The sequence below is a fragment of the Amblyomma mixtum genome, chromosome 10 (assembly GCF_055824585.1).
Source record: "Amblyomma mixtum isolate Tamu chromosome 10, ASM5582458v1, whole genome shotgun sequence".
Lineage (NCBI taxonomy): Eukaryota > Metazoa > Arthropoda > Arachnida > Ixodida > Ixodidae > Amblyomma > Amblyomma mixtum.
Genome location: NC_143021.1, coordinates 73836245 through 73980423, shown reverse-complemented (window position 1 = coordinate 73980423; position 144179 = coordinate 73836245). Strand labels below are relative to the sequence as shown.

Below are 144179 nucleotides of genomic sequence, written 5' to 3'. Positions count from 1 at the left end.
TTATTTTTCCTTATCTGCAGCCGCCGTTCGTCCGCGTCCGCCTCGTGTAGCCGCAGCGGCCACCGGGAACCTGCGTCGTCCACTGGTCGCAGGGCCACTTGTCGAGCTCCCGTCCCCGTGGGGGGCACCATTGCACCGCTCAAGGCCAGCGGCGGCGGGATGCGCTGCTCGGGTGCACCACGGCGGCCGCCCTCTGCTACCTGGCGGTTTTTGAGCAAGCCACCTAATGGGCCGCATAGGTGATGCAACATGTTGGATCGAATTTTTTTCTTTCTCCTGTGTTGAAACAGGCCACGTGCTGCGCACAGTGGCCACGTGTTGCGCACAACACTCTTGTTGTTATTAAAGTACGTGTTTCAAGTTAACTAATGGCGCTGCAATTAGCTACTTAGGTAGCGCAGGGAATGAACGAACCTCGTGAGAGGAATAGCTGCTCGGAAAGAGATAAGCAGGCATTTTCGTAAGATCAGGAGAAGTCGGTGGAACAGAGTATTATATTATAATTAATTAATGTATTTTGTTTACTTATACTGCAATATGCGTTGGCAACACACATAATCCATGCAGGGGGTGAAGGAGGGCGGCAGTGGTTAAAGTCTGGCGCTTATGGAAGATGGAGGGCAGGAGGGCTACAGGTTGGTTTTGGGCGCTTCTGCTGTCCACTGCCTTGAGGTTGAGATGGGCATGCGGCTGGTAGGTGGTGCTTCTGAATGGCACATGCGTATTTGAATTCGATTTGGTATAGGTTTGTTACTGGGGGTATATGGCGCCTCTGGAGGGTGAAGTTGGATGGTGGTGGGAAGTCGGAAATGGGAAGGGTGGAAAGTCGGCTGTCTATAGGGAGGGGGGGGGGGGGGGCTGTTGTTCTTGCTGGTCTGGAGTGCATTCATGAAGGCGGATGATTCACTCTCCGATCCTACACACCGACCGACAAACAGACGCCGGCATTTTTCATCGTGAGACTTGTTCTAACTTTCTGATTAAAGCCGCGCAAACTGTTAGAAAGAACAAAGAATGAGGAAGAGAGCGCAGTGCGCCATTTCTCTTTCTTTTACTGCGATAGCATTAATTGAGCAGTGGTGCTTCCTGAAAATACCAGCGTTATCTGCGTCAAGCCTCACGCTAAAGGAGCACCCACTATCCACCCTTAACCCCAAAATGTATATCTAGCAACCACCTACTGACACCTTCTATCCACCTCCCCACCTCACGCCTAGCCTCCTTGGCACTCAACAAGCGCCATCCAGCATCCACCTACTCAACACTACCTTCCAGAAGCTCCACTGACTACCTCACCACCTTCTTCGACCCTCCACAGTGCTACAACATACCAGAAGACCACTCAAAAGTAGAGCGAAAAATCGATAGCGAAATCGAAATCAAAAGTGCACTGAGAAAGCCACCTGCGCGCAAGAGGCACCACCCACCTCACCTCCTAGCTAAGGGGTTGCCCGCCCCCCTTGGACACCCGCGACTCCACCCCCGCCCTCCCCATCTCTACCCTTTTGAAAATACTTGCTCCCAAATACTCACTCGCAGAGCGCAAATCACAGAGGACTACTGTGAAAATTGCAATTTTTGTCGCGATAGCAACACTACGCTAGTCGCCGAGCCATTTCGCGAGCCGAGGAAATGCCATACTGCGCTTGCGCGGCGAGCAGTGACGTCACAGGGGCACAGCTGGCGCACCGCCGCCGTCGTAGCCCAGGTGGAGCAGAGGTGCCGCCGCCGCGCTCTCCAGTTGCGCATGCGCAGTAGTCGCGCATAGCTAGCGTGCTGGGGCCGCCCCGCTGCCGCACTCTCCTCCATCGCCTCTCCGATGCGCAGTAGCGGCGCACTGCTAGCGTGCCTGGGCCGCCGACAAGCCAGCTGTGCGTAGTGACGTCACTTGCTCTTCCCACATGCCCAGTATGGTCGTGCAAGAGGACGCGAAATGGCGACACTGTGGGCAGTGTAGCTCACGCAACAATATATGGCTACGCGCAGATGTTGCTATCGCAATCGTCCAGGTTTAACCAGAGCCAAACCGCAGCCAATTTCTTTTTCAGTGTTAGAATGGCAGATCAGGAGTGCAAACTGCTGGGCTAGTTGGTTCATATTGCATATAAAGAGAACCAGCGAAAATAGACGCAAGACAAGAACAAAGAAGGCACACACCACAACGCTGGACTTACAACTGATTTACTGCGATGAAGAATTGCTCAATTTAAAAGAATTTCCTGCCTGCGCACACACCCTACAGACAATACACTTCGCGCACCACATGGTGACATGGCTACTATAATGATAAAAACTTGCACTCTTTTTCGGTGATAATCACAGACGGCTCACTGACGCATTTCTGCTTATTCTTTCTTATCAGGAATGCCTCCAATAGCTCACGCTCACGTTTAGATTTCCCCCGCCCGATAATGCAGGTAGTGTGAAAACTAGGAGAACATTTGCAGTCCTTTACATGCATGGCTAGATTGCTGCCTGTGCCAGTGCCCAAAGTGTTGCGATGTTGCCTCAGGCGCTCATTCAAGCATGCTCCGGTTTGGCCTATGTAGATTTTCCCGCATGACAATGGGATTGAATACACCACGCCCACTGCGCATGTGGTGAACATAGTCTGGTGTTTGGTCTTGCAAACACCCGTTCTGCGCAGGTCTGCAGAGGTTTGGGCGCACAAACCGGACAGTTTAAAAGGGGCAGAAAATGCCATGGTGACATCAAACTTCTGAGCCACTTTTTTCAGACCATGTGAAGTCTTGTGGAAGTAAGGCATGACTTCCAACTTTCTTGTTTTCATTTCTACTGGCCTGGCAGCCTTTGAAGATGACTTCAGTTTTTTCCCCAAGGATTCCGCCACCGCCAGCAAAACCGAGGGAGGAAACCCAGAACATTGTAGCCGTTCAACCTGCTCCGCCAGACTTTGCTGCATCACATGTGGGCAACTCTTCTTTAAGGCATTCAAAAAACACAAGTTTGCAATGCTGCGCTTCACTAACTTAGAATGGGCCGAATCATACGGCAACAGTGCCTTCTTAGACCTGGCCGCATATTTCCAGCCCACGTGTTGATTGGGTAAAAAAGTCAATTCTAAATCCAGGAACCTAATGGTCTTGTCAGAAGGAATCTCATGCGTAAAAACCAAGTTCTTAGAACATGTGCTAAAAATATTTAAAATCTGGTATGCCACAAGGGTAAGCTGGTCAGTTTCGGGTAAGTTCAAAATTACTAAAAAATCGTCAACATATCTAAACACCCTTACAACACGTGTGTCATTCATAGAGCCTTGTAGCATCGAGTCAAATTTTGCTAAAAAAAATGTTGCACAGCACAGGCGCAACACAGGAGCCAATACAGATTCCATGTTTTTGCACAACATAATCATCTTCATGCTGTGCAATCGTAGAATTCAAGTACACTTCGAGGAAGGATTCTAAAGTGATGCCACACTTATTCTGGAAGGAAATTGTCCCAGATCTTTCAATTAATTCGCGCACAGCAATAAAATTCGTCATGGGGCACAGAATGAAACAAGTCCACAATGTCCACCGAGAAGGCTGCATTAGCGCCGGGGAAACCGCAATTGAGGCACTCCACCAGGCTCATTGAACCCTGCACAACAAAAAGGATCCACAGGCACCAGAAACTCGAAGGAATGCTGTAGGTAGTTTGAAACCACTTTTTGCCACGAACCTTCTTCCGTGACGATCGCCCTGAAAGGGTTATCAGGCTTATGTGTCTTTGCTGTGAAGAACACACGCAGGGCGTCTTGTTGGCATTTAGGAACTTGATTCTCAATGCTGCCCAAATTAAACCTGTTGAGAAGCCTTAAGGCCAACGCCTTGGCCTTACGTGGTTTCACTTCTGCCTTCTTGAAGTTTTTCTCTATAGCTTCGGCCGCTTTCGTCTTAAAAAGGAAAGAGGGAAGCACCACGAACCCACCTGCCTTGTCAGCTTGAAGGAGACTGAGGCCTTCTTGTTGGAAGTGGGTGACCAAAGGGCGCAGGTCCCTGCTTGGTTGACGTCGGCCCGTCCAGGTTCTCATGAGACAGTCAACTCCCTCTGAGACGCAACGAGCTTTCTCCTCAAAAGGGGCCTTGTCAGCCACTCTGTGAACCACTGCCAGAAGCTCGTGCTTGCGGGACCTTGGTTCAAGGGAGAACTTAGGTCCGAGCTTCAGGATGTCGTCGAATTCTGAAGGAAGAGAGGCTTCGCCCAGGTACGTGACAGCTGTACCAGTTGCTTTCTGTATCCTTTTCCTGGGCAGAAATCGCCGAAAGTCATTCTAGTAGGCTTGGTTGGTTGGTTTATGGGGTTTAACGTCCCAAAGCTACTAAGGCTATGAGAGACGCCGTAGTGGAGGGCTCCGGAAATTTCGACCACCTGGGGTTCTTTAACGTGCACTGACATCGCACAGTACACGGGCCTCTAGAATTTCTCCTCCAAAGAAATTCTAGCCGCCGCGGCCGGGATCGAACCCGCGTCTTTTGGGTCAGCAGCCGAGCACCGTAACTGCTGAGCCACCGCGGCGGCTCTAGTAGGCTTCAGTAAGTAGTGAAGCGAGACGAAGATGCTCTCGAAGCCTACTTGCAGCCGCCCAAGGATGCCCAGCTTGAAGGCACATAAGTCGCATCCATTCCCGCAAGTGTCGTACCTGCCGGTAGAGCTCCGACTTCAAGATTTTGCATGCACGCTTCCAGTGCCCTGTTGAAGGTTGCAGAGGTCCGAAAAGCTGGCAGACTTCTAATGGTGGGATTCCGCACTTAAGGCCATGTGACAGCACTCGTGCCTTGCAAGTAGTGAGAACAATAGCGCTAACGCAGGAAGATAAACCATTATCAGGAATGCCTCCAATAGCTCACGCTCACGTAGTCCTTTACATGCATGGCTAGATTGCTGCCTGTGCCAGTGTCCAAAGTTGTGCGATGTTGCCTCAGGCGCTCATTCAAGCATGCTCCGGTTTGGCCTATGTAGATTTTCCCGCATGACAATGGGATTGAATACACCACGCCCACTGCGCATGTGGTGAACATAGTCTGGTGTTTGGTCTAGCAAACACCAGTTCTGCGCAGGTCTGCAGAGGTTTGGGCGCACAAACCGGACAGTTTGCAAGGGGCAGAAAATGCCATAGTGACATCAAACTTCTGAGCCTTTTTTTTCAGACCATGTGAAGTCTTGTGGAAGTAAGGCATGACTTCCAACTTCCAACTGAATGCCTTAAAGAAGAGTTGCCCTCATGTGATGCAGCAAAGTCTGGCGGAGCAGGTTGAACGGCTACAATGTTCTGGGTTTCCTCCCTCAGTTTTGCTGGCGGTGGCGGAATCCTTGGGGAAAAAACTGAAGTCATCTTCAAAGGCTGCCAGGCCAGTAGAAGTGAAAACAAGAAAGTTGGAAGTCATGCCTTACTTCCACAAGACTTCACATGGTCTGAAAAAAGTGGCTCAGAAGTTTGGTGTCACTATGGCATTTCCCGCTCCTTGCAGACTGTCCGGTTTGTGCGCCCAAACCTCTGCAGACCTGCGCAAAACGGGTGTTTGCAAGACGAAACATCAGACTATGTTCACCACATGCGCAGTGGGCGTGGTGTATTCAATCCCATTGTCATGCGGGAAAATCTACATAGGCCAAACCGGAGCATGCTTGAATGAGCGCCTGAGGCAACATTGCACAACTTTGGGCACTGGCACAGGCAGCAATCTAGCCATGCATGTAAAGGACTGCAAATGTTCTCCTAGTTTTCACACTACCTGCATTATCGGGCGGGGGAAATCTAAACGTGAGCGTGAGCTATTGGAGGCATTCCTGATAAGAAAGAATAAGCAGAAATGCGTCAGTGAGCCGTCTGTGATTATCACCGAAAAAGAGTGCAAGTTTTTATCATTATAGTAGCCATGTCACCATGTGGTGCGCGAAGTGTATTGTCTGTAGGGTGTGTGCGCAGGCAGGAAATTCTTTTAAATTGAGCAATTCTTCATCGCAATAAATCAGTTGTAAGTCCAGCGTTGTGGTGTGTGCCTTCTTTGTTCTTGTCTTGCGTCTATTTTCGCTGGTTCTCTTTATATGTAGAATGGCAGAACTTGAGTGTCATCGCTTGAACGTCTCTAGCTTCGCTAAGCGGACTTGGCGTATTAGGCAAATCATTTGAGTGAAAGAGATACAATGGGACAGAGAACCATGCCTGACATAGATTAGTTTTTTCATGCGGAAAGCAACGCATCGCCGATTGTCATTGCTAATGCATCATAGTCACTTTTTATTTCTCTCTCTCTTTTAGGTTCAAGAGGCGGTGCGGCAACACTGTCTAGTCTACTTCTTTGTACAGATTTTCTGAATTAGAAACGACATAAAAACTTCGTCGCCACCCCTCCAGTACTGCCTTGATCTCCCTGAAAGTATTTTAGCGCAAAAAAATGACATACAAAGACAAGGCGAAAGTCCAAGCACTATGGGCGAGCGCACACTCGGCTCGATCTTTCCAGCGCCAGGCCACGCGGACGCCCACAATGGTCACCCCAATTATGGTCCATGGAGCCTTGGTGGCTAACCCTTACTACTATCATGACCGATGCTTCGATCTGAATCATGGCATCAAGCCGGAAACAAAATGACTGTTTGTGCCCAACAAATGGTGTTAGATTATCGCATTTTGTTTCCTAAGCAGCGTGTCAGAATGCACGAGAAAATGAGAATACAAACCCCGATGTGACATACACTGTGACATCTGTTAATCGTGCCTACATACTTCAGGTCGGTTAGATTTAGGGAGCCGAGGTACAGCACAAAGTTCAGGAGTACTTCAGGAAATCGTTCTGTTGGCACGCAGTTCGCTCTAAGTTCCTCTGGGTGGTGCCTCTCGTACAGTGCAGGTGAAATTAAATTCAGTTATTTTTGCGGGCGGCTCACATTTCAGACTCATTTTTTTCTTCTCAGCATTTTTTCGCAAAGCCACCACAACTGTGACCTGCGCCTCGGTTACCTTCATGCGGCTAATATAGCTTAACACATGCTATACGTGGTACATTACGTGCTTAAAGGTGCAGTGAAGAGGAATTTGAACTCGTCTTTTTGCCGCGGGAACTCGATCTACACGTTCCGAGCATCCTTAGAAACTGCGACTTATTGCCCTCTGTGGCCGATTTCCCTATTTAAATCGAATTAACGTCCGGCTCCCGCCTTTATTTTATTGCGAACAATACTACTTCCACTTTCAGCTCCTCGCGTGGTGAGGCCGCGGTAGCTACCATTGAGCGGCGCGCCTAGCGGTGTGACGTCACAACTGCAAGAGCAGGGCTCCAACTTGTGCCGTCGCGAGACGAGGCCGCGCGTGGTGGCTGCTGCCTAACTCCTGTGCCCGCCGCGCGCGGCGCGGATTGGATTGCATTGTATTGGATTGGATTGTATAACCGATGCATCACCACAAGTCTAACCACAAGCACCACCAGCAGCTACACTACCAGCTGAACCATGGCGTAGCTACGGATATTGCTTTCGCAATTACCGGGCTTAACCAAGCTAATCCATAGTCATTTTTTTTAATTCTCCCCGTACGGTGGGCGTAGTCGACCATCGCGTGGAGTGCCTTTCAGCCAGCTCCGTGGAGGCTTTGCTTTCGCTTTATTTTGTTTTTTAGGTTTCCGTGAATAAATAGTTTCATTCGCAGATAATATAGCCACAAAATAAGCCCGCAGAAATAAAAATACGCGCGGACTATTTGCTTCTACGGATTACTACGTATTACTCCGTCGATGGCAGAGCGGCAAGCCGCCACGGGACAGGGTGAAAGGCACACCCCGCGTTGGTCGACTTGCTATATAGGCGTAAGGCAATTACACGCTCTTCACTTCGACGTATGGAATTTTTTCTGTCCCGCTCTCTGTAAATTCAGGCGAATACACTCTTGAAACTGTTGCAAAACTGAGACTGAACATCAGGCCAAATATTCTGAAATTCTGTTTCCGAATGGTATTCTTTTCGTGTAAAGAAAATTTCCTATGTCATAGTCCACATAGGCAATAGAAGAAGCGCCGATTTAAACAGGGAACCTTCATTTCTTGATGCCTCAGAACACACGGGCATCAAAGAAATTTTACTCCTTCATTTAATTGAACAACCACAGTGAGTCTCCTAAATCCTTATTTGACCGGGTCGCAGTTTGCAGCCCCTCAACCTGTAGCCACGATAGAATTCCTCCTGCACATTGAAATTCCGGGATACATATGCACGGATCAAGAAAGGGCAACCAGTAAGGAGGCCGATCTTTCGCAGCCTGTACCCCGCTCTCCAATGGTGCCGGCGCTCTCAATCAAGACTTCGATGAATGCGGCGGTTCAGTGTGTCGATCGGTGATGCATCCCTCGAGCAGACTAAACAGTGTAATCAGCATAAAAAGCCCCACGGAATGCTGTGCCTTTGCATTAAAGGAAGGAATTTTTTTAGCCGCCGCTGTGGCTCAGTGGTTATGGTGTCCGGCTGCTGACCCGAAAGACGCGGGTTCGATCCCGGCTGCGGCGGTTGAATTTCTGTGGAGGAGAAATTCTAGAGGCTCCTGTACTGTGCGATGTCAGTGCACGTTAAAGAACCCCAGGTGGTCGAAATTTCCGGAGGCCTCCACTAGAGCGTCTCTCATAGCCTTAGTCGCTTTGGGAATAAACCAAACCAAAAATTGCACACCACCAGCTGCATCAGGTTCTCGTTGGACAAACTAATTGCCTCGATGGATATAGGCTCGCAAAGACAGCAGAGCCCAAAGGTCCACGGTATATATATATATATATATATATATATATATATATATATATATATATATATATATATATAAATATATATATATATATATATATATATATATATATATATATATATATATATATATATATATATATATATATATATATATATATTGTTACGCGGCGGCCAGCCGAAGAATGAGACGTGGTGAACCATGGCTATGAGGCTATGAGATGATTTAATGGCCGCTGGCCTAGCGCGAGCGGTCCGTCCCGCGCCACTGCCAGCTTCGTCTTCGTCACACTAGCCGGGGCCTCCGAGCGATCGTCCCGATCGGTGACGAACAGACGGCGAAATGGCGATGGTCTTGAGTGAAGGATCGAACAATATGTAGAAGATGGTGCAGTGCTGGCCGCCACGATGAGAACGATGAGAGAATGAGTCCCGGTCCACGAAGCATCCGGGCCGTAGGGTGCCAGGAGCTGACGGCCGAGGTCCTTGGACGCACCGGACGGCAGGGGCAGGGGGGCGGTGCCTTCACGTGTGGGTCTTCGGTCTTGGGTCGGTAAGGTCTCGGGTCGGTGGGGTCTCGGGTCCGTCGGGTCTCGGGTCGGTCGGGTCTCGGGTCGGTCGAGTCTTGGGTTGTCGTGTCTTGTGGTCCGGGCGGGGGACGGGGCTGGGGTGAGCGGCGAGGTCGGTTCAGGTCGGGCGGGCTGGGGCATGGCCGGGCGGCGCGGACCAGGCACTCACGGCCGACGTCCACGGCAGGCGCAGGACACCGAAGCTCCGGGACCAGGATGGCGATGAAGGGACCCCAGCACCTCACACCAAATGTTACGCGGCGGCCAGCCGAAGAATGAGACGTGGTGAACCATGGCTATGAGATGATTTAATGGCCGCTGGCCTAGCGCGAGCGGTCCGTCCCGCGCCACTGCCAGCTTCGTCTTCGTCACACTATATATATGTATATATATATATATATATATATATATATATATATATATGACGTTCTACGTCACATCAGCGGTAACTCAGGCCGTGCTACGTCCGCCGCTTAAGAACGTGGGTGGCGCTGATGAACACTCCCAAGGTTAGGTTATTTGTAAACATAAATACCCCCGAAAGCAGAAGGTTTGACAGCCGTCCCCGTAGCTCAGCGGTAGAGCCCCGGACGCGTAATTCGGAGGTCGTGGGTTCGGATCCCACCGGCGGCATGTGGTTGTTTTTTCTTCTGCTTTTCTAATCAATTAGCTTTAAGCGATAACATATTCAGTAATATTATAAATTGATCAACACCACAAAATAAATAAATTAATTAAAAATCCCCTGTGCCCCTTGGTTTCTGTGGCTGTTGGCTTCTCTCATATATATATATATATATATATATATATATATATATATATATATATATATATATATATAAAGTATTCAGTAGGGGTTCCAATGGCCCAGTTTACTAGTTTAGGTACAGTATTACGACAAACGCGACTGTTCTTTTAACGTTTATTTTGCCAACAGTTTCGGGAATGGTATTCCCTTCGTCAGGGTATATATATATATACACCTAAATCCCTATATATATTCAATCCCTATATATATTCAATATATATTCAATCCCTATATATATATTTAGGTATATATATATACCCTGACGAAGGGAATACTATTCCCGAAACTGTTGGCAAAATAAACGTTAAAAGAACAGTCGCGTTTGTCGTAATACTGTACCTAAACTAGTAAACTGGGCCATTGGAACCCCTACTGAATACTTTATATATATATATATATATATATATATATATATATATATATATATATATATATATATATATATATATATATATATATATATATGAGAGAAGCCAACAGCCACAGAAACCAAGGGGCACAGGGGATTTTTAATTAATTTATTTATTTTGTGGTCACATCACATCACTGAAACTTTCATCTGCTCCTGGCTGTGACCTCATTAATCCAAAGTTTCTGAAAAACACTAACTCATATTGTTCCGTTATACTTTCAAAGATTTTTCAGCAATCACTTGACAAAGGTTCACTGCCTGCTGAATGGAAAGTTGGGAAGGTGATTCCACTCCACAAATCAGGTACGAAACATTGCCCACTTAACTATCGGCCCATTTCCAAAACCAGAATACCATGCAAAATTTTTGAACATATCCTCTTTCCTCAGATTGCCAACTTTTTAGAAGCGAACTCATTTTTTTCACAGTTTCAGCACGGCTTTCGCAAAACATACTCATGTGAAACCCAACTAGTCTCGTTCACGCATAAACTGCACCTAATACTTGATCACTCTTCAGCAGCTGACTTAATATTTTTAGATTTTTCCAAAGCATTTGATAAGGTGTGTCATAGTTTATTAATCTATAAATTGCATCAACTAAACCTTGATACCAAAATTTTGTACTGGCTTGAGGTTTTCCTGACTAACCGCTCACAGTTTGTCTCAGTTAATGACGTAACCTCGGAGCACTGTCCAGTTCACTCGGGTGTACCTCAAGGCTCTGTGCTTGGGCCCCTTTTATTTCTCATTTATATTAACGACTTACCTTCCTGCGTCTCCTCCCACATTCACCTTTTTGCTGATGACTGTGTAATTTTCACCGAAATAACTTGTGATGACGATGTAACCAGACTACAATCAGACCTTAACGCTGTTTCTGCATGGTGTCAGTTATGGTTAATGGAATTAAATGTTAACAAGTGTAAATTTATGCGTGTCTCAAGAAATGCTTATGATCTTCCTGTGTATTCTCTTAATAACGCACCTTTAGATCCGGTAACTACTTACAAGTATCTTGGCCTTCACATCACCTCTGATCTAACGTGGACCGTTCACATCGCGCATATAATATCCAATGCTAATCGAATGCTTGGCTACTTACGACGTAATTTTTCTAAAGCACCATCCTCTTTAAAATTACTGTTTTACAAAACTCTAATACGGCCCAAACTCGAATACGCCGCGTCAATTTGGGATCCCGGCCTAACAAACCTAACACAAGCTTTGGAAATGATTCAGAATAATTCTACTAGCTGCATCCTTTCTAACTATAACAGAACAGCAAGCATCAGTGCCATGAAATCTAGCCTTAACTTACCATCCTTATCATCACGTCGCAAAATTTTTCGCCTTTCCCTTTTTCACAAGTTATTCTATCACCCGCAGTTTCATACCGAACTTATCTCACCCCCTCAGTACTTATCATCAAGACTAGATCACATTCATAAGGTTGGCATCCCTTTCTGCAGAACAAAAACTTTTTTTCAGTCATTCGTACCACGCACATCGAATGAGTGGAATCACCTTCCTTCTTCGACGGCCACCATCACTGATCATCATTTATTCAAGAATGCCATAGCTAACATTGTTTAACTAGGATGTATTTTATACTGTGTTATTGTTTTTTTTTTCTTTCCCTGAATGCCTTAGCTAACAATGTATGTGTAGTAGTCATGTTTGTACTTTCCCTGTTTAATTAACTCCTGTTTGTTAAATTTCATTTTTTGTAACCACTCCCCTCTGTAATGCCGTAATGGCCCTGAGGGTATAATAAATAAATAAATAAATAAATAAATAAATTCAATTCAATTCAATGTTTATTTTCCAACTCTAGGTTGGGGGGCACCTCAGCGAAAAAGCAGTTTCTCACTGCTTGAGAGTGCCGAGGGCCCTCGCATACATCAGCAGGCGACAGTTTTAGCAGGAAGCTGCTTTACATGGAACATATTACAGGCATAAATACAGGCATAAACACAGGTATAAACACAGGTAGAAACGCAATATAAACACGGTATAAACGCAGGTATAAACAGAGGTATAAACACAGGTATAAACGCCGCCGCGGTGGCTCAGTGGCTATGGTGCTCGGCTGCTGACCCAAAAGACGCGGGTTCGATCCCGGCCGCGGCGGCTAGAATTTCTTTGGAGGAGAAATTCTAGAGGCCCGTGTACTGTGCGATGTCAGTGCACGTTAAAGAACCCCTGGTGGTCGAAATTTCCGGAGCCCTTCACTACGGCGTCTCTCATAGCCTCAGTCGCTTTGGGACGTTAAACCCCATAAACCAAACCAAACCAAACAGGTATAAACACAGGTATAAACACAGGTATAAAGAAATAGATATGTGGTTACCGAACTAACAGTGCAATCTCATGGTATTACCAGAGGGATACAATCAAAGCATAAAAAGGATTCTGTCAACGTTTCACGAAATATTCGCGAACTTGTTTTCGAGTAAAAGTAGTGAAATCAGCACGCAGTTTTTCATGTTTATTCAGCACAAAGGGAACCTGGTATGTAAGTGATTGCAGTAAGTATCCCGTGCGACGATGCGGTAGAAACCACATGTCTGAAGCACGGGTTCGGGGATCACTTCTTTGACTTGTTAAGCAAGAAGAAGCGGTTAGAAATGCTTTAAAATCTTCACTTGAAAAGAACAACGAGTAGACTAAGCGGAATTCAAAGACAGTCATCACATTGATAATGCCAAAATCTGTAAATAACTGGCCGGTTGCATGTAGTCTTGGAAGATTGCCAATGTAGCGCAAAGCTTTCTTTTGCAAACGATGAAGAATGTTTAGATTCTTAAGGGTCGTTGTAGCCCACACAAGTGTACAGTAATTAATTCGAGAAGCAAAAAGAGCGTGGTAAACTTGGAGTTTGGCTTTCACTGGTAGGAGCTGCCGGGATCGTGATATTGCACCTGCTGCTGCTGATAGGTGTTTTGATAATGATTCGATATGACTAGTCCACGTCATATCAGCGGAGAAGGTTACACCCAATATTTTAAGTTTATCAACTATTGTTATCACTTCAGGACCAAGTACAAGAGGGTGGTTTATGTCCACATGTTTGTTTCTGGCTTTGAACAGTACACCTTTAGTTTTAGTTGTATTAATTTTTAGTCCATTAAGATTGGACCAATCCCAAATTTTCAGCAATTCAGATTGAGCTTCCGCTAGAACTGTACTAATATGTTTGCCAGAAACAAACATGCTCATATCATCAGCATAAAGCACAAATGATGAAGTATTTCTATTTTCAACAGCGTCATTAATATATACATTGAACAAAAACGGCCCCAGAACACTACCTTGAGGTACGCCGGAGGTAACTGTTTGAAAAGACGAGCAGATATTGTCAATAGAAACACATTGCTGGCGGTCACATAAGTAAGATTCAATCAACGAATGACATACACCACGTAAGCCATATGCAAACAGTTTGTGTAATAATATTTGATGATTTAGGCGGTCAAAAGCTTTGCTATAGTCAATAAATATGCCGAGTGTAAGGTAGTTGTTGTCAATGTTGTTAATTATAAGTTCTTTCATTGTAAGTAAAGCCGTTTCAGTACACCTGCCTTTCCGGAAACCGTGCTGGCAGTCGGTTAGTAAGCTATGCTTCAAGAAAAAGATGTTAATACGTGCAAATATTGGTTTTTCAAGTCCTTTTGAAAATACAGGAAGTATAGATATCGGTCGATAGTTATTAATATATTTGAATATTTCATTTATTGGTTTTGTTTCGCCAGTACAGAGACTGCAAACAAGGGAGAGCAAGCTAAAGGCGCCTAGTAGCGCCTGACAGAGGCCATATCATTCTTTTCGCCCCCCTTATGTATAACGGAGACTCTTGCTTTCTTCATAGCGGTTGGAAAACAGGAAAACAGAAAAGGTATATATATATATATATATATATATATATATATATATATATATATATATATATATATATATATATATATATATATATATATATATATATATATATATATATATATATATATATATATATATATATATACCTTCACGTTGACCACATCGATCACTCTGACGAAGGCCAGACCCTGGTCGAAACGTTAGAATAAAGTTGTTTTCCTACCGTGTGTCAACCGAATTACGTTTATATATATATATATATATATATATATAGTGAAGATATGAGAATTCCGGCGATACCCACTATTGCGAAACTGATGCAGTGGAACCGACAAGGACTATGTGTTATTTATTCACAAAGGAAAATTGGGTCACTGACCAAGTCAAAAGATGAAAAATGACGTTTCGGGTCCCATACGGGGCCCTTGTTCACAATAAAGCTGTCACAGAAGAAGGGATGGTTATATACGCTTCAGAATCTTCTGCAAACTTTTCACGTAGATATGATGTAGCGTGCCCTGATTCTTGTTTAGCGTGTTGGCCGTTGTCTGGATGATTAGGGATTCTAGATGCAGTCTTGCAGATAGGTTTCTTTCCGTCGCCAGGATTTCCACCTCATCCTAGCCTATCTCGTGGCCAGTGGACAGTACGTGCTCTGCAACTGCATTTTTTGCAGGGCGCTTGTTTCTGACGTCGGCCTGGTGCTCCTTAATGCGCCGCTGGAAGTTCCCGGTTTCCCCGATGTAGACGGAGGGCAGTCGCTGCAAGGTATCCGATAAACAACGCCAGGGAACTTGGGACGTGGTAGCGGGTCCTTCACGTTGACCACATCGGCTCGAAGCTTGCTGGTTGGCACGTGTGCGATGTGCACTCCGTGTTTACGGAAAATCCTTGAAAGCGCCTCGCTGATCTGACGCACGTAGGGAATCGCAGCGCGTTTTATCTTGCTTGTCAGCTCTTGTGCTCCTCGTGTGTAGGTGACTTTCTTGGTCACTTTGCTGATAAAATTTCTGGGGTAGCCATTTCGCTCAAGATCCTTCTGAATAAGCGCCATCTCGTTGCCAAGGCTGACCGGGTCGGAACAGATGTTTTTAGCACGGTTGACAAGGGACGCAACCACTGAACGCTTGTGAGCCGTAGGATGAGCGGAGTCAAATTCCAGGTATCTTCCCGTGTGCGTTGCTTTTCGGAAGAAGCTGAAGGCTAAGCGATGCGCATCACGTTTGGCGAGCACATCCAAGAACAGGATCATGCTGCTCGCTTCCTCTTCCAAAGTGAAATTTATGGATGGCTCTACGGCATTCAGGTGTTCAAGAAAGCTGTGAATATGCTGCTTGTTTAAGATGCAAAAGCAGTCATCAACATACCTCAGAAACACCTTTGGACGATGAGTGAACGAGTTCAGGGCTTTCTGTTCAATAGACTCCATTGTCAGGTTGGCAGCCGTGACTGAAATGGACGCTCCCATTGCGGTTCCGAAGATCTGCTTGTACACTGTTCCGTTGTAAGTAAAGTACGTGTTGGCTAAGCAGCAATGAAGCAATTCGCTGATCTCGCTGACGTTCAACGGCGTGCGATCGGGAAAAGAGGGGTCGTTTTTTAGGAGCTCTTTGCAGGTTTCCACAGCAAGATCGACCGGGACACTTGGGAACAGGGAACATACATCAAAGGACACGAGCACATCGCTTTCTTCGAGGACGATATCCTTGACTTTTTCAATAAAGTCTTGCGAATTCTTGATGTGCGTCGCTGTTGGTCCCACCAACGGAGCCAACACTTTGTGCAGATAACCGGTTTGTGCAGGTTTCTCCTATTTGAAATTCAAGCCTCGGCTTAGCACCATTTCTTCGGTGGCACTCATGGTGTACGACGACAAGTTTTTAACCTTGAAGACTGGTCCTCTAGACTCGTTCCTTTTTTCCCCCAGCAAAGTGCATAGTTTGCTTCTTTGCGAAACTTCGTGCTTTTCTCTTGTGCGCCTCGCTGCTTGGTTGGCAGCTAGTTGCACCTCGGCGTATATTTCCGGCATGCGGAACTCTAGTTGCCGCTTCGCAAAGAAAGCCTCCTGTTCTAGGCGCTTCAAGGTGCACTTACATTCATCGATGCGGGCTTGTACAAGCTGTCGCTCTGCCTTCATCACGACGTTGGTATATTAGCTCTATGCCTTTCAGTTTGCAAGCTCCCCCGGGCCGCGCCCGAGAAAGCGGCCCCCGTCCGCTTCCACTCACCACGCGGCGCTGCTGTCGCTGTCGGCCCGGAACCGCCGGAGCGCTTGCGCTTGCCAGTTGCTGTGACAGCCCGTTGTCATCTGCGATGACATTGGGAACGAACACGTCGAACTCAAATTTGCTGTACTTTTAGAGCTGTCACATTGAAACTTCCGTCTCATGGTTAAAGAAATGTTTCGCCTGGCTAGTAAGGCTGAGATAAAGAGCAGACTGATGCCAGTTCGCAAAAAAACAATCGTTTGCATTGCGCTTTATCGCATCGCGTTTGCGATGTTTAGCGCTGATGATATGCGTGTGTTGGAGTAAAGCTATCAATATTTCTTCGGGAGAATGCACGAAACATTAATGAAAGGTTAAAACTAGCGATGTTCGGCTTCTAGATCAATCACGAAATTCCGCGCTATATTATCAACGAAGCACCGCACAAACGAGCAGCATTTGGCACATTCTTTAGAATGCCAATTTCAGTGAACACAAGTATAAATGCAGACACACTTAGCTGGATGCAGGGAGCGAATAACCTATAGAAGAGCTTTTTATTTGCAATGATCGCACAGACGAAAGCAGCGTCCTGCACTTTCATTTTTAGAATGTTAATTTCGTTGAACACAGACAAGCATTAAATGCAGACACACTAAGTCGGAAGTGTTAATGGAGCGGCCTGGCGTCGCTTGGTCGACGAACACGACATCAAGCACGGAGCGAATGGCTACAGAAGGCGAGCTTTTTTATTTGCAATGGCAACCTTTTCTCTGTTCTCCAGCCGACGGTTCACGTCTCTCGCATAGAAGTGCATGCGTGTCACTATGACAAAATGCAGCACTTGGCACGTAAAAGTGGCCATATGCTCTGCACATCCAAGCCGAGCAACGTTTTGCAATTCCAGCTCGTCTACACCTCTCAAAAAACGTCCCCAAAAACGGGACCTTCTTTCAAAGAAATCGAGATTGCTTTGTTTACAATGTTGGTAAACTCTAGCATCTTTTTGGTGGGATGCTTTAAGCACCCTTGCTTGAAGCATTTGTATACTGTAAGATAAGCGTCACTGCCAACAACTGGCACAGGCGAGCTGATATCTTCCGTGCTGATATCTGCTGGCTGCTCCAAATCAGGCGGCGGCGACGATGGCGCAGACGCGAAGGGCCACGCTGGTCGGGCAAACAGCGTGGCGAGCGCCACCGCGCGGCAGGAAACGGAAAGGCTACAATCCGCGCACCGCAGCTTTCAAACTGAAAGGGATCTAAAAACGTTGGCAGCGGCAAAGGCCATTCTAATTGTAGTTGCAGCGACGTGTCGTATTTTCTCCCCACAGAAATAAGAGTGGTTTATTTTAAAGCAATAGCGTTAATAAACCCACGTCGAAAATAATGGTCATCGGCGTGGGTCGTGTCGAGCGTTTGAAGCCTCGTCAGCATTCTGCATCTTTCGTATCCAAAACTCCGTGCTTTATTGAGACGCTTTGGTGAACAGGCCAGCAAGTTTAGGACAGACGCATTGCACATTCAGGCACACTCCGTCCTATGGCGCTGACAAAAGACCTGATCACAGCGCGTGGGATCTCTCCACTTTTCCGTACTTCCGATCTGGAGGAACTCACCCAGCGAATGACACAGCGCAAAATGCAACACTGCCTCACGGTAGCCATTCATGACTGAAGACCCTAATAGAAATCAACTTTTGAAATGCGCTTTCCGGTTCATGGAGAAAAATCTTGTTCCCCATCGCCGATTTGACTACGGTAGCACCTCGATTAGAAGGGGAAAATATTGTGCAGTCGTGTTCGAAAATCAACATAAAAACACACATCTTTCTGTGGGGAGAAGACGTCGCTGCAACTACAATTAGAATGGCCTTTGCCGAGTGAATTGTGTGGACGCAACGTCACCGCCCGCTTGCTTCACTAAAGTGCCACTGCGCTATTCCTGAATTCCTTGCGATGCGCGCTCCCCTTCGACGCGATCGTCAGCAGCAGAAGAGCCGAAAGACGCTCTAGAAGTTTGTCAGTCATGATAAGCACCAGCCCGAGAGCGAGGGAAAAGTTTTGCGTCACGCGAGGCAATCTCGCAGCGAGCGCGCAGCGCGAGATAGGAGCGCCGCGGTGCGGCCCCGCAGCCGCTCCTGCCGTCGAAGCCGTGGTCTCTCCACTTTTGCGCACGATAGTACAGTGTGCCATACGACCATGCCTGCGAAGGCACTAGGGCCACTGCATCCATAGACTTATCCAGCTCGTGTTTGGCAGAGAGTCCATGTCGATTTCGCCATGAAGGATGGCTCGAACTTCTTCCTTCTAGTGGACTCTTACTCAAAGTGGATAGAAGTAAAATGCCTCCGCACTACGACGACGTCGAAAACAATCGACTGTCTCAAGGAGATATTTGCATTATATGGCTACCCGGAGGAACTGATCAGCGATAACGGACTTCAGTTTACTGCGCAGGAGTTCCCCAATTTCACCTCTTCTCACGGGATTCGCCACACGCGTAGGCCACCCTACCACGCTTCATCGAACGGGGCAGCAGAAAGGCTAGTCCAGACGACAAAAGGCACTCCACTCAAGCAAGTGCGTCACGATAACCTAGCAGGGCGGAACAGAACTCTGCACCAACGACTTAACGACTTCTTGCTTGCTTTCAGGAGCACCCCGAACTCCGTAACAGGGAGAACGCCGGCTGAGCTGTTCCCGAAACGACAGCCCCGAGTGAAGCTTTCGCTCCGGAAGCCAAGTTTTGTGCAGGCCACAAAACCAGCCGCCAAGCCAGAGACGCCACTCATCGCAACGAGGGCCGAGGAGGGAACCCGCAGATGGAAGCCGGTGATGCAGTTCTCGTCGAGACTACGAGAGGGGAAACCCTGTCATGGGAGGAAGCGGTCGTAGTGCAACGCGTAAGCGACTCTACGTTTGTAGTCAATGTCGGTGACCAGTTTCGTTTTGTGCATATCGACCACTTGAGACCCAGCTGGATATTGGGTCCAAAGGCATCACTCCATCTGGGCGTCGCAAAGAAGCGCATCCTGAGTCCTCTCCAAGTGCCGCTGTTCAGCGAGACTTGCCATCAGCACCCTCGGAAAAAGATCCCCTGCTGACTCCATGATCAATTAGTGGTTCTATTGCAGAAAAGCTTGAGAATGTTCGCTTAGGCGACGCCACTTCAAATAAGGAAGCAGCATCGCAGCCCGAGGCAAGGCACTTGGCAGCGCAGCCTTCCTTCAAGTACCACCGCATCAACCATGGCTACACCCGAAGACGCCCATTTGCGAGGAAATAATCGCACAAGACGTCCTCCTGATCGCCATCAAGCCTCCAGTTATGAACGCGGAAAGAAACGCGTGTAGCTTTGATTAAGGAGGAAGGAATGTTCTGTATTAGCTAGTGGGACTGATAAGATTGCACCAGCAATAACGTGTACCTGACCGGCATGCAGCGTTACCTATAACCTCCTGAGACCCGAAGTGAATTTGAGTGCACAAAAACTTTGTAGGGTTTCAGAATAAGCTGGTAGGAGTACAAAGGTGAAAAGTGAGAGATATTTTCTCAACAGAACTAATAGTTTCAGCTCAGCACGATGTCCAATATATTGGACACTAGGACTCTAGCCGTATGTTCCCACCCAGTGGGCGTGCCACAAAATACTTCAGATAAAGCTGTGAAAGTTGTGCGAAAAAAATACTTTATTATGACAAAAGTCAAAGTAGCAAAATATACGTCAACTGAATAAAAAATTTCGCTGTGCTCACTTGCTGTGTGCCTTTTCGAAGCATCTTCTGTCTTTTGTTATGCAGAACTGCTGACATTTTGTGCAAAAAAACTTTGTTTTCATGGTGCACCCCTCAAACTTGCAGCGCACAGCGTTAGCTGCGTCGACAGCCTTGGGAAGTGGTAGGCACTTTTGTTGGTCTCTCCTCGTCGAGCTTGCTTTGATGGTGGGCTCCACTCAACTTCACTGTCACTCTGTTTCTTGTTGTTTTTTTTTCCTTGACGTTCCTTGCTTCTTGATGTTTCTTGGGTTTCTTGCTGTTATTGGATCGACAATAGTGTCGTCGTCGCTGTCCGATAGGTCAATGTCTGATGTGTTGGAGGCCGCCGCGGTGGCTCAGTGGTTAAGGTGCTCGGCTGCTGACCCAAAAGACGCGGGTTCGATCCCGGCTGCGGCGGCTGGAATTTCTTTGGAGGAGAAATTCTAGAGGCCCGTGTACTGTGCGATGTCAGTGCACGTTAAAGAACCCCAGGTGGTCGATATTTCCGGAGCCCTTCACTACGGCGTCTCTCATAGCCTTAGTTGCTTTGGGACGTTAAACCCCATAAACCAACTAAACCAACCAACTGATGTGTTGGCTTGTGCAGTTCTTTGTAAAACTGCTTCGGCCGTCTCATCAGGAACGCGAGGCCTGTCTCCTACAACAAAAAAAGACGTTATTTCGTCCCCGGCCGTTAAATACCAGCAGTATTCGTTTACAGTTATTGCGAAAGCCATCTCAAAAGCGCGGCCAAAATAACCGGGCTGAGTCCCAGCGTCCAACGTATTGGACACGTGAAATCAGATTGAAAGCACAGAAAAGTTAGGTCATGTAGAGTTACAATTATGATATCTACATGTTTTCTGTTCTATCTTTGTTGATATCCAACAAAATTTACTCGTTCAAAGTAGGTAAAATCGCAGAAACAACACTTACTTCTCCGGCAGGTGCCATAGAACGCCGCGCCGCTGAACGCCGCCGTTTTCTAAGTGTTTTGGCGGGAAAGTGAGCAGTTTAATTTCAAAAAAGCTGCACAGATGGCGCCACCAGTTGTCCAATGTATTGGACAAGTGGGTTTTATGAAGATGAATCTTTCGGCGCGGGAGTACTGGCTTAAAAGCTAATGTCCAATATATTGGACAAATTGCCATACACGGGTCTCAGGAGGATAAAATTACGCTGCTGTCTCGAATAAAGAGCTTTTTGTGTTGCTGCCACGGAAGAGTCTGTCTGCTACTTAGAACGGAACACAAACGTTGGTGTACCCAAAGAGGTGCTAACATTGAAGCAAATAAATTTCCTGGCGTGTGTCTTAATTCAAACCTTGCTCAACTCATTAAAGAGCCGACACCTGTTCTAGAAGACCCCGACACTGTTTTAGAGCTGATACTAACAAACCGTCCTGAAAGCCTAACGTCTATCAGTGATTAAAAAGTAATCCAAGCCACCTTTTCCTTTGATGCGACACCACGTGTCGCTTACAAAAAAACTATAACTCAGTACGGCAAAAGCACCCATGAGGCCGTAGATAATGAACTAACCGCCTTCCTTCCATCCTTTGAAGCACCATTTCATAACAGATCTCCTGAAGACAACTGGCTTATCTTTAAAACTAAGGTACACGAACTAACAAACAAATTCTTTCCAAAACTACTTTTCATGAAAATCCCACCAAACCATGGTTCATAAGGTTCATAAAACGAATAGAAAATAAGAAAAACACTTTTCCGTGGAGCCAAACACAGACCAAGCACTTCACCATGGAATAAATACTACGCAACTGAAAAAGCTTATGTAGCAGCTATCCCTGACACAAAGCATTATTTTTCTGAAATGATTTGCATAACATTCTACGTCACAGCGGCCCACAAAAATTTTGGAAAATAATACACCCCCAACAGCCCCGTCAAGTTCTTCTCACTAAGGAATGATTGGTTTGGTTTGGTTTATTGGGGCTTAACGTCCCGAAGCAACTCAGGCTATGAGGGACGCCGTAGTGAAGGGATCCGGAAATTTCAACCACCTGGGGTTCTTTAACGTGCACTGACATCGTACAGCACACGGGCTCCTGATATTTCGCCTTCATCGAAATTCGGCCGCCGCGGCCGGGATGGAACCCGCGTCTTTCGGGTCAGCAGCCGAGCGCCGTAACCACTGAGCCACCACGGCGGGATTCACTAACAAGTGTGATGAAATAATTGCATATGCTTACAGTGCTGACATGTTTAATCACGCATTTTCATCTGTATTTACCGTGGATACCGGGATACTTTCTGTGTCTACCCTTCCAAGAAACATAAAGAATAACATGCCAACCACAGCGTTTTCTGATGATGGTATCGTTTACCAAATTGAAAATATTGAACTCTCATCATCCGCCGACATAGACGAAATTATCTGGAAAGTGCTAATGGGTATGAAACCGACCTCTGCAAAATTTTTTGCCTCACATTTTCGCACTAATTGTCTACAGGTCTTTTCCATCACGACTTTAAGGTGTTGTTGAGGATTTGCGGGGTCGCAGCGGAGCACCAGAGAGAGACGACCAGCGCGGCAGGCTTCTAGTTCCAGACTGCCCGTGCCGGGCGTGCGCTCCGAGCACGCGCTGTCCATCTTCATTTTCTCTAGCGCGCTCTGTAACGCCGATCTCAGCGCCGGCGCTTTACAGCGTCGCCGGGCGCTATAGGGCCCCCCGCCTAGACTGAACGGCGAAATGTACGCGCCGGCGGGGTACAGAGGGAGGTCACACGATGGAGGGAGGGTCCGGTAAGTTCATGTCAGGGTACGGGAAGAGGCGTCGGGTGGAGGGCGCGGGCTCGGGTAGACGAGCCTGGCTGCTGCGCAATGGGCGAATGATGCAGGGTGCCGAGCTGAGAATGAACATGGGGGCAGGGAAGGCCATGATCGGGCCGTCACCGACTGTAGTGCTGCCCGCTGACACCATCGGTGTTGGAACCTTGTGGCTGATGTCCACGGGGATCGGACGCGCCGTGTACGCGATCATAAGCACAGGAGCGGCCGAAACGGCTCCATGGACTGACAGCAGCTGTGATTTGACCGTCGACACAACGGTGACAGCTGTGACGATGCCGGAGGAAGTTGCTGGGCTCAATGCCAGGTACTTGGGTGAAGCGGGAGTGACAGTCCGGAGCGACTGGCCAGTGCTGATTTGCGGGTGGCCATGGTCGGCTGTGGGTGGCAGCAAGAAGGTTGTGGCAGTTGCAGGCCGTACAGCTGAGACTGCTACATCAGACGGCTGGCGGACAGCAAGAGACACAGCTGGCGGATGGACAACTGCCGCACAACTCGGTGTGGGTAGCTCTACCATTTGTTGCTGAAGGTGGCTCAAGGCAGGCACCAAAGCAGACGCCTGCTGCGACAGTGTCGAGCTGCCAGGGTCAGACTCCGAGAAGCGGTTGACCGTACTGAGGGCTTGGGGTGGGGCCTCTTGGGCAGGCGGTGTGGCCGCGGGGGTAGTGGGGCTGGTATGCGGCATATGCTGCGGTGGCGGCAATATCACTTCGCCTTTAGCACGATCGCTCAGGTCAGTGACTGACGGCTTTGGCAGAATGAGCGATGAGGCGGCAGGTGAGCTTTCGGCTGGAAGCGATGCTACGCAGTAGGTTGCAGAAGTTGGCGTAATGGGGCACTCTTCGAGGAAGAGCTCGACTGACGGCGGCACTATTGCAGATGAGAGATGTTGCTCACCGGGCTGTGCCGAAGACGCTGTATCGTCCTTATTGGAGGCGGTATGGCCGGAGGCGCTGAACAGGGTGGCGCGAGGCGCATCTGTCGCTGAGTTCGCTGAAGTGGCAAACCGCGGTGGGCCAGGCACCTCACCGAGCTGCTGAGGGAATGACTGCGGACTTGGGGCCGTGGAGTCGTCGCACAGTGCTGCTAGCGAAACCGGGGTAGCAGGATGTGCTGCCGGAAGCGATGCGGTAGCGTCTGGTGCGGTCGGTGCTAAAGAAGCCGGGCCGGAGACGCTGGACTGGAGTGGCGGCGAGGCGGCGAGGGGCTGCTGAAGCGGGCCGGATTCTGATGAAGGCTGCGTGGGCGCGAGCGAGGCCGGTGCAGTGCCAGAGGGTGGCGGCGGCGAAAACGGGTCCGCTGCGTCGTAGAGCGGCGGCGGAACGTAGTAGGCGCCGAAGTCCGCCAAGACGGCCGCACGCAGCTCATCGTATGGCCGGCCGCCGAATGCAGAGTAGGTGAGCCGACGCAGGAGGTCGGGCGGGAGGATGTCGCAAAGGACTGCGTGTTTGAACGGCTGGATGGTGATGCCGTTCAGGTACATCGCAGCCTCCAGTTGGGCGAACCACCCGCCGACGCCTGCAGGCCGGAACGCCGGGAGCGGCGGGTCGAAACTTGGGTGCTGCCTGTTTTAACGGAGTGTTAGATTTAGTGAAAACGCTTTGGAAATAAGTATTAAAAGCATCAGCTATCTCCTTTTTATCTGTAATGGTAGAATCATTGACGGTAATCTCGTCAAGTTTTCTACTTCCTTTGTTTGAGAGAAACTGCCAAAATTTACTGGGATTTTCAGTCACGAAACGACCAAGCGTCTCACCAAAGTAGCGCTGTCTTGATTCCTGTAACTGTGAAGCAAGGGTAGCTTTTACACTGCTAATGACAGAAATGGCAGTGCTTTTCTGTCTCCGATATCGTTTCAGCTTACGTTTAACGTGAATTATATCTCTGGTTATCCAGGGGCTTCTCCTATCTACCTTCTTTTTTCTATCTGGAACAAAGTTATGCAGACAGAAGTGACAGAGAGTCCTAAACCTTACCCAAAGTGCATTAGCATCACCACTATCGAATGATTGCAATGGATCTTCTAAATAGGAAACAATGCTAGAATGATCCGCTAAAGCAAAATTTTTTACCGTTACGATTCTAGAAGCAATCTTCAGGGATTGGCGTGGTAGTGAGCAATAAAAAAATACCAATTTATGGTCCGAGATTCCATCATGCACTTCGGTAGTACAGTTTTTTATGCTATTTGGACAGAGGATTAGATCTAACACTGAAGCTGATGATTCAGTTACACGAGTGGGGGCTAGAACCACCTGCTTAAGATTATAAGCTAACAGCATGTCCAGGAGAGTGTCTGCACTTGGTACTTCATGTGTGCCAGCAGTCAGCGATTCCCAGTCAACATGTGGAAGATTAAAATCACCTGCTATTATCATGTTATCTCTTCGGTATCTACCTAGCTGATCGTAAAGTTTTAACATAAAGTCATGGTGAACTCCGGGCGCCCGGTAGACACCATCGATAACAATAGGATTACCACAAAAGTCAATGTGGCACAGCACACTTTCATGGTCACTGTCGATGGGAGGCAGAGCATGAGATGATAATTCATATTTAACCAGAATCACAACTCCGCCTCCCCTCGATAAGCGATCCCTACGGTAAGCAGTGTAAGAAGGTGGGAAAATGCAACTGTCAAGCACATGAGGCTGCAGCCAAGTTTCAGAGATAACCACTACATGGGGATCGTAAGAAAGTAAAGCATGCTCAAGAAGTTCCTACTTATTGCACACACTCCGCGCATTCAAACAAATAAGGCGAAAATCTTACTGCTCAGTCAACCCGTTATCAAGGCGTCATGACTCTTCCGGCTGCTTCGTGCTACGCAACAGCACCCTGCAGTTCTTTTCATCGTCCCACGCGTAAAGATGATCGTTTATCAGCAGTTTGTCATGAACAAGCTTTGCTTTATCGTTAGGGCGACGATCGTCTTCAAAGGACTGCCACAATTTCTTTCTTTTCTGTTGTGTGACGTATGAGTAATCGTGCGACACCGATACCCCAGAATCCTTGAGCTTGGAGCAGTTTTGAAATATTGCATGTTTTTCGTTGTAGTTAAACACGCGAAAAATTACTGGGCGAGGCCTATCCATATGGGGTTTGCCAATTCGGTGGATCCGTACAACTGTGCTCAACGAGACGCCTAGTTTATCTTGACATACTTTCTGGAGGACTTTTTCTTCTAAATCAGCTCTCGTTTCTTTTGGGCTTTCCTTTACACCAAACACCACAACGTTGTTCCGGCGAGCGCGGTCCTCGTAATCCACCATCTTCTTGCTTTGCGTTGCCAAGGCTTTTTGCAAATGCTTTACCAATTCCTCAAGTTGCCGTATCCTTCCTTCGTTAGCTTTGCATAATTCCAGAACCTCGTCTAGCTTTGTTAGCTTTGAGTTTATCTCAGAAAGGGTTGCATCGCGACTCTCGTTGCTTGCCTTCATTTCCTGCAATTCTTCCAGGATTAAGCTTAATGTTTCCTTCTGTCCGGGACCTGGATTAGGCTGAACGTCCCCGCACACAAGAATCAAGAGAGCTGACCAGCAATCAACAATCATGCAAAGACACTTCTGAGGGCACGGCAGGACCACAAGTGCGTAATGGCTGGTATGAAAGCTACGATATGGATTGTAGAAACTAACCTGCACAACCAGCCAGGCGAATTTAGCCATGCTGCTCTGAAGAATGCTGCCGTGCCCTCTGAAGTTCACAGGACGGTCCGGTGGTTTTAAAGCGTTGTCTGGTGACGTCGCTGTCTCAGAAGCCCGGTGATGCCATCTGATGATAGCAGCTTGAATTGCGTGTCGGTCATCTTGAAAAATCGCTGACTTGAGGCCCAAGCATCCGTTGTCGCACGGCGCATGCCCAGCCAGACCAGGCTTGGTGGGTCCAGGCGGCGGCCCGGCGAGGCAAAGAACCTGCACAACCAGCCAGGCGAATTTAGCCATGCTGCTCTGAAGAATGCTGCCGCGCCCTCTCACAGGCACGGCAGCATTCTCACAGAAACATGGTTAAACTCTTCAATTGCCGACTCGGAGATCCTTTTTCTCTCTTCCGATTTAAATGTTTTTCGCCGTGACAGAACTAACAAAAGGGGAGGTGGCGTTCTAATTACTGCCCAGAGAAGCCTTCAATGCATCGAAATTAAAACTTCATCCGCACTGGAAATAATATTCGTTCTCAGCAACTCCTGTTATCCCCCCTTAGTAATCGGCGCTTGTTATCGTCCCCCAGATGCAAGTAGTTCTTTTGTCGCTGAATTTCACGAGGTGCTTTTTTCCGTTACCGCAACCTATCATCAATCGCCCATTCTGATTTTCGGTGACTTTAACTTCCCTTCCATTAACTGGTCAAACCCCGCCTCAACCCTATTCAAAAACAATGCTGAAAGCGACTTCGTAAACACATACCTTAACTTTGGACTAACACAAGTAGTTTCACAGCCGACGCGGTCTGGCATAAATTCATCCAATACGTTAGATCTGATACTTACAACTCAATCTGACAAGCTTTCCTTAATCACATACTTGCCTGGTCTTAGCGATCATTCTGTTGTTCATGGTTCCTTATACTGTAACTTACTGCATCCATCGAAAATAACAAAAACAATAACACTTTATGAGAAAGGCAATTATTCTGCAATTAACACAGCACTCGAAGAATTTTCCATCTGGCTTCTTCGTGACTTTTCGATACGCTCCGTAGAAACTAACTGATTGCTGTTCAAGAATAAAATACGTGACCTGGTACTAACATACATACCCACTATCACTGTAACAGAAAAACAGTCATCACCATGGTTCAATCATGCGCTCAAACGCCTCAATAATAAAAAGAAAAGACTTTTTCGCTCTGCTAAAGGAACTAACACGCAGTGCACCTGGCAAAAGTATTACGCTGCAGAAAAGGAATTCGAATCACAAGCTAACAAAACAAAGCGCCATTTTTATTCTGAAATTCTTCCGAACATGATAAAAACTAATCCTAAAAAATTCTGGAATACGATTAACCCAAAGCGCTCTCAGCCATTAAAACTGTACGACAGCCAGAATTGTCCGATTCCAGACAGTCAAGCAGCCGAAGAACTTAACACCGCATTTTGCTCTGTTTTCACAAAAGAACCTGATCATAATTTACCAGATTTTCCCCAGTGCCACCATTCATTCATGTCCGACATCACTTTTAATGCCTCCGGTATAGCCAAAATAATTGAATCACTAAAGCTAACATCCTCATCCGGAGTTGATGGTATCAACACTAAAGTACTAAAAAGCACAAAAACTGTTGTAAGTGTGATCCTATGCAATATTTTTCAGCAGTCATTGTCATCAGAAGTGGTGCCGGAAGACTGGAAAGTGGGCAAAATAGTTCCAGTCCCGAAAAAAGGTCCTTCACATTTATGTTCCAGTTGTCGTCCCATTTCACTAACAAGTGTTTGTTCCAAGGTAATGGAACACGTCCTCTACTCTCACATAGTAAAATTTTTAATATCTGTTAATTTTTTCATTCCTAGACAACATGGCTTTCGCAAGGGCCTCTCATGTGATACACAGTAAGCTTCATTCATAAATGACCTAAGCTCTAACCTAGACCTGAACATACCTGTAGACGCGCTGTTTTTAATTTCGAAAAGGCCTTCGATAAAGTTCCCCATCAGAGACTACTACTTAAACTCTCAAGATTGTGCATTAACCCCCTTGTATTAGATTGGATTTCTAATTTCCTTACGAACCGAAAGCAATTTGTGTACGCTAACAACCGCTCCTCGTCTTTTTCTCCAGTCCTCTCCGGAGTCCGCCAAGGTACAGTACTCGGACCATTGCTGTTTCTAATTTATATTAATGACCTGCCTAGTAACATATCCTCTAACATCCGCCTTTTCGCAGACGACTGCGTACTTTATCGCCCCATCTACACCACCTCTGACTCTAGAATTTTACAGGATGACCTTAACGAATTGAAACTTGGTGCGGCAAATGGTTAATGTGCCTAAACACTAAGAAAACGTCTTTGCTTTCTTTTCACCGTCGGAAAAACTATCAGGCATCAAGTTACACCATTTGTGGCTCGGTAATCTCATCTGTCCACTCTTACAAATACCTTGGCGTCACCCTTTCAAATACACTAACCTGGTCAGAGCATATAATGAACATTACTAACGAAGCCAATCGCACTCTTGGTTGCCTCCGTCGAAACTTGAGCCTAGCCTCTGCATCCGTGAAAACACTTACTTATCTTACATTTATCAGACCTAAAATAGAATACGCATGCTCAGTCTGGGATCCCCATCAAGCTAATCTTTCTAACACCCTCGAAGCTCTACAAAATCGCGCTGCAAGGTTTATTTTCTCAGACTACTCCTATCATTCCAGTGTCACTGCACTCAAATCACGGGCTAATCTTACTAATCTTGAAAAGCGACGCTGCATCTTCAGGCTGTGCCTTCTTCACAAGTTCTGCCATACGCCACTCAATGTTTCAGCAATCTTACCACTTCATCGACACTCAAGCCGCACCAGCCATCCTAAAGCCGTCCATCCACCCCCAGAACAGACCACAGCCCATCTTCGTTCGTTTTTTGTTCAGACCGCTCGGGACTGGAACAAACTGCCTGTCGACGCTGTGCACCACTCCGACCCACATTCCTTCAAGACTGCCATCGAACCACTCTTCACTTGAACATTATGCCCATCCCTCATGTAATACCCCACACCAAGGGGCATTTGAGGTACTAATAATAAATAAAAAATAAATAAATACGAAACTACTGCTGCTAGTGAATCAGCAGTGGTAAATTGTCGCTTCTCGGAGTGAATGAAAGCATCGCCGACGAAAGTGCCGGCGGCGTTTTCCGCTTCTTCGAGCAATGTACGCACTTTTTTAGGCCCCGCCCTAATGCGACATGTCGCAAAAGGCGACACCGGGAGAATACCACCCCTGCTGTCTCCTCGGCACGCCGTCTATGCTTGGTTTCATTCCAGCGCGCAAATGCCGCAGACGGCCCATCGTCCTCCATAACGGTTCGTCAGCTTCGTCTACTGGCGAACCAACTGCCTGTATATTGTCATGGGGCGCGGCCCATGTTCTGCCCCACGATTACACACGAAGCACTCAGCGCAGTGCTGCGAAAGATGTGCACCTCCTAGATTTGTTAGCGATCATGCGTGCTCAGCCGCGTTAATGCGTTAATGACCGCGCGGCTGAGCACGCACGATCGCTAACAAATCTAGGAGGTGCACATCTTTCGCAGCACTGCGCTGAGTGCTTCGTGTGTAATCGTGCGGCAGAACATGGGCCGGGGCAAAAAAGATGCCAGCAATGCCCGAAGTGTGAGCCACGGCTTCGGGAGATAAAGATTCTGGGCAGGAGTGGAGATACGAAGGCGCGGGAGCTTTTGGAAGCATTCCACATTAGGAAGAGGGGATTAGACTGCGTGAGTGATACCTCGGTCCGCCTTTTCAAGACTGAGATATCATATCTTGAACGGTTTTGTTGATGCCTGTTGTACCGGTGTTTTTTGCGCATGCCTTGAATTTTCTATATATTTGCTGGCTTTGCAGTAAATAAAATCAGATGAAGTTAGCGCATGTCCTGTGTCAGTCTGTCTTGTGTACGTCTTATTTCAGCGCTATTACCATTTCTGTCTCAAGTAAGCCTGGAGTATGTTTTTTTTTTGTAGAATACGTGAATTTTTTCGTACGGTCGCAGTACACCCGGGCTGTTCTCTCGCAACCGCACGGATATAACTTTACGTCCATTTGCGCCGCAAAATTAAATATCTCGGAAACAATGCTTCCTTCTGAAATCTAAATGCAGAGGCTTGGAGCTTATTTATTAAGTGTGTTTTCATTTTTATGCTTATTTTATATGAAGAAATAGTGAATTGTTTTACATGCTTGTACAAAAAAAAGACATACTCTAGGAAATGATTCATCACGGGGGGCACAGCCTACATAGGTCAAACCGGTCAAACTCACTTTCAGACTCCAGATATTTACATCTTAAAGGTCAGTGCCACGATTGTGGGAAAGAAAACGATAGAAAGAAACAGAAAAAATGCTGCCCCTTGGTCACAAAAACTAAAATTTTGTTTCGCCACCGGGATAAAATGACTAGGGAAAAAATGGAAGCTTATTTCATACGAAAGAAGCAGTCACAGTGTGCCAGCCAGCCTTCATTGGCATTAGTTGATAAAGAGGTTTCATTTTTAGATAATTCATGACTTTTTTTCACTTCGGTTTTCAGGGGGCCTTTGATCGGACTTCGCCACATGTAGGATGAGTTGCGATTGTTGCTGATCTTGACTTCGCTGGACCAATGCTCTTTGCTCTGTTTTTCCACGAAATTATTGTGTATTATAAGTTTTCTTCTTTCAATAAAAAAGTCAGTTTGGACTCAGCCCTCATCTTTGTAGTCTTCTTCGTCCGTCGTCTTCTTCGCGCTGTACCCCCCACGATGGATTATTACAAACTCGCCCAGCTGTCCATCCCTTTTCTGGGAAATTAACTTACTCTCAGAATCATCGTCGCTTCCTGAAAGGTTTTCGCTATCCGAAGGAACAACCCGTTCAGATAAAGAAGGGGCCCAACAGCACCCACTCCAACGCAGGATGTCAGGCTAAATGAGGAATAATTCATGGAACATCATGCTTTCTTTCGATGCTAATAATTGCATTTCTATTTCCAGGTCGGTCACTGGGTCCTTTGGAGGCAGAAGAGGCAGCGCTGAAAGTTTCCCAAGTGCACAGGAATCTGTTTGAGCTACTGCTCGAAGTGTGGTACTCACCTCTGCTCGACAAACAAGAGCGGTTGTTTTTTTCTTGTACCATATACGGCGAAGTAACGCTTTTGTTGTGCTTGGTTCAATACTCATTCATTCTCACCCAGCGCGATGTTCATTTTTGTTTGGTTTGGTTTATGGGGTTTAACGTCCCAAAGCGACTAAGGCTATGAGAGACGCCGTAGTGGAGGGCTCCGGAAATTTTGACCACCTGGGGTTCTTTAACGTGCACTGACATCGCACAGTACACGGGCCTCGAATTTCTCCTCCAAAGAAATTCAACCGCCGCGGCCGGGATCGAACCCGCGTCTTTCGGGACAGCAGCCGAGCACCATAGCCACTGAGCCACCGCGGCGGCTGTTCATTTTTGTACTGTGTTCTTTATCTGCGTGTTGTTGCAAATGTGCAAAATACCATTTTTGGGTCAATGCAAACTGTAGAAAACCATTTAATCATTTTTTCATGTGCATATGGTGATTCTTTCGGCTGCCTGCGTCTCCTGAAATAATTTTATGAAGAAATAAAAAATTGTGCAGTAAAGGGTAACAGGGGTATGGACATTTTAGAAAAACAAGCCCACTGCATAGACGAGACATCGAAGATAACCTCGGCAAAATGCTAGAGCCATGCGCGCCCCGAAAAGCTGTAAAAATTCAAATCGAAGCCCGTTCGTTCTTTCCTTCGAGAAGCACACATCCTCATTCTCTAGTCTGGCTACCGAGCCTTCAAGCTGACGTCATTTCGAAAGCTTTCGCTAAATGCATTCCATTGGTGCGTCGTTCAGACTGGCGGGCGAAGGGTGAGCGTAGCCAGTTTGTCGCGTCGTCTGCTCGTTGCGCGCACGCTTTCCGCAGCGCCGTCCGTTTCCGCACACGCATACAAGCCCGCATGGAGGAAAACAAAACTGAGGGGGGAGCGCCCAGTGACAGCCTTGAAGCCTAGTCATAAAAAGTAAAAATGTAGTAAAACGGTGAGAGCCGTCGTCGCCCCCCCCCCCCCCCTGCCGTGATCACGCCACGTGGTAGCATGCTGTGATATCTAGCTCCGCTGTGTGCGCGCTTCCTCCTTATTTTTTCCTCCATGCAAGCACCCCAAAACAAGGATTTTGGTTACTTGTGCCCGTTCAGGTATGCTTCAGCGTATTCTGTGCGTATGCCGTGTCATGTGTCTTAGAGCCCTTCCCTCTCTGGCACACTCGACCGCTCCGCACCAACCTACTGAACTCCGCTCTACTGAACTTGCACTATTAGATCAACGAGAATATATATTGAACGAACTCGAACATAATAGGATAGTCATTGGTATTTTTCTTGATTTTTCGAAGGCATTCGACTTATTGAACCATACAATACTTCTTCGTAAACTTGAGCGTTGTGGCTTCCGCGGCCATGCACTATCGCTTGTGCAGTCATACCTCATGGATCGCAAACAGGCAGTAGCATGGTCTCCTCTCAGATATGCAATCTGTAGGCTGTGGCGTTCCACAAGGTAGCATTTTGGGTCCATTTCTGTTTAATCTCTACATCAATGACATTGTACATGCAACTCCATTCGTTAAATTTATCATCTATGCTGATGACACCAGTATTTTTCTTGCCGGAGATAATGCAGCTGAACTCACAGATACTGCAAACAATGCACTGAAGCAAATAGAAAACTGGAGTAGCAGAAATGCGTTGCTGATTAACACAGCAAAGACTAAAGTCGTTGTTTTCAGAGGTAGAAACAAGAAGGTCTGTCTCACTGAGAATATATTCCTTCAGTCCGTACCCTTAGAAGTTGTGCCTTCATTTAAAACATTAGGTATAATATTTAATGAAAGAATGTCATGGGATGATCATGTTAGCTTTGTAATAAATAAATGTTCACGTATTATTGGTCTTCTTTACAAGAACCGTGAGATACTGCCTCGAAATGTAATGCTAATGCTATATAATTCATTGATACAATCTCATTTCAGCTATTGCCATTTAACCTGGGGTGCAACAACAGCAGGCAATCTTCAGAAACTACACTTGTTACAGAAAAAATTTCTAAGAATTGTTGAAAATGTTTCGCATACCTACCATACGGCCGCACTTTTCTTAAAGTATAACTTAATTACTTCCAATTACTAAGCTTTATGACTATCGTCTGAGCAAGTGTGTGAAAAACGAGGTGTTGAAGAATATATCTTTTCTATCCAAATTAGCTGGTTTAGAAAAACGAGATGCAATGTACAACACAAGAAATATAGCACAATGGAACGTAAAAACATACAGAACTTTCTATGGTAATCAAACATTAGAAAATAAACTACCACGACTTCTTAACAAACTCGCACAAAACGATATTGATCTCCAAAACACAACACGCCACAAACTGTTCGAGTATTTTTTACACTACACCTAACCTTTTTTTCTGTGATTTGTTTACCTAATTCTTCTTTCTTTCACCACCATTGTAAGTTTTCTTTCCAGCCAGGACAATGCTGTTGATTTTATGCTGACTACTGTAACCTGATAACAGCTCTGCTATATGTATTTTTTTCCTTTGTTATCTGTATTTCCTGTATTTTCTTTTTTTTTCGTGTGTGTGAAAAAAAAAAACAAGCCACTGCATTGCTGTCAAAGTGGGGGCCCGTGGCCTTGTCAAGCTGTCAAACGGCAGCTTTTACTACGGGTCCCCGCCATCGTCTGTACCATGGTGGCAGAATAAAATTTGAATTTGAATTTGAAAAAAACCCTGTAAAAAAAATTTGCATCCTTAAGGGTGCATTTCCGTGTCTATAACTCACACCCTTGCACCCTCCTAAAAGGGTGCAAAGTATGGTCGTCGCACCCATAGCAAGGGTGGGATTGTTACAGTTGCACCCTTATTTTTTGCTGCCTGAAAGGGTGCAAAGTATGCTTCTCGCACCCTTCTTCCGACTGCTTTAAAGTTTCATACGTATTCATTGCTCTAAAAGGCGCTGATGAATTTCTATTTTGGGGTGCACTCTCGAATGGAAGCTAAACATTTCCTACGAGAAGCTGCCGACGACCTAACTTTGCGCTAACGTTACGGCACCGCCACCGGCCGTGCTGCCAGTGTTATGGACCTTCGGAACATAAACAGTTGAGTGCAGTGGGGTCGTGCGGAAACCCTGGGGCGTGCCCCGAATTCCTGTGTAAATAAAGTTTATTTCTCTCTCTCTCCAACTATAATTATAATACCAAGATGTGTGACTCACAGTGTTTCTGAACCTCCTTGCTGTGGAGGTGAGAAGAAAGACTGAAAGAACAGACGCGCATCGCAACAACCGCGTCCGCCGAAGCGTAGACGCCGGCTAAAACGACAGATACCTTTCCGCGCATCCTTTCTCAGTTTATACATGCCATTTCAGCGACCCCCTATTTGGAGTCAGTGACGCTTAGCACTTAAGCTAAAATAATCCAGTTCATTGTCACATTCTGGGGCCGCAGATCCCAGTCATAGCTGCTCGCATCGAGGTTGCAGCTGTCTTTTCATGGAAAACTGGAATAGCTCACATCATTTTAAAAGCACGCTTGATTGAACTGCTGGCATGTTCGACAAGTCAAAGTATACCGTACACCCTCACGCACCCTTGCACCCGAAGGAGCCACAACACCCTAGCACCCGTCCAGCTTTGAAGGGTCCATGGGTGCATTAAAGGTGCTCAGCGCACCCTTTTCCAAAAAAATAAGAAAAAATGAGGGTGTGGAGAGGGTGCAGCCATAAGGGTGCAAATTTTTTTTTGCTGTGACTGCTTATCACTCGTTCATCTTGCCTGCGCTGTCCTGGTTTGTCTTGGAACGACAGGAGCTTATGAGCAGAGAAAAGACACAAACGCACACAACACATAAACACTGCTTACCACCAGGCTTCTGACCAGTTTTAGCGTGTCTGCCTCTTTCATGCCGTGTCTTTTCCTCGAGATCCTTGCCATCATGCGGGCTACTTGGTTGGTTGCTGTTTTAAGTATTGTTAGGGTGCACCTTTGGTTCGATTGTCTCCACAGTCCTAATACCCTGATGAGTGTTTTTCCCCGGATTAGTTTTGCCTCAAGTCGGACGTTTAGCCTCAGGTTTTCTTCCTCGGGGACAGTGCGGTTCTTCTTGCCTCGCCATACTCTTAGGAGCTCGGACTTCTCTGTCGAGTAGGCTAGTCCTATTGCCTTGACGTAGTATTCTACGCATGTCGCGGCCTCTTGTAGTCTTTCTTCCTTTTCCCCGAGTGAGCCTTTGGTTACCCATACGATGATGTCGTCGGCGTACAAGGCGTGTCGTACGTTTTCGATTTGTTGTAGTTGTTCGGCTAGCACGATCATGGCAACGTTGAAAAGGATGGGTGAAATAACCGATCCTTGCATCGTGCCTTTGTTCGGGGTGTTGAATTTTTCTGATCTTAGCTCTCCCAGGCCGATTGTTGCTGTTCTGTTGGACAAAAATGCCTTGACATAGCTGTGCATTTTCGTGCCGCAGTTCAAGTGGTCTAGTCCTGTCATGATGGCTTCGTGGCTTACGTTATCAAAGGTACCTTGGATGTCCAGTGCCATGATGATGTGTTCTCCGTTGAGCGGGGTGTTGCTCAGTACTTCTTCTCTGATTTGTAGGAGCACGTCTTGGGTTGAAAGCCTGGTTCTGAAGCCGAATTGCTGTGGGGGTAAAGCTCGTTTTCTTCCATATAGTTTTCTAGCCTTCTCGTGACCACTCTCTCGTAGATTTTGCCTAGGCACGATGTAAGGGAGATTGATCTGAGGGCTTCTACTTGAAGCTTCTTGCCTGGTTTCGGGATCATAATGACTTCCGCGTGTTTCCATTCTTCCGGTACGGTTCCCGCTTGCCAGTGCCCATTGAAGTATTCGGTTAGCTTTTCGATTTGTTTGTCGCTGAGGTTGCGAATGAGCGCGTTGATATTGTCCGCGCCCGCGGCTGTGTTCTTCGTTGCGTTTCTTATTGCTGCGTATACCTCTTGCCGGATAATGGGTCTGTTTAGCTTTTCGTTTTCTTCTCCTTTGTAGCGCTCTGCGTAATCTGGTGGGTTGCCTTCGCCGTAGCACTTTTTGCGTACTTTGTCCAATAATTCCGAGTCTGTTCCTTCGTATTGGTGTACCAGTCGGCTTTGTTGTTTTCTGTCTTTGTTTTTGCTGGATCTAGAAGTGCCTTGAGTATGCGCCATGTTTTTGCGGTGCTTAAGGTTCCGTTTGGGGAGTTGCCAGTTCTGTCTTGCTAGCTCCGTCGCGTACTCCTCTGCCTTTTTTGCGATTTCCGCGAATTTCAGCTTGAGTTTTCTATTGTATTTCTGTCGTTGGGACGAACACAGGCCGGTAACAGACAGCGGTCAAGCAGTTTTGTTGCACACCCAACCAGAAAAAAATGCCTCGAAACACAGCGAGGAGATCCAAAGAGCAAAATGGAGAGTTGGGAGACCCGCCGCTCCCCCCCCCCCCCCCTGAAATAGACCGGGTAGCTAAAAAGCAAGAAAAGAATTCTTATCAAGGCGGGGCCATGACATAGACATGTGACGCACTCCACCAGACACCGCGCCTCCTGATAACATCAGTCATATTTAAAAGGCTGTGCGCTAAAGAGACGTTCACAGGAAAAAGGAGACGTCAGGAAAGAAGCGCAACTTTCAACTTTAATGACGACAAAAGAAGCCAGGCGCACTTATATATCCGCTGATAACCGGAGATGATCTGCGTGACGGAGCGGGAACCCAACAACCAAACAAAAGAGAGCGCGAAAAAGCATATCTAAGTGATATTAAAAGAATCAATCAATCAATCAATCAATCATTATTTATTCAAGACAATAATACAAAACTATTGTCTTGGGGGACGTGACAAAAGGCGGAAAAATGCCTGACGAGGTCACGCCACCCTGTGGCAAGCAGCGGTTTGACACTCATGCAGAGTTTCAACAGAGTTTGCATGCAGAGAAATGTCCTAGATGAAACTGTATCCCCCAACCCCCTTATAATATTTTTTTTATAGTGCAAGAATATGTACAGGAACGGAGTACAAGAATAAGTGCAGCAACTTCTACTAGCAATGCATGTTAACAAAACACTTGCAAACATAAAATACATGTAAACTATCGAACTTGAAGCACATGGAACATAAAATTGAAAACAAGAAGAAAAACATGAAAACATAACACACTAGTCTTCCTTTAAGAATAATCCCTTCAGTGTTTTCTTAAACCTGCTTAATGAAAGATTTTCGGTTAATAGGTCATGAATGACGGGATAGTTGTTTAATAAATCTGCTATCTGACAGCTTAATCTTTGATGTCCATAGTTTGTTCGAGCTCGGGGCTTGACTATGATGATCTTTCTTAAATCGTACACACTTCTTTTTTCCTGGTATTTTGTTTTAAAGGTAGATTTATCCAACCGGTATTGGCGGTAAACTTCCAGGCTTAGTCTGTATTTGTAGAACTGAGGTATTTGGAGTATTCCATGCGATCTATAGTAGGGCACACAACTAGAGGACAGCTCTAAGTTACTGATAGCGCGTATTGCTCTTTTTTGTATTGATAGTAGGGAATCTAAATTTGTTTTCGTCGTGGTTTGCCACACAAGAGAGCAATAGCTAAAACGTGAATGTATAAGGGAGTAGTACACCAGTCGTTTGATAGAAGCTGGTAGGTAACACCTAAGTCTGTTTAAGATGCCTAAGGCACGAGAGAGATCAGTTCTAAGTGTGTGGATGTGAGCATTCCATAAGAGATTTTCGTGGAATGTCACACCTAGAAATCTGGTAGTAGAAGACTGTTGTATGTCCAGGCCATTAAATTTTAAACATGGAATTGTATACATTTCAGTACCTTTGGAGCGAAAGAGTACATACTTTGTTTTGTTTATGTTTAATGCGAGCCGGTTACTTCCCAGCCATGAGGTTAAGCCCAACATCCAATTGTTTGCCTCCCTGAACAGCGCATCTAAATCCCTACCCGAAAAGAACAAACACATTGGTGTCGTCCGCATATAAAACCAAATTCGAGGCACCCGGTATATTTACAATATCATTAATATAGATGAGAAATAAGACTGGCCCTAGGATGGACCCTTGTGGTACACCATACAACAGAGTGTTTGTCTCTGAACATACACCATTGATGACAGTATACTGCTCACGTGAAGTTAAATAACTCATGAGGAGAGTACCAGCTATACCCCTGACACCGTAATGCTGAAGCTTCTTTATTAGTATATCATGTTGTACACTGTCGAACGCTTTTCTAAAATCGAGGAATATGCCCAGAGTTAGTGTCTTGTTTTCGATATTGTGCAGAATTTCACCTTTAGAAACTTGTGGGCAATTCCTCTGCGCGGGGACGCACAGGCAGTCACTCGAGGCAGGTCTCTGTACAAAACGGTTTATTCTCACATCAGGGGGGCCGGTCGTCGTCGTGGCAGCTGGGTCAGGTGGTCCTTTGGGGCTGGTCCAAGAGCGAGAGACCGCGAGCCTGCCCGGTCGCGCCTTATAAAGGCTTTCTCCCAGCCTCGCTCCCCCCGCCCCCCCACTCGGGAAGAAGGGGTCCGAGGCTACCCGCGGTGAGCGGCGCGAGATTTGACTTGCCCGCGAGCAGACCCTACAAACTCAAGAATGTGAACATATCGAACACCTGCGGAGGTAAGGTAAAAAAGTGGGATTCATATCGGCTGATAACAATGCATAACAACATGGCAAAACACAGCTGTATGAAAGATGACACTGAAAAAGAGGATAACACCTTAAAAAATGCCTGACAACATGACGAAATTTATAACAAAAGAACAAGTGAAAGATGGAGATAAAAACCGTGTAAAGGGCGGCAAATAAAATACAAGCACATTAAAACATCTAAAAGGACACAAAAACATAGAGAAGCGAACGGGTTAATAGTCTAGATGTGCCCATCCAAAAAGGTAAGTTCATTTCTAGAAAGGTTAATAGAAGGCGTGCTAACGCACTTGTCTTTCCTGAGGTGAATAAAAAATGCCTCAATTACTTCTCTTTCTGTCTTGTCCTGAGCCTTAGCTAGAAACTTGGTTTCATTAAACTTGGGGTAGCAGTTCTGGCAACTGCTGCAGTGTAACGGAACGGTCGTTGGGTTCCCGCTCCGTCACGCAGATCATCTCCGGTTATCAGCGGATATATAAGTGCGCCTGGCTTCTTTTGTCATCATTAAAGTTGAAAGTTGCGCTTCTTTCCTGACGTCTCCTTTTTCCTGTGAACGTCTCTTTAGCGCACAGCCTTTTAAATATGAATATGTACCAACTAGCCCGTCAAAAAATTGGCCTGGCTTAGCTTATGGTTAAGCCTAGGATGCGAAGCATAGTTTTGCGGTATGGCGAGCCGCCCTCTCCCTGGCCGACATCTCGCTGCTCAACTCACTCAACGAGTGCGTCGCCTTTTGCGTGACGTCAGTATCTCCTAGCGGTAGGAGCGGGAGTTAGGCCGCCGGTGGAGGCTGCGCGTCCGCAAGTGAGCGCACGAGCTGTTGTGGCGTCACATCACGTGGTGCGCCGATGAAGGTCAAGTGGTAGCTACGCAGCCGTGCGCGGCGCAGCACGGAAGAGCTCGGTTGTGCGAGTAATATGCTTCGCATAAAAGCCTTGCTAACATCAGAGGAGGAAGGGCGACTTTGCTGCGGAAGCAACACTACACTAGGTGTGAGCGATTTCGCGTAGTCCCGGAGAGCCCCAACTGCGCATGCGCGAGGAGCGAGTGTGAGAAAGTTACTGCGTAATTTCCTTTCCTAAAATACAATTTCCATTTTCCTCATTACGCCCCTCTTTCTCTTCCTTATTTTTTTTTATTTTTTAACAGCGCGAAAAGACGACGACGTTTACACACACAACAACACGAGCGCTGACTTTCAACTGAAAATTTATTACCACAAAAGATATTTATACATAATCCCGCCAAACAAACACACAAAAAACCTACTTAACTTATCTTAAACATCCGGCAACGACTGCTCAAGAAGGGCAAATTCACGATTCGTCAATAACAATGACGGTTTAGCGACACACGCAGAACCCCCCTTATCAATGTGATAGGCCTCTACTAATTCTCTTACCGTCTGATCTTTGTGTTGGAAAACTACAGACGTGTCTTTAAGCAGATGGGTACAGGTGTGTTCACGTTGTCTGCAATGCAGAGCTAAATTTGATCCGCCTGCTTTGTCCAAGGAATTAAAATGTTCCCTCAGGCAGTCGTTTAAACAGCGTCCTGTCTGCCCTACATACCATGCGCCGCAAGACAGGGGAATTCTGTATACTACCCCTTTCACGCAATCGACCCTCCTTTCAGCATGATTAGTGGTGCATTCACTTTCGTTCCTCCTACCAAGTAGGGACTCACGCCTTCTTTGTACAGCCGGGCAAATATTACTCAGTTTTCTACGGGATGAAAATAAAACGTCAACCTCATATTTACGACCCACTTTCTTGAGACGGTCAGAGACCGAGTGGACGTACGGAATAACCGCGACCCTCTGGCGCTTGGCTGCTTCACGGATGTGGTTGGATTTCATTTTGGACACCATTGTTTCGCATAGCCTTCCAATCGTAACTTCAGGGAAACCTGCCTCCCTGAGCCTGGCAATTTGGCTTTTCACACTTTCCTCAATCGAATGGAGGCACGACTTATTTAGAGCGGCGCGAATACGTGAAGTGGCAACGCCGTCTTTCACCAACTTGGAATGCCCCGAATGGAAGCTTAGTAACTCTTGACGGAGCGTGGCGAATACAACCAGCAAACCAGTTTGTTTGGCGGGATTATGTATAAATATCTTTTGTGGTAATAGATTTTCAGTTGAAAGTCAGCGCTCGTGTTGTGTGTGTAAACGTTGTCGTCTTTTCGCGCTGTTAAAAAATGGTTAACAACCAACTCGCCAGCTTTCTGTTCTTCTTAACATCTCTTCCTTATTTCACTCTCACTTCCTCCCTTCCTCTACAAACGGATGACAAGTGTCCACTGCGTAATTTCCTTTCCTCAAATACAATTTTCATTTTCTTCATTACGGCCCCTCTTCTTTCACTCTGATCTCCTCCCTTCCTGTACCTGCGGGTCAGGTGCCCACCACAGTTCTCTGTGGTGGGCACCTGACCCACCACACTGCGCCATTTCCTTTCCTCAAAAAGCGTTGGGTTCAAAGCACGGTGAGAAAGTCAAAGTGCCCCCTGAGGTGCCGCCGCCGCTGCGATTGCCGCGCCGTTGCTTCCGCAGTTCTACTCGGGATGGCCATTGGCCAAACCACAGCCAATTTTTTTCGTCGCGGAGCCTACTCGACGAGGCGGACAGAGAAAGATCTCGAGAAGGGAACGGAAGGAGAGGAGCATGGCGAAGCAGCTTGGTTGCGATGGCTGTAACTACGCTATTAATCGGTCTTTTCAAAAACATTAGCGGGCACTGCAGAAACCGCATTGGAGTAATGCGAAAGCATTGACGCCTCCTCGGCACTCGTCGCCTCTCTTGGCTCCTGATTGCCTCTCTTCGCTGATAAATGCCTCTTTTTATATCGCACACACAACTGTCCATTTAATTGACTTATCGATCACATATCCACCACGTATCGATCACGCATCAGTTGCTTATCGATCACTTGTCAGTTACTTATCGATCACTTATCAGTTACTCATCGATCACTTATCTGTTACTCATCGATCACTTATGAATTAATTATTATCACTTATCAATCACTTATCGGTTACGCATCGATCACGTATCGATTGCATAATCATCTGACTGAGGGAATCTGCAATTCATGTAATTCCACCGCGCTTCATTCAATTTTCGCGCCGCGCGTTGCCTAGAAAGAAAGGTGACTGTAGGGGGATGTCCACAGTCAGAAAAAGACTGAGAGAAGGAAAATGGGTGATTGTTGCTCACCGCGCAGGTGGCACAAATTGGAGGACGCTTCGCCTTTAGGAATGGAACGTGACAATGCATAGGTGAGGTGCTTGTCCGAAGTGAACGCAAAGAACAATGGGAAAATCATCTGCCAGCTACTTCCGGTTCCAAATTTTCCCCTCTCACGGCCTTCTGCATAGCAATTGCCGTGCATTCGTGCATCGTTTATTCGCTAATCTATTTGTGCTGCGACACTGCGTAGTGCACAGCATCACCGTAAGATCGCCGCGTTCCGTGTATGAGCGCATCCTGCCTGAGCGCAGAAAATGACAATTACGAAAGGTACGAGTGTTGTTTCGTGGTTATAATATTGCCAGCGTAGGCTGGCTGTTTTGCATATGCACGGCAGTCGGCTGTGTGCGCGGAACAAGTTTAACGCGTTGTATATCATATATTAGTTTTTTTTTTTGCTGCACCACGAAGGGGCTGAGCTTGCATAGTTTAGCAAACAATAGATGCAGCTGCCTCAAAGCGCGTAAAAGCTGCCAGTGGGCTAGCAGACTATCCATACATGCAACCGAGCGCACAGCGCGTCTCAACACATCGCACTGCATACAAGGTGGATGTAGAATGGTGGCGAAGGCTGGGCCCAAAAACGGTCTAGCGCGACTGCAGCACAGCCACTTTGGGCGGCCGAAACACTTATATCATGAAATTCAAAAGCACAAATAAAAATGCTACAAAACAACAAAAAGAAATGAATATTTTATTGCCACGTTTATAAAATAGGTAAACTATTTCAGCTAAACATTGCGCCGAATTTTGTAATTTTTTGCAACGCTCTTGTTGCGCCCTCGGTTGATGAGTGTGCGGTGCATTTGTAGCGCGACTTTGCAGGCCTTGTTTCGGTACCCGGCCGCAGCTTACAAAGCGATTTCTTATCTCCAGCTGCCTGCTATGGCGCGCCTTGAAAAGCGTGCAAATTAAGCTCGCCGGTCTCGAAATGGCCCCTTTAAGAAGTTTTTGTCGTCCTTTCCCGTCGCTTCTATGTCGCCGTTTGGCAAGATCTGCACCCCGCTGCACCGCTGCAGCGTTTCCTTCGGTGTACGGTCAGTGCGAAACCTTTTCCCGAGGCTTCGCGCTCACCGCTTCAAGCGCTTAGCTCTGCATTTCAAGATGAGCTTGCGGCATGTGAAGAAACCTTGCTCCGTGGCACATTGTCGCAGCGTGGATTGTACCGTGGGTGTCTTAGCAAGACTACACCGCTTCCCTCTGGACTTTCGCAGGTGAGCTCTTGCCGTTGTCGTCTGCTCTAGATATGCTTTTGTCGGGCTTTCCGCGCCTATTCGTAGCTGTAACCGTTTCATACGCACTTGGCTGCATGTTATCGGGATATTTTAGTAAATTGCAGGGCACGCACTTGCCGTCATAAGATGTGCAAAAGACACAAATCATTTGCCTTATTTGTGTCTAGTTTCGTGCAGCTGACTGTCACCAACGTGAAATTGATACCGGGCTCTCATGAGCAACCACGTGCCCTCTACTTGCCGCATGGTCAATTTAAAACCAACTGCGCTGCCTAACAGCTCTGAGCATGACATCAATGGGTTTTGCAGCACCGTGAAGCCAATTTGAGGATCCCCTCGCAACTGACAGTATCGAAATTCAACCGTGTGTATGTGCGCCGCATTGACTGTGCCTTAACTGAATTCGGCCAGTAGTAGTTATTGCCGTTCTACGTATACATGACCGTCAATGTAGTTTTAAACTCATTTCGCTGCATCGCTCTCGTCACTCTTTGAGCTTAGAAAAGCAGCTAGCCGCATGGTATCAGGCGAGCGTAACCGCACTCTGAGGCTTGGAGGCTTGGCGTGAGCATTTTCTGCCATAGTTATAAGGTACAGGTGCCCCAAAAGTAATACGGAGCACGCGAGCGGCGGCCGAGATGGAAAAAAACTGCATGCCAGCGCGCTCTATCAGCAGATGCGCAGCAGAGAGCGAGGGGGCGTTGGCACATCCGGCTGAACCATCTCGATAACTTGATGCTCGCGTTATCGCCGCCACGAGCGAAGCTGCGCTGCTACCATCCCTGCCCGCCAGGGGCGCAAGTAGAAATGGGTGGCAGAAAGGAGGCAGTTAAAAAAAAATAACCTCGAAAGGTGCCCTTTTATGCAACTCAACAGTTTCATAACTGGTAAAGCCCCACGCAGGTTGACGACATAGGTCAAGAGATTCGTACAAGGGGTCGACGTCGCTTTTGGAGGTTGTCCCACATCTTCTTGACAGCCTCCCACCCAAAGTTCATCTGGACTCGTTCTGTGGCTGATACGAGGTAGATTACTTTTCAACGTAGATTCCAAGGTAGATTGCTTTCCCTATCTTTATAATGAAAATCACGAAGGCAACACATGCATGTTATTCTTTTTTTCATGAACTTCCTTGAACCAAGAAAAAGTTGACCACACTTGCCAAAGTGACGGCCGAAACGTTTGTATTCTATAGCTCGCGCACAAACTCGACGAACACATCATGAGCTTGTTCATCACGGTAAAATCAGCGCAAACTTCACAACGAACGCAGAAAGAGGAGACGATCAGGGCAAAACATTCCACTGTTAGATCAGCGTCTGTGTGTCGTCTTTCCTTTCTGCGTCCTTCGTGAAGCTTGCTCTGTTTTCATTGTCACAAACTCGCCGCGAAGCGAAGAGCGAACCACGGCGGTCTCGCAGGCTGAAAATGGTGGCATTCCTGAAAAAGCAAAAAGTGCAACCTGCCGAACGCCACTTTCTACACGGCGCGGATCAACAACAAACCCTTCCATTATGTATTGAAAGTGCCCCTGGCGAGCACTGATGGTAGCAGCGCAGATTCGCTCGTGGCGGCGATAACGCGAGCATCAAGTTATCGAGATGGGTCAGCCGGATGGGCCGACGTACCGTCGCTTTTCGCTGCGCATCTGCTGATAGAGCGCGCTGACATGCAGTTTATTCCAGTGCGGCCATAGCTCGCGTGCTCCGTATTACTTTTGGGGCACCTGTACTGCATGTAGGTGAAATGAGTCTTGGCGTATTGACGTTTGGAGTATATGGTATTCATTTGGGTGCAGTTGTATAACGTGGACGCTGCATCATGTCCAGGTGCAAAACGTGGGTGCAGTTCTGCCGCAACCTCAGCCTGGAGAAGACGCCGTGCCAGCTGCGAGACCTGCGGGCTTCTTCCAAGCACTTGGAACTGTTTGTGTATCTGCGGCCAGGATAGCTGCGTCTCGATGCTGTGCCTACTCGAGGAAGGAGTGGTGTATTGAATGTCCTTGCACTTCACTTTAAACTGCACTTCATGTATATTTTATTTTGATTAAAATTGCTTCAAGTTACTTCGGTTAGCGACAAGAATGAGGTCTCGAGGTTGTGCGCAGGCCCTATGTACGGTGTAATGCTCTAGCGTTGAGTAGATTTGTTGACGCTAAAACTTGTTTTTAATATTGTCATGCAGGTGTAAACATAGCTGCTGTCGTAGCATTGTTTTCTATACTTTTCAATTTCCTACTTGGCGCAACGTTCGTGGAACTTCAGGGCTTTTTCCTATCCGCAGTGTGAACATTGAGATGAATAGCCAGCTTAAAAAAAACTACTGCTTGAGCTGCCTGTGACGCGCATTTTTTGTTGGCGTGCTTTATCACTGTATTTGTATGGTTGCTGTAATAAACCATAAATATGAAAACCATACTTGCCGTACACTGTATTGCAAACTGTGCACTTGAGCCCGTGCTTTGTGCATCATACCTTGATGTACTCAAAAGTACTGGCACCAGTATTTTCACCAAGGTTTCCACTACGAATCATGCATCCTTAGCCAGCGTCTGAAAGTGTTGCTGCCTTTCTATGCTGCCTTCTTTGCCAGCCGCTTTCATTGGGTTCCCAATTGCACATTAACAAGGCCATAACTAGCAGGACCGCGAGCACATTTGACTGGCAAAGGTTGGTGCGTGATGAAAGGCAACCCTCTATAGGTACCGGTTCGAAAATGCGGGTACTATAAAAAGACCACTTTATAATTCGCGCCAAAAGCATGCGTATGCGTGACGTCATTTAACGTAACTCATACGTAGGTTGCCCCCCGAAATGGGGGCGCTGTATGATGGCTAGAAGGGGTAGGTGACGCGACCGGGAGGCGAGCGCCGTGCTTCCATTTCATGCCATACGTAGGTGGCGCTGCTGTCCGTAAAATAATAAAGAAAGAAAAGCTGAGCATGGTGGCAATTGCCACCACCCCATTTCAAAGGGGGCGCTCCTATCCATCCATCCATCCATCCGATGCGGCGAGCGCGCTGCGCGCAGGAAAGGCTGGCTGCGCCGGGTTCGCCGCGCGTGCAGAAAGCTGGATTTTTTTTTTGCGTTCACGCTGGATGCACCCGCGCAGATTAGTCTGAAACTGAGGTGAAGACTTTACAGCCTACAGTGATCATCAGTCTGCGTACGCTTTTATCTCGTGAAAGCGCTGACTATAGAGAGTAATCTTGCGAGTCTCACACGATCTCGCAACTCTCAACGAAAGGAGCGCCACAGAAGTAAGCAGTCATGTACCTGCGCAAGCAAGCCAGCATGTGAATATGACTTTTATTACACACTACGTTCAGGAACCTATCACGGAGGCATACTGCACAAAAGTGAAACTATAAAAGTGACTCGATCGTTAAAAAATAGAAAGCTTAGAGGGTAAGGAACATCATATGTATCACATAGACTTACTGCACGTGACAGAAAAAATAAAGTGACTCTTTGAAAAATAGTTCGGACGGCGCGAAAACAACAAAGACAAAGGAGACACGAACACAACAGTACGGGCGCAAACTTGCAACTGAAGTTTATTGCACCAGACCCCTACATTTTATGCATCACCTCAGCCATATCTCGCAAGCCTGTCACACATCAAAACGAAATTGTCATCAAAAGTCCTAACACCGGAAGTAGGCGCAACTATTACAGACAGATATGCATTCTGCACTATACACATGATAACATTTTCCTTATTTTATAAGTCTCGAGATTAGAAGAGCGCGCAACCCACATGAAAGCAATTCTTTCTGAAAAGAAATACAAACGCTTGAACAAGGCAACCAGAGCGCAAACTCAACAATCCTGATTTAACACAAATTGTGATAATGAAAGAATGACCAACAACAAACGCGGAAAATTTTTGGTGGACATGAAAACGTAAACCTTCGGGGAAACCTCCCAGCGTCAATGAACTATTTCTAGCGTCAAAATCACTGAGAAAACCTCCCAGCGTCAAAGATAAAACGTAAAATCTAAAGACAGCCTTCGAGAAAAGCCACCTCAGCGTCACTAATTGAAATTGAAGGCCTACTCACGCATGCGCTTCCCGCTTTCTTAATAAAAAATGCCTCCACTACTTCCCGCTCAAATCTGTCTTTACCGCTCTTCAAAAAACTGTTTTGCTCAAATCCGGACTACACCCTTTGCAAGTCTTGCAGTGGTCAGCAAGGAAACTTCCATGTTGTTGGCGCACATTCCGCATGTGTTCGCTGGCCCGTTCATTAAAACATCGACCGGTTTGCCCTATGTACACAAGACCACAGCTTAGAGGAATCTGATATACCACTTGTGATCTGCATTTCGTGAACTGTTTTTGATGTTTAATAGGGCAAACCGGTCGTTTCTTCTCAGGTTTTGACATAGTGCAAATCTTTGACAACTTTGATGGGGCCGAGAACACAACCTGCACCTGATGTTTGCTTGCTACTTTTTTAATGCCATGGGAAACCTTATGCATGTAGGAAATCACAGGGACCGATTTTTTTCTTGCTTCTAGAAGTTTCTCATCCCGAGGCCGCTTCAATCTCTGAACTAACATCTCAACTAACCAACTAGCCCAAATCAAAGTACTTCTTGAAAAATAGCTTAGGCCATCGTCAGGAACATCATGTCCCAAGCAACCACAGATATCCGTCGGACGTACGAGCTAGATCCGAACGTCCTTTGCCGAGATCGAACGTCCATCGGACGTACAACCACAATCCGATTTCGGATATCCGTATTCGTACATCCGCCGTACGTACGGGCAGTGTCCAATTTTGTATATCCGCATGAGAGACGAAGTGTACGTCCGAAGGATGTAAGGCCGAGTATTCTCCCAGGCCATGAGTATGGACGTTTTTTATTTCACAGAAAATTCGCGTCTTTCGTGTATGTATACTGTTTTATTTGCATCAGTTGGAGCGTTTGACGCGAAGATGTTTGTAAATTGGCCGCCAACGAGCTAAATTTAACTAAGAGGAGAAGCAGGTGTTGCAGAATTTTGCAAGAACTCAATGACTAGTTTTATATTTATAAAACTTCTCCAAATTAGTGGAGTTGTGCGACATGTCCACCGTTTTGCTAGCTAAACTTGCCATTGAAACCATTCGTAACAATCAAAACTGCCGTGCATTCTGCTGTCACCATCATCATAGATGTCAGTTCGCGGTCAGTCCACTCCAATCCATCAGTACGGCTCCGTAGCGCTTTGTTGATTTGTCGCGTAATGTTGTCGCGCAGAGCTTTATAGCTCTGTTATTATAATGTGTGGCTTTGTTCGGTCTGTGGACGAAAGTAGTATGTAACTTAAGCAATTCGAAAGATACGGGAAGCGCCTGAAGCTCTTCTGCAACACCGGAATCCCGTACTGCGTCGACCTTGGTTTAAAGAAGTCTTAGTGCACATGTGATTGCCTACGAAGGTATGTATCCAGTACACTTCTTGGAACTTACTTCTAGGACAGTGCAGCATGCTCATATAGCATTCGTTCACAGGACAGTGGGAGCAGTAAGCGCGAGGAGATGGCTTCCACAAGTGTGTGCTGTTCTCACACTTTCGGGAGCCTACATATCACACAGCTGCGGGAGCCCTCAACTCGCGCGGCTTGACGGAGTATTTTCGCGTCTTGTTAATTTTTAAGGCATCGCTAGGTTCACTGTGCCTATATAAAGAGTGACAACGCGCGAAAGGCAGGCCATAGGGAGCACGTGTAGTTCGCAGTGGTTCGCAACGGAAGCTTTGCGGCTTTCTGTGCACAGTCGCGTACATACAGTGCTGCGCAGGTTAGTTCCCTAAGGCCCATGAGAATAAATAAAGAACAGATACACTGTGAAATATGGTGTGGAAAAGTGAGAGCTGTTATTGCCTTATACTTTGAGGTGTTTGTTAAAGTGCATTGCCTGTTATGCTTGCAGCATTAAACACTTCTATTAATTGGTTCCAATGTTTTTACTTGGGCTGCTGCATTGTGCCATTTGTTTCACATGCATGTTTGCCGCGTTCTTTTTTATTTCAGAAATCCTGTGAGTGGGAAGATTACGGATGTGTGTCCCAAGCTTGCCACGTTGAAGAGTCACATTTAAGAAATTTTCTGAATATAACCCATTGCTCTGCTGATGTATCATCAACCAAAATAAAATATGCGTGCTATGCATCAAATTGTTTTTGGTTTTATTGCATCGTGCGGAGTGTAAAAAGCGCGCATGCACCATATATGCGAATATTCGAGAAAGATCCGCCAATGGACGTACTCAACTGGACGTCCGTCGGCGGGCGAACCGTATACCTTTGGCCACCTTTCGGACGGCCGACGGACGTCTACCGGCTGTTTGCGGATGTTCAGCGGACGTACAGAACATCCGAAACAGACCTCTGTCGGCCGTCCGAAGGATATCGGTGGTTGCTTGGGGTATCACAGAAACATACTGCACATGTACATAATTATGACTGAAACTATAAAAGTCGCTAATTAAAAAGTGGAAAGCTTAGAAGGCACACTTCAGAGCACTCTTCGAAGTTTTAACATCTTCATTCGCTCACGCGTTTCGTCCCGTTTTGCGTTCTGAGATTTCACGTAGAAATGAAGCCTTGAGCGCACATAGAACTTGATGATTCTGTTTGAGTGCTGTTATTTGCTCTGGGCAGCCTACAAGATTCAACTTTGTAAGCTGGAGAAAAGATACCAAGTCCATTAGGCTGTCGCTTCTTACTTGCTTCACACTGAAGCAGTGGGTGGTTGCTTGTACGAACACCGTCGCTTGAATCGCGCTGCTGTCCGACATCACGAGGACTACCTTTTGAAAGTAGAGATTGTGGTCTTCTAACGCACACACAGTGAAAGCCGTGACGTTATCAGAACCAGTGATCTGGTGTCTGGACCAATACACTCTTGGTAGCTCGCATCTTTGAACGCAAAATTCAGATGCAAGAGCCTGCTGCTCTGAAACACTCCATCATTTGCGGTCTCTACGCCTTGGGAAGAGGCACCCATTTCGCAACGTTGGAGCTTCGAGGGGAGGCCGCATGTCGACGTTTTCGATTGCCTCTTCTAAGGGCTTTCTTGGAAAGGTACGACAGAGCATTTGGGTAAATCGTTGGAACCGCGTCGCTTGTAAGCACGGGTCGATCACGGGGAATCTTGACTGTTGCTCCGTTGATCACGTGCGTGAAGTGCCGGACAATATACTGTTCATCAAAGTGAAGTTCACAGAGGGCTGAGTTCCCGTCGAGAGCTTTGTCAGCCCGGGGCACGGCTCGTAGCCATGCTTCAAAGCGTTCGGGGTCCTTTAGCACAGAAAACAAAGTAACACGCTCACCCGACTTCCTTGACGATACAGAAGTACAGTTAGGCGCAAAGAAGTGCGTTTGTCTCGCTTTCTTTGCGCGATGATCCATTTGCTGATCCAGGACACGGACCTGAAGCATGCATGCCAACAAGTACCCCTTCACAAAAGAAACACAGCGAAAAACACGTGGGAGCACCGTCGAGACGAGCAGACGACAACCGCACGTGCGCACGCATGAGCAGGGAGCGCGGGAGGCATCGAAGTGCTAACCGCAGCGTCGCTGCGGCCACCGCGGTGGCGGCATGAATTGACGGCGCGCCCTTTCGCCGCGAACGCGCCGGCGTTGACGCCACGTACCCCTTCTAGCCACCATAGCGCTGGAGTGCCCCATGAGCGGCCATTTTTTACACCAATGGGCGTCTATGGAGCCTTCGCTACCATGGTATATCTGCATACGCGTAGAAAGCCAGTCTCGTTCGTGCCGCCGACGGGTGTCGGCGGCCGGCGTCTCTCAACAGGCCCTTTGTCTGCGCTGACGGCGACGATGGAGGCCCTATTTCTACGACGCACGCCCAACAGCGGCCCGCCACCCAGGATTACTCAACGGTCTTCCTTGGATACCATGGCTGCGCCTCCTCATTGGTGGTCTTTCAGCAGCAACAACTCTCTCCCCCTGCTCTGCAGTGGACTTCCTAGCAGACTTTTTCACCGCCCTCGAACGGATTACCTGTGTGTGTTGTTCGCGTGTGTCTGCTGCTCGGACGGCGCGCCCTGGACTCTGGACGAACGGTGAACTCTCCCGCACGCACTTCGTGTGCCTGCTATACTCTTTCGCCCAACGGCCTCTCTTCACTCTGCCTTCTTCCGTTTTCTCTCAGCGCGCCACCCTGGCCCGCTTCTATATCTCATGCCTTTCTGGCTTCCCTCGCGCTCGCGGCGCCCGTTCCGGCGCACTCTCCGCGTTGCTCTTGGGCTGCGCGCATGTCGCGGAGTTGGCCGCAGTCGTAGGCCCACACGGGGCGGGTCGGGCTCGTACATCGCTATCTGAGAGCGGTAGTCTGCGCTATCATGTCCGCCGGAGGCACCCCCCGGACTCTGCCTCTTCTGCCGCCACCGCTTGCTCCGTCGTCGCCGCGCTGCCCCTGCGCCTCTCGGTCCTTGCGCCGGGCCGCGCCGCCGCCCGCGCTCTCTTCTCGCTCAGGGCGTCTATCGCTCTCGTCCGCTCTCTTCCTTTGGCTCGCCTTCTTGGCAGCCTAACTCCACTGCGCGCAATTCCATTGCCCGCTAACCGCACACGCGGTAAACCACATGCGAGGTCTCTACCCGCATGACTACCCTATTTGCGTGTCTCAGTGCTCGCTAACTACGCAGTGCGCTCTTATAGCCCGCTCATCTCTCCGGCCGCTCCAAAATTTTGAACCAGCCACCTCCTTCTTTTTCGACTCTCTTCGTCCGCGGGCGCTGCGCCTTTTGGCGATTTTTGTGGATATCTTCGTGGCGGTGGGTGCACTCTGGGGTTGGCCGCAGTTGTCGGCAAACACGGGGCAGGTTGGACACGTGCTTCGCTATCTAAGGGCGGTAGTCTGCGTTGTCGTGTTCACGGAGGGGCTGCCCCGGACGCCTCCGGCACTGCCGCCACCGCCACACCCCGACCCGTGTCTCGCTGCCCCTGCTATCCCGCTCTGTCGCCTTGCCGCGCTAGCGCCCCACCACTCTTTTAGCGCGCATTTCGTGCCCACATCCGCTTCGCGGCATACCTCTCTTTTCCTTTTCTTTTAGCGCGCATCATATGCCCGCTGTCGCTTCGCGGCATACCTTCTCTTCCTTTTACCTTGCGCGCATTTTATGCCCGCTGCCGCTTCGCGGCATACCTTTCGTTACCTTTTACTTCGCGCACATTTCATGCTCGCTGCCGCTTCGCGGCATAACCTTCTTCACCTTTTCCGACCTATTCTTCCGCGCGCAGCTACCCTGCCCGCAACGGCCGACACGTCTGGGGTGGTAGACTTTGCGCAGGGGGTCCCTGGTGGTGGTGGTGAAAACTTTTATTTTGGGAAAAAGTTTGGGAGCCACAGAGTGGCCCCGCTACATGGTCGGCGTCCCTAGTCGGTGTCCCGGGGGTCCCTGGGACGCGTGCTTCTCTGGCGCACTTCTGCGCCGCATGGTTCCACTCCCTTTCCGCCTTTGCTACGGCACGAGCCTTCCGTCTCGTCTCCGTGCCCGTCCTCTACTCTATCATCTTTTCCTCCTTTTCCCCAACCCTGTGCAGTGCAGCGATCGTGACCCCCAAGAGGAGACAAACAGCAAGCACTGCACGAACTTCACCAACCAAGAACCATATCAGAAAGCCTCCTACCGGTTACGAAAGAAGCCAACAGCCACAGAAACCAAGGGGCACAGGGGATATTTAATTAATTTATTTATTTTGTGGTGTTGACCAATTTAGAATATTACTGAACATGTTATCCCTTAAAGCTAATTGATGAGAAAAGCAGAAGAAAAAAATTACCGACGATTACGTTACTTCCTAATGCGAAATTTGAGCGCAGCAAATAAGCTGTTTCACCTTTTCGATAGATTGAGGCAAAGAAATCGAGCAACACATGTATGCGCTATCACAGAATTTTTTTTTTATTTTTCACACGTATTCCTTTAACAAAGACTCCACTAACAGTTCTTGACAGTCATGAAGGAAGCTTTGTGGTCGGAGAAATAGACTGATATATGTTCGACTTGGTACACCAATGCTTGATTCTCAAAGACGAGATCTATACAAGTGCCTCGCGAGGTTGTCACAGCCGTGGGACGCGTTACGAGCGAGAGGAACGGGATGTTCTCTCGCATAAGTGTTAGGAAATTGCTGTTTGTCTTTATGTCAACATTAAAGTCCCCCACTACTAACATCGGTGTGGATCGATGGACGGTTAATGCGAGTTGCAGGAAGTGCACGACGTCTTTCGTGAGTGCGGTAGGGGCGAAGTAGGCAGCTACTACCAGCAAGCCGTTGGGCAACTTTGCGGCGCACAGTTCGCCAACTTCATGTGACGTGCCAAACATTTCGACTGGTATTGCAGAGAGATAGAGATTGCAGAGAGATGTGCGCAAGTAGATAGGGACTCCCGCCGCTCTGTTGTGGTCTCTGCGAGCACCACAGCAGTATAGGAAATCTATGATTTCGAGAGGCTCTTCGGGATCCATCCAGGTTTCAGCAAAGCAAAGTACAGAGGAATGGCGCAGAATGTGATCGTGGTGTACGTCCTTGGCATGTGCGGCAAGGGAGCGTACGTTAAGAATGTGGTTGTGAATGATGAATCAAGTGCTGCCAGCGAATGACGCGTCCATTGGCTGTCTGCGTGTGTTACTGATGTGTGGTTAACATGTTAAGCTTCGCCTGTAAGAGTGGAACGCGACAGCGTCTTGCAACGCTGCCAGGGAGTCCACAGAACGCCATCGCCAATTCGGCTGTACGCCTTGCTGGACGGTAAATTTATTTTTTGAGGAAAGGAAATGTATCTCTCTCGCATATCTGGGTGGACACCTGCACCTCGCCGTAAGGGAAAGGGGGAAGATGGGAGTGAACGAAGACGCTAGACGCGCCTTTGTTCATTCCAAACCATTCAGCTGGCATTACGGAGTGGCTAGCGTGCTCGTATCGCACTCCGGAAACCCTGGTTCGATTCCCCAACTCGACCAATTTCGTTCTCGGTTTTATTGATTTATGCGGTCTAACTAGAAAGGTTAATTAGGCTATTTCATATTTATATTATTGCATTTCTATCCATCGTGTTCTGTCATTAACCTGTCAATTGTTGGAACTGTCTAGGATGTTCGACACAACGTATATGAAACGAGCAACGTCTTACTGAGTGGGGAAGTGCGTGGTGGTGGAGGGAACGCGGCTTCGTACTTATCTGTTTTTTTTTCAGCAGCGTCTCCTTCCGCGGACGCTGTTGTCGCTGCGGCGCGCGTCTTTCTTTTCTTTTCTTCTGACCTCTTCATTCTCCTCTATATTAATTAGGCTAATTGATTAATTAAGCAATTAACTAAACTCAGTCCAACTTAGTTGCAGCATCACTATACGATCCCTTTGATTGGTTGCATGGTTACTAGCCAAAGTACAATTGGCCCCATTTGAAATTCGCGCACTGTGACGTCACGAGCATTTCGACCAATTGAAAAGCGTGACATTGGGGGCGGAGCTGGTTACGAGGCCGACGACGACGCGAAACCCAGGAACGGACGCCAAAGAGCTGCGCTCTAAAACAACCACTGCCGCCGGTGGGATCCGAACCCACGACCTCCGAATTACGCGTCCGGTGCTCTACCTCTGAGCTACGGCGACGGCTGTCAAATCTTCTGCATTAATTGAGTGCGGCGTCGGCAGTGCAAGCGCTCCGCAGAACGCTTTCTCCGTGCCACTGTCGAACTTTCCTTTCTATTTCATTGAGCACCTTTCCAAAACCTGTGCACTATTCCACACGAAGTGCTGCGTGTATATCGCTCGATCTCTGCAGCTTTGCGTAGATGCCACATTCTCAAACACGCAATGTGGCCCTACTTTGTTGACAATTTTGTGACAGAACATATTTATTTGCGCAAATATATTAGTGTGTAAGTAAAAGCCTTATTCGAAGGGATATCGTGTGTACACATCTTTTAAAACGCGTGCACAAATGCTACCTCTGAAGCTTTCGTACACGTTTTACAACACCTTGTTTTTCTTTGCTAGCCGCTGCAGCTAAGCCGGCCACGCCCAGTGTTGCCCACGAACGTAATGTTTCCCGCCCGGGCGCACTCGGTGGTGGTGGAAACATTTAATCGGATTAAGGGACAGGGTGTGTGGGAAAGGGCATGCGGCGGAAATCATGGAGGAAGGAAAGACCTAAGGAGAGGCCCTGACGTCACTTTTTGTGAAGCCGCCTGGCAGCCGGCTCGTCTCTCCTCCTCCGTTTTTCTCTCTCCACACAACCTTCCTTCTCCGCCGAGCTTCGCTACTGTAGCTTCGCGGGGCAGGGGTCGCCACGGCTGGGTTAGCGCCGCGTCGCTCGGAAGAGAAACTTCTGGATGTGTTGTGCGTATAGTTGCGTCCGCTGCGTCGTCCTAGTGTTTTTGAGAAGGCCGTGGCTTGGCAGAGGAGTGTCATAAGTCAAGTGTGGTGTTTCACGCTGCAAGCCGCGTGCACGACGTTTCAGTTTCTGAAGTGAGCATTTGATCGAATCGTCTGCCTACGCCAAGCGAAACGTGCTGCGCAGTTGTGCACTTTGTTGAAAAGTAAGCTCCGTCGAAGGAAGTGGGCTGACACCGTGCACCCTTGGCGTCGTCGCATCTAGCCCCACTTACGAGTGGTGCAATACTTACGCTGTTGGTGAGAGACAATTGCGTGATATCGAACTGAAGTGCAGCATGCATCTACCGAGTGTGTCATTAAGCGCAGAATTGAGAAGGCTATTAGTAAGACATCTGCGTGCTGAGAGTGCAGTACAGAACACCGCGATGCAAGTACGTGCATCATACCTCGTATAATGTCCTGCTTTGCTAGCGCTAGATATTAATTGAGCAATGGTTGATAGAGGCATTTAGCAGAACTTTTTGCTGGGCTAGTTGGTCCATTCTGACATTGGTGAAAACAGCGCGAAAGAAGAAGCCCGAAGGCGAAACGAGGAAGTGACAGGAAAGAGCGCTCTTTCCTGTCACTTCCTCGTTTCGCCTTCGGGCTTCTTCTTTCGCGCTGTTTTCACCAATGTCAGAATTGATAGGGGCAGCTCAAGGAGTACATGCACCATAGTAAAAACTGGAGAGCAATTGCTTATCGAAAATTTTCGTGAAGCTTGCTGAGTTAAAGAATTGTATACTTGTAGTTTGCATAAATCTCCAGGCTGGCTACACAGTAGTTTTTTCAAATAAATTCATCTGTCTGTCTTCAAATTATTCAGGTTCTTCATTGAAACCTGAAGGTGGGTATCTTATGTAATTTGCACATGTTGCTATTACGTTACAAATATATTGCTCTCTTCATATGTTTGCATGTGTGCTTTGCGTGTTGTGCTGGAGAATTCTTGAAGAACGCTCGTACATTCTTTTCAGCTGGCATGGCATGACTAGCTGTGATCATCACAAAGTAAACAAGGGAGGAAAGAGCCTTAAGGCTCTTGGGAATGCCAATGTTTCAACAAGAACACTTGTCTTCGTGTGGGTGAAGACAAGCCCTCTTGTCTAAATGCTGGCAACAACCTTGTTCACTTTGTGTTTTCAAGATACACATTTGATCTATGCGCAGTTTTGTAAAGTCCTTTTTATGGAGTTCATGTCCTGAGGTGGTGTTGTAGCCATAAGAAATGCCACACTGAACACCTGTCACCAATTGATGTCGCCCATCTGGGGTCTTTAACACTGTCTCTCAGCACATGGACATTTTTGCTTTTTGTCGCCAATGAAATGTGAATGCTACGTCTGAGATAACGCTTGCAACTCATGCTAAGCAGCTGAATGCTGTAGCCTCTGCATCACCACAGCCAGTGAAGAAGCACTTGGCTTTCTTTAACAGTCTTGTGGAGCATTTAGAGCAATTAAGGTGAATATAGCCAGGCACGTGCACCTTATTGCTTTGCTCATGTCTGAAAACTTCCACATATTTTATCACAGCGCCAATTCGTTCCCTTTCTATGTATACATGGGCTTGGTTTCTGTCTCTTGCATTAGTAGCAAAGCATCCTGTGTTTACTGTTGGTGGCAAGATTTGTTCTGTCAAAGTCGAGGACGTGCCCCTACCCCCTATTTTCATGTAGAGTAATGGATTCATGTACACGCCTTTTGAGACATTTTTTTCTTTGCATATTTTCACTGTGTGCTATCATTTAGTAGGATGATGATGAGGAGGGCTCCGGAATAATTTCGGCCACCTGGGGGTCTTTAATGTGCACTGACATAGGGCACAGCGGAGCTCTTGCCATCTGCAGGAGGCCATCCTTGAAGAGCGAGACCGCAACGCGGACGCTGTCCAGTGAAGTGGTGCAAGCGGGCGTTTTTGTGGCTGCAGGCAAGATGGAGGCAGAGGTGATTCGTTGACGCTGCAGTCCCTTTCACGGAGGTCCTGACAGCTGTGTACCGTGAGTAGAGTCTGCACGGGGGGCTGAGTGCAGCTGGAGAAATCCGGAATTAACTCTTTGAGCATCACAGAGGATCCTGACAGACACGCTAAGACTCTTCCGTGGATCTGTTTCTTTCCACCTTGGCGGAGATGTCATATATTGCCAGATTGTAAGTAACTTAAGGCAATGGGAGAGCTGATGCAGGTGAAGACAAATTTGTTTCACAGTAAACATTTGACTGTAGTTTTGTTTGTCCAGTATGCTGTACATTATTGCCTCTATTCTTCCATCATTTAAGGAGAGTTGATGCAGGTGAAGACAAATTTCTTTCACTGTAAACATAACTGTAGTTTTGTTTGTGCAGATATATGTTATACATTATTGCTTTGTTCATTCTTCCAGCGTACGTGTTTCTGGATATAATATTGGTAATTGCTACAAGTGTGTTCTTGTATCTCAGCTGGTGGAATCTTTTTATCTGGGTTTTCAGGTTCGTTTTGTTTTTCTTTACACGTCCAGAGGAGTTTCCTTTCAGGGAGTAAAAATTTTAGAGCGGGCTACTAGCATATTATCCGCACGATTTGTACCTTAGTATAGGAAGAATTCATTGCCACCTGAATGTTACACAGTATCAGTAAATTGCCAAATGTGGCATGTTAAGGTCATTAAAACTAGTGCAAGCATCTCTTTTATGGTGCGTGGTTTCAATATATAAGCCTAATGTAGAGAGACCATGAAACTCTTTTATAAGTTAACATTTAATAAATATGAAGGGAATTTCTCAAGCGGTTTGTACGAAGTGCTCATTGAGAAGTCATTCTTTTTATTACTTCTATACAAGGACTGTTAAGGCCTATGTTATTTTATATCTTGAAAGAAAACTGTGCAGAAAGAATAAACTCTCCTGTGATTTTGTCATTAAACAGTTTTTGCAGTTTTCTTTCAAGATGCACCCATCCACCCTGGGCTGTGCAAATGCATTACTTCAATTTATTTCATGTGTGGAAGAATTTTCACTTAAGTGTATTAGTAGGACTTCATACTGCGAGCATGCAGTTTGTAGACTTTGAGAAGGCCTTCTCAATCTATCTTCCTTTGTTTTGGCACCATTCTACAATTCTTGATACTGCAGTACGTTTTGTCAGTGTATGTTGCAGACTGAGCTGATGACACGCATGTAATCTCTTTTATTTTGCATAGTTGTGGCTTATTTCTTCAAAAACTAATTAGTCCCTCTAGTGTACTGAATCCTGCTGGTGAGAAAAAGAAGTACGTCCTCATTTGCTCACATTGGATTGGGAAACATTTATTGTCAGCATCAAGCCCTGTGGGGGCACTATACTAGAAGGCTTCGAGCCCGTGGCTCTCGGAGACCCTGTGAGCTCCCTCAGTGGCCGGTACCTGCGTCAGCGGGTCTGAGTCAGCCAGTATAGCCTCCCACCACTGCAGAGAAGGGACTGGTGGTAGGAGGTCCGCTGGTGGCGGTGCCTTTTTGCAGCTCCATAGAATGTCATCATATCCGGCTATCGCGCCGCATTGTGTGCAAGTTGGATTGTATTGCACTGGGTGCATGAGTGCTAGTTTCTACGGGCTAAAGAAGGGTCGCGTCTGGTGCCTACGCCACATTACCTCCTGCCTTTTGTCGAGCTTCCTGTCTGGTAGCAGATTAAAATGATTTAAAATGATTTTTAAAATGATTGGTGTCGTCAGAGGTTATAAAGGCATCTCTCGTGAAATTTGGGGACTCGGCCAAGCTCATTGCTCGGCTGGCATAACCTCGAGCTGTACCGTGAGCCAACTCGTTTCCCCTGTTCCCCGAGTGTGCCGCCCCAGTGGTTGTGGCGCTCGGCTGCTGACCCGAGAGACACGGGTTCAATCCTGGCCGCGGCAGTCAAATTTCCATGGAGGTGAAATCCTAGAGGCCCGTGTACAGTGCATTGTCAGCGCACGTTAAGGAACCTCAGGTGGATGAGGTTTCTGCAGCCCTTCAGCATGGCGTCCCTCATAGCCACAACGAAAGCCTCGGTAGAGCTGGCTTGAGTGACTGCACTATGGCGTAGCCATCTGATCCACTTTCCTTTGCGATGCAGGCGACCTTCCTTGCGTTTGCCAGCCTGCTGCTGCCGACTCTGGCATGCTTGTCAGCCAGGGCGTCATCGGTGGGCGGAGTGCCGTCGCACCGGAGACTGGTGAGGCCTTTGCTACCCGCTGCCCGTCAGCTGCTCGTCCCCGCTGAATGTGCCCCCAGAGGAGCTACGCTCGCCGGATATTATCGCTGCAACACTGGCCACACAGGAGCTCTGCAGCTGCTTTGTGGTTTTGGTGCTTATAGCCGCCTTGAATTAACAGAAAACATTGGGTAAATCTGCCCATTTGTACTCGCTTTAAAACAAATGCATAGCTTCATGGTTAACTTTGAGTAACTTTGTTGATGCCACTGGCGCCTGTAGGAAGGCCATTCTAAGGTTGTACTAGTAAGCATAAGTGAAGGTTATCAGTTTGTTGACTGCAGAGTTTTGCTTGCACTGGTTTTCCTTGTGATGTCTTTGTGTTTCTGAAGGATGGTAGGATTATGTGCACTTCATATGGGAAACTTACCCCCATTGCTGGTCCTTAAAGTAACTTCACAATTCCAGGCTATGTAATGGCCTGTAAGACTATCTGTTAGATTATTTTTTTTTACAATTCAACGCCTTATTTGTTAGCCATGAAGAAATAAGCTACTAGATTTTCTATCAACATTTTCTCTGAGGATGCCTGAAAAATATCGTTGAATCATGAAGGGGCCCATGTTGTCAACCAGACTTGTAGTTGTGGTGCGCTGGGACTCATAGTGGCCATTCCCTGCATTTAGCCATTGTGCATTTGTCTATCTGTTTGTGTGAAGCCGGTTTTGTAACAGGCTGCTCACCTGCCAACACTGGAAATACCTTAGTCCTTGGTTAAAATGGTTCAGGATTTCGTTTTCTTTTTAGGTGTTGCCTTTTTGAGAGAAGTGTAAACAAGAAGCTTCATTTGTCCAGGAAGCTGCCCTATCTGCCAGTGACAATGCCCACAATGTATGCATTCTTCCTGTTGCCGCTCCTAATTGCATGCTGATATGACCACTGTTTCTTCGCAACTTCTATAGCCTCAGGCAGAGCTTCTGTCAAAGAAGCACATCTAACTAAAGTTCACTTTGCTGATCCGCTCACTGCCTTGAATGGGGCCTTTGTTCACGTTGCAAGCTTCACATATGGCCTGTCCTGCAGTGGAAAAATGATGAAAGCAGCATGCATATGGAGTTTAACACTCCAAAGCAGTACAGATGAATTCTCTGGTGCTATTTCTTGAATTAACGATTACATGAGGAGCTGGTCAGGTTAACCTGGTGTCTAAAAACACCAACAGTTGGGTGCTGTGAAGGTAGCCCTACACGTGACTGACTGGGCTTCAGGTGTGAACAAAGTTGTTATTAGATAGGCAGATAGATACCCTGTGTGATAACCAAGTTCTAAGCACACTTATGAATTTTTTAACCGGCATTGTGTTTATGAAGCTGGAAGTGGATTTAATAGGGTGGCCATCGAGAAAATGGAGGTAGAGCAGGCTGTGTAGCTTCCATGTCTGACACCTGCATGAAGGAAGCAGCACACCTCCTCTTGGAATCCTGAGATCCCTTGCACCATCGAAGAGGGTGGTGTGTGCGAAGGGCATGTGTTGCATCTCCTCGCAGGCGGGTGAATACCTGAAGATCAAGGTGATCCATATTCCGGTTGACCCCGAGACGAGGAAGGCTGATGTGCGGAACATGAAGGCGGCCATCACCGGCAACACCAACGTGGTGAGTGGCTTCGTAGAATGGGGCTAGTTTGGCTCGCAAAGGAGGTATTCGTGTGATTTCGTGGGCACTTTTTTGTGGCTCAGCACGCAGTTTCAGCACTGCAAGCCGGAGCAGGTGGCGATAGGCCAAATGGATTAGATATGCCTGCAGCCTCTTGCCATGCTGTATACACCACAACGTTGATGCATACTCCCTATAGCATACCAATGCAATTCCATTGCTGTACTATTCCAACTCTTTGTCGTTGGCTGAGTCTGCCTCATGCCTCCATCACCCTTCTCATTACTTTGCTTGAGACAATAACGAAGTGCAAGCTTTGTGCACGGCACCACTTCATGTGAGTGAAAATGGTAGAAAATGCACAAATGGAACACAATCAGTTTCAGGATCATCTAATTATGCCAGCCTTGGTGTAGTCCCATTCTAACAAGGCATCGAAAATGGCATGCACAAAGATGAGATAGTGCAGCATTAAGCTGCATCTTCTACCCTCTCTCTTTGTTGTTTTCACTGTCTTCTGAACATAAGGTCTTGTTCCAGTTTTGACAGGCTTGAACTAGTTTTTGGTACAAAAGTCTCCAGGTTACGTGGCTGCATTGTAAGCCGATCAGTGAAGACCACACTTGTGGAGGTGAATGTTGGACTTGCCTGCTTTTCATGTACAGTAGTAGAAGCAGGTAATCACTGGCACATGTGTCACTGGTGCACCTTGACGGCTCAGAGGCAATCAGTGATCAACGTTTTGTACAGATTGGTACATTTTTAAGATTTTCCTGTCCTAACTGCTGCTTCAAAGAGCGTGTCTTGACCCTTGTCAGGTGTGCTTGTTCCATGGAATTATTGTCACTGCTCAACTAAGGGTGGCAGTGTATGACAGAGGAAACTAATTGGTCTTTTGAGTCAGTCAGTTGGTCCTGGAAACCCAGTATGTACTAGTGGTTGAATGTATAATGAAAAGCGCAGTAACTTTACTGGGAATGTGAATTTCAGATACAGAGCAAGGCATTGTGTCGTTTACCTCTGTTAAAAGAAGCAGATGTGTTTTAGATGTTAAAAAATGAGCATAGCACCAGGTGGGGAGCTTTTAAGAGCATAAGACGATGCGTAAATTGTGGTGTTCAATATGCTTACAGAGAGCATGGTGGTAGTGCCTGCATGCCCAATGAAAAGGAAAATACATGCGGAGGAAAAAGTGAGTTGAATACGCGCTTATGAAATCATGTGAAGCAGATGGAGTCATTGGGAAGAAGTGAGAATGTTAGAGTCTCACCTAGGAACTGTAACAAGAAGCAAGTGTGATGCTAAGCCGAATGAACCATGACATCTACCTCTTTTTTTCAAGGCTGCCTGCTTTGTTGTGAACACTTCCTTGTGTTGCTTACTTTGTGCCATTCCGCAAAAAGAAAGGAGGGTTGTTCTCTTCGGCATCTTGTGGGATCTGCACCTCAGTTCCCATTTGGCTGCATCGACCCCATTCAAGGAATTGCAGAGAGGGGTTTGCTTTGGCTTATGGGGTGCAGAGACTCATTTCACTAAACTTGGAGCTATCTTAGAGAGCCATTAGCAAGCATTGGCATGGCTTTCTTTCAGATTACAGCCATGCCCCATTAATGCAGCCCCCGTCAGTATGGACGACTATGCACAGCTTTTCTCGGGACGGAACCTAATCAAAGTATTATGCCTCATTACTGCCAAAACTCACTGTCTGGACAGTGGGCAGGTTGAAAATGTACGGAGCCCATTGGGACGCTTGTATTTTTACTCTTAAGCCTTACTTCCCCATTCAGCAAAAACCAGTCTCTCTCTCTGTCGCTGAACGTGTGTGTGTGTGTGTGTGTGCGTTAACACTTGATGTTAGCTATAAAATGTGGCCTCCTCATACAACCTGGCAATGCGAAGCTGCTCGAGACAACCTGGTTTGCACCAGTCCCACTGGTGCACCACCTGCAATCCCAGGGCAATGGTGCACTGCTTAACCACTGCACCAGCAGTGGTGTGAGGACTCCCAGAAATCTATGAATGTTAAGTAGAGGAGGACCAGTTCTGTATATATGGGCATCAACCCATTAGCTACCACGTCAGACTCTTGGGGCACTGTACAGTGCATGGGCCACTGTACGGTGGCGACTGCCTTCACGAAGTTAGCACGCAGATCAATAGGAGTGGAGCAGCATCGCGGCAGCAGCTACTAGCACCATGCAGAGGTACAATTGCCAGGTGCATGGGATCGGGTTGCATCACACCGCAGCGCACGGCAACTGCGTTCACAAAAATGAGCGGGCAGGCTTATGCTGTGTCACACGTAAGCAGTCTTTAAGTGTGCCTGCCGACTTTTTTGTCCCATTAAGATGGACAGCGATGAGGACAAAATCCCAAATGCCTGTGCCAGATGTTCCACTCCTTGTATTCAGGGGAGAACACCAGTGAAAGGCAGTGCAAAAAGTGCAGAGGACCTCTGGATGGGTGTGTGTGATTTCATGCTTTACACTGGGAAGGTGCCTGATCGATGCGCCTTATCATTTGCTGCATTTCATGAGCGGCTGCGAAAAAAATTCTTTCCGTGCCCTGCGTTCCAAACCACATTCAGCAGCTGGCAGCCGAGTGAGTACAGAGTTCTTGAGGTGTGAACAACTGTCGTAGTAGGAGATACTTCATCACACCAAGAGGCACCATCACTCGTCTCGTGCTATGTGGTGCTAAACCAGCACCACATGATTCCACAGATAATGGCAATCTGATAAAGCACCTGGAGCTCCACGATTACCAGATTTTGACCTCACTGCCCACAACTGTGCAGAGAAGCAGTCCGCAATCGTCATCAGCAGCAGCAGCCTGACTACGCCCACTGCAAGGCAAAGACCTCTCCCTTGTCTCTCTAATTAAGCCTGTCCTTTGCCAGCTGCAACCACCATATCTCTGCAAACTTCTTAATCTCATCCGCCTGCCTAACTTTGTTGCCACCCCATTACACTTCCTTTCTCTTGGAATCCACTCTGCTACCCTTAAGGACCAGCGGTTATCTTGCCTTCGCATTACATGCCCTGCCCAAGGCCATTTCTTCCTCTTGATTTTGACTATTATGTCATTAACCCGCGTTTGTTCTCTCACCTGCTCTGCCCTCTTCCGGGCTCCTAATGTTAAACCTATTATTTTTCTTTCTTAACTTAAGCTGAACCCTTTTTGTTAGCCCTCATGTTTCTGCCCCATAGGTGAGTACTGGTAAAATACATCTTTTGTATACTTATCTCTTTAGGGATCTTGGTAAACTGCCATTCCTGATCTGAGACAACCTGCTTCTATATGGGCTCTACCCCATTCTTCTAGTTATTTCCCTCTCATGATCCGGATCAGTGGTCACTACCTGCACATGTTCCCTTACCTCTTCCAGCACCTCGCTACCAACTGTGAACTGCTGTTCCCTTGCGAGACTGTTGGACATTACTTTGGTTTTCTTCATGTTAATTTTTATACCCACCATTCTGCTCTGCCTGTCTAATTCATTGATCATATGCTTTGCAGTTCACCCCTGAGTGACTAAGCAAGGCAGTGTCATCAGCAAATCGCGGATTACTCAGGTATTCTCTATTTCATTTCATTCATTTTACCCTCAGGACTTTCGCATTACAGAGGGGGTGGGACAGTGAAGAAAACAATACATAGATCAAAAGCAGGGCTATATATACGAACAATATTGAAAGATCCTAGAGACAGAGGAGGAAAACATTGAGAACAAAAGTACAGGAGTAAAAAGAAATAAATAAAAGGATTACAAAAAAAGAAACCTTATGTAGTCTATATATGAGTAAACAACATATCACAATTGGTCTGATTCTAACAGTGCGAGTAATTTGCTTTGAAAACGCGCAGTGTCGCTAACACAGGTGGCTGTGGGTGAAAGATTATTCCAGTCACGACATGTTTTAGGGAGGAAGGAATTAGAGCAGGTCACTGTGCGGCAGTGTGGAACAGCTACTTTTTGATTGTGGTCTATGCGAGGCGAGATGAAAGATGGTGCCTTTACACAGATGGCTTTCAGGCAAGGATTGTGATAGTAAATTTTATGGAAGAGGCAAATGCGTGATAGCTTACGGCGAGTGGAGAGTAAGGGGAGTTTAAGATTAGATTTCATTTTTGTTACACTGGCAGTGCGATGGTAGTTTCCAACGATGAAACGGACGCTTCGATTCTGCACGGCCTCGAGTTCATGTGTTAATGTGATGGTGTGAGGATCCCAAATTGAACATGCGTACTCTAGTTGCGAACGAATGAGTGTAGCGTACAGTAGCATTTTCAGTGAAGGTGGAGAGGATGAAAAATTCCTGCGGACGTACCCTAGCATGCGGCTAGCCTTTGAAGTAATCAACCTGATATGAGCTTTCCAAGAAAGGCTAGAACAAACATTAACGCCCAGATACTTGTAAGACGAGACTGGATTCAGCTGAGTGTCGTTAATAAAATAATCTGGGCTTGTTTGCTGGTTACGGGTTACGCACATGCATTTGCATTTAAATATGTTTAATTCCATTTTCCACGATTGACACCAGTCATAAGTTTTATTTAAGTCTGTCTGTAGCTGAGCAATATCATCACTGTTATTAATTACTCTGTAAATTACGCAGTCGTCAGCAAACAAGCACATGTTAGATGAAATCTTTAAAGGTAAATCATTGATGTATATTACAAATAATAACGGGCCAAGGACCGACCCCTGGGGCACACCTGACTGTACTGGCACTGGTGATGAGTCGTGGTTATTGGCGATGACGAACTGAGCACGGTTACTAAGAAAGGCACAAATCCAATTGAGTACATTAGGGTCAATGTTAAGTTGGCTCAGCTTTAACAGTAAAAGAGAATGACTGACTTTATCGAAGGCTTCTGAAAAATCTAAGAATAAACAATCAGTAATGAGTCCAGAGTCTAAAGAAACATGCAAGTCTTTAGTGAAAATCATTAACTGCGTTTCACATGAGAAGAATTTGCGAAAACCATGCTGTTTCGGAGTACAGAACTGGTTTGATTCTAGGAAATTAACAAGATGAGTAAATATTATGTGCTCTAGAACTTTACATTGTGGGAATCCTGGCTTTCCGCCGTTGTCTTTGCGCGGCTGTACCGGCTTCCCGCGTTGTTTCTCCTCTTTCCCTTGCTCCCGCCTCAGGCGGTGGAGAGGCGGCTAGGTGACTAATCACTGTCATTTGGCCACAGCTCCGCCCCGGCTCCCCAACGGCCTTTGCCATTGGTGCCTTTTGGCGGGATTTCGGGACCCGCTTGGGTGGCCGCGCACCGCGCGACCGTCCGAGCGGGGCCCCGAGACAGAGATCCCTCCGAGACAGCGTAAGGTGCGTACGCTACTGTTTGTCCGTGGCGGCCTTTGCCGTTCGGACCAGTGCTTACTCTACCTCGCCCGCACGTGTCCTCTGACCTGCAGCGGCTGGAGCCTGTCCAGCGGGGTCCAGCGACCTCCGACAGGCATACATTATAGATAGATAGATAGATCTTTATTTTAGACAACAAGGTCTCGGATACAGGGGCAAAAGGCAGATGCACTCTGCCTGACGGGGCCCAAGCACCCGACACAATGCTCAGGACAAGCGGCAAAAGAAGCAAGAGCTTCATACACTCTCATTACAAAAAACAACACATAATTACACAAGGTGAAAGTAGGAGGAAGGTGCATACTTTTGCAATCACATAATTAAAGTAAATATTTACAAGGCACATCACAACAAGAAAAACGCGAGAATTCACACAGTTGACGGAAAAACAGGGACATCAAGAATTTCTGCGTGAACAACCCTTTAATAATTCGGGCGAGAAAGGAGGTAAGCTTTAGCATTTCTATTGAAAGACTTTTGGGAAACAGATTTCTGAATAATTTCTATGGCCTGTGTATGTTTATTTAGAAGACTGGGAATTAAATATGAAAGCATTTCGGTTCCATAGTTAGTCCTTACGAATGGTACTCTGTAACTGACGTGTCTTAATTTATAAGGCGCGTCACTACTAGAGTTTAATTGAACATATTTAGTGGGATGATGTTTGAAATCGTTAAACACATAAGAAAGCAGTTTCAACTCAAATAATTCATTGACTTTTAGAATAGAATGCTTAGAGAAGTACAAACCTGTGTGATCATTGTATGCAAGGTTTTCGACATATCGTATTGCTTTTTTCTATAATGTTATCAGCCTCGTGAGGTTAGTTTTCGTTGTAGATCCCCAAACAAGTAAACAATAATGTGATTGAATTAGGGTATAATATAATTGCCACTTCAGCCATTTCGGAACAAGGTCTCGAAGTTTATATAATACATATAATGACCTTGATATGCTGGCATGAATCTTATTAATATGCAGGGTCCAACTCAAGTGTTCTTCAAAGATTATGCCTAAAAATTTGTAGGAAGAAACACGCTCAATTACGCTATTTTTGAATGTAAGCTTAATTTCACTGTTATCAGGCTTGTTGCGTGCCTTAAATACAATAAGCTTTGTTTTATTAACATTTAACTCTAGTTTATTTACATTCAACCATAAAGACAATTCTTGTAACCATGCATTTGCCTCAGCCTGAATATTACTAAGATGCATGCCAGAAAAAAATACACTGGTATCATCTGCATATAAAATTATTGTGGGAGTTCGAGGGATGGCTATTATATCATTGATATAAAGAATGAAAAATATTGGACCAAAAATAGACCCTTCTGGAACACCGTATATTAATTGACCAGGTTGTGATTGATGACCATTCAAACATGTATACTGCACGCGACCGGAAAGATAATTACGGATCAGATTTAAGGCAACTCCTCGAATGCCATACAACGGTAGCTTATAAAATAAAATGTCATGTTTAACTGAATCAAATGCCTTCCTGAAATCTAAAAAAAGCCCAATTGTAAATTGTTTGTCATCCATATTAGAAAATATTTTTTCCTTTATACTATGCAATGCCATTTCTGTTGACTTCTCGCGAAATCCGAACTGTTCGTTAACAAAAATTTCTCTGTCGTCAAAGAACTTACACAGTCTGATTTTGATCAAATATTCCAGCAGTTTAGAAAACAAAGGGAGTACAGATATGAGGTCTGTAGTTGTTTATATTGTCATAAGGACCACCTTTGTGTAAAACAACCACTCTGGCAGTTTTCATACCATCTGGAAAAATACCTTGAACTAACGCGTTGTTACATATATGCTGCAAGGGCAAGCTAATTAGATCGGCAACAGCAATAATAGGCTCGGCCTTAATTTCATCTGTGCCTGCCGCAGTGGATTTGTCTTGGCTTCTAAGGAATGTGAATACTTCATGTTCACTGCAAGGATTCAAGAATATGGAACTACCAATTGGAGAGGCAATATACTGACCAATTTCATGATTTCTATCCTGCTTCTGAGATGATTCGCCAGAGGATAGGAAATGAGCATTAAACTTGTCTGCCAAAGCAGCACCACTGTATTCAACACCATTGAATGTTAATGTGCTGGGAATATGGGTTGTCGCCCTTCCCCTTCCCATGAGGTCGCTCAAACAATCCCATATTTTCTTAGGGCAATTGGAAACTGCTGAAAATTTATTCTGATAATACTGTTTCTTAGCTTTTTTAATATCAGAGCCTAACTTATTTCTAAGTTTTTTGTATTCCTTAAGTATGACTGGATCTTTTGATTGGATGAATTTGTCAAAAAGCCTGTCACGGGTTTGAATTCGTCGATATAACTCTCTCGTAACCCACGTCTTTCGAGACTTTTTGTGAGTTTTTCCCACTGTCAAAGGAAATGCGGTATCATATTTGCTTTTTACTAACTGAAGAAAGATATTGTACGCTATACTAGGATTTAACTCATTGTAAACTTCGCTCCAGGCAGTGCTTTCCATCATGGATCTAAACCTAGCTACGTTTTCTTGATTGAAACTGCGATATACTGTCTGGGGAGTTGGTACTTGCTTCCTTTTTTTTATCGCCCGAGGAAAAAAACAGAATATAGGCAGATGGTCGCTCAAATCAAATGTAAGCACACCTGATAGCATTCTTGATAACTCATGATTTGTAACACATAAATCTAATAATGAGTGCCTCTCTAAGGTTATTCTTGTTGGTGACTGAATAACATTGGTGCAGAGAAATGCATCAATGGCTTCACAAAAAAGACGTCACGGGGAGCTGTTTGTCAAAAGATCAATGTTAAAGTCTCCAACCAAAACAACAGGGATATTTACGATACAAGCATATTCAAGAAGATCACACACAAACTTGATAAATTCGGCACTTTCACTAGATGGGGGTCGATAAATGCAAGCGATCAGTGTTCCACAACATTTTATAGCAACCGATTCGTAGTGGGTATCGACTAGAGAAAAATCTGATAAAACTTCATAGTCAAGGTTTTCTTTAACATACAATGCGACGCCACCTCCTCTACGGTTTTCTCTGAACACGCCTTCAAACTTGTAGCCACGAAAGAAGATAACATCATTTTGATTTGTGAACCATGTTTCGGTGTACGCTAGTATATCAAATCTGTGATTCAGGGAATCCAAAGCTGATTGCATTTCAAAGTGCTTATATTTTAGACTTCTAATATTCACATGAAAGACTGACATCCTGTCATTTTCGTGAACAAGACAACTGCGCACCGCAGAGTTAAAAGATAAAGCATCGTAGTAAAGAGGCTTTGTTTGTGATGCCATAAAAGGAAAATCATGAAAAAAAAACTGATCAGTAAGGCGAAGTAGAGGCGGTGCCTGCTCAGATGATATTTTCCAGGTCAGCAACACACGCGATCCGTATTGCCGTTTCACCCTGGCACTTGCGCACAAAAAGCTTTCCATTACTGTGCCAAGCATATTCGTACTGCTTTTCGGTGGCCCTTGTCCTCATCATCCACATGAGCTTTTTGTTCTGCGCTGTTAAATTGTCAAGAAAGTACACTGTGGATTCAGCTTCCCGCATACTTTGCTTCTTTGCCATCCATTGGTCCTTCGTAGCACGTGAGGAAAAGCGAACCAGAACTGCCGGGGTTTTGCCACGTTTAGCGGGCAGTCTGTGAAGGCCTTCAACGTCGTGCTCAGTCAACTGAGGAAGCTCTAGGTCCTGGGCTAAAGCATTGATTTCTTGGAACAAGTTTTCATTTTTGGTTTGCGCAAGTCCATGTACTTCCAAGTTATTCCGCCTGCTGTACTGTTCCAGACTGTTTATTTGCTGTCGTAGTTCGCAGACTTCCGGGTTAGTGTTCTCTGACTGAATCTGTGCCTCAATCTTTTCAACCCTTTTTGATAAAGTGACAATCTCAGTCGACTGAAGCTGCATTTTGGCCACCGCTTCATCGTACTGATCTGAAAGAAGAGTTTTCCATACTTTCCACTGTCTCTTTGACCTGGAAAAGGGCATGTAACTTCTGTTTGATTTCCGGTAGTTCACAGAGCTTTTTGTTGATTTCCATTAGCATCCTTTCTGTCAGAGACTGCTCCTTCTGTACTTTTGTTGCAATTTTTGAGCCTCGAGCAGCTGAAACTACACATGTTTGACACTTCCAACTTTTTTTATCGATATCTGTCATTGCTTTGTGGGCAATTTTGGTCGTATTAGAACAAGCACCTAAGTGGAAACCGTATCGGCATTCTGAGCAGTTAAGGGACGAGCCCTCTGCTGGAAGTGACTGATTACAAACCAGGCATATATCACAAACAGGATCACCCATAGCACTCGCGATGGAAAAGCATGCGGCACAATAGAAAACAACTATAGCAACAGCACAGACTCAAGCGGCGGCGGCATTTGGCAGAAGGTTTCTTATGACTTCAATAAGTGAAAGTACACCAACCTGCAAAGTGAAGGATTTGCCGATGTTGCTTCCGCCACCGCCGCTGAGCAAGTGTGGGGGGCACAGGTGAGCCTTGTCCTTTTCTATGCTCCTGGCTGGCGCTGCTTGTGTCGTTATCTTGCGGGGCCGATCGTCGTCGCTCTTGCCACTTTAGTTCACCAGGTGTATCGCTGCAAGCCTGGTCAAGAACTGCAGAGTGAAGGATTTGCAGTTACTCTGTGCCGATGTTGCTTCCACCACCGCCGCTGAGCAAGTGTACATTGCGTTGTTTGCTCACTCTCTCTCGCAACCGGCCCAACGGTTGACACGAGAGAGACATCACAGCACTGCCGCGGGGACATTCTCCTGCAGCGGTGTGCTAGCGGCGCGCATTGCTCGAGTCGCTTTGTGCGCGCAGCAGAGCCTTGCTCCTCGCGCGCCCCCGGGATGGGGTGACGATTGAGTGTGTGTGTATCAGCTGGAGGACATCGTGAATAAACGTCTCCTCGGTGAACTTGGAGGCCTATTTCTTTGAGGCGAATCGCTCTCCTCCCAGCGGAGGTTGAGTGCACCGCATCGGTGTCCCAGTGTGTGTGTGGTGACGGCTGATCGGAACCCTGGGCTCACGCGAAGCTCGAACCCGCGGTGGTTGGTGGCCTGTGTCCACTTAGAAACCCACAACTGGCACCCAACGTGCTAAGTCATTGGTGCTTACGCCTTTGATGGCACAATAGCTGAGCAGGTCGCCTTGCCGATCACGCTTGCGCACCATGTCTACCACCCCCAGCGGGGCACTCGGCAGCTACATGTCGGCTCCCTACGGAGTTGTAGCGTCGTTTGATCCGCTGGCTGCTGTTCCTTCGAATAGCCAGACACCGTGGCTGGCCGCGGCCCCCGTTGGGGTTTACGGCGACACAACCCAAAATGTCGACCACGCGGCTCCCATTGGAGCTGTATCGGGAGCACCCTGCGGTGCATCCGCTGGTCACATGCCTCAGCTGTGCACGCTTTCCGCCCAGTGCGAAAGCAGTTCGTGTCACGCTGCCGCAACCGGCAGTTTCGAACAACAGCAGCCGTGCCCCGCGAGCAGTCAATTCTGCTCTGGGAACGGCGAGGCGCTGGCCCGGTTCCCTGTGGAAACCGCGCCGCTCATCGAACTAGGAGCCTTGCCTCCCTCGTTCGTGCAGCCCGCCCAAACCTCCACTGAGGCCGAGGCGCAGGCGCTGCTAGCCAGTGCCGCCCACATGATCCAGTCGCTGTCAGGGGCCGTTGGGACGCTTTTGGCCACGCCGAAGTTGTCTCACCCCGCGGTCAAGTTGCCCATGCCAACATACCGCGGGTATGATGACCTACTCAGTGCCCGGGATTTCCTTGAGTCCCTCACCCATTATCAGAGAACTATGGGTCTCACTGAGCAGGTGGTGCTTGCACACATCATCCCCGCAGCGCTGACTGACACGGCAGCTCGGTGGCATCGGCTTTCCGGCCACCGGGCAGCGACTCTCGAGGAGTTCCGTGCAGCATTCCTGCGCGAATTCCTGCCCGCTGACTACGAGCGTAGGATGCGGTGATAGCTGGAGCTCCGTACTCAGGCTCCGGATGAGTCGCTGCAAGAGTATGTTCATGCGATGGAAGACCTTTTCTCAATCGCCGAGCCCAGAGCCTCGAACGAGGAGCGTGTCGAAAGGACGATCAGGCAGGCACATCCGACCTTTTCGGCTTACCTGCGCGGCGGCCGATTCCGAGATTTGGAGGAGCTGGCCGCCGAGGCAAAGCGCATTCAAGGCGACATTCTCGCCGCGCGCGCCTATCGTCCGCCACCGCCGGCAAGCGAGGCCCTTGAGCCACGCTGTGCATGGAGAGGGGCCTTGCCCTTACCCAACCGGCGACCACCCGCCCAACCTGCCTTTGCAGCTGTTAGCGGGCAAAACGAGGCATGGGAGTTGAGCGACAGAGCTCTCGATCCCTACTCGTACGGGAGACGGCAGCCTGCGCTGCACCGTTTTGTGAAGCGTGTGCTGCAGGGCGCCAAGCGCTCCAACGCACAGCGGAGGGGGAAACCCAACTCGTCCGACCCTTTGGTCGTGCAGCGGGCGGACCCAGGCAGGGAGAGGCGTCATTGTCCCGCGACCAAGCTCGCGGCGGTGTGCGCTGTTTCCGCTGCCAAGAGAGGGGCCACTTAGCAAGAGAATGCACCGTAGCCAGGCCTCCTCCGAGGCAGGGAAACGGCGGCGGGGGTCGGTCGTAAAGGGATCACCGGCCCAATCTCTGCTAATTCCCTCTGCGTACAGAGCAAGCTGCCTTGCTAATGCGTACGCGCCGTTTATTCCGGTCACCATTGCTGGCCGCGAATTTTCGGCGTTACTGGATACGGGAGCCAGCGCTTCCTTGTTCGGTGAAGAGGTGTTGTCCCACTTGCAAAAGCACTCTGTGCGCTTGCGGGACTGCCGTACGGCATTCAACCTTGCGAAAGGCGTAGCCCATTCGGCTGGCGCCGCGAGGCTGACTGTCAGGTGGGGAGAGCGGACGAGACGCACGCGTTTCATCCATCTCCCAGGGCTCAGTGTGCCCATGATTCTCGGAAGGGACTTTCTCCTGAAAACCGGGATCGTGGTGGACATTGTGAATGGCGCCTATCGCGACGGACCATTTTCCCAGCTTAAGCCGTTCATTAGCCCACCGGCGTCAGTATCTGCCTGCGCAGTGAAGGCGTTCGGAGAGTGCCTCGCTCAGCGGACGGGGTCACGCCCTTGTGTCGAGCGTTCCGTCGTTCAGCCTCCCCTTTGGGACCGAGCGGCGCGGCACGACCAGGCACCACATCCGCTGGCCGCCTGTGCGGTAACATTGGATGACACACAGAATGCTCGTTTGACAGCGCTATTGCGTCAGTAGGATGAGCTTTTCACGGATCAACCTGGCTGTACCACTTTAGTGAGCCACAAGATCCACACTGGAGACGCGCTTCTTTTGAAGTGCAACCCTAGACCCATCAGCCTTGCGAAAAGGCAGGTGATTGATGGGTTGCTGGATGAGATGCTGTCGGCGGACATTATCCGCCGCTCGTCCAGCGCCTGGGCGTCTCCGGTGGTGTTGGTGCCTAAGAAAGATGGCAGCCACCGTTTGTGTGTGGATTATCGCCGTCTAAATGCGCTGACTCGCAAGGATGCCTATCCGCTCCCGACGATCAGCTCAATCGTAGGAAACCTGGGCAGCGCGCGGTACTTTTCCACGCTAGATGCCTCCAAAGGTTACCTACAGGTCCAGATGGCTGACACTGACCGGTCTAAGACCGCGTTCACGTGTCACAGAGGGCTGTTTGAGTTCACTCGTATGCCCTTTGGTCTCTGCAATGGTCCTGCGACTTTTCAGAGGCTCATGGACCGCGTCCTGGGGGAAGCGAAATGGTCCCACGCCATGTGCTACCTGGACGATATCGTGATTTATTCACTAACCTTCGATGAGCACTTAGGCCACATTGCCGACGTGCTCGAGAGGGTACGGGCTGCTGGGATGACTTTTAATCCTGCGAAAGCCCAAATAGCGCGGACCCGGGTTCAGTTACTAGGGTTCACGCTGGGCGAGGGCTCCATTGAGCCAGATGCGGAGAAACTTCGAGCCATACTCGAATTTCCCGCGCCCAAGGACGTACGCGGCCCCCGCCGTTGTCTGGGAATGGCCAACTTTAATCGTTCTGTGCCCGCGTGCAGGCACCCTTGACCAAGCTCTTGGGAAAAACTGCAGCGTGGCGACGGGAGCCCGAGCAAGAGCGATCCTTTCGCCTCCTGTCTAGTGCCATTGCCGAGACAGCGCAGCTCAGGCTACCCGACCTGACCAGACAGTTCGTAGTCCAGACTGACGCGAGCGATCTGGGTTTAGGAGCAGTTCTCCTACAGGAATTCGATGGCGTGCTGCAACCGCTGGCCTTTGCCAGCCGCTCCTAGCCAGCCGAAATTTAAGCGGACGCGTTTTTCGTGTGCGTTTAAATTTCATTTCATTTATATGACATTTTAAGTTGGTTAATAATGCCACGAATTCCTTCTGAGGAGATGACGATGGGATCCATCGGTAAAAAGTGATATTCTATGAACGAAGGTAGGACGGAAGTGCCGGTGGGGCTAGAGAAGGCTTGGATAAAAGTGCTATTGAGAAGCGATGCGCACAGGTGGTCAGGAACTGGATCCCCATCCGGGGTAAATGGTTGTATGGTGGTATTGTATTGTATTGTATGGTGGTATTGTATGGTGGTATTTCGTTTGCCTTTCACTGTGTTCCAAAACTGCTTCGGGTCATTGCTTAGCATAGCTGGAAGAGTCTGATTAAAGAAGGTAAATTTGCTTGATTTTAATGCCTTTGAATAAGCGACTGCAGCGGCTTTATACGCGGACCACCTGACAGCAGAGTGTGTGAAGCGAGCTGTCCTGAAAAGTCTTTTTTTCTTATTGGAAAGCCTATTAAGATACCTGTTGTACCAGGGTGCAGCACTGTTGCTATATACCTTTTTGATGGGTATGTATTTATTTACGAGGTCAGAAACTAGATTTGAAGATCTCCCAGTTATGATGTACGCTACGATCGAGATAAGCACTCAAAAATTCATCTAAAAATAAAGACATATTGTTATGAATAGCCTGGAAGTCAGCCTTGCTGTAATCTCTGATGTATTTGAACTGCTTACGTGAGCGTGATAGGGGTAGAGAGAGGTTGATTATCATGTGATCGCTTAGCCCAGGCAAATGAATGATAGAAGACACGATGTGAGGATGAGATGAAGGAGGGATGAGGCAGTGGGAGTGACACGTGTGGGGAGCTCAATAAGTTGCGATAATCCGAACACAAGTGGAGGAAGTGGTTAGAATTGGAACACGCAGAAAGAAAGACTGGACTATCATGATTCCACTCAATGTCTGGGAAGTTGAAATCTCCTAAAAGAAAAATGCTCACACCCGGAAAGCGCACAGAAATTTTATTGAGGCAGTCGTGCAAATCTTCACAGAAACTAATGGGGCTTGACGGGGGTCGATAGCACACACCAATAACAATTTTCTTAAAACGAAAAGTTATACAGCACCACACAATTTCTAAACTAGTCACTACGCCAACACGAAAGCATTCAATTCGGTCGTTGACAGCAAGTAAAACACCACCACCTTGCCTTTCATATCTGTCACATCGAAATATGTTGTAATTTTTTTCACAAAAAAATAGTTCACTGTTGGACACATTATGAGACAGCCATGTCTCTGTTAAGGCAATAATATCAGCTCTACAATCATTTATCAGTGCACTCAAGTCATCTCTTTTGGGCAAAAGACTTCGTATGTTAGTAAAAACCACACTCAGACCAATGTTCTCAATGGCAGTATCACCACCCCTAGCGGGCCCCTACGTTCCAGTACCAGCTAGAGTTTGACCAGAGCGAAGGGAGCGCGGAGACTCAATGGGTTCGCTGCTTAGAGCAGGTCCAATTTCAAACACTAGGTCAGTTTCCGCATTATATCCATAGCATTTGCAATTGGCAATTAGTTTGTTGTGCCTTAAATTGACTTTTAAACCAAACTCTTTCGCATAGTCAATTAGCCGCTTTCTCGCCTTACGTGTCGCCGCAGAAAAATCTTCACTCATAGATACTCCCTTTTCCTTCAGCACCTGCACCTTGGTTTTATGCGCGGCGAATTTTACTATCACGGGCCTGGTTTTGTTCTCGTCGAATCTACAGATTCTGTGCGCACGAGCAATACAGTCACTCGTTAAAGAGAGTTCTAATGTTTCGGCAATAAGGTTAAGAACTTTTTCTTCACATTGCTGGTTAGTCTTGGTGGAGCTATCATCAAATCCATAAAAGATAAGGTTGTCACACCGTGAGCGGTCCTCGCTATCATCTAAACGAGCACGCAAAGCATGTGTTTCCTTTTGCACAAGTTCAAGTGCTTTACGTGTATCGCAAAGATCCCGTTGCAAGTTTTCAAAGCCAGTCGCTACGTTTTCTACAGCTTCGAGACGCTTTCTGATATCGGCAATATCGCGTGTTGCCGCCTGTTGGTCTCGCTTCAACTCGGATAAGTCGTCAGACATCGTAGCCTGGGCTGCTTCTATGCGAATGGACCTTTGACGTATGTCATCCAGGATTTTCGACATTTCCGGGAGCGACGCGTTTCCTGGACCAGGGTTACTCTCTACATCACCACATATCAACAAAAGAACACTGAAGGGTTGCAGCACTGCTTCTGGGCGTGGAAGCACAACTGAACACCGGTCATCAGATTTAAAACATTCATAGGGAAGTTGACTGACCTGCACAAGGGAACAGAGGCCAGCGTGAGGCCATTGCTGCTGCGGTGCTTCCACGCCCACTGACAACGGTGCTCGGGATGCTCGGTTTTGTTGCCGATGTCAGCGCCGCATGTTCCTCCAGATGCCTTGTTTGCAGCGAAGTCTCCTAGCGCCACCACTTGATTCAAGCAGCCGACGCAAATTGGTATGAAGAGTTGAAGGCTAGCGCGTCAGGACTGTTGGGAAACAGATCCAAGGACGGGTCTGCGACGAGGCTGCCGCAGGCCGGAGCCGATGAAGGGCCATATCGGCAGGGGTCCAAGAAAGCGCCGAGAAACTGCACAAGGAACAGAGGCCAGCATGAGGCCATTGCTGCTGCGGTGCCTCCACGCCCACCTCTTATCCGCAACTCTATTATCCCTTATCCGCAACTGTTCCCAATCCATGCCTCAGAACGCCTCCTGTAAACGGGCAGTGAATAGCATTGGCGAGATCGTGTCTCCCTGCCTTGCACCCTTTCTTATTGGAATTTTATTGCTGACTTTATGAAGGACTATAGTAGCTGTGCGGTTGTTATAGATACTTTCCAGTATTTTTGCATCAGTCTTTTCTACAGCCTGATTCCGCAGTGCCTGCATGACTGCTGAGGTTTTGACTGAGTCAGATGCTTTCTGCTAATCTATGAAGGCTATATAGCGGTTGGTTATGTTCTGCACATTTCTCAACCACATGATTGATAGTGTGATAATGGTCTGTTGTTGAATGTCTTTAACTGAAGCTTGCCAGATAATTCGGTCGATTGAAGTTTAAGGTATTCCCGACTTTATTAGTGATTATCTTAGTGAACACATTATAGGCAGTGAATGGTAAACTTATCGGGCTGCGATTTTTGAAGTCCTTGACATCTCCTTTCTTATGCATTAAGATTATGTTAGTGTTCTTCCAAGCTTCTGTTATGCTCGAGGTCACGAGGCATTGTGTATACAGGGTGGCTAGTTTTTCTGGCGCAATCTTCCATTCGTCCTTCAACATATCTGCTGTTACCTGGTGTTCACCGGCTCTTTTCCCCCTTTGCATTGCTCCTGAGGCTTCTTTTACTTCCTCTGTCGTTACTGGCGGGATGTCCCATTGCTGTGTGACACTGCCTGCGCCATTTACATCCTCATTACATTGGTTACTGCATAGGTTTGTGTAGAGGACTTCGCCTACTTTACCTATCTTACCCATGTTGCTAATCACATCGCCCTCGTTGTCTCTTTATGCATACATGTGATTTTTGCCTATGCCTAGCTTTCTCTTCACTGCTTTTAGGCTACCTCCGTTCTTCGGAACATGCTCGATTCTATCCATATTACCACCTTTCTTATGTTGGCTACCTGAAGCTTTTTTGTTAACTTTGATAACTCTGCCACTTCTGTTCTGTCTGTGGGGATAGACGCCTTCATGCTTTGGCGTTCCTTAATAAGATCTTTCGTCTCCTCAGATAGCTTGCCAGTACCCTGTTGAACGAGCCTACTGCCTACTTCTAATGCACATTTGGTAATGATAGCTATGAGATTATCGTTCATTGTTTGAGCATTAAGATAGTCCTCCTCAGTTAAAGCTGAACATCTTTTCTGCAGCCATATCCTGCATTCCTCTGCTGTCCATCTTACCGCTTACTCGTCAATGGGCTTCCGCTTCACTAATTCCTTCCGTTCCCTCTTGGGGGCAAAGTGCAACATCCCTTTCCACATTGACACCTGCCTCGGAGGCTTTCTGGTTTCCATTAATATATGAAGCGGGGTTCCCCCTTTTGACTTCCGCTGTGATGGCATTACAAACATCTCGGCCGACACACATAAGGTGCATTGTAGCTTTCTTTTTCATTGCAAATTATTTCGGAGGTCCTGTCTGCATGTCATGACGTAATGAATTCAGCACAGAAACCAGATGAGGGATGCAGGAAAACGCATAAGCGCATTCATATGTGCCTTCTTGTGTTGCAAATCTTGTTTTTGCATGGAATTGATGAAGATCATGCAGAGCAGCTTTTCTTTTATTCCTCTGTGGAGATTGTGTTTTGATGTTCATTCTGAATTGGGCTGACGTTTTTCATTCATCATCTTGGAGCAGTTAACTCTTTGTTGAAGCACTATTTCTTAGTCCGCTGAACAAGCCTGGTATGCAAGGTATTTGAGAACATAATTCTCTATCGCCATAGACAGCAATATACTTTAACCACATCTATCTAGGCACGCAGTTTGTTCCACAATGGAAGGGTATTGATTGATGCAGAAAATGAAACGCCATGGAGTCCTTGTCACACTGGCCGCACCCAGTTAACACCATCAGAGACGACAGAAGTTTTGTGTGCATCACTGTAGAAACCTCATCAGTGCTTGAGCAAAGCCACTTGTCCTTACGGCGGTTAGCTTTTTTGGTCTTGGTCAAATTGTGTCTTGTCTGCAAAAAAAAAATCCATGCACTTCAGGCTTCTTCAGCTTGGTTAGCAAGTGCTTGTACCGAAGCAGAGGATCCTCCTGAGTTTTATCAAACGGGAATTGCCCCCACCTCACTGTTTAGGAGGGATACCTCAATACCTCGTGCACGGCGAGCCTGACAGTCTTGGAGCTCCATGGCAGTGGCCCTCGTTGCCTTTCCTGGGTCAGTCATGATGACTTGCAGCCACTGGAGAAAATCATGCAGTCAGGTGAAATCTGACCACTGACGGCTTTTCCTTTCCATCACAGATGCCATGTCACCATCGGAGCACATCAGCTCTTTCCACACTTTGTAAACACAAGACTTCGCTATGTTCAGAAAGGTGGTAATGGACCTGTCCGAGCCTGCATCATCAGTGCACATGTTTCTGGGCTGATGGGGCTCTCATGGGGAAAAAAACGGCTGTGAGGCATCCTGAATCGGGGAACTAAGGCGGCGGGGACAGCAAAAAACCAGCTCAGAACCGAAAGTGGATGATTTTGCCCATGGGACCACACCTTTTTGATGCCACACTGTTTTCACCAGGAAGAGGTCTGTGTGCAACTTCCTGTGTTGTGTGGCCAGAGTGGCAAGGGCTGCCTGGCGTTTCATTTCCTTCGTCAACCTGTACGCCTCCATCTTTTATTTATTTATTTATTTACATTTCTGCAGCGCCATGAAGGCGTAATTGCAGGGGGGAATACATACAAACATTCATACGTATAGCATGTGCCAACTTTTTGTACAGGATAGGGCAGAGGATGAAAAAGAGGTTTGAACAGAGCGTTCACATCAGTCAATTGGTCGGGAAAGGACAGGAAGAGGAAAAGCAGGAAAACAGCAGATGAACATGGGTTTGGAATGGACTGCATAGTGTGACTGATAAGGTGTCAGTATACAAGAAGCTGCTCACCTAGTCATATGTGGAGAGACTACTGGTGTCTATGGCAATAGGGGATAGCGTTCTCAACAATCTTGTGACCCGGTAGGCAAGAGTTCTCCAGAACTCTGAGGATGGGGTGTGCTATCACTTCAGGAAAGGCCAGGCCAGGCGTCTCTGTTTTCAGTACTTTTGCCAGGTAACGTTTTGCAGTAGTATCATCTGATTTAGCTATTGCACTTGTTTTATCGTAGCTATTAGAATAGTTCAGTGAGCAGAAGCTCTGACGACGATGCCGCTTACATGCTCCATGCGATGTTTATTCAAAGCATCTTTTCAGGACTGCCTTACAAGCAGGTAAAATTCACTGGCTGCATTGATGTAGTGCGTAGCTATTCGGGCAGGGCTGTATATATACCATCTTTCTATTCATTTGTACAGTTTTGCAGCATCGGAAGGCATTGCTGCAAGGTGATACGAGTACATAAACCGTATGTCTGGCTTGGAATGTAATGGACGATAAATCATGCTCACAGGTGGTGGGGCAACAGCTTTTTCCACCCTGTTATTTTATGTGAAAAAAGAGCCGTTGTTACATTAGTCAGGCCACATACTTTCCAATTGCCTTCAGTGCACATATAACATAGGGCAGAAAAAGAGGGTGCACGTAGAGAGTCGGAGCATGTGGTGCTTTCAACTGAAGGTAACAATGATGATGCCATATCTGGCCATGCTCACAAAATGCTCTCCTGTGGCTCTATTTCATGCTCCTGCAGTGTGATAGATGGCTCACTAACACAGGCGGCACCGGCCTTATGATTATGAAAGGCTTTCACTAGCTTTTAAACACTGATCACTGTGTACGAAGGTAACTTGGCTGTCCACTGGTGTCTGTTTACATCTTTGTTCTTGGCACAGTAGATAAACTTTTTGGGAGCTAGTGGAAGCCTGTCATTTTCGTAGTGCTGACACCACATACGTTGCCATGCCATCTGTCACACTGCAGTAGCATGAGATTGGGCCATTGCGTAGCATTTTGTGAGCAAGGAGAGAAATGACATCATCACCATGGTAACCTGTATATGTTGCTTTCCTATTCGAATAAACCAGTGGGAAGTTAGCACCTGTTCTGTCTTCCTTTGTGTCATCCTCATTCTACTGTTCTATGTTCTACAAACAGAACCAACTCGCCCAGCTTTCCATTATTCATCGATCACAACCACTCTTCTCAGAGGCAAAGTGAAGTGGCAGAATGCACCATCTTTGGCAAAAGTAAGCAGGCTGTCTTTACGAACTCTCATGGCTTATCTTATCCAGGGGGGGGGGGGGGGGGATAATGCTAGCTGAGGTTCCTGTCAGTCATGTAGGTTATCCTCGCAGCTGACGACCACAGCGGTGACAATCCGCCGCCAGCCTGCATTTTCTATGGTCACAGCTACCTGCTTACATTTGGCAGAGATGATACTGTTTGTTAACACCGGCCAAATTGAGGTCTATATTATAGGAAGTTCTAGCGTAGTGTTCATTCTTTGTTCTTAAGATTTGCCAACCTAAGCTGTGTTTATTAGCTGCTTGTCACTTTGAAAATAGTAGTCATTAAAGGCAAAATGTGCGGTAGAATTCTAAACTAGTTTTCAACTTTAGAATTCTCTCGATTCACTCACCATGAAGTTGCATTAAAGTGAAAGGCTGTAGCAATGCCCCTTGAAAATTCCTGTGGCTGCACTTCGTGAAGTCAGTTCTTTGCTGGTCACAACTGGCTCATCCCTTTCATGTGCTGCAGCACTGTTTTCATGGGCGTGGGAGGAACTGCCAAAACTGGAAAGCAGCGCGGCAAGTGCTGTTATGGTACAATAGTAGTGAAGCGTTGCTCTCTTCGCAAGCCACCCAGGTGGCCTGTGCGAAGCTCGTGCCTGTACGAAGCATTGGCATTGTGGTCTGTATTCGTTGTCAGGAGTATCCAGTAAAAACCAGAAAATGGTGGCTGTTGCAAAAGGGCCTCATTGTCTAATGCCACCAGCTCCTACATCAGATTGTGCTTCTGATGCAGCATGGCTACACTCGATGGTTATGTACCGGAGCCACAAGCACCACCACTACCAGTTCTCGGTGGTCCGTGACTGGCCGGGCTGTGTCTGTGCCTCACCAACCATGTCTGGTAAGTGCTGCTTTGTTTGTCGTGAAAGGATGAGAAGGAAATGCAGCCACGAGGCAAGCTTGGTTGAAGTGAAATGGCCTTGGTTCTAGTTGTTCCTTGGAACAGGCTGGACCAGTCAGGTTCAGTCTTGGAGCTGGCTTTCTTGTCAGTTAGGAGGCAGTCTGGCACAGGATTAAGCCCACATGTACAGAACATCCCTGGGCGGCTGGCACTACCTCGGGAAACAGCACAATATCTTGGATCACTTGGTTGTGGATACTACTGGATAGCAGGCCAGAAAATTTTATAAACTATGTGCACTGGCTCCATTAAGGCATCAGGTAGTTCAGAGACAATGCACAGGTGATACTTTCAGGTGATATTGTCATACACCACAGATGACATTAAGGCAAGGGTGCTTGCGGATGCACTGAAAAGCAAACTGTTTACTTGCGCAAACTGGTGCCCTTAAAAGAAACTGGACCTAGTAGCAGCAGTACCAAGATGGACACTTAGTTGGTTTAGGCATGAGAATGCCCAAGCCTGTTGACTGCGCCCAGTTTAAAATGACTCTGAACATTCTCGGCAAGGGGCGTACATCTTCATAGAAAGTCCCATGTGGCACAGAATTGCCTGCTCATGACTGTGAATCTTTGAACACAGTCTAGGAGCATTGACAGGGATGTGCACAGATTACTGATGAGTGATAAGACCTTGTGATGCCAGCGACAAGAAAAGCTTAAGAGACGTTTAAAAATCTAAACGTAATAGAACAGTGCAATGCAAAAGCTCACATTGAGAACCTGGATAAATGCACAGAATGTAACGTTAACCTCAGGATAATTCTATATGATGACAGCACTATATTTTTTTTAAATCCTTTTTCTTGCAACAGCATCCTTTTTTTTGTACTGATGAGAATAGGTTTAATATGACAAATAACAGAGAACCTGGCTGCATGGCTACTTGTAGTACTTTGCATAACTCAGTGATGACGTCATACAGATTAATAGCAAAACTTGCGCAAAGGGTTGAATGGCTAAACTAGCTTGTACAAGCAGTGACCCACTTATGATTTTTTTTCAGTGACCAAAAACGTGCCTTGCAGTTTCTTTTCGTCATCCAGAGAAGGTGTGTCAGTGAGCAGGTAATGTTTGCGGTGTTGTAAACACAGTGTTGGCCATGGGAATGTGCTAAACCAGCAATCATATCTGCATAGTCTGTTATAGTCTTTGTAAATGATGTACAGTATGTATGTGCAATCTTCAAATGAACCATTTCATCGCCATAATACTCATTCTCTTTAGAAATGATCTCTCCTTCAACACTTACACTTTGCTGATTGAGATTATCGACAATTCTTCATAAGGCTGTCAGGGGCAGCACCATGTTCTAACGTTTTGTTTTCTTTACATAGTGCTAAAGTCACGGTGAACGGGTGACTGGTTATGGTTCAATGCAGGTCTCCATGCACTGGTGGGCAAGCACTGGTGTATGTACAGAAAGTTTAAAGATAACAGTTCTGCTCATTGTGTCCAGTGTGCATGCAGTGAAGCATTGCTGGAGATGGGGAAACATGGGGGGAGGGAAGGGGGAGATGGAGATATGGGGGGTTGTCTCTCACGCTATGCTTGTCTCGAAAGAAAATTAATATTGTGCGGTCTTTGACCAAAAAAATTATTAGATGTAAGCATACCGTCGTAGCTCAGTAATCAGCGAAAGCTGACTGGAATTAGCTACAGAGAGGTATGGACTGGCAGGTCCATTTTGACGTTTCACAGGCGGCTGCCCATATGGGCATCTCACACTTGGCCTTCTTCCGCATGAGGTCTTCGGTTCGATCAGGTTCCCGGCACACTTCATGGACTCCAAGGCCTGCTTGCATGAAACAGATAGTCTAGTTCCTGGTCTTGTCTTAGTCGCAGTCTAAACCTTGCGTTGTTTTTGAGGAAGGAATGTTCTGTATCAGCCAGTCGGTCTGATAACATTGTAACGGAAATGACGTGTGCCTGACCGGCATGCAGCGTTGCCTATAAAAGGACGCTGCTGCCTCGAATAAAGAGCCTTTTGCGTTGCTGCCACTGTAGCGTCTGTCTGCTGCTTAGAACAGACCATCTGGCGACGAGGACGGGATCCGGCGCGCAGTGAACCGCCGCCGGCCAGCAGCAGTCACGAGGCTGAACCGCTTACGGTGCAAGGCGACACGGAGCCCTTGCAGCCACAATTTCATTGGAGGCCAGGAGTAACGCAAAAACGCCGGAGGAGCGCAGGAACGCAGATAAGTGGAATTTGCTCATTATGGCAGAACCTGGACATGGTCCTAAGCTCGGCAGAATGCCCGAATTCAACCCGAAAATCGACAACATACGCTCGTATTTTGAACGCTTCGAGAACTTCGTAGACATAAATGATGTCTCTGCAGACAAGAAACTGAAGTTGTTTCTGAACGTACTCGGTGCGCAAGCATACGAAGAGCTAAAGAAGATAATTGTGCCTCATTTGCCTTCTCAGAAGACTTTCGAAGAAATTAAACAGCTTCTGGAAGCTCATTTCAGCCCAGCTCATTCAATTATCGCAGAGCGTTGTAAATTTAATCGCCAAATGCAGCAAGGAAATGAAAGCGTCAAAGATGTCATCACTGAACTGAAGCATTTTGCAAGAGATTGCAATTTCGGCACGTTTTTAAATGATGCCTTAAGGGACAGGCTTGTAGCTGGTTTTCGTGACGAGGAAACGCAACGGGCTCTTTTTGCACAGTCTGACTTGACAGTCGAGCTGGCGTGCCAAACGGCGCTAGATAAAAAGCTAGCGGCACAGCAGGCGAAGCAAATGCATGAGTTTGACACAAAACCGTGCAGCGTCAACATTATTCAGGGCGAACGTCACCGTGATAAGGAAAAGAAATCGAGGACGGTTGCATGGCCAAAAGATAAACGCGAGGAAGAGCGGCGAAGTGCTCGCAAGCATTGCGGAGAGCGTCATGCGGGAGAAAAATGTTGGTATCGCAACCACACCTGCAGAAATTGTAACAAAAAAGGGCATTTGCAAGCCGTCTGCAAAAGCGGAGCCAAAGCAAAAGCTGTCAGATACGTCGACACCACGGACGACGAATCCAAAGACTTGAGTTGTCAGACTGCGTTCTTCTTGGGCAAAAGTTCAAGGGGCTACAGCATCGACCTGAACATTGAAGGGAAGACTGCTTCGATGATAATTGACACAGGTGCAGCGGTCACGATCGTACCAGAGCAGTTCTATAAGCAGTGTTTCCCGCATGTTAAATGTGTGGAATCCAATGTGTCGTTGAGCACTTACACCAGCGAAAAGCTGAAGGTAATTGGAAAAGCAAACGTCTTAGTCAAGCAGGACGCAAGCGAAATCTCTTTGCCCGTGGTGGTAGTGAAGGGAAACGGAACGCCGATGCCCGCTCTCATGGGAAGAGACTGGCTGGAAAAACTTCAGATAAACTGGAAAGCAGTATACAGCCTGTCCACGGATAGGCCATTCGAGCAGAGGGTAGAAGCCTTGCGGAAAAAGAATCCCGAGGTTTTCAAGAACCCCCCAGGCGTCGTAAAAAACTTCGAAGCTCGTATCTTTGTAAAGGAAGGGGCGCAACCAGTGTTCTCAAAAGCACGGCCAATGCCGTTTGCCATCAAAGAGGAAGTAGCGAAGGAGCTGGAAAAGCTCGAGCAAGCCGGAATACTAAAGAGGGTCACGAAAAGTGACTGGGCAACGCCTCTGGTGGTGGTCGCGAAGAAAGGCGGCGCAGGATTAAGGTTATGCGGCGACTACAAAGTCACGGTTAATCCTGTGCTAAAAACTGACCATTACCCTTTGCCATTGCCGGAAGATTTGTATTCCATGCTCGCAGGAGGTAAAATCTTTTGCGTTCTGGATCTATCACAAGCCTATCAGCAAGTGCCGCTTGCTGAGGAAAGCAAAACGCTGTTAACCGTAAACACTCATCTCGGATTATTCCAGTTTCAGCGCCTACCATTCGGCATCTCTAGCGCACCCGCTATCTTTCAGTCGTTAATGGACGAAGTCTTAAAAGGGATTCCAAAAGTGGGTTGCTATATCGACGACGTCATCGTCGTAGGCGACAATATAGACGACTGTCAAGAAACTGTGGAAAAGGTACTTCAACGACTGGCAAAGCACAATATCACTGTAAAAGAACAGAAATGTGAATTTTTCAAGCAGTCCGTCGTTTATCTTGGACACAAAGTGACAGCTGATGGCATTTTTCCAACATCAACAAAGCTAAAGCCGTCACGGAAGCACCTCAGCCAAGCAACGTAACTGAGCTACGAGCCTTCTTGGGTCTGCTGAATTTCTACGCCAAATTCATCAAAGGTTTAGCCACAGTAGCTGCACCAATGTACGATCTGCTAAAAAAAGACACGAGTTGGGCGTGGACGGACGAATGCTCAAGATCATTCGTGGAAGCCAAGCAACGTCTTGTAGACAGTCAAGTTCTGACTTTTTACGACGTGAAAAAGCCAATCGGTTTAAGCTGCGACACGTCGGCCTACGGTCTTGGGGCAGTATTTTTTCACGTCATGCCTGATGGTTCGGAAAGACCCATTTCATTTGCCTCCAGAACATTGAGTGTAGCGGAGCGCAACTATGCGCACGGTGAGAAGGAAGCCCTAGCATTAATTTTTGGTCTGAGCAGGTTTCATAGATACCTGTACGGGCGCAAATTCATGCTGTATACAGACCACCAACCACTGTTGGGGATCTTGGCATCAGGTAAACCAATTCCTTCTTTGGCTGCAGCTAGGATTCAGCGTTGGGCTATCACCTTAGCAGCTTATCAGTACACACTGAACTATAGGAACGGCAAAAACATGGAAGCTGCCGACGCCCTTTCAAGGCTTCCACTTCTGGTCAAACATAAAGACGACACTGAAGAATGTCTTGCAGTGTTTCCCGCAAGGGCACCTTGTGTAACGAGGTGTTGGTGCTTGGCGCCACCACGGACCCTTAGCCCCCATACCGAAGCTGTCATCCGTACCGTGGCGATAGGTTGAAAGGTGGAGGGAAGAAACCTTGAACGGTGGCGGTCGAGGAAGTGGTCAATCCTCGGCCGATGGGCTCCTCGTCTGTCTACCAGGCGGGGAGTCCCGGGACCTTCCTCTGTGTATAAGGGTGAATCAGAGGCGACAAAGTATCAGGAACCCTTAGTTTATACATGCCGTATGGAAAAATCTGCAAAAAAATCTGATCGGCCCCCGAAAAGGGGCCGCACCGATGTGAAGAAACTGAGTCCACAGAAGCCAGAAACGTTTGCGAAGTTTTTTTATGCTTCACTCAAACACTAATGTACCGGTAGCCAACCTATCTGCATTTGTCATCGCCAACACCCTAAAAAGTTGTGTAGGCAAAGACTACAAAGCAAAAAAGCAACGATCCGGAGACCTCCTTGTAGAAATAAACACAAAAGAACAGAGCACCAAACTGATGTCATTACAGAATCTTGGAGAAATGAGCGCACAGGTAACCCCGCACCGCACCCTGAACCACTCAAAGGGCGTCATATCTGAATATGAACTCCTACAGAGTACCGATGCGGAAATGGAAGAAGAACTAGCCGAACAGGGAGTAATAGCAGCCCGGCGAATAACCATCCGGAGAAACAATGCTGAAATCAAGACCAAACATATTGTACTAACTTTCAATAGCACAACTTTGCCTGACTCCATCCACGCCGCATACCTCCATTGTAAAGTCCGCCCATACATACCGAATCCGAGACGATGTTTCAAGTGCCAGCGCTTTGGACACAGCATGTTGGCCTGCCGGGGCAAACCCACTTGTGTCACATGCGCAGAAGACGCACATACAGAAGAAAGATGCGAACGCACACCAAAATGCATCAACTGCAATGGCGCACATGGCGTGTACTCCAGGTCGTGCCCAGTCTGGAAAACAGAAAAACAAATTATAACTTTGAAGACCACAGAAAACCTGTCCTACCTTGAGGCAAAAAAACGCGTCTCTTTCCAACAGAAAGGGACTTACTCTGAAGCGGTGATGCGGGGACCGCCGCCGCCTTCAGTTTCTGTCGGCACACAGGTCTATCCGCTGGACCTGGTGGCAACACCCAAGTCCCCACCACAGAAGTCGGTGGTACAGTTCACAGGGCTGAAACTTTCGCGAGAAGACCACGCGATCCTCCCCGGAGGCCCTCAGGCCCCACTTTCAGCAGCGGCATCCTCGGCGACAGACACCCAGAACAGCTCTGCTGAACTGGACCTGTCGCCCCACCCCTCTAAGAAGGCAACTGCTGGCCCAAGAGACTCTGCCCCTGGAGCAGGGACTGGTTCAGCGGTGCCAACAAAAAAGACGAATGCGAAGACCACGGGCCATCGCAAGCAAGAAGCATCCTCCACGTCCACCGTGGAGGAGATGGATGTCAGCAAAAGTCCGCTGACATCTAAAACACACACATCCGCGGATTCTCCGCGGAAATCCGGCGCCACGAAAGTGGCGATGGATACAACTCCTGGTTCGCCACCGCTGCAGCGGCGGCGAGACTCCCTAGAGAAGAAAGGGAAACCACGAATCACTGCTCCTGAGAATAAGTAACTTTCCCCAATCCCCAACTTATCACAATGGCGTATCTAATACAATGGAACTGTAGAGGTCTACACAGAAACTACACAGACATAACGGATATGCTCAAAACAATGGCACCTACAGCTGTGTGCCTGCAAGAAACGAACCTTGGGCCACAGCACACAAACATCTTAAAAAAATATATTTTCCGGAAAGACCGAGTACAAGCTAGCCGACTCTCAGGAGGCGTCGCTATCATTACGCAAAGCGATGTCCCTGCAAGAGAGACGTCATTAAAGACGAACGTAGAAGCGGTCGCAGTAAACATCATTAGCCATAAAACAATAGCAATATGTTCTGTGTACATACCACCACACAACACAATAGCCATGCATGACCTAGAAGAACTTCTGGAACAGTTGCCAGAGCCATATGTAATAATAGGGGATTTTAATGCACACTCCTCATTCTGGGGAAGTGAGCATACCGATTCCAGGGGTCAGCTCATTGAAGATTTTATTCTTTCGAATAACATATGTTTAATGAATACGGGAAAAGCAACGTACTGCTGCCCCGGCTCTGGAAAAATGACCTACCTCGATTTAGCATTTGCATCACCATCTGTTTTTGATGATTTTATTTGGGATGTTTTAGATGACCCCCGGGGAAGTGATCACTTACCTACGGTTTTAAAGCTAACATCAGCGACATCTATCCTCCCTACGAAGCCTCGGCGATGGAAAATTCACCTCGCCGATTGGGCACTTTTCAGAACGAAGGCCACATTAGAAAAAGAATATGCCGAAACCCTTACAATAGAAGAAATAAATGAAAAATTTGCCACATGCTTAATATCTGTAGCAAGAGAAGCCATCCCACAAATGTCTCAAATTGCACGAAAAACACATAAAGTTTGGTGGTCAAATGAATGCTCATTGGCTAAAAAGCAGCAAAACAAGGCTTGGGGCAACCTTCGCAGATATCCCACTGCAGGAAACTTGCTCATCTTCAAAAGAGCTAGAGCCAAAGCACGATACACTAGACGCAGCGCAGAAAGGGCATCATGGCAACAGTACATATCCTCCATAAACAGCTCAATATCATCAAAGAAAATGTGGGAGCAGGTGCGGAAATTCACAGGAAATTCTACTCCATTCACATTTCCAATGCTAACAACACCCGGTACTCAAACAACATTAGAAGAGCAGGCCAACATAATGGGTGAGAATTTTTCCACAGTTTCAAGCGCATCCAACTACACACACACATTTCAAAAGCACAAAACAATAGTAGAAAAACAAAAACTTCCCTTTGGAACATGCATACATGAAGACTACAATAAGCTTATTACAATGCAGGAACTAAACACAGTACTAACATCCGGTAAAATGACAGAACCAGGCCCAGACAATATACATTATGCCATGCTTGCTCACCTCTCTGAGACTGCCATAGAGGCTCTCCTAAAACTTTCAATAAAATATGGATGAGTGGAGAAATCCCCCAAGCATGGAAAGAAGCAATCATAGTACCCTTCCTAAAACCTGGCAAACCACCAACTAGTCCCACCAGTTACAGGCCAATAGCACTCACTAGCTGTATAGCAAAATCATTCGAAAGCATTCTAAACATCAGACTAACCTTCATACTTCAGTCCCAGCAACTTTTAGATATACACCAATGCGGGTTTAAAAAGACATGTTCCACACCTTGTACGCTTTGAGAACACAGTCCGGGAAGCGTTCATCCACAACCATCACTGTATCGGGGTCTTCTTCGACCTGGAGAAGGCTTACGATACCACGTGCAGTTTCGGTATCCTCCGTGACCTAGCGGACCTAGGTATCCGCGGCAGGATGCTGAGCTGTTTGAGCGACTTCCTGACCAATCGAACGTTCAGAGTTCGTCTAGGCACAATCTTCTCCAAGACTTTTATCCAAGAAACTGGCGTGCCCCAAGGGTGCATCCTCAGCACGACCTTATTTGTCATCAAAATGAACTCCATAGGAAAAGTAATCCCAAAATCCATAATATACTCAGTTTATGTAGACGACCTCCAAATAGCATGCACGTCTTCCAGCATACCTACCTGTGAGCGGCAAATACAAATAACAATAAATAAACTGGCTACCTGGGCAGATAGAAACGGATTTAGATTTTCCCCTCAGAAAACAGTAGCGGTTCTGTTCTCTTTGAGACGAGGCCTACAGGCCGACCCCGCACTATATTTAAACCAAACCCCATTACCATTCAAACAAGAGCACACATTTCTAGGGATAACTTTCGATAAAAAACTCACTTTCTTGCCACATATAAACAGCTTAAAGAAAAAAGCTTCCCAGGCCCTCAATGTGCTGAAAATACTATCAAGAAAACGCTGGGGGTCTGATAGAGCTTCCCTGTTACATATATATCGTTCTCTGGTTCGCTCCAAGTTAGACTATGGGTCCATAGTATATGGCTCAGCAAGACCGTCCTACATAAAACGACTCGATCCTGTCCACAATCTTGGTTTAAGGCTGTCTTGCGGTGCTTACAGAACTTCCCCAATAGCAAGTCTGTATGTGGAAACTAATGAACCTTCCTTAGAAGATCGAAGAACTGCACTAACCTGTACATACATCCTAAAAATCCTTTCACAGCCCAAACATCTGTTACCCAATTGTCACGAAGTGCCCATCCCGAATGCTCTTCAACAACAAGCCCTATGCGATTAAGCCGTTGCTCTTGCGCTTCGAAGAAAAATGTCAAACTCTGAACATACTAAATGAAATCAAAAATATTTCCCCAAGACACAAAGCGCTACCACCGTGGCACACTCTCCCCACAGTGTGTGACGTCACACTAACACGCCTCAGTATAACCTGTACGCGACACGACCATACAATACAAGAATATCTAGCACTAGAAGAAAAATACAGAAATTACACTGCATTTTATACTGACGGGTCAAAAACTCATGCTCATGTAGGAAGCGCAGTAATACAAGGAAAAAATGAAAATGCAGTACGACTGCCCTCATGTGCTACAGTTTTCACCGCGGAGTGTTATGCCATTTGTGTTGCGGTACAGAAAATAACAAATGAAAACATCAAAAAGAGCATCATTTATACAGATTCACGGAGCGTCCTTACAGCATTAAACTCCAAAAATGCTACCGAGCCACTGATTGGAAGCATCATACACAATATAGTAAAGGTCACAACACGAAAACATGTTATAAAATTCTGCTGGGTTCCCAGTCACGTTGGCATTAGGGATAATGAGAGAGCCGACACGTGTGCTGCACAAGCCAGAGCCATGGAGGTGAAACATGTGGGTTTGCCTCCGAGGGATTACATGAAGTTAGTGCATAGCAGACTAAGAGCCAAATGGCAAGCTTCTTGGGAAAATGAAAGAAACAACAAGCTGCATACTGTAAAGTCTATTTTGAAAGAATGGAAATCATGCCGTCATAAAGAACGTTTTATCGAAGTAATTTTATGTCGTTTACGCATAGGCCACACACACATCACCCATAACTTCTTATTAACAAAAAAAGACAAACCTGTGTGTGAAATGTGTGGTGAGGAGCTCACAGTGATTCACATTTTAATCTCTTGTTCGCATCTGGAAGAACTTCGAAAAAGAATTTTTACGGTATTTTACAATGAACACATTACATTTCATCCCGCATTGCTTTTAGGCGAGCAAGCACTTGTCGAGTTTTCACTTGTTTGTAAGTTTCTAAAGAAAGCCAATGTTTTAAATCTATTATAATGTAACTTCTATACACTTAACATAACATCACCTAACCTTGTGTTTGGCGCATGATAGCCATAGTTGCTTATGCGCCATAAAACCCCATATAACTAACTAACTAACTTGCAGTGTTTGAGTCAACGCCACTCACTGCGAGCCAGGTTGCTGCTGCGACTAAAAGGGATCGCCTTCTTTCCAAAGTCGTGCAGTTCACCTTATCTGGCTGGCCCGCGCACCACGATGATAAATTTCAGCCCTTTTACGTTCGTCGAAACGAACTATCGTATGAGCAAGGCTGCATCACGTGGGGCCAGCGAGTGATCATTCCGGACGAACTTGGAGAAGCAGTATTAACATTGCTACATGAACAACACCCTGGAATGCAAAGAATGAAAATGCTTGCTAGGTCGTTTGTTTGGCGGCCGTTGATTGACGAGAACATTTAAGACACTCTCCGTCAATGTACTATCGTGCGCAAAAGTGGAGAGACCACGGCTTCGACGGCAGGAGCGGCTGCGGGACTGCACCGCGGCGCTGCTATCTCGCGCTGCGCGCTCGCTGCGAGATTGCCTCGCGTGACGCAAAACTTTTCCCTCGCGCTCGGGCTGGTGCTTATCATGACTGACCAACTTCTAGTGCGTCGTTCGGCTTTTCTGCTGCTGACGATCGCGTCGAAGGGGAGCGCGCATCGCAAGGAATTCAGGAATAGCGCAGTGGCGCTTTAGTGAAGCAAGCGGGCGGTGACGTTGCGTCCACTAACTTCACTCCGCAGCGGCAAAGGCCATTCTAATTGTAGTTGCAGCGACGTGTCGTATTTTCTCCCCACAGAAATAAGAGTGGTTTATTTTAAAGCAATAGCGTTAATAAACCCACGTCGAAAATAATGGTCATCGGCGTGGGTCGTGTCGAGCGTTTGAAGCCTCGTCAGCATTCTGCATCTTTCGTATCCAAAACTCCGTGCTTTATTGAGACGCTTTGGTGAACAGGCCAGCAAGTTTAGGACAGACGCATTGCACATTCAGGCACACTCCGTCCTATGGCGCTGACAAAAGACCTGATCACAGCGCGTGGGATCTCTCCACTTTTCCGTACTTCCGATCTGGAGGAACTCACCCAGCGAATGACACAGCGCAAAATGCAACACTGCCTCACGGTAGCCATTCATGACTGAAGACCCTAATAGAAATCAACTTTTGAAATGCGCTTTCCGGTTCATGGAGAAAAATCTTGTTCCCCATCGCCGATTTGACTACGGTAGCACCTCGATTAGAAGGGGAAAATATTGTGCAGTCGTGTTCGAAAATCAACATAAAAACACACATCTTTCTGTGGGGAGAAGACGTCGCTGCAACTACAATTAGAATGGCCTTTGCCGAGTGAATTGTGTGGACGCAACGTCACCGCCCGCTTGCTTCACTAAAGTGCCACTGCGCTATTCCTGAATTCCTTGCGATGCGCGCTCCCCTTCGACGCGATCGTCAGCAGCAGAAGAGCCGAAAGACGCTCTAGAAGTTTGTCAGTCATGATAAGCACCAGCCCGAGAGCGAGGGAAAAGTTTTGCGTCACGCGAGGCAATCTCGCAGCGAGCGCGCAGCGCGAGATAGGAGCGCCGCGGTGCGGCCCCGCAGCCGCTCCTGCCGTCGAAGCCGTGGTCTCTCCACTTTTGCGCACGATAGTACAGTGTGCCATACGACCATGCCTGCGAAGGCACTAGGGCCACTGCATCCTGTGGGGTTGAAATGGGGGAGATAAACACGTATTCCCCGTTTAAGCGCGGCTGACTCAGTTCAAAACCGCGCGGACCCCACCCCGTGGTCGCGTACGCTAATGAGCGCACGCCGACCACGGCGGGCCGTGCTCTACGGGAACAAAGGAACGACACACTGGCTGACACAAACAAGGCATTTATTGCTATAACAACAATAACGCCAGCTAGCAACAAAATACACTGAGGAATCTAGGATGTCCGACTCACCAGCATGGCTACGAGCGAACGTCCGCCCACGGTAGGGCAAAGGGAACTCCGAGGTCGAGCGGTACGGGCTCGGCGGGAGTAAGTTCCGACCGAGGGGCGCCCGTCGACGAAGAGCGAAGCTGCGAGCGAAACGTCTGCTCGCTTCCCGATCTCAGAGAGAAGAGCGCTAGCCTTCCCCTGCGCGCGAGCGACCAAACACGCCATCCGTAGCGCTGCTGTCGCTGCGACGCGAGCGCCCTCCCCTGTTAGCTAGAGTAACCAAACTAAAGGGAGTGCTTTTCGGGGGCAGCTAACAGTGGGGTGCAGTGCGTTAAAGTGAACGCAGGGGACGAAGGCGTCCCCAGATCCCCCCAACCTTAAATAGACCCACGCGCCTGCAAGTTACATGCTATGGAGGAGTCTCCTGGTCTTCATGCACTTGAGGCAGGTCGTGCAGCGGAGGTCACGCCGACAGTGCACGCAGTCTTCCGCGGTATTCCGAAGGCGGCGTGAAGGTCTCCGCTGGGACGACTCGCATGGCCCGCGGACTATGTGCCCGCAGGCCCGCGAAGAGGAGGGCCGGTTGACCACTGCAGTCCAAGATTCCGCAGTAGTCGCCAGGGCAACAGCAGCCAGAGGTGGCTGCTGTCTGGTCTCGCCACAGCTGCCCCGGATGGATGCGGCGAACAGGATACAGGCCGCTCCGTCGAAGCAGGCGGCAGCGAGACGATGTGCACAGGACAGCAAGCCGCAGTGGCTCCGCTGGATCTGAAAGATTGCCAAAACACACTCCGCATGCCTTTAACGTAGGTCACGGGAGGGGAAACGGCGTACACAAAGGCCTGGTGGCTCAATGCTCAACTCGCTAGCAAAACGTGTCGGGCGGCTGTGCAACGCAAAGTTCGAGTGAACAAAGCCCTTTCTTGAGTTGAACGAGAATGCTCGGTTCATGCGAGGTTAAAAAAAAAAACAGGCGGCCAGCAAAGTGCGCCCCCTCTCAACACCACGGTCCGGTGGTCGTGTCACTTTTGACATGGCGCAGGCAGCTATGAATAGCCTTAGGCCTCACTACCATAGTGGCGGTCGATGACCCCCAACAAAAGAAAGACCCGAAACGGGTTTCGTGCGCGCAGCCGCGAGGAGACATCAGCGTTGTGGGATGGTCCTCCCCGCTCACTGCACGAAGCAGCTGCTGAGTGATCGGCGCCCACCGTATCGGACGGTGTCGGAACGCCCGGTGCCGAGCTGCAATACCAGCGAGCTCGTAACAGCACCCGTGGCCCCAGGCCACCCGGCTCCCAGAGCCGCGACTCCCAGAGTCGAAAAAGAGACAGCGAGAAAATATATACAGAAAACTCGGACCACCCACGCGGCTTCCGTACTCACTCGCTTCGGGCTCGGCAACTCCGCGGGCGCTAGGCCTCGCGCTCCCTCGATGCGGACCAAGTGGTTCTTGAAGAAACTCCAGGAAGAAAACTTCACAAAAAAACATGCTGAGCATGTCGAAAAGTTCAAACATGCTGCAGCGCAATACACCGCGCACTCAAGAAAGCATGCCGCAGGTCCTAGCGATCAAAATTCACTCTAGGCCTAGCACTTGTCAAGTCCGGACAAAGAGCGTTCCTCGAACCGAACAGACTGTCGTCCAATGTTCCAAGAGCAGGCCCCACGTTGGGCTGCCAGATGTGGGGTTGAAATGGGGGAGATAAACACGTATTCCCCGTTTAAGCGCGGCTGACTCAGTTCAAAACCGCGCGGACCCCACCCCGTGGTCGCGTACGCTAATGAGCGCACGCCGACCACGGCGGGCCGTGCTCTACGGGAACAAAGGAACGACACACTGGCTGACACAAACAAGGCATTTATTGCTATAACAACAATAACGCCAGCTAGCAACAAAATACACTGAGGAATCTAGGATGTCCGACTCACCAGCACGGCTACGAGCGAACGTCCGCCCACGGTAGGGCAAAGGGAACTCCGAGGTCGAGCGGGACGGGCTCGGCGGGAGTAAGTTCCGACCGAGGGGCGCCCGTCGACGAAGAGCGAAGCTGCGAGCGAAACGTCTGCTCGCTTCCCGATCTCAGAGAGAAGAGCGCTAGCCTTCCCCTGCGCGCGAGCGACCAAACACGCCATCCGTAGCGCTGCTGTCGCTGCGACGCGAGCGCCCTCCCCTGTTAGCTAGAGTAACCAAACTAAAGGGAGTGCTTTTCGGGGGCAGCTAACAACAGTGGGGTGCAGTGCGGGAAAGTGAACGCAGGGGACGAAGGCGTCCCCACCATCCATAGACTTATCCAGCTCGTGTTTGGCAGAGAGTCCATGTCGATTTCGCCATGAAGGATGGCTCGAACTTCTTCCTTCTAGTGGACTCTTACTCAAAGTGGATAGAAGTAAAATGCCTCCGCACTACGACGACGTCGAAAACAATCGACTGTCTCAAGGAGATATTTGCATTATATGGCTACCCGGAGGAACTGATCAGCGATAACGGACTTCAGTTTACTGCGCAGGAGTTCCCCAATTTCACCTCTTCTCACGGGATTCGCCACACGCGTAGGCCACCCTACCACGCTTCATCGAACGGGGCAGCAGAAAGGCTAGTCCAGACGACAAAAGGCACTCCACTCAAGCAAGTGCTTCACGATAACCTAGCAGGGCGGAACAGAACTCTGCACCAACGACTTAACGACTTCTTGCTTGCTTTCAGGAGCACCCCGAACTCCGTAACAGGGAGAACGCCGGCTGAGCTGTTCCTGAAACGACAGCCCCGAGTGAAGCTTTCGCTCCGGAAGCCAAGTTTTGTGCAGGCCACAAAACCAGCCGCCAAGCCAGAGACGCCACTCATCGCAACGAGGGCCGAGGAGGGAACCCGCAGATGGAAGCCGGTGATGCAGTTCTCGTCGAGACTACGAGAGGGGAAACCCTGTCATGGGAGGAAGCGGTCGTAGTGCAACGCGTAAGCGACTCTACGTTTGTAGTCAATGTCGGTGACCAGTTTCGTTTTGTGCATATCGACCACTTGAGACCCAGCTGGATATCGGGTCCAAAGGCATCACTCCATCCGGACGTTGCAAAAGAAGCGCATCCTGAGTCCACTCCAAGTGCCGCTGTTCAGCGAGACTTGCCACCAGCTCCCTCGGAAAAAGATCCCCTGCTGGCTCCGTGATTAGTGGTCCCACTGCGGACAAGCTTGACGATGGTGGCTTAGATGACGCCACTTCAAATGAGGAACCGGCATCGCAGCCCGAGGCAAGGCACTTGGCAGCGCAGCCTTCAAGTTTCACCGCATCAACCATGGCTACACCCGAACAGGCTCATTTGCGAAGAAGTAATCGCACAAGACGTCCTCCTGACCGCCATCAAGCCTCCAGTTATGAACGCGGAAAGAAACGCGTGTAGCTTTGATGAAGGAGGAAGGAATGTTCTGTATCAGCCAGTCAGTCTGATAACATTGTAACGGAAATCACGTGTGCCTGACCGGCATGCAGTGTTGCCTATAAAAGGACGCTGCTGCCTCGAATAAAGAGCCTTTTGCGTTGCTGCCACTGTAGCGTCTGTCTGCTGCTTAGAACAGAGCAAAAGGAAATGTGCATAACTGGCTCTCTGCGTCACTGGACCTCTTAATCACACTTTGAGGTGGGTGGTGTCCCCATAATCAATTTCGCATAACGTGTGGCACAGCTGCTGTTGTACTGCCTAAACTGCTTCTACTAAATGGCTTGGACAAAGCTAATATAGCTTCCACTTAAAAATACATCGCAGCGAAAGCTTTTCCTGTCAGCTTTCCTGGGGTCATACAACAATTCGTACAGTTTTTTCTGGTCCCTTGAAGTTTAATAGTCCAACCACGTTAAACGAAGTCGCATTTTGCGCGTAAATTCGTTCGTTATATCCAATATTCGTTATAAAAGTATTCACCCAAATTCCCGCAGAAAAGGTCTGTTAATAAACCCAAGTAAAGGGCACTTTAGGATGGGCAGCAGAGGGTTGAAAAAATGCACTATTTTAGAATTTAACGCGTGGTATATGCATGTCAAACCTCACCTTGCATTTCGTACAGGAAAGCAAGCGCGAACTCACAAATCGGGATGCTGGCCAGGTGCAAAAACTAATTTATTGAAAAACGACGCAATCTTCGTTTGGCGGCACTTCACACTATTTGACAGGTTAAATTTCTCGACGAAATCAACACAGAGCAGCGCTTTCCCGATGTCAGCTGATTTGGCCGCAGGTAGGTTCCAGAGGTACCCCTCAACTTCCTGGCCATGTCAGCGGCCTCGGCGCTGCTGAGAGCTCGCACTTCGCCATCTTCACATGCATCGCTGTTTGTAGCATCATCTGTAGAAACCACCTGATCAACAATTTCTTGGTCGGTCAGTCCGGCCGCCACAGCAAAGTTGTCATCGGCACAGATGAATTCCTCGAACGCAACGTTCGGAACCACCAGTTGACGTCATGTCGTTTCGCCGAGATTTTCCAGTTGCATGCTGAAGCTTTCTGCCCACTCCTCGCAGTTGTCAGCACCAACGGCTGCTTCTTCGCCAGACAAGACGTGGCAAACAATCTGATGGCGGTCATTAAATCGCTGCAGCCAGCCACTGCTTGCATGAAAGTCATTGTGGCCTCAGACGCAAGTCAGACTTCTCGCCTTCATTTGAAGGACGGCACCAGACACAGGCAGGTTACGCACTATAACGTCCTTGAACCATGCAAACAAAGCGTCTTCAAAATCCTGGTGGTGACAAAGCCTTACACTCTTGCTGTCATTCTTCACAACGCCATCACAGTGGACGTTTGCAATCTTCTGCCTTGCGCTCAAGATGGCTGATAGATTGCTAGGCACAACACCGAAGTCCGCGGCAATGACTTTTCCTTGAGCCCGCTGTCAACCGCCCTGAATATGTTTATCTTCGTTTCAAATGAAACTGCTGTATGTTACGACGCGTTCCGTGACGGCGTCTACAGAATGGACTGCAGACATCATAGAGATAGTGCGCGAGTCGGAAATTGTGGCGGCAGGGTGGCCGGCATAGAGTTAATATAACCAGGGCCGGGGAGCACGGGCGTTGGTTCGATCACGTGTCAGTCACATGCTAGGCAGCCGTTGATGCTAGATTCATTCGCTCTCCCTAGATGGCGTGGCGTGCAGAAGCGCGGGCGATTCAAACACATTTTAGGTGTGGGCGATTCAAAAGATCAAAATTTAGCGTGTTTTGAAATTTTTTCCTACTTGCTTGCGCATTTTGAGCCCTGTGAATACAAAACTCCGAATATTCACCACGTATGATAGCGAAAATTTCCATTTTCCAATTCATCAGAAAGCAAATTTTAAGATTTTGTCCATTTTCTGTAATTAACATTCATGTCAGCAGTCCAAAAAGGCTGTTAGTGCTAAAATACTAGCAGATTTCATTCTACCAAGATGACCTATCATCACTCAATGGCCACCGCTGGCAACCAATGAGTCCTGATGGTGTCAAAATCGCACATGTCAAAAATGTGTTCGAACGCAGCGTCTACGCATTCAGTAATATTTACGACGGGGATGTGAGCTTGGATAGGCGTTTCATGCAACATATAAAAGTCTGAGCGGTGAAGAACGAATGGTTAGTAAGACAAATATGCACAAATTTGCTACACCTCGGCTTCTTCACTCCATGCCTCCCATGCTGCTACTTCTTCTTCCTTAGACCGCACAGCTCAATGGAAGTCCATGAACAGCGATGTCGATAGCAGCAGGGGTCCCTAAGGATCCCTAAGGTATTAAAAATAATAGTATTTTCTGCTGTTACTGAGGCCTGAGCGTAATATTTCTGTTGTGTCAATTCACACCGCCAGGGCCGAAAGGGTTAAATGCAAAATGTTACAGGCATCAGGAATGGTTCACCCCAGGAGTCACATTTTGGTGTGGTTATTGTCAAAAGTTTCATTGTGCAGAGCAAGAGCTTACTGAATGCTAGAACTGCACGAACTGCATGCCTGTCAGAAATTTCTTTTATGTTCATCAATCTTTTGATGCTTTGCATCCCTTTGCATTAGCAGCTCCTCAAGAAACACTGGCTTCTGTAGGAAGACATCTAGATACACAATCTATTTTCCCTCGTCATTCCACCTCACAGTTTACTTAGCAAAGTGGAAACGACCTGTGTAGAAGATTTTCTTTTCTGGGGTTCCTGTCACAATACACCCGCTCTGGGTAGGTAACCTGGCTGGATTTTCCAGCAGTATTCTGTTCATCTCTTATTGTTCTGAATTTAATATGAACACACTTCTTGGCTTGACCATTTGTAGGACAGCTGGGCACATGTGTCTCACTTGCTTCAAGTCTTGGCGAACGGAAAATGGTTAACCTGTCTACCACATTTTTGTGTGCTGAAAACTACCGAAGTGTCAAACAGACCATTCAGTGTTTTTATCGGTCGCTGATAAGCATCCTTGATGCTCTGTGTTTTTACATGCACACGTGTGCAGTTCGACGCGGCAAATTTTGTAGGAAAAAAGCCGTTTAAGCTCGTATACATCTTCGCTCAGTCAACTGTCTTGTACTTGAAGCAGTTTTCAGTTCTAATGCAGGTATATTCATATGTTAAAAGGGATGCGGTACGGATACTCGCCTCATTGTAGTTCTTTTAACAAAAACATTGGCACAAATCTTTACCACTTTTCTCTGCAAAATTAGAGCCTAGAATAGCTTGGTAATGATATCGTTCAATTTTACCATTTGTGTGCATGTGAAACGTAAAGTTTCTTGCTTCGCTAAGAGTAAAATTTTTGTGCTTGTAAGTGAAGTGACAAAATTTTGTCCCGGAGCTATGTAAACTAGCCTTTGCCAACCAGAATATCGTGTTTACTCGATTCTGATGCGCCCTCAATTGTAACGCGCATCTATTTTTAAAGGTGAGAAAAAAAAAGCATTGTTGGCATAGTCATGTTCGATTGTCACACGCATGCAATTTTTAGGTGACTTTTTTTTTTCAGTAAAAAGGTGCGTGCTATAATAAAAAAATACAGTATGCAAATAGTCTCCAGGGGTAATTTTTGTGTGATTTCCAACGCCACATTATATATACGATAAATGCTTGCAAGAAATCCTTAGCTGGAGGACGATATGTTTGTGTTTGAGTATGTGCTTAGTGTTAGCAGCAATGCAACCCGAGTGTATGTTTTATGCTTAGCGGCAATTATGCTGTGCCCTGTTAAACCTGTTTTGAGCATTGGTTTTTTTTCTTTTATGTGGTACGCACTTTTCAGCATCTTTGTTTCCTTTTGTGCCCATACACTTACCGAAAAGTAAAATGTTCTGCAAAATGATCTGTTCCTCTTCATGTACTGGAGATGCATTCCATAAAAACCGCGCATGCTTTCTTTGCAGGTGCGAGAACTTGTGCAGCTTGGGTGGAGAAATTCAAATGTCGCTGCTAAGCGCATGCTGGCATACAAGCGATCAGCTGGCAGCAAAGTTCTCTTGGGCTGGGAGGAAAAACAAGCTGAACCTTTCAGCCTTGAAGACGTCCAGTGTAATTATAGGTAAGCCAAAGGCTGCTGCTTGCTTAAAAACTTCAGCGGGAATGGAGAGCCAGTTGCAGAAAATTGAATTTTGGTTGCCTGTAGCATCAGCAAATGTTGTACCTCTCTCCTCATTGCAAGAATGAAACTTGGAAAAAAAAAGAAATTTCTCCCCTTTTATTTACAAATTTTTTCCCGCACACATGACCATGAAATGGATTTTTGCAAACCAATTCAGTGCTTGCCTCTTGCAGTGATAGCTATATGAGGAACTTGCTATAGAATAACTGGTGTTGAGTTAACCTCTGTTCAACTTAGGGCCAAATAAAAAGTTATGCTGGTAGACCTGACTGATGAGGGCCGCGGAGGCTCTCAGAAAAACATTTCATATGTAGTCGTGATTCTTTTGAGTTGTCGTTGATACTTTTCTCTGCAGAATCCTGAATAGAGTTTTCATTCCTCTTTGTAAGGTTTGTGAGCGTCTCGGGGAAGGACATAAGTACCGGGATGTTGGATTACCTGTCCTTTACTCCCTCACATCTCATTCAGTTTGCTTAGCACGCATGTGCTGATCGGTGAGTTGCTTAGTTGATAAACTCCCCGAGTGACTGAAATAATTCTGGGCTCTCCTGTATGGCATGCTTTATTACCACAGTGTTGATTTGGCAAGTTACATACCTTTGTGACATGTGTAGTAAAGCAGTTCATTTGGGTTGCATTACCATGCGTGCAAGCAAGTGGACAAACAAAAGTTATAGCCAAATGTTGGAACTGTCATGTTGCTGTACATAAGGTTTCAACAAAATCGTGCCATAGCTGTTACTCACACTGGCTTTGAATAACTGAAAACCAAAGGCCATTGCTGAGGAGAATGGGACAAAGGTTTATACATCTTTAAACACAGCAGTTCAACCCAGTTCAGCAGTCTCATGCGTGGTTTCATCATTGCCTTTCCATAGTGTGGTGTGCTTTTTAATTACTGGGCAGGCTCCATCCAGCCATATTCTTGCCAGGGCTGTTATACGGCGCTGGAAAACGTGGCTGGCATAATTATCTTGCTTCCTTTCATTCCTGCCTTTTTATGTATACCTAAGGTGAACCCTGCCTTCAATATCATTGCCTAAACTCGGTCCCGATGCTTACGAAGGAGTTCACTAGTACATGGCATTAGCACTGAAAAACAGCCCGCAAGCCTAAAGCTTGTGGTTACGTCTAAACCATCACACTGATCACATGGCTGATCTTAGGTAATTACACCGGTGGCAGGGTCCACTCACTAACAAGGGAGCCTGGTGATCCAGGTGAGTTTTCTCTACTCTGGGTTGAGCGCAAGATATCTGCTAATTTTCGTGCAGGTCTTTAGCTTTGTGCACCGGAAAACTACCTCCACTTCAAGGCGTGTTTTAAAGCGGAAGCTTTACTACTTGCACTTTCAAGCCTTTGCCGTGACGCGGCGGTGCCACCATTGACCTTTCGCATGACCTCTGTGTGACGTCACGCCGAAGAGCTGGGCGACCATCTCGCGCCGTCTGCGAGTAGTGGCGGTGCCACCACCGGCGGCCTTAGATTGGATTGGATTGGATTAGATTGGACTGGATTAGATTGGATTGGATTGGATTAGATTAGATTAGATTAGATTTGATTGGATTGGATTAGATTGGATTAGATTACATTACTTTGGATTGGTTTATGATGTCAGCCTCCACTTTTGAGATCAAAAAAGAAGGAAGCTATCCTTGTTCATTGCTCCACTACAGTTCTACAGTGGCAGTTTTTATTAAAAGCTTTGAAGCTTATAAAGTTGCTAAAAAAAGTGTGCTTACAGTTGTGTGCGTATATACATAGATATATACTTTGCTTGAGCATTCTTCAAGAATAACTAGCTCTGTGGTACGCATGGGCATGATTGGTGCCTTGGCAAATTCGTAATACTTAGTTCCTTTTATTCTCTGCCAGGGAAATGTTGTGTGAGTCTTAAAAATTTATAATCCCCCTCCCATGCATAGTCTCGCAATATAGCATTCTTACTGGCTCGTATGTACAGTCGTTCCTCGTTGATGGTAATATGGACACTTCGGTTCCTGACCAAAAATGTATGGAGTGACTCATTCATTGCAGTGAATCGTGAAGAAAAACACTGCGGTTGCGGTCTGCCTCTGTGCATAGTGGCGGGCCGTGAAGTGGGAATTGGAGAATATTGGAAGCTCGTAGTGCGTTATTGTAATCACAAAGACTTTAAATTAATGCCGTGGTACATGAATGGTGCATTTGAAGTGCCTAGAGATACATGAGACTCGTAATGTTGCCTTATGGCATGAGAAAAGTTTCTGCTGCTACGACTGTTCACATTCCAAGAACTCTGCAGTCGTCGGCTGACAGCTGCTGAATGTGATTTTCAACGTAGCATAGGCTGCAGAGTGAGTAAGTCCAACGTAGGAAAGCCAACTTAAAGGTACACTGAGGGAAGCACCCAGTTATTCTTCTCAGTGAAAATTGATTTCGTGACTCTTTCTGGCGGTGCATTGTGTCCAGGATGAAAAAATGCATTTTATTTATGTTTTTATACAAAATACCCCTAAAGGTCCTCGAGAGGGTATTACATAAGGGGGTGGGTAAAGGCAATTGATCAAAATAAAACAAAACCACAAATATAAAACAAAAAACACAAATAAAACACTTAGCATGACATAAACAAGCAAAAGAATCAAAAGAATGGCAGCGCAGCAAAGAGTGAAAATTTCTACAGTATTAAAATTTTACAAACAGAACACTAATGCAAGAATCGTTTTAGTAACAATTCTGCAAAAAAGGAAGCCATGAACAAATAAAGTGACAATGTATGCAAAGAGTTAAGCAGTAGTTATGAAGATATAAGATTGAAATACTTATCAGGATCAGTGGTTGTTGCGATATGGGAAGGCAGAGTGTTCCAGTCAGACATTGTGCATGGCAAGAATGAATGTGCATAGTTAAATGTTTTGCACGTGAAATGCCTAACTTTAAAGGGATGATCGCAGCGGTCAAAAATTGAAAGATGCAAAGAAAAAAAGTCGTTATGAAGTGACGGATGATGATGCAGTTTATGAAAAAGTGATAGTCGTTGATTTATCGTGATTTATCGCTTAGAAAATTGTATTTAAAATTCTTCCCGCCTGTCGACTCAAACTCGTGACGTCCTCACCGAAAAGGATGCGATGCTGCCGAGTTGCAGGGTATGGTGGTGGAGTGCAGCCTCTGTGATCCCGCGGAATGTGGTGTCAACAAAATTGGTAAGCGTTATAATAATGTGCTGAGGATCACTTCGTCAGTGGGTATGGTGAAAATACACACGTGCAGCAGCTGCCGTGCGCAGGTGATTTCCGAGCTCTGACACGCGTGCCTTTTTGTTGGCTTGATCGACCGGTTCCGTATAGTTTCTTCACTCACGTTCGACTGTCTTCCTGCTGCCTGGTTCCTGCTTTCCAGCGCATATTCAACGGCACGGAACTTGAGTTTTGCATCGTAGCTTTTTCACCTCGCAGGCGGCATGTTGAGCATGAAGAACACAGGAGACTTCATGTTATATGACACTGGAATCAAAACTTTCGAGAATGTGACCGGCCTGAATGCAGCGGCAGCGCGCTTCATGTCGCCATTGAATTATGTTCGGTTGTTGCAGGATTATCCACCCACAGGATGAGATTTTAAAATACAGTTTTAGCACAGCATGATCCTCATTCTGCTACAATGAATCTCTTCTGTGTGCGCGGAAGCGATTCCGCATGTGGATTGTGCAGATGGCAGTAGGCTCCGTGCAAAAGCAACTGTGCTGCCCTCAATTCTTTTACTCTTTTACAAGCAAGGAGAGAAGCATGTGCGCTGAAAAGTGGGAGCTGCCAGTAGAGCTGAACGTTACTTCATCATAGCTGGCAGATTGCACATGGCGTGTTGTTTCTTTGTTGCATTCTTTTTCTCGTGCTTTTTCTTTCCTAAAAGTACACTTTTTATGTTAACTGTGCATTAACAGAACATTATTCACTTATTTTGTTTTGCAGATGGCAACTGAAATGTGAGCCGTAGCAGTCCCTTTGTAACCCATAGCAGCCAGTGCTACGTTTGGGCAAGGGCAAAGGGATGTCACAGCAGTCAGCCACTGAAGTCTCCGGATTTTTCACAGGACCTGCACATAAACCTTCATGTTTAACAGTATTGTGTCGGCACACCACACGAACTGATGTTGCTTTGTTATTCACCTGTGCTTTTTGCTGAAGCTTGGCACACCCTATGTTTTTGCCTTTTCTTTTTTGGTGTCAACCTAAAGAGGTACAGATGCCAAATATTCAGGTTCTACTTATTGGTATGGATGATGTGCAGGGCATTATGAAAGACAAAGCTGGTGGTGCCTAAGGGTGCCTCAGATGTTTCTCTAGAGTGCTGTCTTCCACTTGGAGTGTCTTCTTGTGAGCTCAGACATCTGTGGTCTGTATGCGAAACTGCTGCCAGTCACTTGCAGTCACAGGCAGTGACTCATTCGCTGCTTTGTCGTCTGATGCTACTCAGAGCCACTACAAGCTAAGTGCGCTTGGAACATATGAGAGAGCAGCAAAAGGCTCATGGTTTTTTTTTTTGAGCGCACGTGACTTCTGCCATCTACTGCTGACACCGCAGTGCACAGAACTCTCAGGGAATGTCACCCTTCCATCATTTTTCATGCACCAGGCACTGTCATCAGTGGTAAAAACAAATGAAACCTTGGTGATTGTGCTTTTGTGCACTTTGCTAGTTAAATTTCACACACATTGTTTGATGCACCTTTTTTCTTCCTCAAGTTTTAGGGCACTGATTCCTTTTGATGTTGAAATGGTTATCCACGTAGTATTCAGCCATTCACTGGTGGTTCATGTACATCATGCTTTGCTGTAAGATCTCTCAAGTCATGTTTCATGAGTGTTTCTTGATACATTGTTTGAGATTATCAGTGGGATTTTTTTTCTTTTGAAGTTGTAATGGCCACCTTTGACCAGCTGCACCATAATTCCCCGGTGATATTGTCTGTTATTTTGGTATTTTATTTTTAAAGTGCATTTAATTTTTGGCACTGTTTGTAAGACATCACCAAATAATATCCAGGTATATGTGTACTGCATGGTTTGTGCTGGGTGTTAAGCACAACCAGGCAACTTTTCATAGCTGCTCAACCAGCTGTGGTGTTTCTGTAATAAACGAAATACTAGTCGTATTTCTTATTCTAGCTTTTAATGCTTATTCAAGTTTGTTTTAGTTTTACTGCTTGTTGCTTACCAGTAAACTTGTTGCAGGTGCATCTAGTTTATTAACTTTTAGTATTGTGTTCCTTCAATATCAAAGCGTTTATTGTGCACTTGGTTGATGATACTAGTCGTTTGTTTTAAATGATGTCCTGTTTTTGCTTTTTGTGGATCATATATAATGGGTACTATGTAGGCAGTTCACCTAATCTTGTCTTGGTTCCACTAGTCAGAGTGCAATTTTTGTTTTCAGCAAGCCTGGAAGCCATGCTCTTGTATTTTTTTGGTGCCAGTTTTGCATTCTTAGGAACGTACGTTTCTTATGTACTGTGCCTTGCGAGTATTCGCATGGCCATCATGTCTTCAGGTTTGCGTTGTGAAATGCTTTGTGCCTTTTCCTAAATGGTAGTTTACTGGTCATTAGTGGCAATATCTTAATCGTTGAACTGGGACTGCAGCTGCAGTGTTCTTTGCTGTGATACTTTGAAATAAAGTGCAATTTTGAATACGCGTTTCACTAAAACCTGCGTACTAGTAAAGCATGCACGCATTTATGCACCCATCATTTGGCATTTCTCAATATATTTTTTTATGTGGCTACTTTTCATCTTGATACAGTGTGCAGTCATGTCTAAGACAATAAATTTGTAGTATGAAGTGAACTGTCAATTTTTGCTCAGTATATGTTGATGCCAGTGCGTATGAAAGCTGCTATACCGCAGAAGGACAAGAATGGCTTCCTCACTACAGTTACTGCATGTTTAACTCCTGCTGTACATGGAAGCCAGTTTTTTATGTTCAGATCAAGACAATTTTCCAGAGTGCCACGGTTTGTTGTGTCAGTGACACGTACAATGCATTTTTTTTATCAAAGAGGCGTATTGATGCAGTCTGTAGTGTTTCAGCAATACTAACTGTTCGCCCCTTGGTCAAGAAAGCTCATTTCTGAGTGTGTAAACTCAATGACTCGCATCACACCAGCTGTCACTTTGTGCATTTTTGAATGCCACTGGCACTCTTCCAGCAGACAGCAGATGCGGAAACATGGCATGTTTCCGCATCTGCCCTGCAGAAACAATTCAGTAAGCCAATACAGTAAGTATTGCTGAAACACTACAGACTGCATCAATACACCTCTTTTGATCAAAAGGAAATGGTCTGTCCAGTCAGAAAGTTTGGTCCAGGGGGTAGTGTTTTGGACGTCCCGCATGCGACGGCCGGGTTCTGATGTCCTCTGAACGTCCCTTGCTCAAACGACAATTTTCCACGGGACGTCTTGTGGCTGTTTAAAAAAGGAACATCAGTTTCCGGATGTTTGAAGGACGTCTGAATATCCGATTTTGGCATCCATGGGACTCTCACTGGACTACCATTTTGTATGTGCCAGACTTCCATCGAGAACCGATGTACATCTGTCGGACATTTGCGGACCTCTACAGATGTCCAGCGGATGTTCAAACATTCATTGCCAGGCATCCGTCGAATGTTCGACAGCTTTTCGTGGTCCAATAGGAATAGCACCATAGAATTCATTTGTACTGCTTTGGAGTGTTAAACTCCATATGCATGCTGCTTTCATCATTTTTCCACTGCAGGACAGGCCATATGTGAAGCTTGCAACGTGAACAAAGGCCCCATTCAAGGCAGTGAGCGGATCAGCAGAGTGAACTTTAGTTAGATGTGCTTCTTTGACAGAAGCTCTGCCTGAGGCTATAGAAGTTGCGAAGAAACAGTGGTCATATCTGCATGCAATTAGGAGCGGCAACAGGAAGAATGGACACATTGTGGGCATTGTCACTGGCAGATAGGGCGGCTTCATCGACAAATGAAGCTTCTCGTTTACACTTCACTCAAAAAGGCAACTCCTAAAAATAAAAAATAAAACATCAAACCATTTTAACCAAGGTCTAATGTATTTCCAGTGTTGGCAGGTGAGCAGCCTGTTACAAAACCGGCTTCACACAAACAGATAGACAAATGCACAATGGCTAAATGCAGGGAATGGCCACTATGAGTCCCAGCGCACCACAACTACAAGTCTGGTTGACAACATGGGCCCCTTCATGATTCAACGATATTTTTCAGGCATCCTCAGAGAAAATGTTGATAGAAAATCTAGTAGCTTATTTCTTCATGGCTAACAAATAAGGCGTTGAACTGAAAAAAAAATAATCTAACAGATAGTCTTACAGGCCATTACATAGCCTGGAATTGTGAAGTTACTTTAAGGACCAGCAATGGGGGTAAGTTTCCCATATGAAGTGCACATAATCCTACCATCTTTCAGAAACACAAAGACATCACAAGGAAAACCAGTGCAAGCAAAACTCTGCAGTCAACAAACTGATAACCTTCACTTATGCTTACTAGTACAACCTTAGAATGGCCTTCCTACAGGCGCCAGTGGCATCAACAAAGTTACTCAAAGTTAACCATGAAGCTATGCATTTGTTTTAAAGCGAGTACAAATGGGCAGATTTACCCAATGTTTTCTGTTAATTCAAGGCGGCTATAAGCACCAAAACCACAAAGCAGCTGCAGAGCTCCTGTGTGGCCAGTGATGCAGCGATAATATCCGGCGAGCGTAGCTCCTCTGGGGGCACATTCAGCGGGGACGAGCAGCTGACGGGCGGCGGGTAGCAAAGGCCTCACCAGTCTCCGGTGCGACGGCACTCCGCCCACCGATGACGCCCTGGCTGACAAGCATGCTAGAGTCGGCAGCAGCAGGCTGGCAAACGCAAGGAAGGTCGCCTGCATCGCAAAGGAAAGTGGATCAGATGGCTACGCCGTAGTGCAGTCACTCAAGCCAGCTCTACCGAGGCTTTCGTTGTGGCTATGAGGGACGCCATGCTGAAGGGCTGCAGAAACCTCATCCACCTGAGGTTCCTTAACGTGCGCTGACAATGCACTGTACACGGGCCTCTAGGATTTCACCTCCATGGAAATTTGACTGCCGCGGCCAGGATTAAACCCGTGTCTCTCGGATCAGCAGCCGAGCGCCACAACCACTGGGGCAGCACACTCGGGGAACAGGGGAAACGAGTTGGCTCACGGTATAGCTCGAGGTTATGCCAGCCGAGCAATGAGCTTGGCCGAGTCCCCAAATTTCACGAGAGATGCCTTTATAACCTCTGACGACACCAATCATTTTAAAAATCATTTTAAATCATTTTAATCTGCTACCAGACAGGAAGCTCGACAAAAGGCAGGAGGTAATGTGACGTAGGCACCAGACCCGAGCCTTCTTTAGCCCGTAGAAACTAGCACTCATGCTCCCAGTGCAATACAATCCAACTTGCAAACAATGCGGCGCGATAGCCGGATATGATGACATTCTATGGAGCTGCAAAAAGGCACCGCCACCAGCGGACCTCCTACCACCAGTCCCTTCTCTGCAGTGGTGGGAGGCTATACTGGCTGACTCAGACCCGCTGACGCAGGTACCGGCCACTGAGGGAGCTCACAGGGTTGCTTAGAAAATTAAAAAGAATACCAGAACTCCAAAAAAAGCTATAACTACTATTATTAAGCGATCAAAATGGGTTTTCCCAGTATTGAATTGGAAGTGTCAGCGTCCTGGTGAAGTGGAGGCTTACATCTGCACTAAATGTATGACACCATGGTGACAATGAAGCTTCCAGCAGAAATAGTTTGCGTGAACGCATGACAGTAGAAATTCGCTACTTTCCTGAAATGGAGAGACAGCTTTTTGTCACCGAGTGTGCCACAGCTTGTGGAGCTAGTTATGAAAGGGCACAAAACTTAAGGATCACTACCTTCAGTTACTCAACTGTTCCTGCAGCCGATCATGTCCTGGAGGTAAGAAATTTTGAATACTGAGTTTTTCTCCCTTGCAGGGTTCAGTACACTAGAGGGACTAATTAGTTTTTGAAGAAATAAATCAAAACTACGCAAAATAAAAGTGTTTGCATGCATATGATCATCAGGGAATTTTTTTTTATTTATTTATTTCTGATACCCTCATGGCCCACAGGGCATTATTGAGGGGAGTGGTACATAGATATAAAATGAAACTGTTACAAAAAGGGGGTTAACGCATACATAGGCATGCCTACAAAAAATGGTACGCATGATTGCGAAAAGAAAACTAGCTGCAAATAAAATACATGATTCAAAAAAGCGAAACAATACAGTAATTAGGAATACCAACACCAAAACAAATAAATTCACAAAAACAGTCAAAAAAACATTTCATGTAAACACAAAGATATGAACGAGAACATCACCCTTCGTAGAAACATTGAACGGGTACGATGGCAGAAGGCTATTAACAAAATAAAGTGCATGCGAAAAAAAAAGAAACGGGGCTAAATACACAATATACAAAACGAAGTGAACCAACTGAGGCTATGGTAAACCATATTGTAATGACAACAGTGTCCTAAACTCATCAACGTTCTTTGCAGCTACAATATGTGGTGGTAGGTGGTTCCACTCTGACGATGTTTTCGGAATAAAGGAATTTATGCAGGATGTTGTCCGGCAACGAGGAACGCCAACTTTCCGTGAGTGATCGATGCGGTATGAAACATATGTTGGTGTTGTGATCAATGCATCTTTCAGAGTAGAGTTCATGCTGTTAATTAAAAAAAAAACAGACACAGACGGGACACTTTTCTGCGCAGAGCAAGAGGGGTTAACGATAAACTATTTTTTATTTCTGTGACACTGGAAGCACAATCATAGTTGCGCACAATAAAGCGCGCTGCTCTATTCTGCACAGCTTCTAGGGCGTCGATGAGTGTGTTAGTGAAAGGGTCCCATACAGAGTTAGCGTGTTCTAATTTTGAGCGCACAAGTGACTTATACAGAAGAAGCTTGACAGGGCTTGGTGCTAAGTACAAATTGCGCTTAAGGTATCCAAGCATGCGGTTAGCGGAAGCTATGATAGAGCTGACGTGTGCTTTCCAAGTTAGATCTGATGTTGGAATGACGCCGAGATATTTATAAGATTCCACGGGTGGTAGCAAGGAAGTACAAATAGTGTAGGCAACGGGACTGGAATTTTCGTGACGGGAAAAGCGCATTACTGTGCATTTAGTCGTATTAAGAGTCATTTGCCATTGTGAACACCAGTTAGAGATAGTGGTTAGGTCTGCCTGAAGTATTTCAACGTCATTGATATTTTGTATTTCGCGGTAAACAACACAATCGTCCGCAGAGAGTCCTACTGAAGATGTTACATTGTTAGGCAGGTCATTAATATATACAAGGAACAGCAAAGGACCTATGACAGAACCTTGAGGGACGCCGGACGTCACAGGAATGGATGACGAGTTAAAGCCATTAGCGTGTACATACTGCAATCGGTTAGACAAAAAGCACTCAATCCACCTTAGTACATTATGGTCAATATTAAGTTTACTTAGTTTGTAAAGAAGTAAGTTGTGCGACACTGTGTCAAATGCTTTGCGAAAGTCTAAGTAAATACAGTCAGCCTCATTGCCATGATCAAGTATGAAGTTAATATTGCTCGTAAGACTTATTAATTGTGTTTCGCAAGAGAAGTATTTTCTAAAACCATGTTGTGCACAGTTGAAGAACGAAGATGACTCAAGAAAGTTAGCTAGGTGAGACAGGATGACATGCTCCATTATCTTGCAAGGAATGCTGGTTAATGATATTGGTCGATAGTTGAGTGAAAGGTGTTTGTCGCCTGATTTGTGGAATGGAACCACCTTACCCAATTTCCAGTCATCTGGGAGTTCACCGTCTTGTAGGGATTGCTGAAATAATTTTGACAGTATTATGGCAGAATATACTTTAGTGTTTTTCAGAATTTTACTGCTCATATTATCTGGACCGCAAGAAGAGGATAGTTTCATGTGATCTATGATAGTTATGCCGCCTTAAAAATCAAAATGAATGGGATCCAATGGGAATGTGATGTGACCATTATAATCCGGTAGTGATGTGCTTGAGGAGAGATAAAATGCCTTAGCAAAAGTTTCATTAAGCACCTTAGCACTGTCGCTAATAGGGATGGGATTTGATTGTGCATCGAGAAGAGATACTGATGGCTGGTCTGAACCGTTGACAACGTTCCAGAACTTTTTTGGATCAGTTAGTAAAAGTGATGGCAGAGTAACGTTAAAATATCGCTCCTTGGCTATTTTTAACGCATTTTTGTACTCCTCAACCACACCTCTGAGTGCTGTCCAATGTTCAGGTTTTCCCGATGACTTTGCCTTGGAATATAACCGTCTTTTTTTGTTACCAAGGCGTTTTAATGACCGGGTGAACCATGGTGACCTGCCATTAGTAGTGATGATTCTCCGAGGAACATGCAATTCAGTTAGCTCATGTAGTTTGTTCTTAAATAAGCACCAGTTTTCATTAACAGACCTTTGGTCAGACTTTATGAGAAAGTCATCCAAAAATAGTTTAAGGCCATCATTAATTGACGTAAAATTTGCCTTAGCATAGTCGTAAACGGTTTTAGTTTTATTTCGCGATTTGTTAGACGGTAAGCTTAATTCGATAAGGAGTAGGCAATGATCGCTTAAACCTGGCAAGTAGCTTACGTCGGAAACAAGGTCTGGAGAACTAGTTAGCAAAAGGTCTAATATGCTTGAGCTTGTAGATGTCACCCTTGTAGCTTGTGTGACTACCTGTGTTAATGAAAAGGTGGAGCAAAGTGCTGAAAAACTTGTTGATTCTGATGATCCATCGTTGCCTAAATGAGTGTCTGACCAGTTAATGGCAGGGAAGTTAAAGTCACCAAAAAGAAAAATAGGCCGATAGGGAAACCTTGTTTGAATTATGTTAAGAATGTCATGGAGGTCATTACAAAAGCCAACAGTAGTAGATGGTGGACGGTAACATGCACAAAAGAGGAGAGCTTTGTTGTTAATTTTGATCTGGACACAAATGAACTCCAGAGCAGTATCAAGGTTAACTTCAAAGCATTCTATATCCTCAGATACAGCGATTAAAGTGCCGCCGCAGCCAGAAGGGCGGTCACAACGAAATATATGGTAACACTTTTGTGAGGAAAATATTTCGCTATTGCGCACGCATTCATTGAGCCAAGTCTCTGTTAGTACGATAATATCAGCCCCCATGGTATTGGCGGTGCAGGATAAGCTGTCACGATGACAAAAAACACTCCGTATATTAGGGAAAAGGATAGAAATGTTTCGAAGTACTTGCGCAGGTCGATGCTCATCTTTATCTAGTTATCTTGGAGAAGAAGGGCTTGAAGGGCTTGAGTTGGTTACAACACGTGTTGAATTGTTTTCCCGGACACTATCAGTTATAGGGCAGTACACGTAACATCTTTTCTTAAGAATAAGCTTGTTGTAGCGGAGGCTAAATGATTCTTCGGGCTCAGTTTGTTTTGCGAATTGAACAAGTTTCTTCCGCACATGCCTGGTGGCCTGAGAAAAATCTTCGCTAATTGAGACGTCTGAATCGTTCGATTCGGTCTCTGCACCGAAAACTCTTTCTCTGATTTTATGATGCGAAAATTGGACCAGTATTGGTCGCATTTTCTCTGGTCCAGCCGTACCAATTCTATGGGCGCGCTCAATGTCCATTTCAGCTAAGGTTACAGACATTTCATCTTCAATAATTTCCCGTACCTTTTTCTCAGATTCAGCCCATGATTCAGTCGATACGTCTTGAACATTGAAAAACACCAGATTTTCTCTTCGGGACCTATCCTCTAAATCGTTTAAACGGATTTTAAGCTTCTCATTTTCGTCCAGTGCCCTTTCAGCATTTTCTTTCTCCGTCGCCAAATCTTCACGAACTTCATCTAGAAGCTCCAGTTTATCTTCAACCGAATTAAGGCGTATCGAAAGGTCTGCAATCTTTCTGCTCAATTCCCTCTGATTGGCTGTGAGGTCTTGCAAGGAACTGAATATACGCTCCTGTCCTTCCTCAATTTTAGCAGAACGGTCCCTAAGGTCATGAAGCAATGCTAAAACTGCTTCGCTTCCGCTGTCCAGAGCGTCTTGAACCGACTGGGCATTCTTCGCGGCACCAGTTTTGTTCGGCCCAGGATTCAGTTCGACATCCCCACACAGCAGCAATTTCATTACGCAGAAACACTCATGCACATGATTCAAAAGCAGTTGTGGGCACGGGAACACAACAAGGAATGCATTACTGAAGCGCTTAGAAGATGTGTAACTAACCTGGAACAGGCAGAAGCGGAACAAATTGGTCGCCCGCATTGTTAGCGTTGTTCCCATGCCCACTAAACTGTTGCGGGCGTCGCCTGTTGCTTAAGTAGAGCGGGCTTGATGATGTCGATGCAGTTGCAGTCAACAGTCCAGGAAAAGCCGCGGTAACTGGCGCCGGCGTGGCATCCAGAAGATGGGCAGAACACACGTCACTTCGCGCTGGCTTGTCTTGCTGCCGCACGTGTGGCAGAAAACCATCGCAACACCGATAAGGCGCCGCGTCGGTGCTTGTGCTGGAGATGGTCACGATCTGGAACAGGCAGAAGTGGAACAAATTGGTCGGCTGCATTGTAGCGTTGTTCCCATGCCCACTACATTGAGAAATGCAAAATTATTTCCAGAACAGTTTTTGAAAAATGAAACTGATTAAAATGCGGCCACAGTGAGGCTGTGTGTGGTCGATAAAAACTATATGGTATAACAGAACCTCAATGTGTTGCATCCCAAGCAGCACACTAGATAAGGACTAATATGCAGCTACAATTGGATTGGAAAACGTTTATTGTCAGCACTGAGCCCTAGTGGGCATTATACTAGGTGGCTTCGAGCCCATGGCTCTTGGCGACCTTGTGAGCCCACTCAGTGGCCCGGACTTGCGTCAACGGGTCTGAGCTGGCCAGTATAGCCTCCCACCGCTCTAGAGAAGGGACTGGTAGTAGGTCCGCCGGTGGCGGCGCCTTTTTGCAGCTCCATAAAATGTGGTCATATCCGGCTATCTCGCCGCATTGTTTGCAAGTAGCGTTGTATTGTGTTGGATAAATGTGTGCTAGTCTCGACGGGCCAGAGAAGGCTCGCGTCTGGAGCCGACGCCACGTTACCTCCTGGCTTTTGTCGACCTTTTTGTCTGGTGGCGGATAGATCCTCATTTCCAGTTTAAACTGATTGGTGTATTCGTGAAATGATATGAATGCATCTCTCGTGAAATTTGGGGACTCAACCCGGCTCACTGCTCGGCTGACACAACCTCGAGCTATACTGTGAGCCAACTCATTTCCCCTGTTCCCCGAGTGTGCCGGCACCCATATTAGTTCCACCTCTCTTTGGTCCCAGTCTTTATCTCTTAGGATTCGTTCTGCCTCCTGGGCGATCATACCCCGCGCAAAATTGTTGATAGCCACCTTGGAGTCGCTAATTATGGTGACTGCTTTGGTGCTGGCCATTGCCATGGCGATAGCCGCCTCCTCCGCTGTCCCTGAGTTTTTTGACCGAACCGGCCGTTAATGTTTCACCCGAGTCGTTCACGGCCACGACCACAAAGGAGTCGCCTCCTTCGTATTCCGCCGCGTCTTCAAAACTAGTTAAAAGAGGAATTGCTTCACTTTGCCTTGAGTCTGCTCTAGGGAAGTCATGTGTTCACAAGATGCGACAGAGTTTTGATAATCAATTGGTTAGGCTGGCTTCAGCCGGGTTCCCTGGTTCGGTCGTGACACAGGTTGCCGAAAGCCTCCTACGGAAGTTGAAGAAGAAGGTAGTAGGAGTAGGGGAGGAGGTCCCTCGAGAAGAGGTGAGACCGGTGGCCGTGCCGTATGTGCACAAGTTGGCCCACAACCTGAAGAAGGTTGCGAGTAGGCATGGGGTGCCACTCGTTTTTACCGCTCCCCAAAAGCTCGGAAGCCTTTGCTCTTGAATAGCCAAAAGAAAAGAAAAAGTAAAAGAAAGTGGCTGCGGTACCAGGCATGGGCGACCGTTCACGAAATGTGCGGTAGGGGTTGTGTACGAAGTTCCCCTCTCCTGCGGCAGTTCCTACATCGGACAAACCGGGCGATGTGTCAATGAGCGGATCAGAGAACACCAAAGAAATGTAGAACAAAATAAAGATGGCCCCCATTTACCCATGCACATCAGAACCTGCCCGTCGCGCACTTGTGAACCATGCTTTTCTGATGTGCGGATTTTGGCAAAGACCCACGAAACACAAAACGTCTTACAAACGTCTCGGAACAGCTAAGAATGACTACAAACGTTTTGCGCTGCGTTCAAACGTCTCATAGCTGTCGACAAGAAGAAGTTTCCTCTGGACGTCTCTTAAACATCTGCAGTCAGATGTTTGCTGTGAAACTTCTGTGAAACATCTGAAGTCAGATGTTTTCTAGACTTGTTTCTAACACGTGGAACTTGAGACCACGTCAATGAGACGCGCCTAGCAATCAGCAGGGAGTTGCCGCCGTGGATTAAACATGCTGTAAATAACGGCACATAAATTAGGTGGCTCTCCTGCTTGACGTTTCGAAGAGCAGGCGCGCCGGTCCACAGACCGCTCTTTGTATTCGAACACTGAAAGCGCGTTTTCTCCTACGGAGCCCGAATCACGTTCCACATCGAGTGCAGCTAAGCCGCCACTCGTAAGGCTGGATTTAGGTAACATATAATGGCCCTGAAAGCCGACGGTAGTTACGCGAGCGAAAAAATTTGCTTCATGTTGCGAACGCCTCTGTTACCCCTCGGCTAGCTGGCGGCAGCACGCGGATTGACAGGCGCAGCGTACGCTGCCTACGCCGCCTTCCCATATGCCTTCCCGCCGCCTTCGCCGAGCTCGCTCGCGCGCTTGTCACCCGCGCGCTATCGTGTCGGCAGATCTTGGAGGCAATAATCTTTCTTGAGTCACGCCGCAGCTTGCTGCTTGGTGTCGCTCCGCACGGTGGCGATGCAGGCTAGTTTGCCAAAGTGGTTTTAACCGTTTCAAGCAGAAATAAATCTTAGTGCAAGCTACAAGTGCTTAGTTTTACATGAAAGTATTAGATTCAGTTTTTTTTTTGTTATTTGATGATTTGTTTATTTTTACATTTAGAAATTTAGTACTTCATTTGGCGTTGCAGAGGCTAGCGATAGCTACGCGCGCGAAGTGGATGCTGCGTACGTTGTACGTTTCGCTGCGCACTTTTTTCCGCGCTGGTTGGCACTTGACGCCGCTGCAGTTCGCAGTTTCCCCTTTTTCTGCGGTATCGTTTACTACCAGTTTTGCGCTGAGATGTGAGCCTCGTTTTCCGCAAAAGTAAGTAACCTTCCATTTCTTTTCTGTGGTGAAAGTGTTGGCCTTGCTTTAGGTACAACTTGCGTACCTTGCGTACAACTACATTTGCATCGTCATTCTTTCCACGCTCAGCCAAGGACTGGAACAGCCTTCCACACGACATCGCCGCAATCACCTGCCCATCAACATTTGCGAACTGTTTAACTGCTACCTTTAACAGCGAATAATATTTGTATCTTACGTTTTTTATTTGTTTATTTAATCTGATTTTTCAATGTAACCCACCCCTTATGTAATACCCCCAATCCTGGGGGAAGTGAAGTGAAGGTAAGCCTCTAACGCGCCTGATTGAACGGTCGGCTAACGCGCCTGATTGAACGGTCGGATAGTGTGTCACTCCTTTGGTTTACAAATCACAAAACAGTATCAGCCAGTGCTTTACATACCAAAGTGCTATTTGAGCTTTTGTTAAGTGGATACAGCTAGGCTATGCGAGTTACTTCCTTTACCAAGGCGGTGACAATGTGAACGTGACAAAGCTTCAAACCAACCAGCTTTGTTTAAACGTACGTTGATAAGGCGCGAATTTTTTCCTAGACATTGATTAAAGTCTGTGCTCTATTGCATTCTGGCAGGGTTTTATTCTTGCCAAGGACTCTCATCTCGCCACCTGTGTGCTCCAATTCTCCTTGCTGTGATTGCCGTCAGTGAAACTCCCGTTAAAAAGGCTTTGGTTATCTTCACTAAGGTATTTGTTTGGGCTAGTCGGTACATTGTTAAAACTGAAGGCATAGGGCACGAAGGACCTGTCCTGTCCTTCGTGCGCTGTGCCTTCAGTTTTTGGTTATCTTAACTGCGTCAAGCTTTTATTTCATTACGATTGAGAGCCGCGGCACAAAGGTAGTTTACTCAGTGGTGCTGCTCTGTATGTGTGCCGGCTGTTTGACAGTGCAGTGAAGTACTACGGCTCTTTGCAGGCGTGGCAGCTTTTATTTTTTGGGAAACCATTGCGCCATGCACAGCTGGCGTTGTCCCTGCTTCACTGTGTGCATTTCGTTTTGGGTACAGGCTGTCCAACAGTGGTTTTCAGAGGACCTCCTTGCCTGCTCAACTTCTCAAGTTTTGGTAAGCACGCTTTGCAGCTGACACCTTTTCTTTCACTTCATGATTTCTTGTATAGGTCTGGGCTGTTTGCTAATGTTCATTCCACAAGCCCCATTATGTGTTTGTCCTTTAGGACCCCAACTGTTGGCCGGAGGAGCAAGGACCTGGTCTAGTTTCACGCAAATTAATCGCAGCACCTTGTGCTTGGTTGTTCTGAAGACTTGGTCTGGAGATTGTTTCAGTTCTGAGGTGGGAATCTGGACAAATGCTTCTTGTGCAGTGGTGTAAGTAATCTCTTGCCCGCTGTTTGTGCTTCATCGTACAGATTAGAAAGGGCTTGTTTGGCAATGCAGTGTTAAGAGCCTTATACACACGCACTTTTATTTGTCTTATCTTTCAGATGTGCCCCTGTGTGGCTGTCAAGGTTAGGTCCAAGATTTAACGCATCTCTTGTGTATACTGAAGTGATGCAGGTATTACCAGGATAGCAGCATCTCTTCTATGGTTTCGTGCGACGGTGCAAGATGTCAACCATCAACCACTTTTGATTCAGCCACTTCTTTCAGGTAAGAGAAAGCCTGTTTGCGAGATGCAGCTTAGGAGGTTCTGTGAGTACAGTGTGCATCGCAGTAAGGCAGTGCACTTGCTATTGACTGCTTGGCTTTCAGTGTCCATGCACGCTGTTTGAATTTTGCTTCTCTTAAAGGCCTCCACAGTGGTTGACTTCTTGAGTTTATGGTGAGCCGTAGCACTCTGCTGAAATGCCGCTTGCAATGACATCATATGCATATATGTTTTTGGTTAGCTTATTTTATTGCCTGTGCTGTCACTCCTTGCCATTTCCTGGTCTTATTTGCTTCCGACTCCTCATTGGCCATTCTACATGCACCTGACTGACTGTGCTTTTGGTTACTCTAATATTTTTCACTTCTGCAGGCTGCTGAACAGAGCTGGATTTGACTTCCCCTTGTATACCGTCTAGTTGGCATCCTCCTTGCAAGAAAAGCGATGTTTGGAACACCTAGCGATCTCTTCATTGCCGTCCACATCACAGCAACTTGATCGTCAACGCATCCGTTGTGAACAAGGCCTGGGGCCGAATGAATTTTTGATTTAACAATTGGTTGCTGCTCGACACTTTCCCGCCATCCAAGTGCTTACCGTTGTAATGTCAGGCAAACCAGTGAAGCTACCTCCTCCTTGGCTTCTAACATTAATTTCCTGGTCCCTTTCTTTTTTTGTGTGGGTGTATGCACTGGATTCAATAAAGAGTAATGCAGTGACTGAAAAGTGTGCTCATTTTTCGGGTCTTTGCAAATCAGCTTTGAGTTCATTTTTGAGTGTATACCAGAAAAATGAACTATAACATTTTTAAAGCTTTAGAGGGTTTAAAGGCAGCACTAAAAATCAGTCTTGAAATGCGTAAGATATTACAGGCACCCATTTCGGAAAAAAAAGGAACGTCTAAAAAAATTCTAAAAAGTTCTACCTCAGAAGTTTTCTAGCCGTATACAAGCGTAGCGTTAGCAGAGCTAATAGAGGGCTAGTAGACGTCTAAGTCTAAAAAACTGCTTAGATGAAACTTCTTTTAGATGTCAAGCTTTTTCTTCCGAGACTTTTTTTAGACGTCTATTAGCGCTTTTCGTGTTTCGTGGGGAGTAATGTGACAAAAGCCAGAGAACTGATAGAAGCATTCCATATCGAAAAGAGGGGCAACTTGTGCGTCAGCGAAGCATCGATAAACCTGTATAAGGCTGAAAATGCGTTTTTTGATCGCTGCTTATCTTCACGAAGCTGAATGTCTTCCTTGCGCATGCGCCGACAGTGACATATATGTACGTGTCTTCTGCACATTAAATCAGTTGTGAGTGGCGCTCTGTCTCGTCTTTCTTTCTTCTCCTGTGTGTGTGTGTGTGTATGGTTTGGCGCCTTCGATTTTAATGATGTAATCCTAGGTTGCTCAGGATCTTTCTCCCCGGGGGTGATGTCGCAAGCCTCCTTAATTGCGCAAATATATGTGCCTCGCATAGTTCCGTGGTGGTGTTGTAGATCCCCAGTTTAAGAAGTCTTTCCATAGGAGTGCAGTGGGGCAGCCCCAATGCTGCTTTATATGCCTGCCTTATGATCCCATCTATTTTGTTCTGTTCCGCCAGCCCTAGCTTGAGGTAGGGAACGGCGTAAACTATTCTGCTTATCACGAAAGCCTGAACCATTCGGCAGAGGTCTTTCTCTTTGACTCCCCGTCTTTTGTTAGCTATTCGCCATATGAGCCTGGTTGTCATGTTAATTGTGGACTTAAGCCTGTTTATTGTCTCTGTGTTCTTTCTATTGTCCTGTATTCTAGGACCCTGATTTTGTCAACTCTGGCTACCGGAGTCTCATTTACCAGTACGTGAATGTCTCCTGCGTTGGTATCGCGTTTCCTAGCCCCCCGGATCACCAGAAGTTCGGATTTGCTTGGCGAGCATTTTAGTCCTGCCCATTCCGCGTAATCCTGGACAATATCGATCGCGTGTTGGAGATTTTGTTCTATTTCCCCATCGTTTCCTGTATGCGTCCATATTGTTATGTCATCCGCATATAGCGTATGGTTTATACCTTCGACAGTCTTCAATAGCGGCGGTAGGTTCTTCAACGCCAGGTTGAATAAGAAAGGAGAGAGCACTGAGCCCTGCGGAGTTCCCTTGTCTCCCAGCTTAATAGTTTCTGACTGGATGTCTCCTAGATTTATTTCTGCGGTTCTGCCGGTTAGAAAGTCTCTTACGTAATCGTAGGTCCGCTTTCCAGGGGCAATCTCTGCCAGATTAATTAGTATGACCTCGTGTTTGATGTTATCGAAGGCTTTATGTAGGTCTAGGCCCAGTATAGTTTTGGCGCCCCCTTTGTTCGGCGGGTCTATGATGTCTGCTTTGAGCTGGAGCATGACGTCCTGCGTGGACAACTTGCTCCTGAAGCCTATAGCATCGTTTCAGGAAATACCTCCCTTTCCTCTGCGTATTCCTGGAGTCTGTTTAATATGACATATGTTCCATCAGCTTCACCAGGCAGGACGTTAGCGATATCGGCCTGAGGTTGCCCACGTCAAGTTTCTTCCCGGGTTTTGGAATAAAGATTACTTTAGCATGTTTCCATTGTGAAGGTAGACTACCTCGTTTCCAGATCTCATTTAGGTAATCTGTGACTGCCGTGACCGAGACTAGATCTAGGTTCCTTAGCATTTTATTGGTTACCCCATCTGCCCCCGCTGCTACAAAGTGTGCCCCCTACTTCTTTTTGTGTTTTACAGTACCAAACAACTTCTATATATATACAGAACACCTGAAAGGCCATGCAGTCTCTCATACAGCCCAGTCTGCTGCAGCATACAATGACAAAGAGCACTGCAGTATCAAGAACTGTAGAATGGTGCCACAGCAAAGGAAGACGCATTTAGGAGGCCTTCCCAAAGTAAGCATGCACTTTCTAGCCTCCTGCCATCTACAAACTGCATGCCTGCACTATGAAGTCATACTAATACACTGAAGTGAAGATTCTTCCACACATAAAATAAGTTGATGTAACACATTTGCACAGCCTAGGGTGGATGTGCATCTTGAAAGAAAACTGGGGAAACTGATTAAGGACAAGAGGAGAACCACACGAGAGTTTATTCTTTCTGCACAGTTTTACAAAGGCCTTAACAGTCTTTGTATTGAAGTAAAAAAAAATGACTTCTCAATTAGCCCTCTGAACCACCACATGAGAAATTCCCTTTATATTTGTTACATGTTACCTTGTAAAATATTTGCATGGTCTCTCTACATTAGGCTTATTTATTGAAACCACACACCATAAAAGACCTGCTTGCACTGGTTTCAATGACTGTCACATGCCACATTTGGCAATTAACTGATTTCATTTAATTTATTTCATCCTTAGAGGCCCGAGGGCGTTACATAAGGAGATGCTGCAGTTGGGGTTAAACACTACAAATAAAAGACAAGAAAAATAATTAAATAAAGAGCTCATATTGCGCGCCATTCACCTGGCAATAAATCCTTCCTCCACTGAGGAACAAATCATGCGGAGCGAATGTGCCTGTAGCCCGCTCTAAAGTTTTTACAGCCAGAAGGGAAACCCCTCCGGATATGTAAAGAAAAAAAAAGAACCTGAAAACCCAGATAAAAAGATGCATGCCACCAGCTGAGATACTAGAGCACACTTATAGCAATTACCAATATTATATCCAGAAACACGTACGCTGGAAGAATGAACAAAGCAATAATGTATAACATATATCTGCACAAACAAAACTACAGTTATGTTTACAGTGAAAGAAATTTGTCTTCACCTGCATCAACTCTCCTTAAAGGCATTGCCTTAGGTTACAATATGGCAATATATGACATCTCCGCCAAGGTGGAATGAAACAGAGCCACGCAAGTGTCTTAGCGGAGGTGTCAGAAACCTCTGTGACGCTTAAAAAATTCAGGGGGCACTTTGACTGTCTAAAGTGCGTAGAGGCGAAAGCGTTTTCCGCACCACTTTCCGTGCTTCTGTGGCACTGGTGGCGTCACATGTAATTGAGTACTAATTACTAAGTGATGACAAATCACTAATTAATGGTTAATTACTGCTTAATGACTGATACTAATTAACTGCTAATTAAGCTTAAGCGTAAGCTTCGCCTTTAGGAGTGGAACGCGACAGCGTGTTGTAGCGCTGCCAGGGAGTCCACAGAACTCCACCACCCGTTCGGCGCGATGCCTTGCCGTTTCAACGCAACGGTTTTTGAGGAAAGTAAATGGCGCAGTAAATCTCTGTCATCTCGGTGGACACCTGAACCGCACCGTAGAGGAACGGAGGAAGTGGGAGTGAAAGAAGAAAGACGAAGATGGCCCGTAATGAAGAAAATGAAAATTGTATTTGAGTAAAGAAAATTACCCAGTAACTGTCTCACATATCTCGGTGGACACCCGTCAAAATTCAGGGGGGGGGCACTTTTTTGACCTAAAGTGTGGTCACTGATGTGTGGTTAAGATGTTAAGCTTCGCCTCTAAGAGTGGAACGCGAGAGCGTCTTGCAATGCTGCCAAGGAGTCCATAGAACGCCATCGCCCATTCGGTTCTACGCCTCGCTCGTCGGTAAATTGGTTTTTGAGGAAAGGAAATGTATTTCTCTCTCATATATCGGTGGACACCTAAACCTCGCCGGAAGGGAAGGGAGGAGGATGACAGTGAGCGATGACACCGTATTCACTAGACGTGCCTTTGTTGATTCCAAACCATCGAGCTAGCATGGCGGAGTGGATAGCATGCTCGTCTCGCACTCCGAAGACCGGGGTTCGATTCCCGAGCTCGACCAATTTCTTACTAGGTTTTATTTATTTATATGGCCTGACTAGACAAGTTAATTAGGCTAATTGGGTAATTAAGCAATTAACTAAGCTCAGTCCCACTTGAAGTTGAAGTTTATTTCCTTTGTTACGAAGGAGGAGCCGGGACTAAAAGCTGTGGTGACAGCTTGACAAAGGGTCCTGGCTCCTTTACATTCCCGACAGTACAGGAGGAAGACGATGGCTATACTCATACATACGTATATACATACATAAAAAAATATATCAGCAAGATGAATACATCACTCACTGCTGAAAAAAAATAATAAATCAGCATTTTACAGACCACTTATGCACATCATGCACTAGCGAACACACAAAAAAAGGTAATGTCATAAATCATCACAAAAGAACACCGCAAATAAAATTAAATAAATATAATAAACGGCACTTGAAATTCAAGGAAAACAGTTTGTCCGCCAATATTCCAGAATTTCAAGTTTTGATTTGTTGGTTATATCAAAATTTTCTTGGATTAATTTGTTCAGCAGAGTTGGAAGGTTATAACATACGGATTCATTCACATAGTGGGCTCTTGGTGTTGGGGCAAACCAGGTTTCTCTATGTCTCGTGTCACGGCAGCTGGTGTTTTCTCTGAGTTGTGCAAGCAAAATTATGAGATTATTGGGGTGTTTTAATTGAGATTTATAATTTAATAGTAGTCTGTAAGTATAAAATGCGAATATGGGAAGAATTTCATACTTTGCAAAAAGACTAGTGGTAGAAGAAAATAATGGTACATTGGCAATACATCGCACTGCTTTTTTCTGAAGCAGATGTATCTTTCGAAGATTAGTTATGCCTGTTGTGCCCCAAACTATGTTACAATATTGAAGATGAGAAAGTACTAACGCATTGTAAAGCATGATTTTTACCTTTGTTGGAAAGATGTGTCGAAAACGCGCAAGTATACCCAGGGCTGAGGCAACTTTAGAACGAATGTATTCTATGTGTGCATTCCAAGATAAATTGCTTGAAAAGGTTACTCCCAGTGTTTTTACAGACTCAACGAGTTCAATAGGCTGATTATCGAATACGGCTTTGATAGGATGTGATATTTTCTTTCCCTTAGGACGGAATAACATAATTTTTGTCTTTATCGGATTTATTCGCAGATAATTTGCTTCTGCCCATAAGCCGAGTTGAGTAAGTGCACTGTTTGTTTGTTTTTCAATGTCTGTTTCGGAAGTACCTGTGATAAAAAAAGATGTGTCATCAGCATATGATACTATATGAGCGCTACTTGTGCAGTGGAAAATATCATTTATGTAAATTAAAAACAGTAATGGCCCAAGTATGCTGCCTTGGGGCACTCCGCATGTTATAGAGAGGGTAGAAGAAGTTGCTCTGTTTACATCTACGTACTGAGCTCTGTATAAGTAGGATTCTAATAAATTTAGCGCTACGCCACGTACACCATACCTATTTAATTTAAAAAGAAGAATATGATTAATGAGGTCAAATGCCTTAGAAAAATCGATATAAATACCAATGGCGAGTTTATTTTCTGTGAAAGACTTTATTATAATTTCTTTCTGTGTTAGAAGCGCCGTTTCAGTAGACCTGTGCTTCCTAAAGCCATGCTGGAAGTCAAGTAATAAGCGATTGTCATCAAAATATGAGGTAATTCTGGTGTGGATTATTTTCTCAATACCTTTAGAAAGCACAGGTAGTATGGAAATCGGTCGATAGTTATTGAGTAATTTTTTATCTCCATGCTTAAATACTGGTACCACTCGGGCAATCTGCATTTCTTTAGGGAAAACGCCAGTGGATAAAATTAGGTTATATATGTAGGTAAGAACAGGGCAAATGACGTCAAGAACATGCTTTACAGGCAATATTTGCATACCATTCGAGTCCTGTGATTTGCTATTTTTGATATTATTTATGCAAGCGAAAACTTCGATTGAATCAGTTGGGGCAAAAAAAAGAGATTGCGTACTGTCGTTACCTTTCACGTACTCAGCGTAATTGCGGCAGATACTCACGTCCTGGTTAAAGTGTTTAGTTTGTTCAATAAAGAAGCGGTTAAAACCATCTGCCAACAAAGTGCCGGTGAGTAGCTTTCCCTCATGTGTAAGGGAGTCAAGCGTAGATGCATTGATGCCGGGATGTAATAATAGGTTCAAATTGCGCCAAACAGCATCTGGACGTTGTGCGCATTCACCCCGGAACATGTTTATTAAGAAAGAATCTTTAGCCTGCTTCAGTTTAGATGTAACTTTATTTCGATAGGTCCTAAATTGTGCAAGTATTGTTAAATCTTTTGTTTTTACAAATTTGGCAAACAACGCATGTTTATGCTTAATCATATTCAGTAATTCTCGCGTTAACCAAGGTTTTCGCGCTTTCTTCGGTTTCTTTACTTGCACTAACGGAAAATGTAGGTGGTAAATATCTTTAAATATGCTTATAAATTTTGAATATGCAGTATTACTATCACTGTGTGTGTAGACGGACTCCCATGTTTGGCATTCGATTGCGCAGCGGAATGACTCAAGGCGAGAAGGATTAATTACTTGGCGATAAGTAGTTTGCTCTGTATTCCATTTGATCGGCAAGGGCTTATTCACTAATAGAAATATTCCCAGATGGTCGCTCATGCTAGTATAAATAGTTCCAGCGAATATTATGTCAGTGTCAACATTAGTAATAAACACATCTAATAAAGTAGAGCTTTGTTCTGTGATCCGTGTTGGATGAGTGATAACATTTGATAGCCCATATGCAGACATAGTAAGGCTCAGTTCATTCTGGTTTGGCGTAGGTATGAGCATGTTGACGTTCAGGTCTCCACCCAAAAATATATTCACTTTCTGTTCCACAGCATACTCAAAAACTTCGTCTAAAAAGGTCAGAAAGTTGCTAAATGTACCCGATGGTGGTCTGTACACCACGCAAAACAGATTATCAAGATGGCGCAAGGTGAGCACTTCAAAGTCAGGTGTGATAGCACAGAATCGTTCTTCGGTATCACAGATAATATTCGCTTTTACAAGAATAGAAACACCACCCCCTTTCTTGTCCTGACGATTGCGAAAGAAACACTGATAACCTGGTAAGTGAAATACAGCCGATTCTTCTTCATACCATGTTTCTGTAAGCATTAGCACCGTGAATGACACTCCGAAAAGATCTAACAAGGCATTCATTTCACTTTCTTTGTTTTTTAAAGAGCGAACGTTTTGGTGAAAAAAGGATAGGGCTGGTTTTTTGGTCAGAACCAATTTCTGAATTTCCTGTGGTAGGAAGCCCATATTGGCTGGACAACAAGTTATATAGGTTCAAGAAATTTACACCATCTTGGTCATGTCATCCACGCAGGTGATAGGGATGACAGGTGTGGTATCTGATTTGCGAACATAAATTTTTCCGTTCTTGACCCACGCGTACTTCCAGCCCTGCGCTTTTTTCGCTGCATTTGCAGCACCGAAGAGGCGCTTCATGGCTGGGCACAGGTGTTCGTTTACAAAGATTTGGTTGTTTGGTTCTAGCCCCAGGTCATTTGCCGTAAGTCTGCACTTTTTAGCTTTTTCCAGGAAAGAGTTTCGCCGAGCTCTGCGTGTAAACTGCAAAATTATGTTAGGGGAGGCAGTATTTCCAACAGTTTGAACACGATGACAAGCCTCAATGTCACAGTCCTCCAGAGGCATGTCAATTTCTTGAGCCAGTTTTTTGGACAGTTCTTGTAAATTTTCGTTGTCTACCTGTGGCACTCCTTTGATTTCGATGTTGAAGCACCGTGAGTGCTGTTCGTTCTGCATGAGTCTAGACTCTTGTTCCTTTACTTGTGCACACAGAGTTTGACGTTCCTCCTGCAGCGTTCTGATTGTTTCTTTCAGATCCTTGTTCTCTGTTTCAACTCTTTTCACGGAATCTTTTATTTCTTCATAGCTTTGGTTAATAAAGCCCATGCTAGTCTTAATTTCTCTTATATCTTTCCTGAGGTCTCGCTCGATACTTTCTCTCATGTCGCGAAACTCTTGTTTTATTTCACGCTTCAAGTCTTCAAACATTTTTTGAAGTTCTTTCGTCATTTCTCAGACGTTTTACAACCCAAAAAGGCACACTAGTTCTAAAACAAGACGCGCATCAAAGTGCTTGGCAGCAATATGGCAGCGGATTCACACTGAATAGTTTTACATGCAGTAAATGAAAATGTTTGGTAGCCAACCTGCAAAATATGGGCGGAAGATATAGCACGGCCGTCGTCTCCGCTACCGTAGCTGCCAAGTGATGCTTGATGAAGCTCTCGCAGATTATGTAGCCTCAGTCGATGTGACGTCACGCCGGGACATCTAATGGCTGATGGCCTCCTTTCCGGAATGACAGTGATGGTGCAGTCACGTGGAGCTGCACTCGGCAACAAAGTCTGGCCGCGGGAGCTGCAGAAACGTCCGGTAGAAAGCGATGCTGCAAAATATGGGCGGAAGATATAGCACGGCCGTCGTCTCCGCTACCGTAGCTGCCAAGTGATGCTTGATGAAGCTCTCGCAGATTATGTAGCCTCAGTCGATGTGACGTCACGCCGGGACATCCAATGGCTGATGGCCTCCTTTCCGGAATGACAGTGATGGTGCAGTCACGTGGAGCTGCACTCGGCAACAAAGTCTGGCCGCGGGAGCTGCAGAAACGTCCGGTAGAAAGCGATGCTGCAAAATATGGGCGGAAGATATAGCACGGCCGTCGTCTCCGCTACCGTAGCTGCCAAGTGATGCTTGATGAAGCTCTCGCAGATTATGTAGCCTCAGTCGATGTGACGTCACGCCGGGACATCCAATGGCTGATGGCCTCCTTTCCGGAATGACAGTGATGGTGCAGTCACGTGGAGCTGCACTCGGCAACAAAGTCTGGCCGCGGGAGCTGCAGAAACGTCCGGTAGAAAGCGATGCTGCAAAATATGGGCGGAAGATATAGCACGGCCGTCGTCTCCGCTACCGTAGCTGCCATGGAGCATCTCTACATGGAGCATCTCTATACGATCCCTTCATTTGGTGTCATGGTTACTAGCCAAAGTACAATTGGCCCCGTTTGAAATTCGCGCACTGTGACGTCACGACCGTTTGGACCAACTGAAAAGCGTGACATATCTGTCGACAACTGCTGCTTACAACGATGAGATATTAAAGGCTTTCGCCTTAAAATCTACACTGCTATCGCGGTGCTCCCAGTGCATTGTGCGCGAACTGCGACAGCCATGACGTCAAACGAAGCATAAATGCAGCGTTTCACTTGTATATCCAGGCTTAACCAGAGCTAAGCCACAGCGAATTTTTTAAGTAGTGACGCCAAAACGCGGACAAATCTGCTGACACGGCTGCTAATGACACTATTGGCCAAATGTTTAGGGGAATTCCCCAAGGTGGAGTAAATTTGTAATGAGTAATTACTCATTGGCATCCACCCGAGCGCAGCCATACGGCTACAAAGGAAAGCTATACAGCTTTCTCAGAAACTTCGTAGTTGAAGAAAAATTCGTCCTGGTCCGGGGTTCGAACCCGGGACCACCGCTTCACCGGAGCAGTCGCTCTACCAACTGAGCTAACCGGGACGGCAAGCTTATGGTAGGGCGAGAGCGAACTTTTTTTTTCCGGTTAGCTCAGTTGGTAGAGCGACTGCTCCGGTGAAGCGGTGGTCCCGGGTTCGAACCCCGGACCAGGACGAATTTTTCTTCAACTACGAAGATCCTGAAAAAGCTGTATAGCTTTCCTTTGTAGCCGTATGGCTGCGCTCGGGTGGATGCCAATGAGTAATTACTCCCTTATTACTAATGACACTATGAGGCATTAAAGAATATAAGGTGGAGGGGTCGCTTGGCTGCGGCTGGCCTCGGGAAGTACTTCACGACTGCGCAAGCATAATGTATTACCATCGAACGCCAGGGAAGCAAGCGTCAAAAGAAATGTCCTTATTTTCAAGCGCACAATCTTCTTGTTGCTAAACAATTAAGTCATGGTTGAACGCCAGTGTTTGAATATAAATAAGAAGATGCAGTTAATTAAAAAACGCTTCAGAGTTTTTTTTTTTGCCTGCAGTGTCACACGCGGTTGTGGGCGTCGATTGCGTCAGTGTTACTATACCAAACGACTTTCCGGGTGTTGAAGCACAGGTGAGGCACGTTTTTACAATGATGCTGCTTGAAAACACCTGCATGAAGAGTCAGCAAAGGCTACTGCTGTGTTTTTGCATCTCAGTGAGCTGTTGACATACGGCGTGTGGGCGGTTTGTCTGCAAAAATAAGGGGTTGTGATGGGGCGGCGTGAGGGGCCAGGATGAACACAGCATGCACTCATTGCGCAGTGCATGCACAACTTGTGATAGGGTGGTGCATAAGAGAGGCGAACTGCCTGCAGATGTTGGAGCACCGATTTTTTTTCTTTTCAATTTGTGCGCCAGCTGCAAAGCATCACCATTTATGGACGTCCAGCTTGTATTTTTTTTAGCGAAAAGCTTCACTACTCGCACCATAGCCGCGCTTCGCGTGAGCCGTCAAAGCCAAAATTTGCCACGGCTGCCCATGCGCGAAACCGAGTGATGTCACACGCGGCGCAAATAAAAAAAGAAACAAAAGACAAACAGTGCGCCAGGAAAAACGCATATTTCGGTGGGCACCCGAACCGCACCATAAGGAAAGGAAAATGAAAATAAAATTGGTTTTACGGGAAGGAAACGCCTGCCTCTCTCAAATCTCGGTGGATACCCGAACCGCGCCGTAAGGGCCTCAAGGAAAATGAAATGAAATAAAATTGCTTTTAAGGAAAGGAAATGTCTATCTCTCATATCTTGGTGTACACCCGAAAGGAATGGACAGAGAGAGAGAGAGAGAGAGAGAGAAAACTTTATTTCAACGGGAATTCGGGGCGCGCCCCAGGGTCCCCGCACGACCCCACTGCACTCAAGTGTTCATGTTCCTGAGGTCCATAACACTGACAGCACGGCCGGTGGCGATGGTCTGCACGGCCGGGTCCTCCGAGCGCAGCAGGGTCTCCCAGTCCTCCCAGGTCCTGAGGTTCTCTAGGTCCCGCGGGGGAGGGTCCGCCGGGCAGAGGGAAAGGATGTAGAAGGAAGAAGCGAAGGGTTCTCGGCATAGGGCACATGCGGGAGTGGGAAAGGATGGATGATAGTGGGCTAGGTTAAGGGGTGAGGGGAGAGAGTGTGTCTGTAGTCTGCGCCAGAGTGTTGCGTGTTTGTTATCTAGGGAGGGGTGGGGCGGGGGGTAGAGCTGGCGTGAGGCTCTGTATGCCTGGGTCAGCTCACTGAATGTGTGCATGCGCTCCTTCGTGAATCCCCGATCCGAGGCCACCTGAGCCCGGTTTAAAGAACCTCGGGCAAAAAGGTGGGCAGCCTCGTTTCCGGGATGCCCGGAGTGCGCAGGCACCCATATCAGCTCCACATGGCGGGGCGGGGGTGCATCGGGCGAGTCCAGTATGCCAAAAGCAGGGACATGAACTCGGCCTCGAGAAAAATTTAAAAACGCAGCTTTAGAGTCACTTTAAATATACCGGGCTTCCGTGCCAGTGATAGCAAGTGCAATGGCGGCTTCCTCTGCAACCTCTGGGGACGTGTCTGGAGGGAGAGGTAGTGTGAGGTGGGTGGATGAAGAGTCCACCACAGCTGCTATCGCTTCATCACCCGTGCAGGCAGCGTCCATCCATACGGCGTCCGGCTCGGGGCCGTGCGCTCGATGGAGTGCCCTCGCACGGGCTCGGCGGCGCTGCTCATGGTGGGACGGGTGCATATTCCTCGGGAGCGGCCTAATGAGAAGCTCCCGGTGAAGGGGTCGTGGGATGGCAAGGAGGGTTGGGTCGTTGGCCGGTATTCTGATGCCGAGGGAGTCCAGGATATACCACAGTACTTGTCTCTAAAGCAACCTTCTAAGACAGCACCGTATTCACTACACGCACGTCTCCTCCTCCACCTCGTTACAGACAATATGTGAACGGCCGAACGCCTCCACCGTTATCGTGGTGCTCCCAGTGCATTGTGCGCGAACTGCGACAGCCATGACATCGAACCAAGAGTAACTGAACCTTTTCGCTTGTATATCCAGGCTTAACCACCGATAAGCCACTGCCAATTTTTTACACTCCGTTAATTTGTTAATTTTATGGAAACGAAGTGCGCATCTCCCTACATCAGTGGACGCCTGAATCGCGCTCATAGGTACGTGGGGTGATGAGAGATAGAGAGATGTGGGCTGCATGCGTTTGCGCTGACAACGGTGAGCGAGCTCTTGCGATCAGCCATTAACTGCCACCTGCCAAGGTGGCAGGGTGGGTGGGGACTTTAATGTAGATATAAAGACAAACACGAAATTCTTACACTTATGCGGGAGAACATCCCGTTCCTCTCGCTTGTAACGCCTCACACGGCTGTGACAACCTCGCGAAATACTTGCATAGACCTCGTCCGCTGACCCAGGGAGCCAGTTATGTGTTCTTCCTTTCCTTAAAATTATCGGAGCGTTACACATTTTCAACGCCAACGCGAATGAACACAATGAACGCCGACTGCGTAAGGCTTCAGTGCCGCGTTTCTGCCACAAAGTTGAGCGCATCGTCTCCGCCAACTTTTGGCTGGAGCCACGGTTCCTCGGCCGGAACCCCGTCAACACAGCCGCGTCTGTCTTCGCGAAGTCGACAGCTACCTGTGGACACCACTCACACACAGGTGGGGCAACATTTACGCATTTTAGGGCCGATCCTCACTTGCGTTTCGTGGCGACGGCGCTGGGCCTAACGCCGACGCCGACGCTCGGCCGTGAGTGAGTCGCCTACCCGTGTCAAGATGGCTGCCCAAAAAGTACAACGCGGCTACGACCCGGACGCCATGGCCTGGTCCGAGGTTCCTTCAGCTCCAACGCCTGAGAGTCCGGATTCTGCGCCCATCGAGAACCCGAGGCTCTTCAAATTAGTGGAACGCCGCTCCCGCAAGCGGGACGCCGCCTCCAAGAAAGCGGACGCCACGTCGGCAGGCCGCTCAACACGGCACGACGCTGCTGCGCGCGCTGCAGCGCTTCACGGAGGGGCCCAGTCTAAGACCGGACCTTCTTGGAAACCAAAGCCACTGCCGCGTCTTCATCCAGAAGACATCGTCATCATCCTGAAGCCCCGGGTGACCGTCGCTCTCAGGGATGTATACCAACATGGCGAGCTGGGAGCAGCGTTCGCGGCCTACCTGGGCGCCAAGGCCGCAGCATCCCTCAGCCTGCTCCCCACATGGGAGCAAAACTTGATCGTCGCAGGCACCAGAGAGCCGCTCGTCGCGGACAAGCTTCTGCGGGATTTTCAACTAACATCACCGAAGGGCCAGCTCTCCATGTACGGCCAGTTAAAACTCACTGGAGACGTGTGCCGCGGTGTCATCACCGTGGCCAAGCACGAGACCAGTGAGTCCCTCCAAAACAAGATCCAGTGGCGTGCTGGAGAGCTTGCCGATATCCGCAAGCTTGGCAAATCCGACGTCGCGTCGCTCACCTTCGTGGGAAAAGTGGTGCCGCGATATGTGCATTACAACTCCGAGGTGACCCTTGTGCGTGCGTACAAGAGAACCATTCCGGCCTGCGTGCGGTGCGGCACTGTGGGTCACCGAGCAGACACCTGCCCCTGCCCGGATGAAAAGTGCGGCCTGTGTGGCCAAACGGCGCCGACCGTCGACGGAGTCAAGGCGCCACATGAATGTACTCTGTCCTGTGCAGTCTGTGGGCAAGCCCACGCTACCAACTCCCGCGACTGCACGGGAAAATTCCGGCAGCTCAAGGTGCATGGCCCCAAAGCTAAACGCCCAGAGGTGCCAAAAAACCAGCGACCTGGCAAGCAGCCAAGTCATCCAAAACCAGGTGCCGGTGGCGGAACGCAGCGTGGTGCTCACGGCACCGACCACAAGACATCGTCACCTTCTTCACCGTCGGTGAAGCCAGCGCCCGGGAAGAAGACGGCGCCTCCACCGCCCAGCGGCAGAGACACTGGCCACTTCCCGGCCCTCAAGACAATTGGCGCTGCCGACGCCCGGGCATCAGCGCCTCAACACGACAAACAGGTGAGCAGCTGGGCTGAGATCGCCTCCTCTTCCTCCCATCCCTCACCCTCCCCCGTAACCGTCTCCGCACTCGACGCGGAATACAAAAAACAGATAGACGTGCTCCGGGCACAGAATGAGCTTTTGCTCAACAAAATTCAAAATTTAGAGTCAAAATTGGCGTCCGCCGCACCGAGCCCGCAGAACTCGGACGCAATGGAGAGCGACGCGGAGATCTCGCCTGCCCTCGTGACAGCCATCTCTGCGATGGAGGAGCGCTTAACCTCTAAATTGCGATATATGATCGAGACCGCCATGGACCAGATCTTGACAAAGGTCAAATCTGCCGTCCCCGCGGTGGTCTCAAAACACGTCTCGGACAACCCCCGCCTCCCCCGTCGGACGGGACCCATTAGGGACGTATCCCGCTCTTCAAAATTCAACCGTCTGATTATTGATTCGGACAATGAGGACAGCTGCCCCGCTCCTTCCGTCATCACCCCCTTAATGGCGCAAGTAGCTGGCTCTGAGGCAGCCAATCCCTCCTCCTCCCCCCAAAAAATTTTAAATTATGGCGAGACACCTTAATCAAAGGAGTTCCGCCATCTCCAATTCGGCCATGTCAATTTCAATAACACAGTGGAACTGTAGAGGCTTTAAGGACCGCACTAAGCGGGCCAATTTCCGCCTCTACCTTGTGGGTTTCTACGTGGACACAGGCCACCACCCACCGCGGGTTCGAGCTTCGCGCGAGCCAAGGGCCCCGATCAGCCGTCACCACACACACACTGGGACACCGATGCGGCGCACTCAACCTCCGCTGGGAGGAGAGCGATTCGCCGCAAAGAAATAGGCCTCCAAGTTCACAAAGGAGACGTTTATTCACGTCGTCCTTCAGCAGTACACACGCACTCAATCGTCACCCCGTCCCGGGGGCGCGCGAGGAGCAAGGCTTCGCTGCGCGCACGAAGCGACTCGAGCAATGCGCGCCGCTAGCACGCCGCTGCAGGAGAATGTCCCCGCGGCAGTGCTGTGATCTCTCTCTCGTGTCGACCGTTGGGCCGGTTGCGAGAGAGAGTGGGCAATCAACGCAAGGTACGCCTGTAGGAGGTCGCTGGACCCCGCTGGACAGGCTCGAGCCGCTGCAGGTCAGAGGACACGTGCGGGCGAGCTCGAGTAAGCACTGGTCCGAACGGCAAAGGCCGGCACGGAAAAACAGTAGTGTACGCACCTTACGCTGTCTCGGAGGGATCTCTCTCTCTCGGCCCCGCTCGGACGGTCGCGCGGTGCGCGGCCGCCCAAAGCGGGTCCCAAATTCCCGCCAAAAGGCGCCAATGGCAAAGGCCCTTGGGGAGCCGGGGCGGAGCTGTGGCTAAATGACAGTGATTAGTCACCCAGCCGCCTCTCCACCGCCTGAGGCGGGAGCAAGGGAAAGAGGAGAAACAACGCGGGAAGCCGGCAGAGCCGCGCAAAGGCGACGGCGGAAAGCCAGGATTCCCACATCCCCCTCTCCTTAAATGCCCTCCTACCCATCGGCAAAGCACGCGGCCAAAATAAAATCAATACACAAAAAAAGCTACACTTCAGTTCCAAAATAAAGAAATGAATACACAAAAAAAACTAGCTACACTTCAGTTCCAGCCAGAACAATGTAAAAAAAACAAAGGAAAAAACAAGGCAAACAACACTTGCATACGCTTCAGTTAATCAAAACAGCTTGCAGATTATATACACGGTACAGAAGGCGATGTGAATTCAACTGTACAACTATGTGACAGGTGGATGTCAGCCCCAAAGTTCGATGGCGCGGCCCAGTGGGCCGGTCGGCGACTCACCGCTCGCAGACTTCAAGTTGAACGCGTTGGGAGGGCCGACGACTGATGGTGGTCTTCTTTCCGTTGATGTAGGGTGCGTTGATGACGACGGGGCCGCGGCAGAGCACTGACCTCGCGCCCTTGGACACGACGTCACGTTCGGGCACAAGACAGTTAGTGCACCCCCCTCACGCCGGCTGAAACGGGCGAGGACGTTCGGCGGCGTCCTGATGTGTAACCTTGGCCACAGCGAGGGGTCCTTCTAATCCTCGCGCTCACGCAGAAGCACACGGCACAACTCACAGGCGTCGCCTTGGCTCATGGTTACGCGCGCACACAGCCACAGCCACAAACACGCATACACCGGCACGTACGCGGACGCTGGTCGGCGATAACAATCCCCCTCATCAGAAGCGTCCAGAGGCGCCGCGGCGAGGGTCAAAGGGTGCACTTTCCGCCCCCCATCGCCCCAAACGCCCCGCCAACTTCCCCTCTTTACGGGCCGCACAAAACTCGCGCACCGCGACACACGGCTCCTTAACGAGCCAACCACCCACAGTCGGGCCGGAAATGAGAAAAGGCGCGCTGTACAAACGACACCTAATCCAATCTATTCCTTCTAGAAGATAAGAGCAAGCACGAGCGGGCTGAAGTTTGCCTGTGTACATCTCGGTACGTTAGAACAAAAACAGACGTACAAGCGGGAAACGAAAGTGGCCAGAAACTGACTAAAAGCAAACAAATAAATAAACTGATAAACACACAAGGCTGGAACTGAGCATGCTGCAAAAAACAATAACACACCGTGCTTCACCTGGGTAGGGCCTGACGAGAAAGCTCGCCAGCTAGCTGAGGCTGCGTGCCTTCGGTTGCGTAAAAGTCCGCCGTCCGGCATCAATCACGCCGGTGACCGTCGCCTCAGATTGTACCGGTGCTCCGTACGCTTGCGTTCCGCAGCACCAGTTGTGCCTTTGCGCTTGCCTTTGATACCAATGGGTACCGGCGCAAGCTCGTCAGACCGTGACGCGTAGGCCTTCAGGTCTATGAACCTCTGCTTGCTCATGGGGAAAGGCCCCATCAAATCGCAGGTGGCCATCTGCCACGGACGCACACTGTCAATCGGTTTCATCATTCCAGGCGGCTTGCCGCCCCGTGACTTCACCGCTTGACAGACATGGCAGGAACGGCAATAGCGGAAAATGTCACGCTTCATGCCGGGCCACGTCACCGAATGGCTCAGGTTTGCAAAAACTTTGGAGCCATGGACTCAAATGACCGGCCAGTGGTTCGTCATGAGAGAATCTCAAAAGTGCGCCTCTCAGACTTTTGGGGATAACCACCTTGAACGGGTCGATGGACTCGTCATCGGTGGCTATGTACTTCAGCACGAGCCCGTCATGGTCCAGCAAATATGAATCCCCGGGGTTCGCCGCGACACACGCTGGCTTCTGCCCCCCTGCGCCCGCTACAATACAAGTAGCGTCACGGCGCTCCGTCTCCCTGAGACCGTCGCTCACCTCGCGACAAAAGGGGTCATTTTGCTGGGCTTTCAGTAGCGCTTACGGCTGAAAACGATTCCAGTCATCCCAGAGGGGAGTATGGTCTCGTCCCCACTCAGGTTTGCAGCCAAAACTTCCGTTCGCGTCGGCAACTCCGAGGCGCTCACGAAGAGCTTTGCCTCTCGTCCGCCTTGCAAAGCGCTGCTTGCCTGGTTAGCGGAATGGGTTAACCCGTTTGCGGGCTCCCCCTCCTTGCCGCCCGGCGGCTCGTCCGCTGTTTCGCCCCCTCCTCCTACAGGCGTCAAGGCGCCGCTGGCGAGTGGGGCACGGGATAGCGCGTCAGCTACCACGTTTGTGCTCCCCTTTCGATACTGCACCGAAAAGTCGTAATGCTGTATCAGGAGAGCCCAGCGCGCCAGCCGACCCGCAGGCTCGCGGAGCCGCATCAGCCAACTGAGCGCACTGTGGTCTGTCTGCACCACGAATTGCGTTCCATCAAGGTAGACGTCAAATTTACGCAGTGCAAACACGATGGCGAGGCACTCCTCGGTCACGGAATAATTCCTCTCCGAGGGCAGCAACGAGCGGCTGGCAAAGACCAGCGGTTGCAGCACGCCATCGAATTCCTGTAGGAGAACTGCTCCTAAACCCAGATGGCTCGCGTCAGTCTGGACTACGAACTGTCTGGTCAGGTCGGGTAGCCTGAGCTGCGCTGTCTCGGCAATGGCTCTAGACAGGAGGCGAAAGGATCGCTCTTGCTCAGGCTCCCGTCGCCACGCGGCAGTCTTTCCCAAGAGCTAGGTCAAGGGTGCCTGCACGGTGGTGGTGGTGGTGAAAAACTTTAATCAAAGAGAGCTTGAGGGTTAAAAAAAAATAAATAAATAACCCTGCTGCATGGTCGGTATCCTTAGTCCGGGACACCGCATGACGAGGCCCCGTCTCGCGCCCGCTTGACCAGAGCCCTTTGGGACTCCAGTGTGGAGCAGTTGAGGAGGGCAGTCTCCCATGCCTCTCGGGTGGGGGTGGGGGAGGGGGGAAGGTGAGGATTCTGAGTACATGCCCACACCATGTGAAAGATATCGCAGATCTCTCCACAGTGCGGGCAGCGCCCATCTGTGTTCGGATCGAAGTGTTTTGCTATTGCAGGACAGAGAAGGGTTCCTGTCTGCAGGCGCCGCAGAGTTCGCTCCTCCGCCTTACTCAGCCCCTTGGCAGGCGAGAGTCTGTGATAACCGTTTTCGATTTTGGATCGGCGGCAGCGAGAGCTATTGCGACTTCCTCCGCTCGTGTTGAATTTGGGGCCCGAAAAGATAGCCCATCGACATTCATTCCCCGGTGGACTACGGCAGCCGTGAAGAATCCCGCGGGCGACGGCCCTGTGATGTCCACGTAATAGACGCCCTCTTTATACCCATATTGCCTCTCAAGCGTGCGAACCCGCGCTTGTCGTCTGCCTTCATGTGAAGCCATGTCCATGTTACGCGGGAGCGGAGCGACCAAGAGCATGTGGCGCCACAGCACCGGGATGTTCTCCGTCCCCTCTGGTATGCATGTGTGTTGGATGTGTAAGCGGTTTAGCAGGCGGCGCCCAGGCACCGTCTGCGATAGCCGCGTATATTGGTTCACGAGGTGGGCCTCCCGCAACTCCTGATAGGAGTTTACCACTCCCAACGCCTTCAGTTTGGCGTTGGAGGTAGCCACCGGAAGGTCCAGTGCTCGCTTTGTTGCCTTATATCTTCCTTTTCAGGCAGCAAAAAAAAACCTTCAAAACGCAAAAATAAGCTTTGTAACTCCACTTTGATGATTTCCAACGGCTGATGAAGAGCAGTTTTTTTATATTTGGCTGCAAATATTCAATCTGATATGTGCTGACCTTTTTCAGTGGTAATCTTGGAGCAACTCACTCTGTGATGAAGTACTCTTTCTTTGTCCACTGAATATAACGTGTGTGTGCTATTTGAGAACACAATTCTCTATCCCCATAGATACCAACACATAAACCATATCTATCTAGCTGCGCAACTTCTTTTATATTGGCACCTTATCATTCATACTGCGCAGTTTGTTGCAGGAAAAGAAGTGCCATGCAGTCCTTGTCGCAGTTGCCACACCCTGCTAACACCATCACAGACAACGGAAATTTTGTGTACATCAGTGTAGGCACCTCGTCAGTGCTTGTGCAAAGCCACCTGTCATTATGGCAGTTAGCTTTTTGGTCTTTGTGAAAGTACTTCTCATCTGGAAACAAAAACAACAACAATCCATGCACCTCAGGCTTCTTTAGCTTGCTTAGTAAGTGCTTCTACCGGAGCAGGCGATCCTTTCAAGTTTTATCGAACTTGAATTGCCCCCACCTCGTGGCCTAGGAATGATACCTCAAGTTCCCGTGCACAGTGATCCTGACAGTCGACTCTGTGACCTGAAGCTCCTTTGCAATGCCACTCATCGACTTTCCTGGGTCATGACTTTCACAAAGCTCATGCCTGCCCTGTCTTTCTTTCACTTTTAAGGCGAAAGCCTTTAATGCCTCATCGTTGTAAGCAGCAGTTGTCGACAGAAAATGTCACGCTTTTCAATTGGTCGAAACGGCCGTGACGTCACTGTGCGCGAATTTCAAACGGGGCCAATTGTACTTTGCCTAGTAACCAAGCAACCAGTTGAAGGGATCGTATAGTGATGTTCCAAGTAAGAGGGACTGAGCTTAGTTAATTGCTTAATTACCCAAATAGTCTAAGTTTTCTAGTCAGGCCATATAAATAAATAAAACCGAGTAGGAAATTGGTCGAGCTCGGGAATCGAACCCCGGTCTTCGGCGTGCGAGACGAGCATGCTATCCACTCCGCCATGCCAGCTCGATGGTTTAGAATGAACAAAGGCGCGTCTAGTGAATACGGTGTCTTCGCTCACTCCCATCCTCCTCGCTTTCCTTCCGCAGAGGTTTAGGCGTCCACCGAGATATGAGAGACAGACAAATTTCCTTTCCTCAAAAACCAACTTACCGACGAGCGAGGCGTAGAACCGAAAGTGAAATGGCGTTCTATGGACTCCCTGGCAGCGTTGCAAGATGCTGTCGGGTTCCACTCTTAGAGGCAAAGCTTAACATCTTAACCACACATCAGTGACCACACTTTAGGTAAAAAAAAGTGCCCCCCCCCGTGAATTTTGACGGGTGTTCACCGAGATATATGAGACAGTTACTGCGTGATTTCCTTTCCTCAAATACAATTTTCATTTGCTTCATTACGGGTCCTCTTTGTCTTCTTTCACTCCCACTTCCTCCCTTCCTCTACGGTGCGGTTCAGGTGTCCACCGAGATGACAGAGAATTACTGCGCCATTTCCTTTCCTCAAAAAGCGTTGCGTTCAAAGAGCAAGGCATCGCGCCGAACGGGTGGTGGCGTTCCGTGGACTCCCTGGCAGCGCTACAACACGCTCTCGCGTTCCACTCTTAAATGCGAAGCTTAAGCGTCATTAATTAGCCGTTAATTAGTATTCAGGCATTAATCAGTAATAAAACCAATAATTAGTGATTTGTCATCACTTAGTAATTAGTACTCAATTATATGTGACGCCACCAGTGCCACAGAGGCAGTCAAAGTGGTGCGGAAAACGCTTTCGCCTTTACGCACTTTAGACAGTCAAAGTGCCCCCTGAATTTTTGTGGCTGAGGCAGCCAAGGCGACTGCGTTTTATGGAAACCTCTCGCAGCGCTGCAGCAACACTTGACCTTCCACATGGACGGTTAACCCCTCGTGATGCTGGAGGGACATTCAAGGCCATTCTACCCCCTCCCCATTTTGTCGCCTGGACGCGAGCACTTGTAGGCACGGTGTGGGAATCTGGCTTTCCGCCGTCGCCTTTGCGCGGCTCTGCCGGCCGCCCGCGTTGTTTCTCCTCTTTCCCTTGCTCCCGCCTCAGGCGGTGGAGAGGCGGCTGGGTGACTAATCACTGTCATTTAGCCACAGCTCCGCCCCGGCTCCCCAAGGGCCTTTGCCATTGGCGCCTTTTGGCGGGAATCCGGGACCCGTTTTGGCGGCCGCGCATCCCGCGACCGCCCGAGCGGGGCCCAGAGAGAGAGATCCCTTCGAGACAGCGTAAGGTGCGTACGTTACTGTTTGTCCGTGCCGGCCGTTGCCGTTCGGACCAGTGCTTACTCGAGCTCGCCCGCACGTGTCCTCTGACCTGCAGCGGCTCGAGCCTGTCACTCGGGGTCCAGCGACCTCAGACAGGCGTACCTTGCGTTGATTGCCCACTCTCTCTCGCAACCGGCCCAACGGTCGACACGAGAGAGAGATCACAGCACTGCCGCGGGGACATTCTCCTGCAGCGGCG

General features: G+C 47.3%; 2 protein-coding genes, 1 long non-coding RNA gene and 1 pseudogene across 38 annotated transcripts; 3 read left to right on the top strand and 1 right to left on the bottom strand.

Moving 5' to 3' along the window:
* Positions 1 to 43596: 43596 nt before the first annotated feature.
* LOC149326129 (uncharacterized) lies at positions 43597 to 46600 on the top strand. Its single transcript, XM_089564014.1, has 2 exons — positions 43597 to 44063; positions 45914 to 46600. The coding sequence occupies exons 1-2, from the start codon at positions 43825 to 43827 to the stop codon at positions 46032 to 46034; spliced, it is 360 nt and encodes a 119-aa protein (XP_089420140.1). The 5' UTR covers positions 43597 to 43824; the 3' UTR covers positions 46035 to 46600.
* A 9787-nt stretch (positions 46601 to 56387) lies between these two features.
* On the top strand, positions 56388 to 109518 carry LOC149326128 (uncharacterized). Of its 33 annotated transcripts, none has more exons than XM_089562595.1 (9): positions 56388 to 56743; positions 58335 to 58484; positions 60557 to 61525; positions 62182 to 62289; positions 63423 to 63481; positions 65013 to 65141; positions 65809 to 65864; positions 83762 to 83869; positions 100619 to 102138. In XM_089562595.1, exons 8-9 carry the CDS (start codon positions 83776 to 83778, stop codon positions 100930 to 100932), a joined length of 408 nt encoding a protein of 135 aa, XP_089418721.1. In that variant the 5' UTR covers positions 56388 to 56743; positions 58335 to 58484; positions 60557 to 61525; positions 62182 to 62289; positions 63423 to 63481; positions 65013 to 65141; positions 65809 to 65864; positions 83762 to 83775; the 3' UTR covers positions 100933 to 102138. The 33 variants fall into 33 exon arrangements, 28 of the variants coding, with proteins under 28 accessions (XP_089418721.1, XP_089418720.1, XP_089418718.1 ...); XM_089562594.1 differs by having other exon boundaries at positions 64995 to 65141; XM_089562592.1 differs by having other exon boundaries at positions 62182 to 62333.
* A 5474-nt stretch (positions 109519 to 114992) lies between these two features.
* Positions 114993 to 115941, bottom strand: LOC149326127 (uncharacterized; annotated as a pseudogene).
* Positions 115942 to 119134: 3193 nt separating this feature from the next.
* LOC149326126 (uncharacterized) lies at positions 119135 to 122797 on the top strand. 4 transcript variants are annotated; one of them, XR_016285991.1, is made up of 5 exons: positions 119146 to 120058; positions 121106 to 121162; positions 121251 to 121425; positions 121542 to 121707; positions 122078 to 122790. It is a non-coding gene; the product is annotated as an uncharacterized LOC149326126 (long non-coding RNA). The 4 variants fall into 4 exon arrangements; XR_016285990.1 differs by having other exon boundaries at positions 119285 to 120058; positions 121275 to 121425; positions 122078 to 122789; XR_016285989.1 differs by having other exon boundaries at positions 119135 to 120058; positions 120673 to 121425; positions 122078 to 122797.
* The last annotated feature ends 21382 nt before the right edge of the window (positions 122798 to 144179 follow it).

Bases quoted from the DNA above. Each gene is read 5' to 3' on its own strand.
- LOC149326129 (XM_089564014.1), top strand. From the start codon at position 43,825: ATGTCGCCGTTTGGCAAGATCTGCACCCCGCTGCACCGCTGCAGCGTT. The intron at 44,064-45,913 runs GTGAGCTCTTGC...CATCATGTCCAG, and splicing joins TTCCCTCTGGACTTTCGCAG to GTGCAAAACGTGGGTGCAGT.
- LOC149326128 (XM_089562579.1), top strand. From the start codon at position 62,161: ATGTGTTGCATCTCCTCGCAGGCGGGTGAATACCTGAAGATCAAGGTG. The intron at 83,870-103,476 runs GTAAGTGCTGCT...CTTTCTTTGCAG, and splicing joins TGCCTCACCAACCATGTCTG to GTGCGAGAACTTGTGCAGCT. The intron at 103,632-107,644 runs GTAAGCCAAAGG...TTTGTTTTGCAG, and splicing joins GACGTCCAGTGTAATTATAG to ATGGCAACTGAAATGTGAGC.